The sequence below is a fragment of the Schistocerca gregaria genome, chromosome 3, assembly GCF_023897955.1.
Source record: "Schistocerca gregaria isolate iqSchGreg1 chromosome 3, iqSchGreg1.2, whole genome shotgun sequence".
In the NCBI taxonomy this organism is placed as follows: domain Eukaryota; kingdom Metazoa; phylum Arthropoda; class Insecta; order Orthoptera; family Acrididae; genus Schistocerca; species Schistocerca gregaria.
The window spans coordinates 900,787,091-900,931,269 of record NC_064922.1 but is presented as its reverse complement, the minus strand read 5'-3'; positions in this window follow the sequence as shown (position 1 = coordinate 900,931,269).

The following is a 144,179-nucleotide window of genomic DNA, read 5'->3' as shown; positions in this document are numbered from 1 at the left end:
GTCACTGTTTGTCCAGTTACACGGTCTTGTACCCAGTTGGCCCTGAATAATATTAGTACGCAATCTGACTGCATAGGATAACGACAAAGAATGAAAGGAAATTTCCGTTAAAACAATTAATTATTTAAGTCCCCAGCAACTATAAAAACTACGAAACAAGAAAGCATAAGTGTAGCTGTTGTGTGTGAAAGTGTGATGCAACGTACACATCTGGCACGGTTGTTCCTCAATATGACAAGATGCTTTAAACGCCATTTACAATGAAGTAATTAAAAGAAAACCAGAAATACTATGACTGCCCATAGAAACAATAATTACACTCTAATACATGAACACAAACCAGATGCTTTGTTGATTGAACCTCTGACCAAGATGCATTGTTATTTAGGAAATTTGAAATACAAAAAATTTTTCTATTACCTCATATATATTGACGAAAAATACACTGATCATTACTACATCCCCAATCGAACAGCATCGGCTGTCTAGACCATCAGAACAACTGCACACGACATGCTCACAACTAGTACAGCAACTACGGCTACCTCAGAACTATAACTGCCCATGGCAACCTCTGAATTACTACTGCCCCACTGGAGGCGGCCGAATAATGCTATTTGGCGCAATCTCTGGCGCTGTGACTCAGTGTAGCCACCTTTCAAAATGATGAACTGCCTGTCACCCGAGTTATCTATAAAATAACCTAGTCCTTGAGGATGTTACAATTTTTTAGCTGGAGGTGTATAAGTAGTTGAAAATTATGGATGACATAAGGTATTGGTGTTACAAGCATAACAGTATCAAAGTTTCCTCTCGAGTTGAAAGAATAACTATCGACATATTGCTTGTGAGATAGTTATATGTTCCATAGATCATCTGAACGGTTCTTTTAGCGAAGTGTTGTGAAATGGGACATTTTACAGGAGACGCATACATGATTAATGTTAACATTAATAAACGTAATTATTTTTTAGTGCTACTCATGCAACTACACTTGAAAACAAGGCACTTTTTCTGTTTTCACGCTATCAGTTTTTAAATATAAATTCACTCATGGAATAGAAGAAGATGCCCAGAAGAAATTATTTGTATTTAACACCAGTTGAACTTTAAGGCCACTGACATCCTCAATAATGTCTAATAAAGGTAATATTTTGTGTTGTAGATATAGACAACACCGTTTTTCTCAAATTATGATTGATAATTTATTACCAATTTCATCAGCGAACATATGTACAGTGACGATGCAGTGAAAATGTCTAACTCCTTTGATGTTTCTATAGGAGGATGGGAGGTGAATGTATTTTACTTGCTGCTTGTCTTTTTTTGCAGTGAATGCTTTCTTTCTGAGTGAAGAGTTGCCCTCGAAAATTATTCCATAAACATTATTGAGAGAAAATAACTAAAATATGTCGGTTGACTCATTTATTTTCAAAATTATCAATTACTGAAAGAACAAAAGTAACTGAATATAATTGTTAGAGAAGCTCACTAATCTTCCGTTTCAAGTTTTCCTCACTACGTATATCCAAAAATTTGGAGCATTTTACCCTGTTAACTGACTTGTGTTCATTTGCTACATCTATTGTTGGTATGGCTCTATTTTTTTTACAGAACTGAGTATGGGATGTTTTCTAGAACATTAGGCAGAGTTAGTTTCCATAGAACCGATTTTTTTTTAAAAAAAGAACTTCATTAACTGGCTCTTCTGTTGCTTCCTCTCTCTAATTTAATTTAACACTACTAATTTCTGCAAAAAGTACGAATTCTGTTTGTTGAATGGAAAGTAATTCATAGACATAATGAATAGGAGTGGATTCTAAATTGAACCTTGTGGGACTCTTTTGATTGCTCCCCAACCACTAAAATTTTCTTCCCTTCCATCATCATTTGACGTATTCATTTCTATAAAGCAGATTGACACTTAACTTTAATGCACAAAGGTGTTGCAAGCGATGGGCGACATGCAACGTAAATCCTAGTCCTTGCTATACACAATGTTCAGACAAGCCTGTCACACAGTTTGCGGATCACTAATAACTGTTCTCGTAGCACTCTCTGCTAGGCCGTGGTAAAACTCTGCGAATGCTGTCCACTAATGTCCGTCCGAGGCTGGCAGGAGCGGCTTATATTCACTTCTTGCAGAGGTCGCTCCCGTCGTGGTGCGGTCCTAACCAGCGCACCATTGGCCGACGTCGTTTCACCGCCTTCTCTGGTCTTGAGTTCTTTGTATTCGTTCCGGCGCTTGTGGTTACGCAAGAACATATGTGAAGGGCCTTAACAACTGCATATTTTATATCTTTCTGGAAAAATCGCTGAGCGCAGGACGCATTACCCAGAAGTTTATCACTGTGGTCATTATTTATTTAGTTAGGACAACTTCTCAGAACTCTGATTGAAATTCTATCAACATCACATGAGCTTTTTCTTTTCAGAATTTTTAGAAGTTTAATAATTTCTTAGAAGCTTTTTACTAGTTGATAAAAGTTTTGTGGAATGACATTTTAATACATTCTCTTGCTTCTTGTACTGATCTTATTTTTCTGCTCTGTCGAGAAAGTGGCTGTTGAAAGTACTCAAAACTTGTGAATTATCAATGAGATCACTGTCATTTACTATAACTTATTGTATGTGGTAGACGCGCAGGCTATAATGTCTCTGTTTGACCATATCCCATGTTCTTTTCATTTTATTTTCTGCATTATCAACTTATACCAGGACGTACGCACCTCTTGACATTTTAACTATTTCGCCTAAGATGTTAAAGGTTTTGTATTATATAGGTAAGGTCTAATCTTGACTTATTCTGTTCTTTATATGAATTTCCCATTCCTTTTAACCACGGCTTACTACTTCTCTTTTTTTATATTGGGTTTTCTGAGTAATTTTTTGGGAAAGTAACATTCAAATTTTAACAAAAGTTCACTGTGGAATAAATTGAATCTGAAATTAGTATCTCTTTCTTTATATATCTTATCCCGCACTACGTGTTTTAAATTACTCTTAAAACACTGTATCCTCTGCTCATTAAAAAGCCTCACAGCTTTATAGGAACTTGCCTCAGGGTTGTAAAGTGCTGTATCGTTTATTTCCGTTAATGGTGCATCATGATCAGATGGTGTGTTTTAATTCTGTCATCCTCAATACTGTCTACAAAGATGTTATCAAACAGCACCTTACTACTCTGCTGCACACTTGTGGCAAAATTGACTACTTATTGTAGATTATAACACCTAAATAAAGAGTATTGAAATAATAAATAAAACAGGAAGCAGTTCATTTCCTTAACAGAAAGCTAGCCTATAAAAAGAAATAAAAATGAAATTATTGTGTACTTAGAGAGAAGTGACTTCACGTTTCGGGGAAATCCGCAATAAGAGGAGGTAAGGAATTTTCTTGCGCCACATTCCGAACCATTTCAACTCATGTATTGCCTAAAGCTGTCTTAAACCTATGCTGTTTACCTTAAATGCCCATGCAGTCTATCTTAAATGTCTTTGACGAGTGAGTTGATATGTGCAGCGTAACTTACACCAATGAGCGACCACTGCCCTCCATGAAATAGAATGCCGCCTGCTGGCGTTGGTGAGTTGATGACACGTCACGCGGTAAGGAAAGTAAACACGGTGTAAATAAATAAATAAAATAAAAAAGTTGTGTTATAAATCGTAGAGTGTCTAGAGCACATAAAAAGGCCACTTTTTGTGTGACAGATTCCCTGTTTTCCCCGTTGTAGGTCCAGAAGAGCTTTGGCGCTAATGATGGTTAGAGATGGTGTTCAGCCTGCCATGTGATGTATTTTGCTTTAGATATCTTGCTGTCGTCCGTTTACATTAATGCATAACTAGCACTAATAGCTATTTACTGTCTGCGACAGACTTTGGATTAAACGCCTCATAGGGCTGTTGACACAGTCTATGCCCTGCATCACTTCACTGCCCTCCTTTTCCTGCCGAATACTGGCGTTGGAAATTTCTTCCATCGTGAGTGGTCGTGGCTGCCTCCCACACACCGCGTGCCACTACACCAGTGTGCATTAGCGTGGGCGAGAGCGACGATCCCTGTAGGGCTGCAGCGTCCCGTTTGACGTCACAGCACAGTGGCGCCGGCAGTCCATCGCGGCAGCGAGCGCAAGCTGCAGTGTTAGAGGGTCGCCGCGGCTCCGATATTGCCGTGTCCTGAGTCACACAGCCCACTGCTGACGGCGTCGTGATGAATATGTGCCCCATCGGGAGACATACGCGGAAGCTAATGTTTTTTTTTTTTCATTTTCAGTTATTCGCCGTTCACTATCCCCCGTATTTAGTTTCTGCCCCCAATAACAGGGGTTAAATAATAACGCATCCATAATAGTCTCACTATACACACAGAAACAGTGGAAGAAATATATTTTATGAATAACTGACCGTCAGTTGACTGTGCCTTGAATTTTATTTTTTTACCTATTACGCAGCTAGAGCTCATCAGGAATTCCAACTGAGGCTTTTCGTCATGACTTGCTGAAGCAGTCATAGCTCCACACTGTAATACTCTGGAAATCCCCCATGTTGTTTGCTTTATATTATTTAGACAACGTCAACAAACAAATGTATGAAAACACTGGTCACAAACCGTGTTGATTGGTCTTACGCTACAAAATACAAATAGAAAACAGAAACCGAAACAGAGACAGTTGACAGATTTTTATTCATAAAACATATAATAATAGCTAAATTAAAAATTCATTTTTGAGAATCTCGCCATGATTCTTATCTCGGAATTTCTGCAGTGAATGTAATGCTGCAGACATTCATTCGTCACACCCCAAAAAAAGCTCTCTCTAAAAAAGACTATGTTCAAGAGAAAGTGACTACTTGCTGCCAAAAAATCAAATACTATTGTGGTGCAGACATAGCATTTTAGGTAGTCCAACATCTTTAAAAAAGGTTTCTCAAAAATTTGTATCATCATCATCTAATGAAAGAGGAGTTTGCCACAGAGAAAATACAAGTTGAAAATACCTTAAAATCTTATCAGGTATCACACTGAATTCTCACTTGTTAAGTATTTTATAAGTACCAGGTAACTGCCAGCCGCAGTGGCCGAGCGTTATTTTGTAGTTCTAAGTTCTAGGGGACTGATCACCTCAGATGTTAAGTCTTATAGTGCTCAGAGCCATTTGAACCAGCTAAATTATAACAGCCTTATCAAAATGCACTGTGAGAAATAATCATATATTCATAATGATAAAAAGTGATCAAAATTTGAATAAAATCACAAAGTAAAGTGGCTATAAAGAAAGATATTTAGTTAAAATATACTGGAACCGTAGTAACGGACAACAGACTAAACGAGAAATGTATGATAGTGTAATAACGCCTAAGGTAACTGAAAGTTAATAAAAGTAGTTATGTTAGAAGCAGTAAGCAGTAGAAACAGAAGGCACTGAAATGAATGAGAAGAAAGAATTGAATGACTCGTTTCTGAATTTGACAAAATGATGGAACAAAGAAGGTCTTCAAAAAGGTGGACAAGAGGAAGAAAAGGAAATCAGAGACGCGAGACTAGTAACGGAAAAATACTTTGATGATATCTGGCGAAGTGGCTAACACGCTACACTCGAGTTTGGGAAGACAGCGGTTCAAAATCTCGTCCGCCCATCCTGATTTAGGTTTTCTGTGATTTCTCTGAATCGCTTCAAGCAAATGCCGGGGTGGTTCATTTGAAAGGGCTCGGCCGTCTTCCTTCCCCATCCTTCCATAGCCCAATGGGACTGATGATATCTCTGTTTGTTTCCCTCCCCAAATCACACAAGCAACCAGATAGAGCGTATAAAACTGTAACAGTATAGCGCAAAGTGTATAATCTTGTAAAATCGTTCTTAAGAGAAACAGAGTATAAATAGTTAGGGATGAAAGAGACGCTACATTGGATGAGGACAATATAACAGTGGAAACAATACATACAAAGTACACAAGAGAAAAAAAAACGTATGAAGTATTGATGAAAAAGAAATCTAAGTGTATCAGATAGTACTCGAGCAAGAGGAAGACAGACCGATTGTAGAAAAACTGAAACGTAACAGCCCTTAGTATAAAAACTATTCCAGATTAACTTCTCCAACGACAAGGAGCATAAATGAAAGATCATTTGTAAAAAGACATCTAACATTTTCGAATATGGGCTCATTTCCACAGAGTTTTAGGGAAACATTGTAATTCCTATCCATACATAGAAAAGTATCGTACAGTCGGATTAAGTATTCTGACGTGCAAAGCAATTACTAAAGTCGACTTCAACGCAGTCGAACGACATATTGAAACTCGATGCGTTTGGCTTCCAGAAGCATAAAAATGTAATTTTATCTTTAAAATAAGTTACAAACAAACTATTATCAAATTGTTGTTGTTGTTGTTGTGGTTTTCAGTCCTGAGACTGGTTTGATGCAGCTCTCCATGCTACTCTATCCTGTGCAAGCTTCTTCGTCTCCCAGTACCTACTGCAACTTACATCCTTCTGAATCTGCTTAGTGTATTCATCTCTTGGTCTCCCTCTATGATTTTTACCCTCCACACTGCCCTCCAATACTAAATTGGTGATCCCTTGATGCCTCAGAACATGTCCTACCAACCGATCTCTTCTTCTGGTCCAGTTGTGCCACAAACTTCTCTTGTCCCCAATCCTATTCCATACTTCCTCATTAGTTATGTGATCTAATCTTCAGCATTCTTCTGTAGCACCACATTTCGAAAGCTCTTCTTGTCCAAACTATTTATCGTCCATGTTTCACTTCCGTGCATGGCTACACTCCATACAAATACTTTCATAAATGACTTCCTGACACTTAAATCTATACTCGATGTTAACAAATTTCTCTTCTTCAGAAACGCTTTCCTTGCCATTGCCAGTCTACATTTTATATCCTCTCTACTTCGTCCATCATCAGTTATTTTGCTCCCCAAATAGCAAAAACTCCTTTACTACTTTAAGTGTCTCATTTCCCAATCTAATTCCCTCAGCATCACCGACTTAATCAAAATTATCGAATTATTTAACAGAAAAGAGCTTTTTTTAATATTATGAAACATCCTGACAATTCGGAATGAGAAAACTACATGATTTATCGATAAACGTAGAAAGAGACTACAAAAACTGAAGACTGATATGAAATCTTGGGTAAAATGAGATAGCGGTTGGTGATGCCAGAGAAACAGAAGATGGGGCACCAACTATGATAAATAATTTAGATCTACAGACAGAATTTCAAAAGTCATAAAACTATTCGAGACAGTTACGGGAAAAACAATAGGGAACCATAATCTGGTGCATAGGTATGCTTGATAAGATGTAAACCTTGAACAATATTAATTTAAATACCTACAGAAATTGAAGAAAATATCATACGAAAATAAATGAATCGACAACAGACTTGGGCACTCTGATAAGTAAGGGCAAACGAAAGCACAGGAGCACAGGTAGAAGCAGGAAGTGAGTTACTGAAACTACCTGATTCATTTGCCTAATTTTAAAAATATTGAGTGTTAATTGCAAAATATGGTGCTTGATACGACTTCCTTGTCATGCTGGTATTAAACTCACTGATAACCAAACTGAGAAGCTATTTTCACCTAAAAAGTTTTTATCGTTGAATTGTGAAATTTTTTTTCCGAAGGTATTTGTAGAGATCCTGGGACTAGGGCTGTGAGAGGCCTTCCTTATCTACATACATACGCCGCAAGCCAGCGTGCGATGCATGGCGCTGGGTACGTTGTACTGCTGCTAATTACTCCCTTTTCTGTCCATTCGCAATTGGAACAAGCTTGTAATGTTGAAGCATAAATTTGTTCTGAAAGCGGTGCTGATATTTAAGATAATAAAAGCGGGTTAAAAGCTGTGAGCTATCTGGGGAAGTTATCCTTGCATTACTGAGCAACTGTTTCACCAGGTATCCAGTCTAGTTTACCAGATTCCCAACCACACTTACATTAATTAAAACAAATCAGTTTATATTTGGGCATTTATTTTAACACTGATCATTGTTCCGTTCAAATTTCAGCATATATATTAATAACTAAACTGGTGCCTTATTTAGGACTGTGAAAATGTGAGTTTGTAATCTTATGGAACACATCAAATATGAAGCCGAGATTGGGAGACTGCATACAACACTGGATTCATAAAATAACACACGAAGAACGTTGTAACATATGCAAGAGGAAATTAACCACAACCAACCGATTCAATTTTCAGCCAAAGAAATTACGTTCGTTCTGCAATCCTGTCCGTCATGAAATTACCACACATTGGTATACTAAATTTAGACTAACTCTCTGTGAAATCTTCCCGAAAAGAATAGCTGAGGTCTACTTTGATGATTACACCACATGCTTCACGTTATCAACTTTGTTTACACAAAGAGTGTAATTCCACAATAATTTTGATAATTAAAATAAATTACATCGAAACGCAATTTACAAAAGAAAAACCTCGAACTGGTTACTATCGTTTTACTATTAACCTGATGGGTCAAACAATTGTATAAGCATGTGGTACTGGTCTCACAAAGTACACCCCACGTGGATTGCACATAAAGAAAAGTTGCTATATTGAAAAATACTGTCAGGACGAAATGTTATAATCTCATGCACATCCGCATTTAAGATTGATGATCTTAGTTAGAGTTACGGATCATCCATACTTGGTTCCACTTTACTCACAAAGTAGTGACAAAGCAACGACTGGAAGATATTCTGAACTTCACACTAGAATTACACTGCGTTGCAATTTATGATAACATAAGATATTTTAGATCTAAACCTGAGATAAAGGTGATTAAATTTTCAGTTAGTCTGAATTTAAGTAATCTATTGTCCTACGGACTTAGCAGAGACGCCCTTAGCCGGAGATCTTAAAACTTCAGACGCTCGCCGCGGGCCAACAGCCGTGGTCCCCTACCGAGGGTACCTCACAGATACAAACGGAAGTGACCAGAGAGGCAGCTTCCTATACCAACATGACAAGGGACGGACAGGACCATACTAAGAATAGAAACCTCTTTGCTTTTAGAAAGCGTAGCTACCTGTGCCGACGTTGGTCCTACTGCTCTCTAGCAGACAGGCTTGTCTGATACCATCAAGCATGCAACTAGAAATACTTTTGCTTATTCATCCTTTCACACGGAAGGGAAGGGGGATGACAGTATCTTATCATATACAGTATATAAAAGAAAGCGGATGTAGGTTCCGTACTAGACTGTGTGACATGAATTACACATAAACTGTGTTTTAAAGTGTAGTAGTGTGACAAATCGTTCTTGATTAGGTGTAAAAGTAACACGTTCCAGTGCTCAGTCTCCTCCCAGATAGACAAAAGCACCACAGTAAATTTAGAAGTGGAATGTGTGCCGTAAATGACAACAGTTTTAAAAAATTAACGTGAAAGGAATCCAACAGAGACCTTTCAAGCTGCCTATATGGTTCTATATGTATCTACACTGATGAACGAACATTATGACTACTTCCCAGCGCGAGGTTGAATGCCTCCTGGTGGCGTCGCGGGCACGAGACGTAATAAGGAAAGAATGTAAGCGGACAAAAGACGAATGGACAGCCATTTTAATGAGGGTAGTGACGGCAAATGTGGATATCCGCTTATATAACAGGTCTGACAAAGGGTACATTGTTGTGATCCTGCGGGTGGAAGCGAGAATCTCTGAAACGGCGAAGATGGTCACCTGTTGGCGTCCTACTGTCGTGTGCACCTACGGAAAATGGTTGAAAGATGGTGAAATAATAGGCCACATTGTACTGGATGCCCACGCCTCATCACAAGACGTGTACGTCGGGGGATCACCCACTATGTAATCCAAGACAGACAGCGATCTGTGGCAAATCTGACGACAGAGCACAATGCTGGCGCATGCACAGGGGTTTCGGGGGACACCTTTCAAAGGCCATTGTTGAGGCTCCGCGTCACACGAACCCTCCGTGTTCCTCTGTTGACTCAACGACATCGTCAGTTATGACTACAGTGGGCACAGCATCACTGAGTTTGCATCGTGGATCAATATATGCACTGCGACACAGATTCAGGCCGATGACGGCAGAATTATGCTATGGGCTACATTGAGTTGGGCTTCCGTGCAATCTGTGGTGGTAATCGACGGAATGATGACAGCAGTTAATTACGGAACACTATTTAGAGCAACCTGTATTGATTCATGCTTGAAATCTCCCTCTACATCTACATCGATACGCTGCAAATCACATCAACTTCCTAGCAGAGAGTTCATAAAACCACCTTCACAATTCTCTATTATTCCCATCTCGTATAGTGCGCGGATAGAATGAACACCTGCATCTGTCTGTACGAGCTCTGATTCCCTTATTTTATCGTGGTGATCGTTTCTCCCTATGTACGCCAGTGTCAACAAAATATTTTCGGATTCGGAAGAGAAAGTTGGTGATTGGAATTTCGTGAGAAGAATCTGTCGCAACGAAAAACGCCTTTTTTTAAATGATGTCCAGCCCAAATCCTGTATCATTTCAGTAGCAATCTCTCCCATATTTCGCGATAATACAAAACGTGCAGCTCCGTCGTTTGTTAATTTATTCTGTATAAATCTCAATTGCTGCCGATACTATTTCTCTGAATACAAGCCACATCTGGTCTACATTTATATCACTAATTTTGAAGGAGTGGAGAATGTCTCTCAGGAAGGCGTCAAGTGAATTTTTATCTGCCTTTTTGAATAGGTACATTTTTCGTTTATTTCTGAAGGATTTGGGGGTTACAATATTCAGTCTCGCTACGACAACGCTGTGTTCACTAATCCCTGTATCCGTTTTGATGCTCGTTATTAACTCAGGATTATTTGTTGATATGAACTCAAGTGTGTTTTCACAACCGTATACTATTCGCGTGGGCTCATGAACTAACTGCTCGAAATAATTTGCAGAGAATGGATCTGTGGTGGTAATCGGAGGCATGATGACAGGAGTGGTTTACTGGTACATTATTGCTAGCAACCTGCAATGCTTCATTCTTGAAGTCTCCCTCTACGGCGATGACATCTTCCAGCAGGATAACTGTTCGTGTTGCAAGATCAGAATCGTGCTACACTGGTGTGAGGGGCGTTCTAGTGAACTCACATTGATGTCCTGGCCAGCAAATGTGCCTGATCTGAACGCAAGGGAACACATATCCGGCGCCAGCTGTGTGCCAGTAAACCACAATCCCGTAATTTGCGGGTATTGACCTGGTGCGACATACTTCTGGTTTACTGTCAAGGCCTTGTAGAGCTCATGCCAAGCAGAATCTGTATTGTACTTACAGTTGTGATTCCAGAAGGGTTACTCGACTGAGAATGCTATCTACACATTTACCCATCAAAGAGTACAAGCCCTAAGTAACAAATTATCGCCTGTTGGTATTTTTTGTGATCTTTCCAATGCATTTGACTGTGTGGATCATGTCACACTCTTAGAAAAACTCAGGTTTTGTGGAATTGAAGGCTATACACACAGCTGGTTTGAATCATACTTAAAGAACAAAATGCAAACTGTTGTGCTGAATAACACAAATAATGTTGGGATTGTTGTAAATTCTAGTGAATGGAGAGTCCCACAGGGTTCAATTTTGGGTCCTCTGCTGCTCCTTATTCATGTGAATGGCCTCTAAATTAACGTTCAGCAAACAGAGCTAGTACTTTCTGCAGATGACACGAGAGTTATAACAAATCCCATTCCAGAAAAACCAGCTGAAGGCATTGTTATGGAAGTGTTTCAAAGAATTATTAAGTGGTTCTCAGCAAATGCCCTCACCCTTAATTTTTTTTAAAAAACTCACTATATCCAGTTCTGAACACAGAATAGAGTCATACCGACAATTGATGTAGCATATGAACAGGACTCAGTTAACAGGGTAGATTTCTCCAGATTTTTGGATGTTCACATTGATTACAACTTGAACTGGAAGAACCATTTTACTGAGCTTCTCAAGCAATTAAGTTCAGGTACTTTCGCTCTTCGTGTAATTGCTAGTCTTGGTAATAAACAGAACAGCCTGCTAACGTACTTTGCATATTTCCACAGAATAATGTCTTGCGGAATAGTTTTCTGGGGTAACTCACCACTTAGATATAAAGTATTGATTGCGCAAAAGACATCTGTGAGGACGTCATGTAGGCACCTATTCAAGGAGTTCAGTAATTTAACTGCACCATCAGAGTACATATATTCGCTAATGAAATTCGTTATAAATAATCCATCTCAATTCGTGAAGAACAGTGAGCCGGCCGCGATGGACCAGATGTTCTAGACGCTTCAGTCCGGAGCCGCGCTCCTGCTACGGTCGCAGATTCGAATCCTGCCTCGAGCATGGATGTGTGTGATGTCCTTAGGTTAGTTAGGTTTATGTAGTTCTAAGTTCTAGGGGACTGACGACCTCAGCATAATACTCTGGCTCATCGGTGTATATGGACTGTGCCAGACTCTGCCCTCATTTCGTGTTACGTGACCACCTTCGCATATCGTTATACACAAGAGCTGCCGTTAAACAGAAACGCTCTTTATAGCGAGGTTCTTAATGCAAATTTCTTCACAGCATATCTGCGTCCACCTACGTACCGGTACTACAAACGGCCGTGACACGTAGACGTGAGTGTTATCGGTGTACTGCGGCTATTTCAGTGGGTCAGCGTGTGACGTGGCGCACAGACACCATCTCTACAGCAGCTGCGAAGTGTCGGACATGTTCACGAAGGGCTAGCTACTGTGTACATCGCACGCTTATCTCTGGTTACCTATGGTGTTCACTATGTCATTTATCTTTTTATTGGTTGTGCGCTACGCTTTGTAAAGTGCGGCGTTAGTTCTCTGCCTCGGTTTGTGGTGTTCATTGTGGAAGACATCTGTACGTCAAATATGGCACGGCTTGGTGTAACTAGAATATTGAATGCCGAGTAGAGTTGTTTTTTTTGGTAGCGACTAGGGGAGTAACAACGTAAGCTGGAGGTAGGTTCTGTGGAAGGTAATAGACATGAATGAGATTTCTAGAATGTGAGATTTTATTTTCACTATGATAGAATGGTACTGTTCGTTGTTAGCAGCAAAATCAGTATGGGTGACGTTGCTGTTAATTCTACTACTTAATAAAGTATGAGAAGGCCCGCGTTTAAATATGGAATCCAAGGCCGAAAATATTCAGCTATTTATATCAAATGTGGTAACGTGACAGTAATATCGGTTACTTCAGATGTCGCTTTACTGTCAGTGATTGGTCTCAGCGACAAAAACATAAAAATGTGTAAGTAATTACGAGCAACTTTTTACATATAATAAACTCCTTGAATTCAAAATTCTGTCGTAATTAACACGCTAGGAAACTGGCGCGAATTGTAGGAAAAATGGCTTGGTTGGATACGTAGTTACCTTTATCAAAACATAATTACTTTCACAATACCGATGTTGTGATGAACATTCAGTCTCTAGGTTTGATCCGAAAACTGAAAACGGCATCTCGAAAATTTCAAGCAGCGACCGCGGTGGCGATGGCGATGGTGTAAGTCCATCTCTAGATGTTACCTCTGAAATGCGACTCATTTTTCTCAACGACTGATGATTTGGTGCAGACTTTGACAGAAAGCATTTTGCTACTTTAGGAAACTTTCAAACTCGAAAATCAACTTGTAATCATTCTTGTAATGCCTGCCGCACAAGGACTATTAGGTTCTGTATCAAGAACATTTCGGCTAGCATACACTTCGGTGCGCAATTTGCGAAAGGGATCATTACATATTGCTCATACCTACTGCTCCTCAGCTCCATGCAGTTCCTACCATGGTAAGTATCAAAACCCACTGTGACCAAAATGGTACTGAAACAGAGGATGACAGACTAAAGGCCGAATTACTAAATGTCTTCTTCCAAAGCTGTTTCACAGAGGAAGACTGCACTGTGCTTCCTTCTCTAGATTGTCGCACAGTTGACAAAACGGTAGATATCGAAGTAGACGACAGAAGGATAGAGAAACAATTGAAATCGCTCAAAAGAGGAAAGGCCACTGGTCCTGATGGAATACCAGTTCGATTTTACACAGAGTACGCGAAGGAACTTGCCCCCCTTCTTGCAGCGGTGTACCGTAGGTCTCTAGAAGAGCGAAGCGTTCCAAAGGATTGGAAAAGGGCACAGGTCATACTCGTTTTCAAGAAGGGTCGTCGAACAGATGTGCAGAACTATAGACCTATATCTCTAACGTCGATCAGTTGTAGAATTTTGGAACACGTATTATGTTGGAGTATAATGTCTTTTCTGGAGACTAGAAATCTACTCTGTAGGAATCAGCATAGGTTTCGAAAAAGACGGTCGTGTGAAACCCAGCTCGCGCTATTCGTCCACGAGACTCAGAGGGCCTTAGACACGGGTTCACAGGTAGACGCCGTGTTTCTTGACTTCCGCAAGGCGTTTGACACTGTTCCCCACAGTCGTTTAATGAACAAAGTAAGAGCATACGGACTATCAGATCAATTGTGTGATTGGATTGAGGAGTTCCTAGATAACAGAACGCAGCATGTCATTCTCAATGGAGAGAAGTCTTCCGAAGTAAGAGTGATTTCAGGTGTGCCGCAGGAGAGTGTCATAGGACCGTTGCTATTCACAATATACATAAATGACCTGCTGGATGACATCGGAAGTTCACTGAGACTTCTTGCAGATGATGCTGTGGTGTATCGAGAGGTTGCAACAATGGAAAATTGTACTGAAATGCAGGAGGATCTGCAGCGAATTGACGCATGGTGCACGGAATGGCAATTGAATCTCAATGTAGACAAGTGTAATGTGATTCGAATACATTGAAAGATAGGTCCCTTATCATTTAGCTACAAAATAGCAGGTCAGCAACTGGAAGCAGTTAATTCCATAAATTATCTGGGAGTACTCATTAGGAGTGATTTAAAATGGAATGATCATATAAAGTTGATCGTCGGTAAAGCAGATGCCAGACTGAGATTCATTGGAAGAATCCTAAGGAAATGCAATCCGACAACAAAGGAAGTAGGTTACAGTACGCTTGTTCGCCCAATGCTTGAATACTGCTCAGCAGTGTGGGATCCGCACCAGGTAGGGTTGATAGAAGAGATAGAGAAGATCCAACGGAGAGCAGCGAGCTTCATTACAGGATCATTTAGTAATTGCGAAAGCGTTACGGAGATGATAGATAAACTCCAGTGGAAGACTCTGCAGGAGAAACGCTCAGTAGCTCGGTACGGGCTTTTGTTAAAGTTTCGAGAACATACCTTCACCGAAGAGTCAAGCAGTATATTGCTCCCTCCTACGTATATATCGCGAAGAGACCATTATGATAAAATGAGAGAGATTAGAGCCCACACAGAAGCATACCGACAATCCTTCTTTCCACGTACAATAGGAGACTGGAATAGAAGGGAGAACCGATAGAGGTAGTCAGGGTACTCTCCGCCACACACCGTCAGGTGGCTTGCGTATGGATGTAGATGTAGATGTAGAATCACTAGTGTATCAGTTTTATTTACACATTCATTTAACTGGTCTTCAGGCATTCTGTTAGATCTATTCAGATGTCATTGGTGAGTCAAGATTTTACGAGGGCGTGCTGCCAAGTAAGGCTTCCGTATTCTTCTGTAAAAACTCTTAAAACTTTTCTAAACACAACAGACGTTATTAACATTGTGTATATTTAATTTTCATGTCTACATAACATTTTTTCCCAACGAGAGACCAGCTTGTTGATACGATCACTATAGGCTGCTTGACTTTGTTAACTGAGCCACAACCTCACCTCTCTGGCACCGCTTTATCATTATCAAAATGAAGTCAACGAAGATTTTCCTCAAGTTTTGGAAACAGAAAAAAACCGAATGTGGCCAAGTCGGGACTGTTTGCAGGATGATCGATGGCAGAGAACCCAAGGAATCGGATTGTTGCAGATGTTTCAGCTCTGGTGTATGGTGTAGCATTGCCATGCTAAAGGATAGGGTGTTCCATATGCGGACGAATCCTTCTGCGGTTAGAAACTCGATCACAGCTCGCTGTTTCTCACGCACCGATGTAGTTACGTTAACGCCGCTGTATTCCACGCCACAATTTGGAGCCGTTTAATGACAGGGTGCTTCAAATACGTAGAGATGAAGAGTAAACACGTAGAATGTTAACAACGCGTGTTTTATTTAAAAAAGCTTTAAGAGTTTTTACATAAAAAATTCGGAGCCATTACTTTTCAGAACGCCCTCGTATAATCTTGACTCACCAATGATATCTGCATAGACTAAGAGAATGCCCGAAGACCGGTTAAATAAATGTGTAAATAAAATATATACACTAGATTAGTGTTTTTCGATATTTACGATGGCACGAACTGCATGGAGCAGAGGAGCAGTAGGTATAGGGCTCCAGCAGAGTAACGTTTCAATGCAGTAATTACTTTTATTTCCTCACATAGGAAATTTGGCACAATCATTTACGAGACATATTCTAATCACTTTAATACATACTAAACAAAACACTCTCAACCAGCCATAAGTTGAAATTAAATAACAAAAATTATTCCAAAAAGTGTGACCATTAAGGTTGAAGCTTGACGTAAGTGATTAGAACTGTGAAAGTGCTTTTAAAATCTGCAAACCCATAAAGAGACAAAACAGTTACAGCTTTAAATATTTGGTTATCAGCATTCAAAAGAAACAGCAATTCATAATGAGCTCCTCTGCAGTAAGGGCACTCGGTAAACACACCAAATAAGCTCTGGTTCGTGCAGATGGTGAGTGTGTGCCATTGAAGTTACGAATGCCATTAGACTACAACGTGCAGAAAGGAAAGTAACAAAGAAATATCATCAGTTTACGTAACATCAGTGGCAAATTGAATAGTACATTAATAGACTTCTGGAAAATAACCATAATACAAAGTGGTTTCACCACAAGAAAGGCCATGTGAAACACTGTTCAGCAAAAAAACATATATTGCCGATCGGCGGCCAGGAACAGAACAATCAAAACAGGTTCTCCACGGCAATAAGCACTGGCTCAGAATAACAAATGAGGCCCCAACAGGTTCAACACATTTCTGCTGCACAGATGAGACGGTGGTAAATCACCTTCAATATGCCTCATCAACCTCGCGGGCGCTACACCTCTATAAACAGCCTGTACGACACGTCCACTGCAACGAGTGGTGCCTCTGCACTCTACCACACCTGGTGTCGTACCAGACGAGAGCTGAAGCCCAAGATCTAGCAAGAAATACCTCTCTTTCTGTCCACCAAGCGGTGTTCAATCACTTTTTTCGCGTTTCGTATCGGGCCGAGGCGTTTACCATGATGTTGCAGTGCAGCAACACAATCTTTGACTGCTCTCTTCAAGTGTCCGTAGGAGCAGGCAAACAGCTCAACTTCCCAGCCGTAATCAGATGTCTGGGGGTGAGCATGGCAATGTGCTCTTTCTAGGTCTGAGCTTCTTCCATCTTTACTCTGATTTGTAAGTGGCTTTGTTACCTTGCCCGTGGGTGTGCTTTGTACCCGTAAGGTGACTTGTCTAAGGCCCTCCACAACGTCGCAAGGGTGCACGAAACGCGGCAATAGCTTCTCAGGAATTTTTTGGCAGCTTTAGTTTGGAAATGAAAATTTTTAACCTAAACTAAATCTTCGCTTTTCACTGAGGCAGAGAGCCTCCCCTGGTTATACCACCGGGCCTCTCCTTGGTGTACAAGTCGAATATTTCTGAACGCACTAGAAAAGTAGTTTTTAATCATGTTTCTCCATCAAGAAATCGTTGATATTCTACATACTTGCTAATAGTAAATTAAGCACGTACACAAAAATCAGCCTGATTGGCTCGATCTTGTGGGTGTCTTAGACTACCGAATTCAGCTGTTGACACACCCCAGAGATATGTCCCAAGTACTTTACGATTTTCCGTGGAATATGGTCAGTGCAGATGAGCCTCTCTGCGAACAAGGATTGCGGCTAATAGGAAACGATGGTGACACGGGATATACCAAAACAAATCTCGCAGAACTCTCTAGATGTAAATGTAGGGGCGTTATCATTCACCAGGACCTTCTGTGTGAAATAGTAATACCAGTGGTCATTCTTCTGATAGAGAAAACGGTTAAAGGGTTCTACCTGGAACAAGATATATCTATTTCCGCTCCTGGCCAGGGAAGCAGCCCAAATAGTCGACGAACAACTTTTCAATGGATTTCTATTTGTGCTTAGATCTCAACAAACCTCTGCTGATATTCGGATTCGGATTTTCTTCCTTACCTTCCGAGCATCGAGCTGTTAACTTCCTCACGTCGAAATTCAACGGGGCCACGTCAGATTTTCCTTAATTTTAAGAACGGTTTTGAAAGTCCAGAAGTACTCCCCGCACAATGACGAATGGAGATACTGAAAGACTGCTGGTACAAGTTACTTCGGCCTCTCGTCACGGCGAATGCAATAGCACAAGTACCCTCTAATGAGTTGGCTTCTCTCAATTGCCTCTTATTATCCTCCTAGCATCTCATCCTCGTCCTGTTCTTCCTGTAAATGTTCTAACAAGGATGGTATCTCCATTAGAATTGCGTCATGCGGTAAAACCTATTCTCAGCTTCCCGATACCTCGGAGACAATTTGCTCAGTCTCGAACATACGATTTAAGGTGTCCGTCATTTGATTGTTGGAGCCTTTTGTATGCCTCACTGAAAACTTAACTGCAGACTTGCGAACTGCCAAACAGGCTTTCCTCCTGGTTTTTCAGGGGCTCCACAAAACCAAGCTGAGGACTCGGTCATCGGTCTACGATATGAATCATTTATGCTCGAGATAGATACAAAACTTCTCTAACTCAAATAACTTGGCGAAAGCCTCCAATTCCTAAACGGAATATTTAATTTCATGGACATACATGGATCTAGAGGCAAAGCAATAGACCGACATTCTCCCTCCTGTTGCTGGTATAGATCCGCAACGACTCTGGCACTGGACACGTCAGTTCCTTTCCCAAAATTTGGAATTCCTAGGGTTTGCGCCTTACTTAAAGGCAGCTTTAACGCGTCAAACGCCGTCGGTTTGCTCTCAGGCCAGCAGAAAACTCTTACCTTTAGTAGAGAACTGATTTAAGGGCACGACTAGCTTTCACAAAGAAATCTAGCATCCCGATAAATGTCTTTCAGGATTGGATAATCAAATGTGGCCCTACTTCACTCTGCAACGATTTTAATTCCTTGGGATTTAATTCCGTGAGATCGGCTCCAAAACCTGCCTTACGTGATTAAGGAGTTCAGGAAAGGCCTGACTGTAAACGATCACGTCGTCGAAATAATTATAAACACGCCGAAATTTTGTATCTCCCAAGTCAGAATCCAAAAAACATGGTAGCACAGCGAATGCTGTTGCCAATTCAAAAGGGACTCTGGTAAACTCGAACAGATTCCAATCAGTACAAATGGCTGTTAGGGGTATTTGATAATGAGCCTGAGCCAAAGGTAGTACTGCGAAATAACGCGCTCCCATGAACTCCATAAACCAGTTATGGAGACCCAGTAACAAAATTAATGTTAGTAAAACCTTCTAGTTGAAACCCTGATGAACTGTCACTGGTCGATATCCCTTTATGAACTCAACTGTAGGAGCCGCATAAGGCGACGTGGAGGGCCTGATGACTCCATCCTCTTGCAGCTGATTGATAAGATATTTTAACTCCCGCATCTTATGAGGGGACAGATGATAAGGTGTCAGCCGTACTGGCGCCTTATCCGTTAACTGAATGTCATATTCGATCTTGTGAATGTTGCTCAACCGGGCTATCAAAAGATCAGGGAAATGATCCAACAAATTCAACATGTCCCAAGATTCTTGTGCCTTAAGATCGTCTAACTGGAATTTTTTACCGACACTGTAACACCTTCCTCTCCGCGTATGCTAGTACAATCTATACTTCTTCTCCGGCTGAAATTTAAAGAGAGGACTTAAGTATAGTCCAATACACATTGCGTGATAACTATAAAATCACAACCCAATGTAAAACTTGAAGAAAGGTCCCTTGCTACTGGGAACTCTAACCAAGAACTCTAATGAACGAGATAAATCGTGAATTTTTACTTGAACCACACCCTAACCAGTAACACCAAACTTTCCCCACTCATTGCATGCCACTTCTGAAAAACGGTTTTCTAGAAAAAGTACTTACATATAGACGTATGCCTTTGGTACCAATGATAAACCATTATGGAACAACTATTCACCGAATCCAGTAAAGTACAGACCCGTTCTCGATTAATAGCAGTGCGAAGTTCAAATTAAATTAAGTCAGCGGTTCAGCCGCATAATCTTATTACAGTCCTTTGGTGACACATAGCTTCACCGATACTATAAGCTGTTCTTAAGATTACTTTTAAAGCAAATGAAGCATCGTATTTCATTTGCTACGTTACTCCATAAAAAGATTTTCAGACTAGGGTTGATGGCATTCTGCAATACAATGGGTGTCTGACGACTATAGAGATAAAGTATAGACCTGTAGGGGGAAGTCTTGCACACTGCACGCTCGCAAACGATATTTCAGAGTTTTACTCGGTTATTAAAAAAAAACTGTTATAAGCGAGAACACGCAAAATCCTAAAAATATCTGTATTCAGAACTAAGATACTGGTATCGATTCCAACCGCTTGGTTATTCCGATCCCTATTTCAGACGTACACTAGTGGAAATTGAAATAAGAACACCGTGAATTCATTGTCCCAGGAAGGGGAAACTTTATTGACACATTCCTGGGGTCAGATACATCACATGATCACACTGACAGAACCACAGGCACATAGACACAGGCAACAGAGCATGCACAATGTCGGCACTAGTACAGTGTATATCCACCTTTCGCAGCAATGCAGGCTGCTATACTCCCATGGAGACGATCGTAGAGATGCTGGATGTAGTACTGTGGAACGGCTTGCCATGCCATTTCCCTCTGGCGCCTCAGTTGGACCAGCGTTCGTGCTGGACGTGCAGACCGCGTGAGGCGACACTTCATCCAGTCCCAAACATGCTCAATGGGGGACAGATCCGGAGATCTTGCTGGCCAGGGTAGTTGACTTACACCTTCTAGAGCACGTTGGGTGGCACGGGATAAATGTGGACGTGCATTGTCCTGTTGGAACAGCACGTTCCCTTGCCGGTCTAGGAATGGTAGAACGGTGGTTCGATGACCGTTCGGATGTACCGTGCACTATTCAGTGTCCCCTCGACGATCACCAGAGGTGTACGGCCAGTGTAGGAGATCGCTCCCCACACCATGATGCGGGGTGTTGGCCCTGTGTGCCTCGGTCGTATGCAGTCCTGATTGTGGCGCTCACCTGCACTGCGCCAAACACGCATACGACCATCATTGGCACCAAGGCAGAAGCGACTCTCATCGCTGAAGACGACACGTCTCCATTCGTCCCTCCATTCACGCCTGTCGTGACACCACTGGAGGCGGGCTGCACGATGTTGGGGCGTGAGCGGAAGACGGCCTAACGGTGTGCGGGACCCTAGCCCAGCTTCATGGAGACGGTTGCGAATGGTCCTCGCCGATACCCCAGGAGCAACAGTGTCCCTAATTTGCTGGGAAGTGGCGGTGCGGTCCCCTACGGCACTGCGTAGGATCCTACGGTCTTGGCGTGCATCCGTGCGTCGCTGCGGTCCGGTCCCAGGTCGAGGGGCACGTGCACCTTCCGCCGACCACTGGCGGCAACATCGATGTACTGTGGAGACCTCACGCCCCACGTGTTGAGCAATTCGGCGGTACGTCTACCCGGCCTCCTGCATGCCCACTATACGCCCTCGCTCAAAGTCCGTCAACTGCACATGCGGTTCACGTCCACGCTGTCGCGGCATGCTACCAGTGTTAAAGACTGCGATGGAGCTCCGTATGCCGCGGCAAACTGGCTGACACTGACGGCGGCGGTGCACAAATGCTGCGCAGCTAGCGCCAATCGACGGCCAACACCGCGGTTTCTGGTGTGTCCGCTGTGCCGTGCGTGTGATCATTGCTTGTACAGCCCTCTCGCAGTGTCCGGAGCAAGTATGGTGGGTCTGACACACCGGTGTCAATGTGTTCTTTTTTTCCATTTCCAGGAGTGTAGATATCTTGTCGGTACGCATACCTGTCTTGCTACAACCAAGCCCATTTGATTACTCAAAACTGTGTGACGTGCCTACACGCTAGAGTGATCCTCGTATCTGCACCCTCGTGCGCTAGTCGCTTGTCTTTGAGAATGGCCCTCTTCAACCCAGTAGTTCTGTATCCGTGAGATCCGACTTACGCAGTCCTGTCATATATGAATGAGAAAGCCTCTACACAATACAGTGCGTTCCAAAATGAATATACAGGTGTTAAGGCCTTGTAGCGTTTCTTACGTTTAACTTACAGCAATACATCAAATGAAACAGCAAACTCAAACAGTTTTGCTTGTATACCTGTGGGAAAAGGGGAGTCACTCAAGAACGTGCTGCACTAATGAGTGTTTCACGCCCAGTTTCAAGACATCAGTTCAGAAGGCTAGTTGCGAATTAGGAATTCCAGTGACATCTGTCTGGAGACTTTCAATCAGACGCTTACAACGACGTCCTTATTGTTTTGACGTTTTACCATCTCTAAAGCCTGTTGACTAAGCATTATGTGCCGACTTTGGAAACTAAATATAGCTGCATGACGATGAAGAAGTCCTGGGTCGTGCCGTCTTCCGTAATTAATCGACATTTGGCCTTGATCGCCATATGAACAAACATAACGGTTGCAAGTGGGGGTCCGCAAATCCCCACGAGGTGGTACAGCTGCAACTAGAGTCCTCTAAATTGAATGGTTTTGTGCCACATCCCGGCGGAAAGTTCATCGGTCTTTCTTTCTCTGCGAAGCAACTATAAGTGTTGTTTCTCATCTTGATAGGCTAGAATATGGCACTAGACTTCAATTGGGAGAGGCTGAACCTCAGAACTTTATATGGCAGCAAGATGGTGCCCCACGTCACTGGCATAACACAGTACGCCATTGTTTAAAAGACGTTGTATCAGACAGCTCGATTGGCCACAAGTGGCCGGATGACAGAGCTTGGTCCACAAGATTTGTCTGTCATTTATATGAGATAATAAAAGAGAAGGAAAATATGTAACCGTAGTAAATTAGCAAGAATACATTCATAGTGCACAAAAAAAATATAAAGTAGCTGATCTGCTGCCCGTGCCTACGTAATATGCATTTATTTGCATAAATTAACACGAAAAACGTAGTTTCTTCGGCATCAGTTTTCACCCTTTCGTGGTAACAATCCATAATGCCCAGGCAGTGGGACGATCACCGATTAAAGCATGATTTTTGAGCAGAGTTTAAAAAATTAGAATCAATTGGTGAATACTGTTTTTTTTCGTAGTATTCAACCATTTATCACTTTTGGAGAAAAGCAGTGAACGGTGGATGGGCTAAGTTTTCTTTTATTTGTCTGTTAAAATAACAGCTTTGATTCCGTGTATCTTGAAACAGAGAGAGTCAAAATTTTACAATCTTTGTCCGAGTTCTCCATTTACTATATGAAATAATAGGAATAAAAAAACCGAAATCGGTTATTTCAGGAACCGGTTATTTCAGGAACCGGTTATTTCAGGAACCGGTTATTTTGTGCGGTTTTGTTAAACTAGCGGTTTCGAAAAACTTGAAAAAAATACGATATAACCAAAAATCAGTAGTTTCGACGATAACCCTCACCCTAGCGTGAAGCACCATTGCTATAAATTTCCTTCAGTCGGCAACAGAGAGTTGCGGCGAAAGAGAACACCGGACACAAGAGTGTCACGCCGTCGTCTTTCCAGGCGGCTCCCGGTTCTGCGCACGCCACCACGATGGACGTGTCCTGGTCTTCTGTGGAGGTTCTGAGGATACAAGTTGCCAGGGTGCCTCTGTCATCTTCATACAGCCCAGCCCCTGGCGCGACTGCATGGTGGACCATGAGATACACAACACCATCACCTCGGCTACAATCTAAACAGCAGCCGTTACATCTCATATCTGTTGAGGACGATGACGCTATCTTCGAAGTCTCCATGACGTTACCTATCAACAAGATTACGTAAGGCTGCGTACTGCCCACACTGTCCCTGTCTACCTCGATAAACAGGATATTCGATTGTTTCCATGACCATTAATTTATCCGGATCTCTCGTTACTGAACACATCTAGGCATGTGCTTCTGGGTGTTCTGCTGAGTTGTTTTATCCACTTTATGCACAAGCTATGGTGTCCACAAATGATCTTTATAATTTAAGACTTTAATAACTTTAGAAACATGATAGACATCAGCAAATGGTTTTCAACATGTGATAAAGCAGCTGATAAAGTTGTAAAATATTTTCCAGGTGACGCAGTTTTCTTGTAAAACTGAACTTGAGTATAGAAGGCAACCATCGTCCCAACCAACTATTGGGGTGTGGCATACATAATTTAAAGGAACAGGTATGTTCTCCATATAAAGGGGGCGGATCATCCATCTGTTTCAGACTCGAACGTGGACATCATGCAAAACGCGTTTGCAAGAGGAGGTCCGACAAAATCGGTGCGTACGGCGTCCAGAATGTTGAAAGTGAGACGATCAACAGTGCACGGTGTCTCGCATAAGAGAACATATACCTGCAAGGTGAAGCTGCTTCAGGCATTAAATCACAACGTGAAAAGTTTGCTGTGGGTATGCAAGACAGGATTGACGCAAGCAAACTTTTTGGAAATGATAAGTTTCCTCGATGAGGCAACTTTTGATGTATCCAGATGAGCTGGAAAGTGACAGTACCAATCTCAATGTCTGATCGAGTTTACTGCACAATTGTATCACTGATTCATTCTTTAACGTCGTGTCTGCCGTGTGGTGTTATCTTGACAAGTTACAAAAGCTTCACATGCCACAATTGGAATACCTGGAACCTGATGTCATCTTCCAGCAGGATAGGGCACCACCCTACTGGTCACTAAATTTCCGTCAGTATCTAGACGATAGATGAATTGGACTAGGTTGTCCAATTTGATAATCGACATGATCCTCTGACTTCACACGACTAGACATTTGAACATATTACAGTGGAGATCTTGAATCGTACGTGAAGAGAAATGGAATTCCGACTACACATTATCCGTGCCACGAAAGGTGCAATGAATGACGAAACAAATCTTTATAAAATAAGTGTTCCATGATGCTGAGTCACAGTCATACAGTAATTTTGGAAAGAATACACCGCAATTTGACTGTATATTGTTGTATTATTGTATAATCTAGATTTCTGTCTTTAGGCCATTTTCGAGTACAATGTTCTTAGACTATTGATACATCATATCTGATAAGGTAAGCTTATCACATGTAGAAACTAATTCAACTACGACTAAGTCATCTCTTTCAGGTACTATCAGCATTGCTGTTATGCGTGTTCTCTGCCTGGACTCCAATAACAGTGTGAAGTATTGTTAGCTCCACCTCGCTGTTTATAGCCGAGTTCGATACGTAACACTTGTTCATCCCGACCCTTTGTTAATAAGGCCAACGTACTTAGAAGTCTCTTTTTGGCAGAGCTTATGAAACGTGTGTACCTTGTGGAACATCTACTCCCTGTAGAGAGCGGTGCTGTGACCTCTCGGCAAAACCCGCCGCCCCCTAAGAGGATGGCTGGCTCGGTCATCGAAATATTGTACATAAGCTGGAAACAATAATTCGGCAGAAAACGCTACTATCAGTAACGCGGAGAAAACTTGATAGGTCATGTCTAGACATGAATTGAGGAGAAAATGAGACACCGCTATGGCTGAGAAACTCTGACAGAGAGTTAATTATGAAATACACATTAAAAATGCTGTTAGCTTGCTCCAAACGGGGAATTTCCGTTTTTTGTGAACTTCGTAATGGTTTCCTGTTATGGCGCGTTTTGGGATTATCCCATCATCTGATGACATGATAAATAAACAAAATTTATTTTTACATACATTGAACGTTACAGAGTCTTATAATGGTCATTACAATAAAACAACAGTCAGGAGTAATAAATTGTGAACCTCCAACATACAATGTTATTTTTTCCACCGTATACGAAATCTAGGGACGGATCGATGAGAGGATACAAAACTAGAAAGGGCTAATGAACTTATGTCCGGAAATGCATGTTTCCCATGCTAGACACCATTTATTCAATCAGTCACTGCTGTCTAATACGAGGTGTACCATGCTGCCGCAAATACAGTATGTCTAGAAAATGGTTCCCCTGTGCCTCAATGATCCATAGCATGTTCTGTCTCACACGTCTACATTGGCCAGGCTGCATCCTAACACTGTCAAAGGCAGCATGAATATGCTAACCCAGTGTCTCCACATCTCGAATGGGCTCTGCAACACGACACTTTTGAGATGTCCCCTTAACCAGAAATTGCACTGGTTGAGATCCGGTGAACGAGGTGGCCATGCAAATGTACCCTTTCGCCCAACCCAGCGACCAGGGGAAACACAATTGAGATGCGTCTGGATGTTAATGGCGAAGTGGGCTGGAGCACCATCGTGCAGTAATCACATAACCCTTAGAATTATCAATGGCTCTTCTAGTAGCAAGGGAGTCTAAGTCACCCGCAAGTATCGCCAATAGTTCCAGCCTGTTAGGCGACGTGGAAGGAATACTGGTCCCAAACTGAGGTCGCCAATTATCCCAGTCCACACATTCCGGCTGCACCGATGCTTATGGATCGCTGTCTCTATACCATGCCGGTTCTGCATACTATGCCACAGATGACTGTTATGGAAGTCGAAGATATCACTCCACTTAAAGGTGGCCTTATCTGTGAACAGGATGGATGACACAAATCTCGGAATCGTGGTTTCCTGGTGAATAAATCAACGACAGCACTGCTCCCGATGTTGGAAGTCTGTCGCTAGTAAGCCCTGCACACGCTGTAAGCGATAAGGGTAGTAACAACTGTCATGGAGAATGTTCCATATGGTCGTCTGACTTACTCCGTACTGGCGGGCCAACTGCCTGCTACTGACACGGTGGGCGCCTTCCACAGCGTCAATCATATGTTCGTCAAAGTCTGCTGTCAGTACATTTCAGGTACGTTCTCCATGATTTCCTACTTTCTGAAACGACCCTGTCTTGGACAAACGGCGAAACACTGATGCAAACATTAAATGCTGTGGTTGTTGTCTGAGGGGACACATCTCCTGATGCAACCCTCTTGCGCGCCGCCGGTTGCCATTTGCCTTTCCGTAAGTAAGATATTTTACCACAGTCAATGAGATTCCAGGCCGAAGACACTCTGGAGACGTCCTGGACAGAGGTGCGATGCCAGCCTGACTGTCGGCCTAACGAGCAGGAGTGATGGTCTGAAGTGCCGTACCGTCTCGTAGCAGGAACCCCTTTGGTTCCCATCCACGGCGCTGTTACAGCACAATACTACGTCGACGACACTCCATGCCCCGTTTTGTTTTCCTTCGCTGCAAATCCTGGGATTATATTAGGGCAAGATAATGCCTGATCGCATACAATGAAAGCTACAACTGCTCATTAAACCATATCTTGGCCAGCAAGGCCGCCAGGTCTCTCCCCGATTTATAATGTTTGGAGGATTAGTGCAAGGCCCTCCGACCAGCTGCTGAGGTTGATGAAGCAACACGCCAATTGGACAGAATATGGCACGATATCCCTGAGGTCAATGCCGACCCGAGTAACTGCTCGCATAAGGTCCAGAGATAGACCAACGCGATATTCAGTTGCTCAATTTGTGAAGCTCTTTCTCTTGAGTAAATTATCCAATTTTCCTGAAATTGTAATCAGTTGTTTGTCTATACAGGTACCTCACAGCTACAGATTTCCAATGATGATGCTTTTCCTCTGCTCTCGTTTATTTCTACGTCATATATTAATTTTCTGGTACGTTTCACTGGTACCGCTCGTTCTACTCTTTACCTAGAAACAATAAAAATGGTTCAAATGCCTCTGAGCACTATGGGACGCAACTGCTGTGGTCATCAGTCCCCTATAACTTAGAACTACTTAAACCTAACTAACCTAAGGACATCACACACATCCATGCCCGAGTCAGGATTCGAACCTGCGACCGCTAGAAACAATAACCAGAAACATTTTTGAGAAGTTATTGTGAAAACGCTGCAACTCACAAAATTCTGTCTTTGTGAGCAGATTATTTATTAACCATCGTTAAAAGTTCCACAACGGAGTGGCTATACTCAGAACCTTCGTCTCTTCATTATCTTTAGTGGGCTGTGTCTCGATGCGTACAATTTTCCACGGAATGGAGACTTTGTTTTTAATTTCACCTCGCCTCTATTCCTCATGCGCACGTAACCTCACTGTGACTACCCCGCGCATCCTCAGGTCCCAACTATAGCCTTAACGCGGGTGGAATTGGGAGGTCAACGTTGAACGCCACTTGCCCTGCAGCGTACAACACAAACGTATTTAACTATACAGAAGTGTCCTGGCACCAAAATTTTCGGCAGGGGGGAACAGATGGCAGTAGCGGAGTGCAGTGTTGTGTGCGCATAAAACAAACCAGATTCTGTTTCTCGGGAGCGCAGCGAGCGTCGGGCCATGTCCCTTGAAGAAATTATCACAGTGGTGCAAGAAACGCTAGAAACCTGGCAATCTACTCATTTTCTGTATAAAAATAGGTCGATTAGTAGGAAAATATGGAGTGAAATAGCAAAGACAGTAAAGAAATGTTTTTAGTGTGACGTTCTGATAAAATTATTTCACTAACATGTCTTGCAAATTTCTTGCCACTAGTCATGTTAGATGCAATTGTCTAAATTGTGTAAGATAATTCTCGTTTTAAATAAAAATTTGCAAAGCAGGAAAAATATTTTAAATTAACACATCATTACGTAAACGTAGCTATAAGTTTTTCGTCTGACGACACACAATGGTGTCCAAAATTAAGGCAACAATCCTCCGTTTTCCCTTCCTAGGTCCAATTCACGATACTCCAGCGATGACGTCAGGGCACCTATCAAATTGGGTAGTGTTTGCCGTAAGCAGACTCCTACCAATCTGCGATGGAGAACCTTAGGAAGAATGAAAGTAAGACATTCGCAGGTTGATGTGACGCGATGGATTAATGTGAACCGTTCTGTTGTTTCTCGGACGTGGCGATAGTTTATAGAGAGTGAAACTGTGTCCCGAAGACCAGGGCATGACTGACCACATTAGACACCACAAAGAGGGGACCGTTATCTGACTGCAATGGGACGACGGCACAGCCTTAGCACTGCATGAAAACAAGTATGTGATCTCGCAGCATCCACTGGGCTTATTGTATCGAAGCAAACGGTGTACAGAAGGCTTCGTCAGAGTGGCTTTTACTGACGGTGAGCTGCTGTTTGAGCACGTCTGACGCGCCTTTACAGAAGGGTATGTCTAGAGAGTGGCGTCGCCAACATGCCATCTGGACTCTCGAAAAGTGCGCCAATGTTCTTTTCACAGGTGAATCGCAATTTGGTCTGGATAGTGATACTTGAAGGATTCGCATCTGGAGGGAACGAGGAACACTCCCTCAGGATCCAAACATTATGGAAAGAGCAGGTAGTGTGGGCAGATATTATGCAGACCACACCTCTTCATGAAATTGTATGGGCAAGGTTTAACTGCGTGACGAGATGGGACCTCATGTGCGGTTGTTGCAAGATACAGTAGGCTCAACCTTTGTATTGATGTACGATAACGGTCGACCTCATAGAGCACAGGTGGTTGATGTTTCTTTCAAATCGGAAGATACTGCACGCAAGACGTGGCCTGCTAGTCCTCGCGATTTGATTCCACGTAGCACGTCTGGGATGCACTGGGGAGACGACTTGCATTACGTCAGCATCCACCAACCACCCTCCAGGTCTTATGAGCTGATCATCAGGAAGAATGGGCGTCATTGCATCAACATGAGATTGATGACATCTTTTACAGCATGCTCCATCGTTGTCAGACCTGTATTGTTGCCAGAGATGGTCATACCCCATACTGAGCACATTAATCAGTTGTCCGAATGTGTGCAAATCCATTAAATTGAAAAACAAAAATTTTTCCACCATGGCAGTTTTTTAGTTCTGTATTCTTTACGTTGTTTGTACATTGCTATCACCTGTTTATATTGTTTTCTTGCAGAATAAAGGCAACCTTGCAAAATTTCCATTTGTTGCTGTAATTTTGGACACCAGTGTACTTGAGTGGAAACTGATGTAGTGTACCCTCAAGCGTGCACCGACCTTGTTCAAAATGTAATTATATTAGACACAGACATTTTCGTGCATTCGTGGGATTTATCAAGATCTACTCGTAGTCTCTCATACACTGTAGTAGAGTCTGCAAACCATTCTCTCTCTTTTCCACGACAATATTTGGACCTACCCGTACGGTGAATAAATGGACTTTCAGAAATGTATGTCCTTCCAATATCAAATTGGATAGCAATGAGCCCGCATCTTTCGTTTTTCGATTCTGCAGTACAGTACTAGACACCGCCGAACAAATGAGCGTTTCTCAGGACCCTACAGCGTCTGCTCTCGTTCTGACGTCATCGAGTGTTCTGCCCGCTTCCCGCTGCGCAGCACCCTCACAGTTAATAATCCTATATTGTCGCAGAGCGCGTGGTTCGGAAGTGAGCGCCGAATGCCAATCTTATCTGCACAGACCGATCAACACGTGACAGCACACGTCAGCTTTCATTTTAAAAGTTGGAGCGATAGGTGTCAGCATGCGCTCCTTCATTGTACACTACTGGCCATTACAGTTGGTACACCAAGATGAAGTGCAGATGATAAACGGGTATTCATTGGACAAATATATTATACCAGAACTGACATGTGATTACATTTTCACGCAATTTGGGTGCATAGATCCTGAGAAATCAGTACCCAGAACAACCACCTCTGGCCGTAATAACGGCCTTGACACGCCTGGGCATTGAGTCAAACAGAGCTTGGATGGCGTATACAGGTACAGCTCCCCATGCTGCTTCTAAACGAAACCACAGTTCATCAAGAGTAGCGACTGGGGTATTGTGACGAGCCAGTTGCTTGGCCATCATTGACCAGACGTTTTCAGTTGGTGAGAGATCTGGGGAATGTCCTGGCCAGGGCAGCAGTCGAACATTTTCTGTCTCCAGAAAGGCCTGTACAGGACCTGCAACAGGCGCACGTGCATTATCCTGCTGAAATGTAGGGTTTCGCAGGGATCGAATGAAGGGTAGAGCCACGGCTCGTAACATATCTGAAATGTAACGTTTACTGTTCAAAACGCTGTCGATGCGAACAAGAGGTGACCGAGACGTGTAACCAGTCGCACCCCATACTACCACGACGGGTGATACACCAGTATGGCGATGACAAATAGCCACTTCCAATGTGCGTCCATCGCGATGTCCCCAAACACGGATGCGGCCATCACGATGCTGTAAACAGAATCTGGATTCACCCGTAAAAAAGACGTTTTCCCATTCGTGCACCCAGGTTCGTCGTTGAGTACACTATTTCAGGCGCTCCTGTTTGTGATGCAACGTCAAGGGTAACTGCAGCCATGGTCTCCCAGCTTATAGTCCATGGTGCTGTAACCGGTGTCGAAGTGTTCGTGCCAGGCGCGGTGGCCGTGCGGTTCTAGGCGCTCAGTCCGGAACCGCGTGATTGCTACGGTCGCAGGTTCGAATCCTGCCTTGGGCGTGGATGTGTGCGATGTCCTTAGGTTAGTTAGGCTTAAGTAGTTCTAAGTTCTATGGGACTGATGACTACAGATGTTAAGTCCCATAGTGCTCAGAGCCATTTGAACCATTTTAACTGTTCGTGCAGATGGTTGTTATGTAAACGTCCCCATCTGGTGACTCAGGGATCGAGACGTGGCTGCACGATCCGTTACAGTCATGCGGATAAGATGCCTGTCATCTCGACTGCTAGTGATACGAGGCCGTTGGGATCGAGCACGGCGTTGCGTATTACCCTCCTGAACCCACCGATTCCATATTCTGCTAACTGTCATTGCATCGCGACCAACGCGAACAGCAATGTCGCGATACGATAAACCGCAATCGCGATAGGCTACAATCCGACCTTTATCAAAGTCGGGAATGTAATGGTACGCATTTCTCCTCCTTACACGAGGCATCACAACAACGTTTCACCAGGCAACGCCCGTCAAGTGCTGTTTGTGTATGAGAAATCGGTTGGAAACTTTCCTCGTGTCTGCTCGTTGTAGGTGTCGCCACCGGCACCAACCTTGTGTGAATGCTCTGAAAAGCTAATCATTTACATTTCACAGCATCTTCGTGTCGGCTAAATTTCGCGTCTGTAGCACGTCATCTTCGTGGTGTAGCAATTTTAATGGCCAGTAGTGTATATACAGCTTTTCTTTCAAAAATACATACTATATTTTCGAATCAACGAAATATGGTTTATCGTTGTGTAAAAAAAGGTATTCCTACAAGCGTCTCCCACGGGAAGCTTTGCATTTCCGAATGACTGATTTTCCTTTTCCGTCGATCTGTAGACCAACCACTATAAGGACCAGCGTACGAGCAACGAAACCGTCGAAACCAGCTCCGTCATATGTTTAGTTCATTTTCCGTTATTCTTTCGAATGTTCGTTATGTTTATATTTTCATTTAGTTGTTATGTCGCTCCCTAGAAAATTGGAAATGTGTGCTAAGTTGCAATGAGACCAAACTGCTGAGGTCATCGGTCGCTAGGCTTACACACACTACTTGATCTAACTTAAACTAACTTACGATAAAGACAACACACACATCCATGCCTGAAGGAGGACTCAAACCCCCAATGGATGGGGGGTTGACCGTTCACGCGAACTGTGGCAAGGCGCCTTAGACCTCGCGTCTACCCTGCGCAGCGCGTTCCCTGGAATCACCTTATAAAATATGTTGGTTGATATTTTTTGAAAATTTCCGAATAATGACGTATTTTATTGCCCAGAGCGAATAGTTTCAGAAGTTTTAGGGCTTTTTAGACCCTGTGCACCAGATCATTTATACGTATCATGAACAGTAATAGTCCTACAGAAATTCCTCAGCGATTGCCCGAACGTAATTTCAGATTTGATTTGTGCCCTTTAAGAAGGAGTGCTTCCACCAGGTCACAAAGGTGCTGGAATAATCCATAATTACTTATTTCATTTCCTAGGCGACAGAGCGGAAATATAACGAACGCCTACGTTATGGTTGAAAAAAGCAAAAAGAAGTGCATATAAATGTCTCATCTGACATCATGATACTGGAAGTGGCCTGATTCTAAATTGTTCCGAATATTTTCCTGGCCTCTATTTGAATGGCAATGTACGGCGCTGGAATTTGTCTTATTTTAGCAGAGATTTTAGAGCGACTGCAGGAGATACTTTTTAAATTTATTTTGCCGCAATTTGATTTAGTTACTAGTAGTACATCAATTTACGTTAATGTACACAGGGTGTGTGATAGCTAATAACACATGAAGATCTGGGGTGGAATAAGGATTTCCCGTTTTAATACTAGTGAAATATTTGAATTTTAAAGTTTGAATCTCTCTATTACCTATGACTGAATTAAGAGGAAGATAATGTTAGCAGTAAGCAACCCTCAGTGTCCTAAGAAAGCAGTGAAAAAGTTTTAGGAGTATCTGCGTGCTAACAATGAAAATCAGTACCAAGAAAGTTTATAGAGTTTACTGTAGTAGTAGTAGTAGTAGTAGTAGTAGTAGTTACTACAAGTCTAAAATATTCAGTAGTCACACCCGAAAATCTATCCATTTTAGGAGTTGTAATGGGTAAGTTCATCCAGTAGGCTGGTCCCAGTAGCGAAAACTCGTGACTGAGAGACCTGGTGAACTCTTCGTATGGACCTCTGTGCTTACCACTGTATTCCATAAACTGTTTCAGTTTCCGCAACTCAGCGATGTAATGCATGGCATAATGTAATGAACGTATGTAAAAACAGTAAAGTTCTTACTTGGTCCACCGCATGAATCGCAGAATATGTATAGTTATTTTACATCAGAAGACAGAATGCGAAAAATAGGATGGAGAAGTATCGATACAACTTCTTCTGTACCTTTTTTGCTACATTTTCATGATAATAATAAAATATTGACGTCATCAATGCCAAAATATGGCATCATATCCAAAAATTACACGAAGTGGACATTCATCGTTATTCCTCCCAGATCTTCATCTCATAATAACACGATGATGGGTTCAAATCGCACCACATGTAGAAAAAGTACAGTAAAAATACACTTATTTGTGCTGAAGTGAACTGCGAAATTATTCTACAGCAACTGTAGTTTGACTTCCAGAAGACAAAGATTAAGTAATACATACTACGGTGAGATTGCCAGACAGTGTGTGCGAAGATACAAGTTCACTTATAAAAAGAGTCAGTGATAATTTTGTTAGTTTTTCATTTTCTAAGGCGCACTCAGTGGAAATTTTAGTGAAATGTTTGTTTCAGCTTTCTTTGTCCTTTGCTCAAAGTGCCTTGTTCATCGTGATTCCACTGACATAAATAGCATTTGTGATTTCAGTTACCTTGTGGTGAGTCTTACGAATGGGTGCTGAAGTGCCAATATCTGCTAGCTAGAGGTGAATAATGTAGTTGCTGTGATGTAAGCGGATCCTAATCGTTGACACTTTGCTGGTGCCGTTGGTAGGTTGGTATCATGTAATAGGGATTGTGGCATCTTGTTTTCTTCTTGTGTTTACTGACGCTACTACGTTTGCTAGCGTTGTCTGTCTGGAAGTGGCAGCAGCATCAGTTATCGATGTATACTACGGTGGTACTATCTTTGGAGGGACGTCAAGCGTTTTTCGGGTTGGACTGTGTCAGTGAGTTTGGTTGGGACAGAGCAGCAGTGAGGTCTGGCAGCGCGAAGACATGCCGGGGCCGCTGGCGGCACGCAGGCACTGCCGGATCGAGGGGCTGCAGTTGCGAGGGCCACAAACACGTTGTCTACCCGACCCAGGCCGTTTGAGGTGAGTGAACATTAACCCAATAATGAAACCTCCACTATTTTGAGACCATGCCACTTGTTCGGGCGCTGGTGCTCGCAGGATCGCTGAGACAAAGAGGGAGTGGAGTGTTAGGAATTTGTGAAATTAATTACCTGACCACTTATTATAAACCATTGAATTCCTTGTGTTATTATTGGTGAAGTTCAACCAGCGGCATTTTTCTGCCTTGTGGCCGGTAACACTCCAGTTACCTGCCCTGGATGTTATCGTATTTTCGCCTTGCCGCTGTTGTCCAGTAAGGCATGTAGTTCGACAGCCTCCTTGATTATGGTTCGAATATTTTGTTTCTTTTGGACTACTTTGGTCGTAGTGAATCGTTCTGCTTCTAGATGTTCCGAACACTGGATTCTGAAGGCGCAGTGCTGTAAGCTGTCCCGCGTAAGCCTGGGTTATTCCATTGTTGTATTGGTTATCAAACGTTAGGAAGATTTTGCAAGAGTGTTGGTCTGCGATTAAATTGTCACTGGTTTGAGTTGCCATGTGGTTAAGTGAATACAACTCTTGGCTGCCTGTCTCATCATTTACGAAGTTGAGCGACTTTCCCTGACGATTCTTGGAGCACTCTCTGAGGCCCACTTCTCACTTAATTGGTCATATTGAGATGATTGTTCGTTTTTAATTTTGAAATATTATTGTTTGGCTGACAAAGAGTTTGAATTTCTCGTTAATAAGGCCTTCAGCTGTGAGTGTAACTTGTCTTAAGAAATTTTAATTAGACAAAATATCTTAACACTGAAGCATTTATGATTGTTCTTCAAATATCTCTCCTATCCAGGCCTTCAGCCATCCAACTGTTTGAGTTATTACTATTGGGGCCTTCAGCCGAAAAATAATTTTAATTTCTTGTCAATAAGTCCTTCAGCCGTGAACGCAATTGGTCTTAAGAATTTTTAATTAGATATTGTCTCTCAATAGTGAAATTATGATGATTGTCTTTTTTTTAAATATTTAAGTATCTCTTGGAGAAATTTAACTGGTTCTTAAGAATTTATTGTCCAGGCCTTCAGCCGTCAAATTGTTTTTTGAGTTATTACTATTGGGGCCTTCAGCTGACAAAAATTTGAATTTCTGGTCAGTAATGCCTTCAGCCATGAGTGCAAATTGCTTAAGTTTTTTTTTTTTAGACATTGTGCCTTAACACTCAAATTGAATAATTGTTCCTTATTGTCAACTTTATTTGCAATTGTTTCCAAATAAAGTGTACGTGACTTTAAAAAAAAACTGAGCAACCAACGGTAGCTGATTACGGCCCCATCCACACCGAATCCTGCCTTTCCCTACGTACCAGTTCTCACCCTTGCCACAAGTTCAATTAATATATTGCGAACCCCTCGGTGCATTAGTTTGCCCATTACAGTGCCGACGGCTCACTTTTCTTACTAAGCTTTGTATGTCCTGCTTCAGGTTGAGGATGCAATTGGATGCGATGGAATCAGTGATACGAAGAGTGTCCGTTATGTGTTGCGTCCTTTGCGAGGAGGTTCAAATACTCGTTTTGTTGGAGACCATTGGCCTATGAAATATACAACGTTGCAAGAAAGATCCCAACACGAAGAAGGAGTTGTGCGGGATAAATGAAAGTTGGTAGGCGTGTTTCTACATCTTATAGATGACGTCATTTCACACCAGTGGCATAATAGTGACGCTAGTAGCGCCACTAATCAGATTTACTTTAAATAAGTGGCTGCAACGTTCGTCAGCGTTAGTTTCCTTCGAAACTGGATTCTGTTAGTTGATGTTAATCAGAAATGTCTTGAAGACAACGAAAACGACGATAGCAAGAGCTCTCTGAGTTTGAACCAGGTCGTGTAATAGGGGATATGAGAAGCTGAGGCCGGCCGGAGTGGCCGTGCTGTTCTAGGCGCTACAATCTGGAGACGAGGGACCGCTCCTGTCGCCGGTTCGAATCCTGTGTGGGGCATGGATGTGTGTGATGTCCTTAGGTTAGTTAGATTTAATTAGTTCTAAGTTCTAGGCGACTGATGACCTCAAACAGTTAAGTCGCATAGTGCTCAGAGCCATTTGAACCATTTTGAGAAGCTGAATGTTCCTTCCGCGATACTGCAGAAAGATTTGGCAGGAATTTAGCCATTGTACATTATTGCTGGCAGCGGTGGTACGGTCGCAAGAGGACAGGATTCCGACGGCCACGGGGCACCACCGAGACGGATGACCGCCGTGTTTGGTATATGGCTGCGCCTGCAACAAAAACTCGAGTAGCAGTTGGTACGACAGCGACAGGACGAACGGTTAGAAATCGATTACTTCAAGGACAGTTCCGTGGCAGACGCAATGCTGCGTACGTTGTACTGACACCAAACCACCACAGTTGGCGACTTCAGGGATGTCAAGCGAAAGTTCGTTGGAGGGCAGAGTGGAGTGAGCCGTGGTGCGCCTTTTCTGGCACACCAGCTCTTTGGCACGACTATCGATTACCCGGCAGTACTACGATCTTTGCCCCTGTTGTGATCTGGCGGCGGGTATTTGCGGTCGGGGAGGTGGTCGTCGGACTGGCTGCGAGGTTCTAGGACGTGCTTGAGGGGACGAAGGAGAACAACACTTGCGGGCGGTCTACCATGCAGGACGGTCGCGAGTTTGTGGTGGACCTGCCTCATCTCAACTCCTGGTGCTGCTCGTCGCATTGCTTCGGTGCCTGTTTTCTCACACAGACTAAATCCCTCGAAGCAATCTCGAACAACGCCCTCCTTCGGAGGTGTAAGTGGTTTTGGTGCCTTCGTTTCGTGGAACCATTTGCGTTGTACCGTCACTTGTTGGTTGGTTTATTGCCCTGATGTATGTTTTGTTGAAGTACGAGCAGCAGGGAAGGTGCGTGATTGCATGGAGACCAGCAGTCACTTCTTCCTTTAAGGTAGTCAGCATCCCTAAAAGACCTAGTAACTGTAAGGTATTGAAGATATTAGGTCATAACCTAGTTGTAATTTTCTGCATACCAAGCTCACACAACTGGCATTTACATTGCAGGCCTATGCAAGGAAATTAAAGTGCACCAAACCTAGTTTGTGGCGACGTTGTGCATTTGAATAACGTAATATTATCTTGAAATTATTTCCATTTCATCTTTCTACACACTGTCGGCATTAAAGTCTGATACTATTTTATAACACTGCATTTGTGTGCAAGTCTTAGTTTAAATGTTTGCAGCATTGATATTGCTGCAAAATTTAAGTGGTTTTATTGAAAGCATCTAATTTTTTTAAATTATATTATTATTTATTGTTTCTTATATTAATTGATGTCTGCTTGGTGTTTGCATATTGTCTGCAGTCTGTTTGTGTTCAAGTTTTCTGCGGGTTGGGGTGTGTGGAAGCAGCGCCACGTTGTGCTTCGGTGCACAGAAGCTGTGACGTGCCGTCTAATTGGAAGTGACTCCCGGCTGGGCCCCGGCGTTTAGGTGCTGTTTTAGACGGCTGGTCTGCTGCTTCCGGCATTTTAAGTTAAGTCACCTTTCGCGTAGGGCAGCCTGGCGTCACTCCCCGTTTGGTAGTTACTGAACCTATTTAATATATCTGTAAAGGAAAAGGGGATTTTTAATTGCTTGGGAATCAGTTCCATTAATTAACTTATTCTGCTTCTTGTGTTATTTGGGTTCGTAACCAACTGGTGTGTCTTGTAAGTAACTTTCATATTATTGATTATTTTCTTTAAAAAAAGGGAACATTATATGTGACGCGGTTCTAGGCGCTACAGTCTGGAACCGCGTGACCGATACGGTCGGAGGTTCGAATCCTGCCTCGGGCATGAGCATGTGACGTCCTTCGGTTAGTTAGGTTTAAATAGTTCTAAGTTCTAGGGGACCGATGACGTCAGTAGTTAAGTCCCATAGTGCTCAGAGCCATTTTTGAACATGGAGTTATTGCTTGGGGTGAGATTTCATATGACAGCAGGAGCGCTCTCGTGGTTACCCCGCGCAAATGTGTACGTCGGTCTCATGAATTCTACTTGTTATTCTTCATTCATGAAGGAGTATTTTCCTAGACGATAACGCTACCAACACACCCCTGTTGTAACCCATCATGCTCTGAAGCTTATCGGCATGGTGTCTTGGCCTACTCGATCGTCAAATCTGTCCCCAATCGAGCACATATGGAACATCATCGAACGAAAACTCCAGTATCGTCCACAAACAGCAATAACAGTCCCAGTATTGACAGACCAAGTACAACAGGCGTGGAATTCCATCCCACAACCTGACACCCAGACCCTGTGCGACACGTGCATTCACGTTTTCATGCTTCCATTCAACATCCTGGCTGTTGTACTACTTATTAATGTACCGGCATTTCCCATTTGTAATAACTTATCTAGTGCTTACATTAACCTGTGATTTTTCAGCCTTAATCGCTTAAATATGTTACCTACATTAATGTATTCGCGAACTATCGGTGTTCTCATTTCTTGGCGTTGAGATCTTTTTCCTATCAATGTGTATGTATACATCGAGCATTTAATCTTATTCTCGTGGCTCCTTTGCGAGATATGCGATGACGATGGTGAGAGCATAATGGTCACACACTTTTCGCAGATTACGGAGTCTGTAAATTTACCCAACAGGGTTTCACAAGAACTGTGTTGTCTTCCCGCCAATGATTTCAATTTCAGTTCCCCGAGCATTTCTGTTTCGCTTTCAGAGGATTGCATTCCTCTGTTACTATCCTACCAGCGCATCTCTGAATCCGTTCGCTATCTCTTGTCATGTCTGTTCGATATAGACCGCAAACACTGGAACAACACTCCAGGGCGCACATCGAACATCTAGTAAGCGGTTTCCTTGAAAGGAGAACAGCATTTTGCCAGAACACTTCCAACAAATCTGAGTTTTCCATTAGTCTTCTGATTTCAAGCGACTGTCCAATTTCATAACGCTTCTTAATATTACCCCTAAATACTTATACGATATAATGCGCTCAATATTAGTACCACTAATCTTGTAACCAGTTGCCGCCTTTCCGTTATAATGCATTTATCCATGTTCAATTGAAGCTGTGAGTCTTGCACCAAGAGTAAGTTCTGTCTAAATCTAAATGTAGTATCTTACGACCATCTAATGATGTTACTATCCCGTACTCAACAGTATCGTCAGCGTACAATATTACGGGGCTGTTGTTTCTCTCCGATAAATAAAGATAGACAGCGTAACTAGGAAAATAATTCCAGAATGAGATTTTCACTCTGCAGCGGAGTGTGCGCTGATATGAAACTTCCTGGCAGATTAAAACTGCGTGCCCGACCGAGACTCGAACTCGGGACCTTGCCTTTCGCGGGCAAGGTCCCGAGTTCGAGTCTAGGTCGGGCACGCAGTTTTAATCTGCCAGGAAGTTTCATATCAGCGCACACTCCGCTGCAGAGTGAAAATCTCATTCTGGAAACATCCCCCAGGCTGTGGCGAAGCCATGTCTCCGCAATATCCTTTCTTTCAGGAGTGCTAGTTCTGCAAGTTTCGCAGGAGAGCTTCTGTAAAGTTTGGAAGGTAGGATACGGATACTGGCAGAAGTAAAGCTGTGAGTACCGGCCGTGAGTCGTGCTTCGGTAGCTCAGATAGTAGAGCACTTGCCCGCGAAAGGCAAAGGTCCCGAGTTCGAGTCTCGGTCGGGCACACAGTTTTAATCTGCCAGGAAGTTTCGTATCAGCGCACACTCCGCTGCAGAGTGAAAATCTAATTCTGGAAACATCCCCCAGGCTGTGGCTAAGCCATGTCTCCGCAATATCCTTTCTTTCAGGAGTGCTAGTTCTGCAAGTTTCGCAGGAGAGCTTCTGTAAAGTTTGGAAGGTAGGAGACGGATACTGGCAGAAGTAAAGCTGTGAGTACCGGCCGTGAGACGTGCTTCGGTAACTCAGATGGTAGAGCACTTGCCCGCGAAAGGCAAAGGTCCCGAGTTCGAGTCTCGGTCGGGCACACAGTTTTAATCTGCCAGGAAGTTTCAGGAAAATATTTGCTGCTATAAGCTGGTACATCTGGGTTCGTTGAAATCTTCTTGCTGGGGAAAAATGTTATAACCCTCACACCAGGAAAAGGCCGCCTAGGGCTAACACATCCCCAAACAAATTAAAACGATGCACCTCTGTGCCACAAATATTCGGACAGACTATGATGAGTGGGACTATAAAGCCATACACCATGTCATCAAAAGTGTCCGGACACCTGGCTGAAAATGACTTACAAGTTCGTCGGGTCCTCCATCGGTAATTCTGTAATTCAGTATGGTGTTGGCCTATCCTTAGCCTTGATTACAGCTTCCACTCTCGCAGGCATACGTTCAGTCAGGTGCTGGAAGGTTTCTTGGGGAATAGGAGCCCATTGTTAACGGAGTGCTACACTGAGGAGAGGTATCGATGTCGGACGGTGAAGCCTGACACGAAGTCTGCGTTCCAAAACATCCCAAAGATGTTCTACAGGATTCAGGTCAAGACCCTGTGCAGGCAAGTCCATTACAGGGATGTTATTGTCCAATAATCACTCCGCCACAGGCCGTGCATTATGAAAAGGTGTTAAATCGTGTTGAAAGATGCAATCACCATCCCCAAATTGCTCTTCAAAAAAATGGTTCAAATGGCTCTGAGCACTATGGGACTTAAATTCTGAGGTCATCAATCCCCTAGAACTTAGAACTACTTAAACCTAACTAACCTAAGGACATCACCACAACCATGACCGAGGCATGATTCGAACCTGCGACCATAGCGGTCCCGCGGTTCCAGACTGTAGCGCCTAGAACCGATCGGGCACACTTGCCGGCTTGGAGATTCGGGTTTAGGCGTTAATTACAAGCAAAACATAAGGCCTGTCATAGAATGAGCTATACCAACAGTTTTCCTTTCTTCTGCGTGAGGCTATATGGAGATATTTGGTTTTAAATTTAAAATACATATTTTTTGTTTTAAATTGTAGTAAACATTGTCCGATTTTCTGTTCACCACAAAAGAATATTGCTTGAAATATATTTGTTCTATATTAATGAAATTTTAATAGGTTATAGGTTATTGGTAGTGGAGATATCAAGTTACACAATTTTTCAATAATCCAAAAAGAAGTTCTTATGATTTTGTTAAGTTACTTTTTCTCGGTCCAGGGTAAACACGTACCAGAAGGCGTGCGTGTGTTTAGAAAGGTCTCTTTTTTAGTTGTTAGAAGCTGCAACAACTGTGCCGTTCGGTGTGATACGGACTTTGGGAAGGGTGGTATTTAAGACCGGCTCTGTGCGTGCTGGACCCTTTCGATTAACAGCGGGCCCAGCCGTGAAAATGAATGCGTCGTTGCCGCGAAGCCCCGGGCAGTTGGAAAACGGGTTGCCTATGGCTGGCAGCGTAGTCCCTGATTCACCATTGCGCCCACTGCTATTCCAAAGGTCCAGCACGCACATAACTGCTCTTAGATATTACACCTTTGTAAAATCCGTATCACACTATACGGTCACAGTGGTTGTAGCTTCTTACAACTACAAAAGAGACCTTCAAAACAAACGTACGATTTCTAACATACGTTTATCCTAGGGTCAGTAAAAGTTACTGTAGAAACATTATAACAAAATTTTTTTGGTTGATTGAGAATTCTCTAACATGAAATTTCCACTACCTACACTCCTGGAAATGGAAAAAAGAACACATTGACACCGGTGTGTCAGACCCACCATACTTGCTCCGGACACTGCGAGAGTGCTGTACAAGCAATTATCACACGCACGGCACAGCGGACACACCATGAACCGCGGTGTTGGCCGTCGAATGGCGCTAGCTGCGCAGCATTTGTGCACCGCCGCCGTCAGTGTCAGCCAGTTTGCCGTGGCATACGGAGCTCCATCGCAGTCTTTAACACTGGTAGCATGCCGCGACAGCGTGGACGTGAACCGTATGTGCAGTTGACGGACTTTGAGCGAGGGCGTATAGTGGTCATGCGGGAGGCCGGGTGGACGTACCGCCGAATTGCTCAACACGTGGGGCGTGAGGTCTACACAGTACATCGATGTTGTCGCCAGTGGTCGGCGGAAGGTGCACGTGCCCGTCGACCTGGGACCGGACAGCAGCGACACGCACGGATGCACGCCAAGATCGTAGGATCCTACGCAGTGCCGTAGGGGACCGCACCTCCACTTCCCAGCAAATTAGGGACACTGTTGCTCCTGGGGTATCGGCAAGGACCATTCGCAACCGTCTCCATGAAGCTGGGCTACGGTCCCGCACACCGTTAGGCCGTCTTCCGCTCACGCGCCAACATCGTGCAGCCCGCCTCCAGTGGTGTCGCGACAGGCGTGAATGGAGGGACGAATGGAGACGTGTCGTCTTCAGCGATGAGAGTCGGTTCTGCCTTGGTACCAATGATGGTCGTATGCGTGTTTGGCGCCGTGCAGGTGAGCGCCACAATCAGGACCGCATACGACCGAGGCGCACAGGGCCAACACCCGGCATCATGGTGTGGGGAGCGATCTCCTACACTGGCCGTACACCTCTGGTGATCGTCGAGGGGACACTGAATAGTGCACGGTACATCCAAACCGTCATCGAACCCATCGTTCTACCATTCCTAGACCGGCAAGGGAACGTGCTGTACCAACAGGACAATGCACGTCCGCATGTATCCCGTGCCACCCAACGTGCTCTAGAAGGTGTAAGTCAACTACCCTGGCCAGCAAGATCTCCGGATCTGCCCCCTATTGAGCATGTTTGGGGCTGGATGAAGCGTCGTGTCACGCGGTCTGCACGTCCAGCACGAACGCTGGTCCAACTGAGGCGCCAGGTGGAAATAGTATGGCAAGCCGTTCCACAGGACTACATCCAACATCTCTACGATCGTCTCCATGGGAGAATAGCAGCCTGCATTGCTGCGAAAGGTGGATATACACTGTACTTGTGCCGACATTGTGCATGCTCTGTTGCCTGTGTCTATGTGGCTGTGGTTCTGTCAGTGTGATCATGTGATGTATCTGACCCCAGGAATGTGTCAATAAAGTTTCCCCTTCCTGGGACAATGAATTCACGGTGTTCTTATTTCAATTTCCAGGAGTGTATATATATATATATATATATATATATATATATATATATATATATATATATATATATATATATATGCCTATAACCTGCTAAAATTTCGTTAACATCGGACATACAAATTTCAAGGTATATGGTTTTGAAGTGAGCAGTTCGTAGCGAAGACACCGAAACCTGGACAATTCTTACTACAATCTAAGACAAAAAATATATATTGTAGTTTGAAATCAAATTGCTTCATATACCCTAAGGCAGAAAAAATAAGATAAAATACTGGTATAACTTTTTTGTCATAGGCCTATTGGTCCGCTCGTACACTAGTGTCCATTAGAATTGCTACACCACGAAGATGAAGTGCTACAGACGCGAAGTTTAACCGACTGGAAGAAGATGCTGTGATATGATTAGCTTTTCAGAGCATTCACGCAAGGTAGGCACCGGTGGCGACACCTACAACGTACTGACATGAGGAAAGTTTCCAACCGATTTCTCATACACAAACAGCAGTTGACCGGCGTTGCCTGGTGAAACGTTGTGATGCCTCGTGTAAGGAGGAGAAATGCGTACCATCACGTTTCCGACTTTGATAAAGTTCGGATTGTAGTCTGTCGTCATTGCGGTTTATCGTATCGCGACATTGCTGCTCGAATTGGTCCAGATCCAATGACTGTTAGCAGAATATGGAATCGGTGGGTTCAGAAGGGTAATACGGAACGCCGTGCTGGATCCCAACGGCCTCGTATCACTAGCGGTCAAGATGACAGGCATTAGGAGAGCAGGAGCGCCTGCGATGGGGTACTCAACGACGAACGTGGGTGCACGAATGGCAAAACGTCATTTTTTCGAATGAATCCAGTTTCGGTTTACAGCATCGTGATGGTCGCATCAGTGTTTGGCGACATCGCGGTGAACGCACTTTGGAAGCGTGTATTCGTTATCGACATACTGGCGTATCACCTGGCGTCATGGTATGGGGTGCCAGTGGTTATACGTCTCGGTCACCTCTTGTTCACATTGACGGCACTTTGAACAGTGGACGTTACATATCAGATGTGTTACGACCCGTGGCTCTACCCTTCATTCGATCCCTGCGAAACCCTACATTTCAGCAGGATAATGCACGACCTCACATTGCAGGTCCTACACGGGCCTTTCTGGATACAGAAAATGTTCGACTGCTGCCCTGGCGAGCACACTCTCCAGATCTCTCACCAATTGAAAACGTCTGGTCAATTGTGGCCGAGCAACTGGGTCGTCACAATACGCCAGTCACTACTCTTGTTTAACTGTGGTATCGTGTTGATGCCTCATGGGCAGCTGTACCTGTACACGCCATCCAAGCTCTGTTTGACTCAATGCCCATACGTATCAAGACCGTTATTACGGCCACAGGATCTAGGCATCCAAATTGCGTGAAAATGTAATCACATACCACTTCTAGTATAATATATTTGTCCAATGCATACCCTTTTATCATCTGCACTTCTTGGTGTAGCAATTTTAATGGCCAGTGATGTAATTAAAGCTTAATCTAGATCTCCATAATAAAAAAATCCTATAATAGAAGCAGACGAAAGTTAATTACAGTTGCGTCAGTAGCAACAGGTCATAGTTTGAGTGGTGGTATTATGTTTATCAGTGGTTTTAAGTAATGGATATGGCTGAAATGTGCTGCGTTTTTGTGAATAGTCAAGTTCGTTTCAGCTGATAATTATGAAAAAGTACTTATGTTGACTGCAAACATTAAACGTATTATAACGCTTTCTAGGGACAGTCTTGATGTTACTTTAGTTTCTGTGGAACGTTCGCCCATCACTGTAATCCAGGATAATCCAGAGAATCTTCACCGTTCGTGCCCAGTCACATTCTGCTTTATGCTATCTGGCGGGTGGCCCTGGATCCACAGAGGCCGACCGTATCTCGGACCAGCGAGTTGCGCAGACGGCTCAAACTTCAGCGGCAGATAGGGACACGTTGACAGTTTCCGTCTGGTGACGTCGCAGCTGGCGCCCACCTCCCCAGGAAGGGCTAGCTCTGCCCGGAGGCACTGCCGCAACGCAGCCTCCGCTACGCACCAGAGTCAGGTCTTAATGGCTGCCCTTCCAGTTCACTACTTACGAGGATTGTGAATGACCCGTGTGTAGTCAAGAAACACAACAGAAAAGTTTTAGCCTCGTGTCACTGTGTTGACCAAGGGCTTCTGAGTTTGGTACACGATTTTATGGTTAAAATGGCTCTAAGCACAATGAGACTTAACATCTGAGGTCATCAGTCCCCTAGACTTGTCGTTATGATCTTCAGTCCTGAGACTGCATGCCGTGGGGAAAAATTACGGCTGTAGTTTCCCTTTGCTTTCAGCCGCTCGCAGTACCAGCACTGAAAGGCCATTTTGTTTAGTGTCAATCATCCAGACGTTTGCCCCTGCAACTACTGTAAAAGCTGCTGCCCCTCTTCAGGAACCACACCTTTGTTTGGCCTCTCAAAAGATACCCCTCCGTTGTGGTTACACCTACGGTACGGCCATCTGTATCGCTGAGGCGCGTGAGCCTCCCCACCAACGGCAAGGTCCATGGTTCATGGGGGGAGCCCCTAGATTTAGAACTAATTAAACCTAACTAACCTAAGGACATAACACACATCCATGTTCGAGGCAGGACTCGAAACTGCGACCGTAACAGCAGCGCGGTTCCGGACTGAAGCGCCTAGAACCGCTCCGCCACAGCGGCCGGCCACGATTTTATTTCCTCGGTACCAGGTCACACTGCAGCGATATCTGACAAGGCTATTCTCAACCATGTATTCCCTACCCTCTATTTTTAGGAAATACAGTAATATCACTGAAAAATCCGTCGGAGGTTTGAGTCTTCCCTCGGGCAGGGGTGTGTGTATAGTCCTTCTACATCTACATCTACATCCATACTGCGCAAGCCACCTGACGGTGTGTGGCGGAGGGTACCCTGAGTACCTCTATCGGTTCTCCCTTCTATTCCAGTCTCGTATTGTACGTGGAAAGAAGGATTGTCGGTATGCTTCTGTGTGGGCTCTAATATCTCTGATTTTATCCTCATGGTCTCTTCGCGAGATATACGTGGGAGGGAGCAATATACTGCTTGACTCTTCGATGAAGGTATGTTCTCGAAACTTTAACAAAAGCCCGTACCGAGCTACTGAGCCTCTCTCCTGCAGAGTCTTCCACTGGAGTTTATCTATCATCTCCGTAACGCTTTCGCGATTACTAAATGATCCTGTAACGAAGCGCGCTGCTCTCCGTTGGATCTTCTCTATCTCTTCTATCAACCCTGTCTGGTGCGGATCCCACACTGTTGAGCAGTATTCAAGCAGTGGGCGAACAAGCGTACTATAACCTACTTCCTTTGTTGTCGGATTGCATTTCCTTAGGATTCTTTCAATGAATCTCAGTCTGGCATCTGCTTTACCGACGATCAACTTTATATGATCATAGTTAGTTTAACTTTGATTACGTAGTGTGTAAGCCTAGGGATTGGTGACCTCCGCAGTTGGGCGCAACATACATTTCATTAAACTTATGATTTTAGGAGCGCCAGAAACGGATGCGAATTTCATGTGCAGCATTACCTATAAATGTGCACTTAAACGCTTGGCGATATAGATTGCGTTGGTGCATAAATTCGTAGTGTTTTTGGATCAGTTCAATAAAGATAACACATACACAAAACAAAAATGTAGTCATCAATAATGTAAGCTACTTCACCATTTACAACAGTCTGCCAACGCTGGCGTAATTTTCCGATACCAAGACTGAAGAAACCACGTGATAATGAGACGAAGAAATCATCGAGCCATTTTCGGAGCGCATTTTCATTTGGAAAGGAAGTCCTTGAAGGTTTTTCGATGACGAGCGGAAAAGGTGAAAATCTGATGGCCCAGAGTGAGGTTAATAAGTGGGTGCATCTGTATAGTGTTTTCTGTTTGTTTAGCAGAATACGAGAGGGCGTTATCGTGGAGTAGCATCACTTCAATCAGTCTTCCTGTTCGTTGTTATTGGATTGCATCTGCAAGACATCTCAGTTGTTGACAGTAAATGTCAGCAGTGATGGCTAGATCTCGAGGGAGCAATTCGTAGGACACCACTCTTCGTTGCTCCATCAGATGCATACTTTTGTATATGTGCGCAGGTCTTTGTACAGGGAGATACTGCTTTGTTTGGGTTCAACCATTTCTTTCTTTTCATTACGTTAGCATCAAGAAACCATCCCTCGTCACTAATATCGCTAAAGAATAGGAATGGTCGGTGTAGTTCACGAGTCAATTGATGACGAGCCAGCAGAGATGCACATACGCTCACCTGTTGATTTTTGTCATTTTGCCTTACATCATGCGTTACGCATGTACCGCATCTACCCAATGCATGCCAATATCGCACGATAATGTAATGATCCAGTTCATCACATTTGCCAATTCCTCAATCATTGGAGATTAATGCTTTTAAGCGATCTTCATCAAACACCGAAGGTCTTCCTGAAACGCCCCCCTCCCCCCCCCCCCTCCCCCTCGTTGGTAGTTTGAGTCCTCCCTCGGGGGGACACGGGTGTGTGTATTGCCCTCAGAGTAAATTAAGTAGTGTGTAAGCCTACGGACCTGTGACCTCCACAGTTTGGCCCTAAATTTTTTTCTTCCTGAATGTGGAGAGTTGGTAATGTCAAAACGATCCTTTTTAATACGAGAAAACCACTTTCACGCAATTAACTGCCCAGTGGCTTTATCCCATACGCGGCGCAAATGTTTCTGCTTACCTCAGCTGCTGTTACCCCTCTACTGAACTGAAACAAAAGACTATCGGAAATGTTCCGATTTCTCCACTTGGCACTCCATTTTCTGGCGGCCGCAGCTCCACTCACCATCTCCAAATGACAAAATGACGATATGTAAGCTCAAACAGCAACAGTGAACTACAAATAAAAAATGACAATCGATAAACAAACATATAGCAAACGGAATACAAACACGCATAACAGAAGCACTACGAACTTACGCACCAACCTAATCCTTCAAGCAGTATCAACAGCGAAGTATGTAGGGGTATCGTTCTTTCTGCGCTGCATTCATCAAATGAACAGGAAACAGGATGGAGGTAGGCGGCATAAGAAGTACCTTTACGACACGCTATGTTCATTGACTGTAGCTGCAGATATAGATAGAAAAAAAATTTAACATTTACTTTAGCCAGCCACAAGTCAAGATCAAACACAGAAAAACGTAATATAGTGAACAAACAAAGTGGAGTAAGCGATCAAACGTTGTTATGGAAACTGGTACTATTTTACAATTTAAAGAAAACAGTGTCAACGATGTGTTTCGTTTATGTAAATTTCTGTGTAGTGAAGTAGGTATAATACCTTAATACGGTAAAGAGACGCCAGTAGAGAACGAAAAGCAGAACAACTCACAGGCAGACATAACATTCAGCACTAACGTACACTCTCACAGTACCAGAAAATGGAGATAATGCCTGAGAAGCGTTAGGATATAGTTAAAAGAAAAACGTACCTGGAGCGGTACCTTATTGCTTAACTCATTTGAATTACAAATACGCAGTAAGTAAATTATTGTGCTACGTGCACAGTCAAAGAAGTAACGACAGCAAAATGTCTGATGGATAACGAAATAATAGGCACAATGACTTAGGAAGAACTTAAGAATATGTATTTTGCTAACAAACAACTGTATATCAGAGGAAGTAAGCAAATAATGAATAAATTCATTTGCCTAGTTTTAAGTTTTGATTGTGGAGGGTGGAAATAAAAAAAAACGTGTGTCTGGTCAAGTGACAAAAAATCTTTGTGTGCTGACAGAAAACTGAATGATTAAACACTGAAAGAAACAAATGGAACAAACATATATTAAGTATAAATTTATTTCACCTGGTATATTAGGATCTTAGGCTCTTTGTCACGTGTAAACAAACATTCTCAGAATGTCGGTACTGCAATGTGTGCAGTATATGGGCATTACACTACATTAATAGCAGTTAATAGTAGATGTAGTAATGTAAACTGTCAATCTTTGATATTTACAGATTCAAGGGGCTTAACAAAAAGTTCGAATGACAGAGCTAGATTTAAAGAAACTTTTATTGGTCAAAGTGGACTAAGGAAAAAATTATATCATGGTTTTAATAACATTCGTTTTCTCTTACAAAAGGACAAAGATAAATAACCAGATCTCAAATTCAAAGGAAGTTCATTTTACAGCTTACTTATATCTTACATATTTCAACATTTCAAACGAAAGACACACACAAATTTCCAGAACAGATAAGAAATTTTCAGTTACATTTATTTTTCGGTGCTGAACAATCTTTCATCAAAGTTCGCAGTTTCTCCGTAAATTTAAAAAACAAAGATTTGCCTCTTTTACACCCGCCTTTAGCAGCGAATCCTTAACTGCAAGACTAACAGTGAATGCCTTAGCCTTTTATTTCAATACATAATTTCCGACAGGTATGTTTCTCCTCGACAATCACTAAGCGATTCCAATACACATTCCTTAAGGTGCGAGAATTGAGTTCCACGGGTCAGTTCCTTCCCGTCTTATGACACATTCTCCGCAATATTGTTTCTGATTCGGCGAGCTGTGTGGATGACGAACTTTCGAAGGTTTTTACTACAGTTTTTTTCTCAGCACATTTCATAGCCCCAGAAACCAGTTTCTTTACTGTGGAAGATAAGCCTTCTACTTCTTATAAGTCATTTTCACACCTGATTGATGTACTGCAGTAAGTTACGCACTGGGAAAGTATAGGAATGTCACGAAGAACTGAATGACTATATGATTGTCTGAGCAACTGACGAAACCAAATTACCGAATGTTACGTAGCTATTTGACTTCTGATTATAAAGTGTTTGCTGCACGATTTGTCGGGACAATCTCTCTGAATTATCGATTGTGTACAAACATACAGAATGTTTTTGATTTATCGGTTTTTCAACATACTCGACAATTTGTTCCATTTATCGACAAATTCGAATAATCGACATCCGAATTAGCAAGAGTCAACTGCATACGATATTTCAGAAGTCTAATTTAGACTCTATTGCATTTTTCCCTAAAAATATTTTTGCCGAACACGAATAATGACATCTGACAGAAATGTACACTACAGATTGAAGTCGATTGGTCCAGAGAAGAAAAAGGAATAACAGTACTGTTAGCAGATGAGATAGGGAAAAAGAAACAGTAAGGGATAAAGAAAGCGTGGGTAATGTAGTCAACGTGGAGGTTCTCTGATGAACAAAAGAAACCAAGCTGGAATATGCCGGGAACGAAATTACGTCGATGATAGCAAGTGAAGCTTAAATTTTTTATTGACTGCAAAGTTGCTGCGTAGTTAGTTGCAGGAATGGAAAGGAAATGGAGAAACAATTTGAGAAACGCATGGGTACTGTCAAAGTGCTGGACGTGTCAGATTTTGATTTGTAGTCACGGAATGGTGATTAGTGTGATACGTAAGGAGAGATACTAAAGACAACAGTGACTAAGAAACTGATGAGTGTGCGATAACTTGCATCGCCTGCCCGTCGCATCAGTCCTCAGTATTCTTTCGTGATGAACTACATCAGAGTAGTATATATCGCCAGACTTAAACTGTGGAATTACTTTTGTTACATTTTAGGTGAAACTTAACCACACAACAGTACCAGGCACCCCTACGTGTGCTATTACACTACTGACCATTAAAATTGTAACACCAAGAAGATGACGTGCTACAGACGCGAAATTTAACCGACAGGAAGTAGATGCTGTGATGTGCAAATTATTAGCTTTTCAGAGCATTCACGCAAGGTAGGCACCGGTGGTGACACCTACAACGTGCTGACATGAGGAAAGTTTCCAACCGATTTCTCATACACAAACAGCAGTTGACCGGCGTTGCAGGGTGAAATGTTGTGATGCCTCGTGTAAGGAGGAGAAATGCGTACCATCCCGTTTCCGTCTTTGATAAAGGTCAGATTGTAGCCTAACGCGACTACGTTTTATCGCATCGCTACATTGCTTCTCGCGTTGGTCAAGATCCAATGGCTTTTAGCAGAACATGGAATCGGTGGGTTCAGGAGGGTAATACGGAACGCCGTGCTGTATCTCAGCGGCCTTGTATCGCCAGCAGTCGAGATGACAGGCATCTTATCCGCATGGCTGTAACGGGTCGTGCAGCCACGTCTCGATCCCTGAGTCAACAGATGGGGACGTTTGCAAGACAACAACCATGTGCACGAATACTTCGACGACGTTTGCAGCAGCATGGACTGTCAGCTCTGAGACCATGGCTGCGGTTACTCTTGACGCTGCATCACAGACAGGAGCGCCTGCTTGTTTTACTCAACGTTGAACCTGGGTGCACGAATGGCAAAACGTCATTTTTTCGGATGAATCCTGGTTCTGTTTACTGCATCATGATGGCCGCATCCGTGTTTGGCGACATCGCGGTGAACGCACATTGGAAGCGTGTATTCGTCATCGCCATACTGGCGTCTCACCCGGCGTGATGGTATGGGGTGCTATTGGTTACACGTCTCGGCCACCTCTTGTTCACATTGACGGCACTTTGATTAGTGGACGTTACATTTCAGATGTGTTACGATCCGTGGCTCTACCCTTCATTAGATCCCTGCGAAACCGTACATTTCAGCAGAATAATGCACGACAGCACGTTGCATGTCCTGTACGGGTCTTTCTGGATACAGAAAATGTTCGACTGCTGCCCTGGCCAGCACATTCTCCAGATCTTTCACCAATTGAAAACGTCTGGTCTATGGCGCGTCACTGTAGGCCAGTCACTATTCTTGATAAACTGTGGTATCGTGTTGAAGCTGCATGGGCAGCTGTACGTGTACATGCCATCCAAGCTTTGTTTGACTCAATGCCCAGGCGTATCAAGGCCGTTATTACGGCCAGAGGTGTTTGTTATGGGTTGTGGTTTCTCAGGATCTATGCACCCAAATTGCGTGAAAATGTATTTACATGTAAGTTCTAGTATAATATATTTGTCCAATCAATACCTGTTTATTATCTGCATTTCTCTTGGTGTAGCAATTTTAATAGCCAGTAGTACATTTGATGAAAACCTCGTGTGTATATCGTTTTTAAATGTGTCATTCATTGGTGCACAAAAAGGAAAACGGAATTTGTAATTCTACGTGATGTCTTACGTCTCCAGTCTGACTATTTTATGTCAGCATTAACAAGCGTTTCAAAGCTGTTATGCGAGACGAAAGGACCAAATTGCAGTCACTTCTGGAACTGTGTGATAATGAGTGTAGAAACAAATTATACATAGCTTTGTGCTTGGCCGAAAACGTTGCGTAATAATAACAACGAGAGCGATATCGATGTAGACTCTTTTAGACTTTTTAAAAAGTTGAAATTTCGAATGCTGTACACTCGAAACTGATGTCGAACACTGAATTAATCCGAAATACAACGCCAAAATTTTGGTGTTTGTTCAGGGATATTTCCTGAGAACTGTCGCATAATTCTCCGGTGGCTCATTACACCTCCCACAGAATTTTTGTAGATCCGCAAATATGCCACCAAATATTCTCAATTTGTCTGAACCTTGATCATACATTATCATGCACGAAGAGGGGTACACTGAGGTTGCAAAAGTCATGCGATAGCGATATGCACATTACAAATGGGGGTATTATAGCGTACACAAGCTGTGAAAGGGGAATACTTTGGCGGAGTTGTCATTTGCACTCAGATGATTCACCTGAAAAGATTTCCGATTTGATTGTAGCCGCACGAAGAGAATTAACAGATGCCGTACGCGGACAGCTTGTTGGTGCTAGACGCACAGGGCCTTCAATTTCGGAAATCGTTAGGGAATTCAGTATTCTAAGAGCCCAAGTGTCCAGCGAGTGACGAGAATACCAAATTTCAGGCATTACCTCTCAACACCGACGACGCAGTGGCCGACGCCTTTCACTTAACGACAGAGTAGCGACATTTGTGTAGTGCCGTCATTCCTGCGTGAAATAATCACAAAAATCAATTTGGAAAGTACTACGAACGTATCCATTAGGACCGTGCGGTAAATTTGGCGTTAATGGGCTACGGCAGCAGACGGCCGACACGAGTGCCTTTGCCAAAAGCACGATATCGCCTTCAGCGCCTCTCCTTGGCTCGTCACCGTATCGGTTTGACCCTAGACAACTCGGGAACTGTGACCGGGTCAACCGGTCAGTTGGTAAGAGATGACGGTAGGATAGAGTGTGGCGCAGACCCCACGAAGCCGTGGAACGTTAACGCCTTCACTTAAGAAGACGAAATAAATATTCCAGAATTCGAATCGAGAACAGCTGCCAACATAAGTAACGTAGAAGTAAATATCCTCGGAGTAGTGAAGCAACTTAAATCACTTAGTAAAAGCAAGTCGTCTGGTCCAGACTGTATACCAATCAGGTTCCTTTCGGAGTACGCTTATCCATTAGCTCCATATTTAACAATAATATACAACCTTCACTCGATGATAGATCCGTACCCAAAGACTGGAATTTTGCACAGGTCACACCAATATTCAAGAAAGGTAGTGGGAGTAATCCACTAGATTACAGGCCCATATCGTTAACGTCGATATGCACCAGGATTTTAGAACATATATTTTGTTCGAACATTATGAATTACCTCGAAGAAAACGGTCTATTGACACAGTCAACATGGGTTTAGAAAACATCGTTCCTGTGAAACACAACATGAAGTAATAAGTGCTACTGGCAAGGGATTTCAGATCTATTCCGTACTTCTGGATTTCCCGAAGGCTTTTGAGACTGGTCCACACAAGCGACTCGTAGTGAAATTGCGTGCTTATGGAATATCGTCGTCAGTCATGTGACTGGATTTGTGATCTCCTATCAGAGAGGTCCCAATTGGTAGTAACTGACGGAAAGTCATCGAGTAAAACAGAAGTGATTTCTGGCGTTCCCCATGGTAGACTTATAGGCCCTTTGCCGTTCCTTATCTATATAAACGATTTGGCAGACAATCTGAGCAGTCGCCTTCGGTTGTTTACAGATGACGCTGTCGTTTATCGACTAATAAAATCGTCAGAAGATCAAAACAAACTGCAAAACGATTTAGAAAAGATATCTGAATGGTATTAGAAGTGGCAGTTCACCCTAAATAACGAAACGTGTGAGGTCATTCACGTGAGTGCTAAAAGGAATTCGTTAAGGTTCTGTTACACGATAAATCAGTCTAATCTAAAAGCCGTAAATTCAACTAAATATCTAGGTATTACAATTACGAACAACTTAAATTGGAAGGAACACATAGAAAATGTTGTGGGGAAGGCTAACCAAAGACTGCGTTTTATGGGCAAGACACTTAGAAAATGTAACAGACCTAAAGAGACTGCCTACATTACGCTTGTCCGTCCTCTTTTATAATACTGCTGCGCGGTGTGCGATCCTTACCAGATAGGACTGACGGAGTACATCGAAAAAGTTCAAAGGAAGGCAGCACGTTTTGTATTATCGCGAAATATGGGAGAGAGTGTCACAGAAATGATACAGAATTTGGGCTGGAAATCGTTTAAAGAAAGGCGTTTTTCGTTGCGACGGAATCTTCTCACGAAATTACAATCACCAACTGTGTCCTCCTAACGCGAAAATATTTTGTTGACACCGACCTACGTAGGGAGGAACGATCACTACGATAATATAAGGGAAATCAGAGCTCAAAGATATAGGTGTTGATTCTTTCCGCGCGCTATACGAGATTGGAGTAATAGAGAATTGAAAAGTTGGTTCGATGAACCCTCTGCCAGGCACTTAAATGTGATTTGCAGAGTATACATGTAGATTTATATGTAGACCCAGGTCGTGAACAAGTTAGTGTGCAAACTGGTGGCGGCTCCGTAATGGTGTGGACCATGTTTACACGGAATGGACTGGATCGTCTGGTCCACCTGAAACGAATGATTATATCCGGCTACATGGAAACCATTTGCAGCCATTCATGGACTTCATGTTCTCGAGCAGCGAGAGAATTTTTATGGAAGACAATGCCCCATGTCAGAAAATTGTGGAAATTCGAAAGAATAATTTGGACACCCAGATCAGCCGCCATGAATCCCAACGAACATTTATGAGAAATAATCGAGAAGTCGGTTCATACACAAAGTCTTACATCGGGAACACTTTCGGAACTATGGACGGAAACAGAGGCAGAATGCATCATTATTTCTGCAGGGGACTTCTCAGTACCCTGATTCAATGCCACGTCGAGTTTCTGCTCTGTGCCAGGCAAAAGAAGATCCGACAACGTGTTAGGAGGTACCACAGGCCTTTCGTCGCTATGATGAATAAAACTTTTGTTACATTTTTTTATTTTGTAATCTTGGTTCCCAAAATGTGTATAATACATATCGAAATATACGGTTGCTAGTACTTGGTGTACAACTCTACCTCTCTCTTAGTTTACAAGACTTCTCCGAAACAGCCAAGTTACGAGTGCCGATAAGGAAAGCACTCGCCGGCCTGCGCCATTAAAACATGCTTCATGCAGCCCCACAGACATACTTCAGCCGTAGATGCGTATCTGACGGCGGCAACACGCTCTGTTACGCGACGGCAAGGCACGCCGTTGCTATGGAGATGACCGAGCCCCGAACACCTGCGGCGGTTGGAATGACGTCACGGCACGTCATGTAACTACCAGCCTCTTCACTCTTTCATGAAACGCGTCTCGGAGAACTGCTAGGCGGTCGAGCTGTACGACAGTTCAAAAGGCCTGTCGATGGCCGACGGCTACTCCCTCCGACTACTTTCCAGCGCGTTCCTGCCTCGGGTCAAGTAATAATAGCAGCGAAACAGAGAGAACTCGGTGGCGGCTATACTAATTGTGCCTCTCGAGTACTACGTAACTGTTCGCCGCGGGGAAAATTCTTGTAGCCGGCTTTCACAATCAGCTCAGCAAAGAAACATCGCTCAAAGTCAGCTGTAAGTAGGAAGAATATCTAAAATGATAGGGGGGGGGGGGGGGGCTACGAACTGCGAGCGGTAAGAAGCTGAACATAAAGAAAATAATTGATTTAGTACATTTATATCCCCCACAGGCCAAATTTAACATGAAAAAAGCGGGTAATGCTTATTCGCCACCGAGGCCATGTTACAGAATTACAAACCATTCAGGTCATGGGAACACCCCAAACAACAGCTTTAAATAATAGTCTCTATAGTAGCATATAGAATTCCTCAAAACCAAACAATCTATTTGAACTCTATAAACAGGGGTTCTTACTGGGTCTGCTTGGAAATCATTCTACGAGGACTACAATGTACCTACACTTTAGACATTTAAAAAACTTTCTAGGTACCGGAATATGCCACTTCTATACAGGATTTAAAATAAGAAAGTGAGCATTAACGAGTCGACAAGCATAAGCAATTATTTACGAAAGCAATCAAGGACAAATTCAAAGCTAATTATTTGGGGCCGAAACACGTGATCTAATCAATGGACAGTACCAGCTCGTGCATGGCCCATGCCCAAACGGTTGATTGATTCAGTATATATTCGATAACATGCATTCAGATAATACGTTAAATTTAAATAAATTTGAATTACGAGTAGCTCACAGGACATTTCATATTAATTGACAATTAAAAATATGAAAGGTTCCTAAACCCAGGGGATAGAATCACGAGTAATGTAGATGAGGAAAATATCTTTCTAGATCAAAGCTAAATGCCAATAAAAAAATTTTAGACTTGCTTTAACCTAGGAAATACACATACATGCAGTGCAAGTAAAGGTAAATTTTCTAGATCACTGATAAGAGACAGTAACAAATTTCGAGATATCTTAAAATAGAAAAGACAGGCACCAGAAGTGCTCTTAAATAAAAAATCTTTCCCAATCAAGGGTAAGACACTATAAAATTTTTAACGTACTTAAACGAAGTACTTACAGTACTTAATCTGAAGCTGTTAATAAAGGAAGCCTGCCTACTTCCTGTTTGGTAGTTTTACCTAACTGAAACCGTTATTATTCAAGGCCTGCCTGTTCCCCTTTTAATTAAATTAAGAGCTGTTTAATAATTTGGGTTAGCGGAAGCTCTTATTAAGCAAGCGCTGTCAATTTTTTGCCCTGTTATTGAATTCTGATACCTTACGCAATCTGTGTTGTAATTAACAGGAATTGATTGGTAAAGGCCTAGCTTTCTCAGAGATATTATGTCAACAAAGTAGTTACAGGAAATGAGACATTACGGTACATGGGTCTTAACTGTTCGCCTTACATCCCTTTATCTATAATTGTAAGTTGCATTTCTTAGTTCCCATCGATTCTTTATTGTTTGATTTTTCTAACGTGTACTACTATATTTTATGTATATGGAAAAATTTGAGCGGTTTGCTCTTTGCGTATTGCAGTTCAAACCACAAACATTGCTTTAGATTTGATCACTATTTATGCTGATAACCTATCAGTGGCAAATATCTTATGCCCTCGTGGACTGGTGGCCACTTATAGTCCAAGTAATCTCCGTACAGATTGACAGTATTACTGGTACACCATTAATTTCATAGTTCTTTATTAATTGTACTATGAGTACACTAATCAAGCTATGAAAAATACTTTAGGCAACTCACTCTCGCTTGATTTCAGCCATAAGTGAGACGTTTCACAATGCTTAGTAAGATTTTTGCAATCCGTAATACTGGAAAATAGACTTAACAGATAACAAAATAATACTGCCAGATAACGACCAGAGAGATTGACTAAGCGCGGTATGTAGTTATCTCAGAGGCACTGCGTGACTACATAAGAGTGTAGGGTCCAGCAACCTTATTCTTAATTAATACTGTATGACGCGGAATGTTTTTTGTTACACACTTCTGTAGTAAGTCACTTTTGATTATTTATCGTAACGTGGTTCGCGGAGTGTTTTTAGTTACAACCTTCTATTATAAGTCACTTTCGATTAGTTATAGTAACATGCTTTCGTCAGGAACATGTTAATTATACACCAAACGAAACGTAAGCAAACAAAGTAGGACATGCTAAAATACTAACATCAAATTATATATGCGAAAATACAAAACGGGTAAGTAAGACAACAGTGTGTCGAAATTTTGAGAACACCTTGTAATACCGTATGCGAAACGTTCGCTGAAGATACATATTCACTATTGGTAATTAAGAGTAATAATTTTTCTTAGTTTGCTTCTTCATAGACAGAACTCTATGATAGTCGAGCAATGAGACGACGGAGTGACAGATTGTAAAGAAATAATAGTTTTCCATCGCTGTTAAAGTTTCTCAATCTTAGTTGCGATCTTTTTAGAGTGAACGCGCAATTTCACTGACATGAGACTATTGATCTTTAAATTGGAGTGAACTTATAAGCTCTCTGTAGGAAACCTCAGTTACGCCAGGAGAATATCTGCCACTTGAACTAACAAGACAGCTGAAGTACTTGCTGTAGTGACACAGGAGGAAGGCGTCCACACGTGATGTATCCGTACTGCAGACCTACCTGGTAGCCGATATGAGGCTACTAGCAAGCAGGGGCAAAACTATCAATGAAACCAGGACTACAGTGTTGTGTTGATTGTAAGGGATCAGAAAAGAAAACTTAATTTGTTCTGCTACTTGCGCATGAATTTTGTTATTTTGCTAGTTTAAAGCCTTTTAACAGCCAGAAAGAAGCGGATGATTGTAAGTGGGGAGAAAAATACAACATTTCAAGTAGTTGGACTGTAGTCCAGGGAAGTGTTGTAGGACCATTACTTTGAATGTTCTGTATTTAAGTACAGAACCGCGACTGAGAATAAACCAAGGATATATTGAAGCATTGGAGGAGCGGTAGAAATTGGAATGGTGACATCCTTATCATTAAAACAGGGGACAGCATTGTAGACGCAGAGAGAGAAATGTGCTGTCTTGGAAGGAAAATAACGTGTCTCAAGTGAAGCTAAAGGGGTATAACAAGCATACTAAATGGGGCAAAGTAAACATTTTTGAAAAATAAATCTACTTGAATCAATACAGATTACAATTTGAGAAATAAATTATGGTAAATGTACGAGTGCTGCAAAGCATTAATGGAAATAATTGTATTTGCCCATGGCTCTGCAGTCAATATATTCTTGAAATAAAAAAATTGTCCGTTATGTCTTTACTATTTTCAAATTTATTTTATTTGGCCATTGCGACCTCTGTTTCTCTCAGGCAACATTCAGGTTACCTCTGCGTAACATGTAGCAACATATGTAGCATGCAAATCAGTCCACCAGTCCACATATGGAGCTACTTATGAACACGAAAGAGATCAATGAGAATCCACATCATTTCATACACCACATCAAATTAATCGCGTGTTATGCTTACATGCAGACAAGACGAGAAAAAAAGTTTGATGTTGCCACAAGATCGTTAAACTAGAAGGCTCCATAGGGGACAAAGGCTCCAAGGAAGATATTCGAATACCTAAAGCAAATAACTGAGGTCCGAGAGTGTAAGTATAACTTTGGGATGAACAGGTTGGCACAGTAAAGGAAAATATGGCAGGCCGCAAGAAACCTCTCAGTTGACTGATGGGCCAAAAAAAAAAAAAAAAAATAAAAAAAATAAAATAAAACGTAATCGAACAGCGTTAAGCGCAATTTCAAAAATCTCGCATGGAGAGTTTATTCAGTGGTTGAAGCCATCCTCAAAAGAGATGTGACCTTCAGCGCGGAGCGTGGCGAGTTTATGAATCAGTAAAATTGAATATAACATCCATAAATATTTAAGATTGTGAACAGCAGAATAAAGCACGTCAGGTTTTCGTAACTGACAGCGAAATGTGAACCAGTGAGATACAACATGGCTTTTCACATTACTGGCTAGACCACGTTGTTGGTTTTTGTATTTGATGTTCCGTGCTGTGAAAGTATTCTGTTTCAGATACTGGCTCTGTAAAAGGCATGAAAAAACACGTCGTGCTGTGCGATCATTTCTGGACCCTTAGCAAGAATTATGAAGCTACATCCGCCTCAGCATTCACACCTCATGTGATTTCGGAAGGATGGAAATTAAGAGTTAAGGCAACCGATTCACATACTGAGAAGCAGAGTTAAAAATATTCGTCTGCCCATCCAGGTTTAGATTGTCTGTGGTTTCTTAAGAAATAGAGTACCATGCAGCTGGTAGTCCTAAAAAAGGTTTTCGGTCAGAACGAGCCGAAAGATCTAGCAGGAAACACAAGCAGATGTGACGAATAAAACATTCTATTAAATCTGTTGTGCATGAATCTGGTGTTGAAACTTTTGTGTTGGCGTGAGAGGGGAAGAACTAGACTGACGTGAGATCTGGAATATGACAAGGAATGAGAATTCAGAAAGCGGGCATAATTAGTTTGATACTTAACTTTCATTCATTAATGATGAACGTCGCTCTCGACGGTACATGATTCACAATACACTCCTGGAAATGGAAAAAAGAACACATTGACACCGGTGTGTCAGACCCACCATACTTGCTCCGGACACTGCGAGAGGGCTGTACAAGCAATGATCACACGCACGGCACAGCGGACACACCAGGAACCGCGGTGTTGGCCTTCGAATGGCGCTAGCTGCGCAGCATTTGTGCACCGCCGCCGTCAGTGTCAGCCAGTTTTCCGTGGCATACGGAGCTCCATCGCAGTCTTTAACACTGGTAGCATGCCGCAACAGCGTGAACGTGAACCGTATGTGCAGTTGACGGACTTTGAGCGAGGACGTATAGTGGGCATGCGGGAGGCCAGCTGGACGTACCGCCGAATTGCTCAACACGTGGGGCGTGAGGTCTCCACAGTACATCGATGTCGTCGCCAGTGGTCGGCGGAAGGTGCACATGCCCGTCGACCTGGGACCGGACCGCAGCGACGCACGGATGCACGCCAAGACCGTAGGATCGTACGCAGAGCCGTAGGGGACCGCACCGCCACTTCCCAGCAAATTAGGGACACTGTTGCTCCTGAGGTATCGGCGATGACCATTCGCAACCGTCTCCATGAAGCTGGGCTGCAGTCCCGCACACCGTTAGGCCGTCTTCCGCTCACGCCCAAACATCATGCAGCCCGCCTCCAGTGCTGTCGCGACAGGCGTGAATGGAGGGACGAATGGAGATGTGTCGTCTTCAGTGATGAGAGTCGCTTCTGCCTTGGTGCCAATGATGGTCGTATGCGTGTTTGGCGCCGTGCAGGTGAGCGCCACAATCAGGACTGCATACGACCGAGGCACACAGGGCCAACACCCGGCATCATGGTGTGGGGAGCCATCTCCTACACTGGCCGTACACCTCTGGTGATCGTCGAGGGGACACTGAATAGTGCACGGTACATCCAAACCGTCATCGAACCCATCGTTCTACCATTCCTGGACCGGCAAGGGAACTTGCTGTTCCAACACGACAATGCATGTCCGCATGTATCCCGTGCCACCCAACGTGCTCTAGAAGGTGTAAGTCAACTACCCTGGCCAGCAAGATCTCCGGATCTGTACCCCATTGAGCATGTTTAGGACTGGATGAAGCGTCGTCTCACGCGGTCTGCACGTCCAGCACGAACGCTGGTCCAACTGAGGCGCCAGGTGGAAATGGCATGGCAAGCCATTCCACAGGACTACATCCAGCATCTCTACGATCGTCTCCATGGGAGTATAGCAGCCAGCATTGCTGCGAAATGTGGATATACACTGTACTAGTGCCGACATTGTGCATGCTCTGTTGCCTGTGTCTATGTGCCTATGGTTCTGTCAGTGTGATCATGTGATGTATCTGACCCCAGGAATGTGTCAATAAAGTTTCCCCTTCCTGGGACAATGAATTCACGGTGTTCTTATTTCAGTTTCCAGGAGTGTATTATCTGTTAGTAACTTAATACGGCGCCTTGCTAGGTCGTAGCAAATGACGTAGCTGAAGGCTATGCTAAACCGTCATCTCTGCAAATGAGAGCGTATGTAGACAGTGAACCATCGCTACCAAAGTCGGCTGTACAACGGGGGCGAGTGCCAGGGAGTCTCTCTAGACTAGACCTGCCGTGTGGCGGCGCTCGACCTGCAATCACTGATAGTGGTGACACGATTAGTATTATTAAGGTAGCACATATGTTGTTGTTGTTGTGGTCTTCAGTCCTGAGACTGGTTTGATGCAGCTCTCCATGCTACTCTGTCTTGTGCAAGCTTCTTCATCTCGCAGTACCTACTGCAACCTACATCCCTCCAAATCTGCCTAGCGTAGTCATCTCTCGGTCTCCCTCTACGAATTTTACACTGCACGCTGCCCTTTAATACTAAATTGGTGAGCCCTTGATGCCTCAGAACATGTCCTACCAACCGATCCCTTCTTCTGGTCAAGTTGTGCCACAAACTTCTCTTCTCTCCAATCCTATACAGTACTTCCTCATTGGTTATGTGATCTACCCATCTAATCTTCAGCATTCTTCTGTAGCACCACATTTCGAAAGCTTCTATTCTATTTTTGTCCAAACTAGTTATCGTCCATGTTTCACTTCCATACATGACTACACTCCATACAAATACTTTCAGAAATGACTTTTTGACACATAAATCTATACTCGATGTTAACAAATTTCTCATCTTCAGAAACGCTTTCCTTGCCACAGCCAGTCTACATTTTATATCCTCTCTACTTCGACCATCATCAGTTATTTTGCTCCCCAAATAGCAAAACTCTTTTACTACTTTAATTGTCTCGTTTCCTAATTTAATTCCCTTAGCATCACCCGACTTTATTCGACTACATTCCATTATCCTCGTTTTGCTTTTGTTGATGTTCATCTTATATCCTCCTTTCAAGACACTATCCATTCCGTTCAACTGCTCTTCCAAGTCCATGCTGTCTCTGACAGAATTACGATGTCATCGGCGAACCTCAACATTTTTATTTCTTCTCTATGGATTTTAATACCTACTCTGAATTTTCCTTTTGTTTCCTTCACTGCTTGCTCAATATACAGATTGAATGACATAGGGGAGAGACTACAACCCTGTCTCACTTCCTGCTTCCCTTTCATGTCCCTCGCCTCTTATAACTGCCATCTGGTTTCTGTACAAATAGTAAATAGCCTTTAGCTCCCTGTATTTTACCCCTGCCACCTTTAGAATTTGAAACAGAGTATTCCAATCAACATTGTCAAAAGCTTTCACTAAGTCTACAAATGCTAGAAACGTAGGTTTGCCCTTCCTTAATCTAGCTTCTAAGATAAGTCGTAGCGATAGTATTGCCTCACGTGTTCCAACATTTCTACGGAATCCAACCTGATCTTCCCCGAGGTCGGCTTCTACTAGTTTTTCCATTCGTCTGTAAAGAATTCGCGATACTATTTTGCAGCCGTGACTTATTAAACTGATAGTTCGGTAATTTTCACGTCTGTCAACACCTGCTTTCTTTGGGATTGGAATTATTATATTCTTTTTGAAGTCTCAGGGTATTTCGACTGTCTCATACCTCTTGCTCACCAGATGGTAGAGTTTTGTCAGGACTGGCCATCCCAAGGCTGTCAGTACTTCCAATGGGATGTTGTCTACTCCGTGGGCCTTGTTTCGACTCAGGTCTTTCAGTGGTCTGTCAAACACTTCACTCAGTATCGTATCTCCCATTTTATCTTTATCTACATCCTCTTCCATTTCCATAATATTGTCCTCAACTACATCGCCCTTCTATAGACCCTCTATATACTCCTTCCGCCTTTCTGCTTTCCCTTCTTTGCTTAGAACTGGGTTTCCATCTGAGCTCTTGATGTTCATACAAGTGGCTCTCTTATCTCCAAAGGTCTCTCTAACCTTCCTGTAGGCAGTATCCATCTTACCCCAAGTGAGATAAGCCTCTACATCCTTACATTTGTCCTCTAGCCATCCCTGCTTAGCCATTTTGCGCTTCCTGTCGATCTCATTTTTGAGACGTCTGTATTCCTTTTTTGTCTGCTTCATTTACTGCATTTTTATATTTTCTCCTTTCATCAATTAAATTCAATATTTCTTTGTTAGCCAAGGATTTCTACTAGCCTTCATCTTTTTACCTACTTGATCCTCTGCTGCCTTCAATACTTCATCCCTCAAAGCTACACATTCTTCTTCTACAGTATTTCTTTCCCCCGTTCCTGTCAATTGTTCCCTTATGCTCTCCCTGAAACTCAGTACAACCTCTGGTGCTTTCAGTTTATCAAATCCCATCTCGTTAAGTTCCCACCTTTTTGCAGTTTCTTCAGTTTTAATCTACAGGTCATAAGCAATATATTGTGGTCAGAGTCCAAATCTGCCCCTGTAAATGTCTTACAACTTAAAAACTGGTTCCTAAATCTCTGTCTTACCATTATATAATCTATCTGATATCTTCTAGTATCTCCAGGGTCCTTCCATGTATACAACCTTCTTTCATGATTCCTAAACCAAGTGTTAGCTATGATTAAGTTGTGCTCTGTGCAAAATTCTACCATGCGGCATCCTCTTTCTTTTCTTAGCCCCAATCCATATTCACCTACTACGTTTCCTTCTCTCGCTTTTTCTACTACCGAATTCCAGTCACCCATGACTATTAAATTTTCGTCACCCTTCACTATCTGAATAATTTCTTTTATTTCATCATACATTTCTTAAAATTCATCGTCATCTGCAGAGCTAGTTGGCATATAAACTTGTAATACTGTAGTAGGTGTGGGCTTCGTATCTATCTTGGCCACAATAATGCGTTCATTATGCTGTTTGTAGTAGCTTACCCTCATTCCTATTTTCCTATTCTTTATTAAACCTACTCCTGCATTACCCCTATTTGATTTTGTGTTTATAACCCTGTAGTCACCTGACCAGAAGTCTTGTCCCTCCTGCCACCGCACTTCGCTAATTCCCACTATATCTAACTTTAACCTATCAATTTCCCTTTTTAAATTTTCTAACCTACCTGTCCGATTAAGGGATCTGACATTCCACGCTCTTGATAACGACATCCTCCTGAGTAGTCCCCGCCCGGAGATCCGAATGGGGGGCTATTTTACCTCCGGAATATTTTACCCAAGAGGACGCCATCATCATTTAATCATACAGAAAAGCTGCATGCCCTCGGGAAAGATTACGGCCGTAGTTTGCCCTTGCTTTCAGCCGTTCGCAGTACCAGCACAGCAAGGCCGTTTTGGTTGGTGTTACAAGGCCAGATCAGTCAATCATCCAGACTGTTGCCTCTGCAACTACTGGAAAGGCTGCTGCCCCTCTTCAGGAACCACACGTTCGTCTGGCCTCTCAACAGATACCCCTCCGTTGTGGTTGCACCTACGGTACGGCTATCTGTATCGCTGAGGCTAGCAAGCCTCCCCACCAACGGCAAGGTCCATGGTTCATGGGGGGAGGAAACTGAAGACAAAACACCAGGCAGAAATTTAAAATATTAAATTATGTTCTTTTAAAAAAAAATGCGGACACTTTCGTACAAATGTTCGACACCTTCACAGACAAGTGAAAGATTTTGATACAAGATCTGACGTGCTGAAAGAGAATTACGACTACTTCATAGGAACAAGGTGCCAGGCCCAGGCCGAATTCCAGTTAGACTTTGCATTGAGCTCATCAGTGAATTACCTCCTTGCCTTGTTCATAATTCTTACGTTGTTCATAATTACCGAGAATATTTCCGTGTGAATGAGAAAGAGCGCAGTTTCCATAAAGGTAAGAAATCTGATGTACACAATTACAAACGAATATCTCTGGCATGCATTTGTTGCAGTGTCCTAGAGAATTTTCTGCACTGTAGCAAAAAGGTCTCTCCGTAAAATAATCAGCACGGATTCGTGAAAAACCACTTGTGGGGAAAAAAACATAATTCGTACATGGTATCTTGCAAGAAGCAGATACTGGTAGCTTCCACGTTCCGGAAATTTCCAAAGGCGATCGACAATACGACTTTGTCAACTGCTAACCGAGATACGATCATTCAGAGTTCCCTGGCAGATGTATGACTGTCTCGATCAGTGTTCGACTAGTACGTTGTGCTGGACAGCGAATGTTCAGTTGAAACGAAAGTAGTGTCTGGCAAACGCCAAGTAAACGTAGTAGGACCCCTAGCATTCTCAAAATACATAAACTATTTATCGAATTATGTCAACAGATGTAAGACATTGTTCACCGAAAATACTGTTGTCCATGGGAAAGAATCGTTGGGATATTGTGAGAAAACGCGAAAAGACTTGGACAAAATTTTCATTTATTGTAATTAATAACAGTTCTGTTTACATGTGGATATATGTAAGATAATACCATTAAAAATAGAAAGAACCTGATAACATCCGATTACAATGTCAGTAGTAAATATGTAAATAGGACTAACAAGTTGAAATAGTATTCAGAAAGGCAAATGAAAGACACTGGTAAGTGATAAGGCTCTGGGAAACAAGAACGCTTCTGTAAAGGATATTCCTTATGCTAGGTAGGTAAGCAAGTCATCTGGTTTGACCACTGCCTCGGTTCTATGGACTTTTTGAACTCTCTTGCGATTCCTGGTTCATCACTGATGGTTTGAGTTTTCTTTCTTTGCCACTGAGGAATTGTTCGAGCACACCGGAAGCCTCCGGAAGTTGTTCTTGCATATGAAGGTGGACTGTTGCCATACACTTCCACTTTCTAAGCATTAATTGTCGCAGCGTTGTTTTCCTTGAAATGCAGGCACTACATTTCCCTACGATACCGTTCTTTACGGTTGGTTGCGCAATTTTCTTTCGGTTCTCCTAGCAGCTTTCTATGGTGCTGTGCCGTGCGGTTTCCAGTGTGTACCGGGAATGTAGACTAATAAGGAACGGTATTTTTTCGAGTTAATATTTAAAATCTTAAAGCCACTCGTTGTTCCAATTCTTCCCCACAGGACAAACGCACTTAGGACGCCCTCAACTCGCCTGCTTGCTGGTGTGGCTACTATAGTTACCAGGTGACCCAGTTGCATATACTCCGTGAGTTCGCAAGGTACCAGCTGCATATATTTAAACGGACGGTGTTCCGAGTGCTTCATCGCGGGCTGTATACATTGCACGACGCTGAAACATTGCAGGTATGGTCATTCATCGGTATGCTCGTTGATTATGTTGAAACAATAATAGTTCCGCTGTCTGACACCAGGTGAAAATATTGCGCTATAAGCAGTCAGAACGTAAAACGTCACTTCGTGACGCATGTTGATTTCCTCTGTGAAGTGCCTCTCGATGTAAATCGTTAAGAAGGTTGAAGTTTTCCGTACGAAACGCAATGGCTATTGAGGAGAAGACCGTACACTCCTGATAAGCCGCGCGGAGTGGCCGCATGGTTTGAGGTATCGCGTCACGGATTGCCCCGCCCCTCCCGCCGGAGGTTCGAGTCTTCCCCCGGGAATGGGTGAGAGTGTTGTTCTTAGCATAAGTTAGTTTAAGCTGAGTGTAAGACGAGGGACCGATGACCTCAGTAGTTTGGTCCCTTAGGAATTAGAACACATTTGGAAAACTCCTGATAAATTTGTTTTATTACAATGCAGCAATAGCAGCACTGCATTACGGTAATATCACCTGGAAAGAGGCCCTACGGCAACAAAAGAGCTAAGGTAAATGAGCAAGAAATTTGAAGGAACAGGTGAATTACGTGGTTCAGTAGCGAGAGGGAGGCGGTCCACCCCATGCCAGTTGATGATGTTGTTGCTGTAGCTATAGCTGATCCTGCAGCACTTACCTCAAATTCAGCAAACAGTGCTCAAGCTGTGTTGTGGGAATTGCCTCTCCCTTGGTCAACACTACAAAGGACTTAGTGCCACCAGTAACCCTACAAGAATCATAATGTGCACCAAATAACCCCCAATATGGCTACAACGCAATGACTTTCCCCTTTGTTTTTTGGTACGCATGTGGGTGGACGACAGTGTCGGGGAAATATACATTAGACAAACGAGGAACGTTTTACTCTGCTCGGTATCGTGAATGCACAGAACTGTCGCAGATGCGTTCTGCTCTGCCACTTGTTGTCAGCAACATCCACTGCACTCAGCTCATTTGACTGTGTGGTGTGCTTTCACAAGCTACTTCATTTCCTCTACGTCGTTCTTCGAGGCGATGGCTTCTCGTGAGCCTGTTGGATGTATAGTAACGTCTACGCGTTATAAAGGCTTCCTTCTGTAACACCTGATTCCAGCTTTGCAAGAACGCAGTTCTGTTCACACCACTGCCTTGATGTAAGATGGGGCGGCAACACACGTCGATTGCCAGGTGACAGACTTGCTCCAAGAAATATTCGTTAACGATCGCATCCCCTCTAGACAATTTAAAGATGTGTGGCCTTCCAGATTCCCCGACCTAAATACGTCTGACTTCTTGTGATAGCATATAGACAACAAATCGCTCTGATTACATGAGATATTATACAATAGTAAGACAGAGGTTTTAAATTGTAAGACATTTCCAGGGGCAGATATGGACTCTGGCCACAATCTAATGGTTGAGAAATGTAGATTAAAACTGAAGAAACTGCAAAAAGGTTGGAACTGAAGGAGATGGGACATGGATAAACTGACAGCACTAGAGGTTGTGGAGAGTTTCAGGGAGACCATTTAGGAACGATTGACAAGCATGGGGGAAAGGAATACAATAGGTGAAGAAAGGGGAGCTTTCAGAGACGAAACAGTGAAGGCACCAGAGGATCAGGTAGGTACAAATACGAGGGCTAGTAGAAATCCTTGGGTAACTGAAGAAAGATAGAATTTAATTGATGAAAGGAGAAAATATAAAAATGCAGTAAATGAAGAAGACAAAAAGGAATATAAATGTCTCAAAAATTACGTCGACAGGAAGTGCAAAATGGCTAAGCAGGGATGCCTAGAGGGCAAATGTAAGGACGTAGAGGCTTATCTCACTAGGGGCAAGATAGATACTGCCTACAGGAAAATTAAAGAGACCTTTGGAGAAAAGAGAAACACTTGACTGAATGTCAAGAGCTCAGAAGGAAACCCAGTTCTAAGCAAAGAGGGGAAAGCGGAAAGATGGAAGGAGTGTATAGAGGGTCTATACAAGGGCGATGTACTTGAGGACAATATTATGGAAATGGAAGAGGATGTAGATGAAGATGAAATGTGAGATATGACAGTGCGTGAAGAATTTGAGGGAGCACTGAAGATTTAAATCGAAACATTGCATAATAACTACTGGTAGCCTTGGGAGAGCCATTGCTGACAATACTCTAACATTAGGTAAGCAAGATGTGTGAGACCGGAGAAATACCCACAGACTTCAAGATGGATGTGATAATTCCAATCCCAAAGAAAGCGGGTGTTGACAGATGTGAAAATTACCGAACTATCAGTTTAATAAGTCACGGCTGCAAAATACTAACACGAATTCTTTATAGACGAATGGAAAAGCTGGTAGAAGCCGACGTCGGGGAAGATCAGTTTGGATTCCGTAGAAATGTTGGAACAGGTGAGGCTATACTGACACTACGACTTATCTTAGAAGATAGATTAAGGAAAGGAAACCTACATTTCTGGCATTTGAAGACTCAGAGAAAGCTTTTGACAACGTTGATTGGAAAACTCTCTTCCAAATTCTGAAGGAGGCCGGAGTAAAATACAGGGAGCGAAAGGCTATTTACAATTTGTACAGAAACCAGATGGCAGTTATAAGAGTCGAGGGACACGAAAGGGAAGCAGTAGTTGGGAAGGGAGTGAGGGAGGGTTGCAGCCTCTCCCCGATGTTATTCAATCTATATATTGAGAAAGCAGTAAAGGAACCAAAAGAAAAATTCGGAGTAGGGATTAAAATCCATGGACAAGAAATAAAAACTTTTTGAGGTTCGTCGATGACATTGTTATTCTGTCAGAGACAGAAAAGGACCTGGAAGAGCAGTTGAACGGAAAGGGCAGTGTCTTGAAAGGAGGATATAAGATGAACATCAACAAAAGCAAAACAGGGATAGTGGAATGTAGTCGAATTAAATCAGGTGATGCTGAGGGAATTAGATTAGGAAATGAGACACTCAAAGTAGTAGATGGGTTTTGCTGTTCTGGAGCAAAATAACTGATGATGAACGAAGTAGAGAGGATATAAAATGTAGACTGGCAATGGCAAGGAAAGCGTTTCTGAAGATGAGAAATTTGTTAACATCGAGTATAGATTTAAATATGAGGAAGTCGTTTCTGAAAGTATTTATGTGGAGTATAGCCATGTATGTAAGTCAAATGTGGACGATAAATAGTTTAGAAAAGAAAAGAATAGAAGCTTTCGAAATGTGGTGCTACTGTAGAGTTCAGAAGTTTAATTGGTTGATCACGTAACTGATGAGGAGGTATTGAATATAATTGGGGAGAAGAGAAAGTTGTGGCACAACGTAAATAGAAGAAGGGATCTGTTCGTAGGGTATGGTTTGAGGCATCAAGGTATCAGCAATTCAGTTTTGGAAGGCAGCGTGGATGTTACAAATAATCGGGGAAGTCCCAGAGATAAATACACTAAGCAGATTCTCGAAGATTTAAGTTGTACTAAGTGCTGGGAGATGAAAAAGGTAGCACAGTATAGAGTAGCACGGAGAGCTGCATCAAACCAGTCTCTGGACTGAAAACTGAATCAACAACAACATGAGATATTCAGCACGCAATTATCGAGCATGCTGTGTTATGGATGAGGCATGTTGCTGAGTCGGCAGACAATATAGAACACGTGTTGTAACCTATGACCAATCATAACAAACGTATGAGAACCACTGCTATCATGTGTTTGATCGTTCCTCCAGTTTCCATGAACCCAAACCAAATTCAGACTGCTTACTGCGCTACTGCAAAAAGTGAAATTGTTGTTTGTTTTTTTTTCTCTCTGAGTCCTCCAGCAGTGCAACGAGCAACGATATTTCAGCATTCTGTGAAGTATACACATCACACGGCAGCACTCGCAACAATACCAATTTAAATACAGCTACCCAGTACATTTGCTACACCTGTCCTTGTGCATTCAGCCAGTGTTGTACAATCTGTAGGCTGTGGCCTGCTGCTTGACAGACTACACATCAGATCTTTACCCCCACCTGTCCACTCGCGCCTGTGTCTGTCGGCCTGCCCAACGGTGGAGAAGGCTCAAGGAATGTCCCTAGTGGACGCATATTTACACTTTGCTTGCCCGCAACAGTCACATTAATGTGTCGCAGATTATGTCCGACGTCACCTTAGAATAATCAGTCACAGGTGGTATGTGTCAACACCCGGATTGGATGATGTATGAAGTATTGCAGGGGGGCGCCAAATACAGTGCAGCCGTTGACGTAATTCTGAAACGGAGCAATTTATGTGACGTCCAAAAGGGCATGATCATTGGCTTACAGGCCTGGCTTGAGGCATCTCCGCCGGGAGCTACGACCGAGCACTTCTAGGCGCTTCAGTCCGGAACCGCAGGTTCGAATCCTGCCTCGCGCATGGATGTGAGCCAAGGGTCTACCAAGGGTCTACCAACTGTGTCACTTCAACGACCGCGCAGCGGAGTTGCTGCCTTTTTTTTATGCTCATCAGTCTACTGAATTCCTCCCCTGAGCTAACCTCTTCATCTCAGAGGAGCAATTGCAACCTACGTCCTCAATTATTTGCTTGACGTATTCCAATCTCTGTCTTCCTCTACATTTTTTGCCCTCTACAGCTGCCTTTAGTACCATGGAAGTCATTCCCTCATGTCTTAGGAGATATCCTATCATCCTGTCCCTTCTCCTTATCAGTGTTTTCCACATATACCTTTCCTCTCCGATTCTGCGTAGAACCTCCTCATTCCTTACCTTATCAGTCCACCTAATTTTCATCATTCGTCTATAGCACCACATCTCAAATGCTTCGATTCTCTTCTGTTTCGGTTTTCCCACAGTCCATGTTTCACTACCATACAGTGCTGTACTCCAGACGTACATCCTCAGAAATTTCTTCCTCCAATTAAGGCCGGTATTTGATATTAGTAGAAATGCCTTTTTTGCCATAGCCAGTCTGCTTTTGATGTCCTCCTTGCTCCGTGTGTCATTGGTTATTTTACTGCCTAGGTAGCAGAATTCCTTAACTTCATTGACTTCGTGACCATCAATCCTGATGTTATGTTTCTCGCTGTTCTCAGTTCTACTACTTCTCATTACCTTCGTCTTTCTCCGATTTACTCTCAAACCATACTGTGTACTCATTAGACTGTTCATTCCGTTCAGCAGATCATTTAATTCTTCTTCACTTTTACTCAGGATAGCAATGTACCATTGATATCCTTTAACCTTATATTTTAAATCCACTCCTAAACCTTTCTTATATTTCCATCATTGCTTCCTCGATGTACAGATTGAAGAGTAGGGGCGAAAGGCTACAGCCTTGTCTTACACCCTTCGTTCTTGATCGTCCACTCTTATTATTCCTTCTTGGTTGTTGTACATATTGTATATGACCCGTCTCTCCCTATAGCTTACCCCCTACTTTTTTCGGAATCTCGGACAGCTTGCACCATTTTATATTGTCGAACGCTTTTTCCAGGTGGACAAATCCTATGTACGTGTCTTGATTTTTCTTCAGCCTTGCTTCCATTATTAGCCGTAATGTCAGAATTGCCTCTCTTGTGCCTTTACTTTTCCTGAAGCCAAACTGATCGTCACCTAGCGCATTCTCAATTTTCTTTTCCATTCTTCTGTATATTATTCTTGTAAGCAGCTTCGATGCATGAGCTGTTAAGCTGATTGTGCAATAATTCTCGCACTTGTCAGCTCTTCGGAATTGTGTGGATGATGCTTTTCCGAAAGTCAGATGGTATGTCGCTAGACTCATATATTCTACACACCAACGTGAATAGTCGTTTTGTTGCCACTTCCCCTAATGATTTTAGAAATTCTGATGGAATGTTATCTATCCCTTCTGCCTTATTTGACCGTAAGTCCTCCAAAGCTCTTTTAAGTTCCGATTCTAATACTGGATCCCCTATCTCTTCTAAATCGACTCCTGTTTCTTCTTGTATCACATCAGACAAATCTTCACCCTCATAGAGGCTTTCAATGTATTCTTTCCACCTCCTCTGCATTTAACAGTGGAATTCCCGTTGCACTCTTAATGTTACCACCATTGCTTTTAATGTCACCAAAGGTTGTTTTGACTTTCCTGTATGCTGAGTCTGTCCTTCCGACAATCATATCTTTTTCGATGTCTTCACATTTTTCCTGCAGCCATTTCGTCTGAGCTTCCCTGCACTTCCTATTTATTTAATTCCTCAGCGACTTGTATTTCTGTATTCCTGATTTTCCCGGAACATGTTTGTACTTCCTCCTTTCATCAAGCAACTGAAGTATTTCTTCTGCTACCCATGGTTTCTTCCCAGCTACCTTCTTTGTATCTATGTTTTCCTTCCCAACTTCTGCGATGGCCCTTTTTAGAGATGTCCATTCCTCTTCAACTGTGCTGCCTACTGCGCTATTCCTTATTGCTGTATCTATAGCGTTAGAGAACTTCAAACGTATCTCGTCATTCCTTAGAACTTTCGTATCCCACTTCTTTGCGTATTGATTCTTCCTGACTAATGTCGTGAACTCCAGCCTACTCTTCATCACTACTATATTGTGATCTGAGTCTATATCTGCTCCTGGGTACGCCTTACAATCCAGTATCTGATTTAGGAATCTCTGTCTGACCATGATGTAATCTAATTGAAATATTCCCGTATCTCCAGGCCTTTTCCAAGTATACCTCCTCCTCTTGTGATTCTTGAACAGGGTATTCGCTATTACTAGCTGAAACTTGTTACAGAACTCAATTAGTCTTTCTCCCATATTCTCCTGTACCCTTTTCTTCTACTCCTTTCCCTACAACTGCAATCCAGTCGTCCATGACTATTAGATTTTCGTCCTCCTTTACATACTGCATTACCCTTTCAATATCCTCATACCCTTTTTCTATCTGTTTATCTTCACCTTGCGACGTCGGCATGTATACCTGAACTATCGTTGTCGGTGTTGGTCTGCTGTCGATTCTGATTATAACAACCCGGTCGCTGAACTGTTCACAGTAACACACCCTCTGCCGTACCTTCCTATTCATAACGAATCCTACACCTGTTATACCATTTTCTGCTGCTGTTGATATTACCCGATACTCATCTGACTAGAAATCCTTGTCTTCCTTCCACTTCACTTCACTGATCCCTACTATATCTAGATTGAGCCTTTGCATTTCGCTTTTCAGGTTTTCTAGCTTCCCTACCACGTTCAAGCTTCTGACATTCCACGCCCCGACTCATAGAACATTATCCTTTCGTTGATTATTCAATCTTTTTCTCATGGTAACCTCCTCCTTGGCAGTCCCCTCCCGGAGATCCGAATGGGGGACTATTCCGGAATATTTTGCCAATGGAGAGATCATCATGACACTTCTTCAACTACAGGCCACATGTCCTGTGGATACACGTTACGTGTCTTTAATGCAGTGGTTTCCATTGCCTTCTGCATCCTCATGTCGTTGATCATTGCTGATTCTTGCGCCTTTAGGGGCAATTTTCCACCCCTAGGACAAGAGAGTGCCCTGAACCTTTATCCGCTCCTCCGCACTTTTTGACAAGGTCGTTGGCAGAATGAGGCTGACTTCTTATGCCGGAAGTCTTCGGCCGCCAATGCTGGTTATTTATCAAAATTTAGACCGTGGCGGGGATCGAGCCCGGGACCGAAGACGTTTTGATTATGAATCAAAGACGCTACCCCTAGACCACCTTTTTTTAAATTATCAGATTGACTTGGTATATTTCACGAGAATTCAGACAACCATAGTCAAATCATCATTTAATATTAGCTGCAAAAAGAAAATCAACAAATTAGTTGAAACACAAATAAAACATTTCTTCTGAAGGGGAAGACCAACCCGTTATCCCACCCGTATGAATTTTGGGTGTATATATATACATGCAAAAGAGAAAAAAAAATTACGAAAAAATACAACAAGGGAGGGGACTCAAGCTCAGGGAAGAAACAGGAATCACAGGGGAACTTAACCAACACCTTGACGGTTAAACACAAGAAAAAGCATATTCGCAAAAAGCGTTCGGTATTGTGGTAACCGCTGCCATTTCTAATGCGCAGTTGACAAATAATGGTGAAAAACGCGGGGATCTGGGTCATTACCGCCTTCAATGACGTAGTGGACATAGTAACCCAAGAGCCAGACAATCGTGTTCGTTTTCGTCTGAGGAAAATAAGAGATGTCCGGATGTAAGAAGATGTCGGCTGGGAATGCGGTTTCAGGCCCTCTAGTAAGAAAAGCCAATTGACGGCGGACCCAGAGCCAATGATCCCGTCCGCAAGCAACTAGCCTGTGAAGTAAGGTGTCAGTTTGATGACATTCCTCACACTGATCAGTCGGACGAAGGCCAATACGAAAAAGACGATCACCAGTAGGTATCAGACGGTAAATGACCTTATACCACGTTGAAACAATCTCCATCGGCAAAATGGGAAGACTAAGATGAGACCAGACCGTTTTCCATGACGTTGACGGGGAAGCAAGTTCAACAGAAGAAGGGAAACATGCTGTACCCCAACGGATTTGTAGCATGTTGGTAGTAATATGCGTCATAGAAAGTATATCAGCACCCAGAATACCGACAAGTACAAAGTATTCACGAATGTGCCGCAATTTAGGATTAATCCGTCCAACATCAACAGGAGGGGTCAGACTGGCCGGCCGGAGGCGGGAAAGTAAACGAGAGGTGACTGAATGCGGAGCCCGCGTACAGGTTAAAACATTGCGGCGGGCAAATAAGATGGACGTCTTCACTTTGATATCTGAAAGACCCAATCCTCCAAGCTTCCGAGGCCTGGCCACAACTTCATACCGGACACGGAAGACATGGCGGCGCCACAGAAATCGACTAGACAGCTGTTTCAGCCTGCGAGCCATCATCGCGGGAAGCGGGAAGACCTGCGCAACGTAGTATATTTTACTGAAGACATAGGTCTCTAAAACCCGTGCCTTGTGAAGGAGGCTAAGGGAACGGCGGTCATGTTCAAGGATCGCCCCGTGAACACGACTCGTAACCTCACGCCAATTTAGTGCCGCCATTTTGATCGGATTACGATCCACTATGATCCCCAAGGTCTTATGGCGATCGACAACCGTCGCCCAAGGAATGACGACATGATCAAAGCCTCTCAACGGCAGGAACGTGCATTTGCGATCATTAATGCGAGCACCAGCAAGACCACAAAATGAATCCAAGGTATCCTTAAGCCGCGGTATGTCCTCGGCATGTCGTACTAAAACCATGACGTCATCGGCGTATGCACGGACTGCAAAAATTTCCCCCAATATATTCCAGCCACGTAATTGCATGGTGAGATGGCGAAGTAAGGTCTCTAAGGATAGAACAAAAAGTGACATGGATAAGGGGCTTCCCTGGGGTAACCCCCGTCTGATCGATATCCGGGGGGTAGGGTGACCGTTCACAATCACCGAGACACTGATACCGGTAAAAAGATTAGTTAAGACTTGTCGAGCATCATTATTAAAGCCGACAGCGGTGAGCACTCTCGATAAAAAATCATGGCTGACGCGATCGAACGCTTTTTGGAAATCAAGAAAAAGCAAAGCCCCTGGGATATTAGCGGCAGCCGCCACCGAGATTACATCGCGACATTCGAGAACGGAAGTCAGTATCGTGCGTCCAGGCACACAGCTTTGGTGGGCGGCAATAATGGTATCGAGCAGCTTAGAGAGACGGATATTAATTGCTCGAGCGACAAGTTTATAATCAAAGTTAAGGAGAGTAATAGGACGGAGGGAATCAATTGCAGGTCGACCTGTGGATTTCGGGAGGAGGACCATTCTGCCTTCCTGAAAAGGAGCAGGAAGTGAGACTCCCCGCATCACTTCATTTACCATTGACGTTAAGGTGTCACCAATGAGCGGCCAAAATTGAACATAGAACTCCTTAGGAATACCATCTAATCCAGGCGACTTGCGGGACTGCGATCCTGCAACAACATCATATATGTCATCCTTCTGAAAGGGACGCAGAAAGGCGTCGTTTAATTGAGGAGTGACGACGCGAGGCAGCAAGGAGGTAAAGTCGTCAAGAGAGGTTTCCGCCGGGACATGAGTATCGTACAGATCAGTAAAATAGGTGTAAACGAAGTCAGAAATGTCACGGTGAGAGGTGAACACGCGGCCGTCAGCGGTTGTGAGGGAGGCAAGGCACCCACGTTTCCGGTGCGACCGTAAACGGACTAGATGGTAGAGTGACGTCAGTTCCTCCTGTAGAAGGGAACGTGGTTGAGACCTCGTCCGCAGGCCCTCCATTTGAATGCGTTTGAGCTGCAGCAATTTGGCTTTGATGCGCTGTATATCAGTAACCCGTAGGGGAGCATGCGTAGCACTATCGTACAGTTGACGTAAGACAGAATAGTAAAATTCTTGCGTTCGTCGATCTTCTGCCACCTTCGCAGCCCCAAAACGCATGAGAGCCCTACGGATGTGTGGTTTTGCATACAGTGTCCACCATGCCACGATAGACGGATACCGGTCCATAGTACGAGAACAACGAGTCCAAATGTCCTCCAGGACGATACCAAGGGAGGTATCTTGCAAATACGCGATATTGAGCATCCAAGGAGGACGAAACAATTTTACCGGTTGTCGCTCGTAATTAAACGTAACGGCTACAGTGCAATGATCAGTAAAATAGGCTGGTATCACATCAACAGCCAGAAGTTGCCCACACAAGGAATCGGAAAGGTAAAAGCGATCGAGGCGACTGCTAGACGTGGGAGTAAAGTAGGTATGCCGCACAAGTGTAGGATAGCGAGAAACCCACACGTCACGCAGGTGCAAGGAGCGCACAAGGTCGTCGAGTTCTTTACTGAAATTAAAATTAGGAGACTGATCTACCGGCCGTAGAACACAATTGAAGTCCCCACCTAAAATTATCTTTGTCGGGGATTTACGAATCAGGTAAATGACTTCTTCTTTATAGAAACTCGAACGTGCGGTAGTACAACCCGAACCAGAAGGGGCATAAAGAAGGAGTAAACTGAGATCATAAAACGTGCATCCGATCCCCCTTCCACTGTCGAGTACTTCGAAATTCATCAACGGAATGCCTTCTCTATAAAACAAGGCAGTGCCGTAGAAAGTTCGGAAGCGACATTAAAAAACGTCGAGAACCCAGGAATGGAAAACTGGTCGAATAGGACTTCCTGTAAAAAAACAACATCTGCCCCAGACTGATAGGTAAACTGTCGCAAAGCGGCGAGCCGAAGCTCAGAACATATTCTGTTAATATTCAGAGTAAGAAATGTATATGCTTACATGGAACTTCAACCCAGAAAGAAGAACAAAGATCGGTAGAGAGCCGTCAGCTGACGGAGCAACATACAAGTAATCATACCAGAAACAAGCGCTGAACCACAGAGAGAAAAACTACGAAACAGAACCCTCATCTTCCCACTGCTTTTTCTTCGGCCGTGACGCGGCTCTCTGTGGCTGTTTACGGATTCGACTGCGGCTCCGCGGTGCCGACGCTGGAGCGTTCGGCTGCGTGGGAGCATCATGTAGACATTCCGTGTCAGATTGCGGGAGAGAGGCCTCTACATCCCACTCGTCCGCAGACATGGGTTCACGGTGGGACAGTTGGTGAATAACAACGGGATCCACTGGCTCTGGAGAATCAATCAGTTGTTTGATGGGAGGAGGCTGTGACCCAGAGGGGGCGACAGAAATTCCAGAAGGGGGATGCGAAACAAAGTCAATAGGAGAAGTGTCAGAGAGAACCGGAGAAGACACGTGGCAACCAGAAGCAGGTTCCGTCACGGGCGTCTCCGAAGAGGCTGCCGCGGCAGCAGGAACAACGTCAGATAAGGTGTCAGGGAGCTTCTGCAAAGGCGTGATAGCACCTGTGGCGTCCTCATCCACGATTTCCGACTGAGAAAGAGAGTCCTTTACCGGAGGCCCATCGGAAGGGCGAGCCAATAAGGAAGATTCATCAGCCGCATCATCCTGTGTTCGCCGACGCTTGTTGTGAGAAATCAGCGCGGGCACATCGGAATTAAGGGCAGCAACCTCCCTACTCAAGGACAACGGGGGAAAATCACGGCCGTTGCCGGGCAACGGATCACTGCGTCCCTCAGTAACAGTGAGCGATTCAGTCCGAGATCCTTGCGGGAGAAGATCAGCTAAAGTCAATTTTTTACGCTGTTCGTATGTAGGTTTTAATACCACCACACGCCGCGGACAATTAGTACGGAAATGACCAGTTTCATTACAATAATAACATGTTCCTTCCTGGCCACTGTACGTGATATGGACCCTATAACCACATACCTGTAGGTGAGAAGGAATAGGTTTTTTGACCACCATTTCCACCGACCGAATACCACTATATACCTGTAAGCGGTGCTGAGCAGACCAGCGTTCCTTTCGAATATGGCGTACGTCCCCATAAGGAAGCAAAACGGACTTCAGAAAACAGTCGTCAACCTCGGGCGGAAGGTTAAATACCCGAACATTCGTATATATCACTTCTGCATTTGCCAAGAGAACCATACTAGTGGAACCAACACGGTGCGTAAAGGGTACCTGAGAACCATGACGAGAAAGTAGCCTATCAACCTGGAGCGGGTCAAGAAACTTAACAAAAAACACATATAATTCGCTGTCGAAATAGGCGGTATGCACCTGATCAGTAGTGACCTTAACTGTATCGACTAACCAGTCATGTATCTCCAAAGAACCGGGCTGGACGTGACGCGTGGATTTGTCAAAGGTAAAACTGACTGTACCTGTACGCGGAACTTTCGTGGGAACCATGGTGGACATCACGGCGAGAGACGACGCCGCGACAGGAAGGGCCGCACGAACACCAAACACCAGCCGACAACCAGCGATGCGACGCGCACGGAGACCAACACGGCACTAAACTGACAGGAGGAAAACACGCTGCGCTACGGTAGAGGCGGAACTAAGAGCACAACCTAGTCGCCCGACGCGCGAAGCGAGAATGAAACCACGGGTGATGTAGTTGCTGCCTATAGGGTTCTATAACAGCCACGTGGGTCGTGCACCAACGCTGACTACTGTTCGTCGGTGACGAAGGCTGCAATTTGCAATCCAATACCGCAACTGGATGTCCAATAAGTGGCCATATTTCGTCTTTATAGATGGACAACGTTGTATGCTCCGTCGGACAGATGGTCTTTGGCCTGTATGGCATGAAACGTCTCAGAGCAAACACACTGCATGCGATATGGTGTGCGGAGTGTTTCCATAGCGTTTCCTGGGTGATCTCGTCATTGAGTAATGCACGATGGATGAACGCACGAATGAATCGATCCTTGGGGACATGTTCACCAGCCAGTGATGAGCCCTATCGCCTCGTATATATTGCGGTCTGTAAATGTTATCTCTGGTTCGTTTCCCCTCCGGTCACCTGCGCCGCGTCTTCCGATTTGAAATGTTAGCGAGGCCGGCGCGTGTCAAACGGACGAGGAAGAAGGAAGTACGCTGAAGGAAATGTGTGCTGTCCCGCGCCGGTGATAGGTTTCTTTGCCATTTCTCTCTGGGGGGAGCCGTTACTAAGGGAACGGCTTTGATAGTGATTAGCTGATTTTGGTGCGCTGAAAAGGCACCTCTTTCCTGTTGTCGAGCCGTGTTGTGTAATCTAGTTTGGCGGCGTTAGCAGGCTCTTTTGTTACAGCCCTGTCCTACATGCTTCTTCTCTGAGTTGCCAAGTTTGTGCTTTCCAAGAAGTTTGGATCTGCCGTTAGTGTGTTCTGTAAAAGGTAAAACTAACTTAGTTGTGATCTCCGGGTGAGACAACTGTGGTGATGGGTTTTCATTTTTGGTTTTAATAGATATGATGATTTTACGTGCATCGGAAGGTGAGAGAGGCATCAGGAAAATATAGAAAATCAAACAGTGGGTAGCTAGTAGATGACAGTGGCAACCCCATCATCAATACTGAAGAAAAAAGAGAGAGTGGTAGAAATTTAAATATCTTCAACATTTCGCGGCCCTGTCAGCAACTGTTGAAATATTAATTTTAATAGTCAACAGAGTCAGTTGCACCGTTTATCTAGAATTTACCTATGTTGCAGTCGGGATAACCCAACCTTTTTCAGGATAACAGTAAGTACCGTTTGTCCATAGTGGATATCGTCAAGCTAAAACTACAAATTCATAAATTCCTGTACAGCACTCGTGGCTGCCGCATCGCTGTCGCGAAGTGGGGCCGAGACAGTTCCAGACATGTTTTATAGTCTGACGATAATTTATGGATTTGTAGTTTTAGCTTGAAGATGTCCACTATGGACAAACGGTACTTACTGTTATTCTGAAGAAGGCTGGGTTATTCCGACTGAAACATACGTAAATTCTACGTAAACGGTGCAACTGAGGCTGTTGATTATTAAAATTAAAACTAAATACGAGAAATATCTAGACCAGTTATTCAAACATAACCAGAGGATGCAAGAACCAAAGCTATTAGACACACAGGGACCAGATATTCTAGTAAGTGAAGGAAGGGAAACCAGCTGGGCTAGATGGGATACAAGCAGAATTCCTCAAACTACTCAATAAAGAAAAAGTAATAGTGATCACAGAAATATTCAACCACATTCACTCATCGGGCAAAATCCCTCCAAAATGGCCTACATCAGGGTTCATTGCTCTACCTAAGAAACCGAATGCGAAAGGAAGTGGGGTCTACCGTACCATCAGTTTAATGAGCCAGCTGCTAAAACTGTTTTTAATGTGATCCACCAGCGGATGTAGAAGATTTGTGAAGACCAAATAGCGTCCAACCAGTTCGCGTTTCTACATACAGTTGGCACAAGGGAAGCAGTATTTAGTGTACAAGTACTTTTACAAAGATGTAGGAACATCAATTGTGATGTATTTGCTTGCCTTATTGATTATCATAAGGTATTTGAACGTGTGAAGCATGAACAAATGTTAGAAGTACTATAGGAAACAGGAATTTATGGGAAAGATCAAATAATAATAAGCAATTTATACTGGAACCAAGCTGCAGTCACGAGAATAGATCAAGACCAACCAGAACAAGTGAGAATACGACGTGGAGTCAGGCAGGGCTGTATAATATCACCGATACTCTTTAACCTGTATTCAGAACACATCAACAAAGTTGCTGAGACAAGCAGGAAATACGGCTTGGACATCAACACAAACAAAACAAAATTTATGATCATCAGCACTAAGAACATTCGAGGTGTGAATCTGTACATCAATGGCACAAGCATAGAGTGAGTTTCACAGTACCCGTATCTGGGCACCGTCATTAACGAAGCGTGGGACAACTCGCAGGAGATAAAGTGTCGCATCTGAAAGGCGAGGAGTGTTTTCATCTCGATCACCTCAGCCTTCAAGAGTCACGGTGTTGCCACGAACACAGAAATGCGGCTCCGCAGGTGCTATGTGTTCGCAGTTCTCTTGTACAGTGTGGAAACATGGAACCTTACAAAGGCAACCACTGCCAGACTCCAAGCCTTGGAACTCTGGATATACAGAAGAATGTTGGGAATATCAAGGAGTCAAAAAGTGACAAACGTCGAGGCTATATGTCGATTTAACAAAAGCCCAGAGATGATCAACATCATCAATCATGGCAAACTACAATACCTTGGCTACTTCATGAACAATCAAAAAATATATGAGATGCTTCAACGTATCCTACAAGGAAAAATAGAGGGAAAGAAATCTCTGGATCGAAGAATAATTTCGTGGCTAGATAAACTTAGATCTTGGTTTGATATTAGCTCTGAAGAACTGTTTCGCATTGCAACTGATAAAGACAGAATAACCATGATGATCGCCAACGTCCGAAGCGGACAGGCACGCTAAGAAGAAGTGTTTCTTCTTGCCAAATGATGCCTAACATTATTATTGTCACCGTCTGTATAAGCAGTGGTCGCAGATGCTACTTTTGTTGTCGTGAACATTTATTAATGCGCTCTTTCAATTATGTTTTAGATTCTGATGTGGGCAGATCTATTACTACATATGGTGAACTGTCGGAAATCTGTGAAATTTTGTGTGTTGGTACCATGAATGTTGCAAGATTAGATTCCTTACCTAATCCTTGGAGCCTAATTGGGTCTTCAGGCCATATTCTACTGACCGTTATATTATTAATAGAACTAGGATTTCAGCTCGGAAAGTGAAGCGTACGGGCTTGAGGCACTTTCACAGTAAGTCTGTTGATTACACTGAAAAATTGATTTCTAGACACAATCAATGTATGTTCACAAATGTAAGTTCTGTATTCCGTTAATAGTTCAAAACAAATAAGAAAAGTTTATCTTGCAAAAAAGTAATTACTTCTTTAACAACTTTAAGTTCTATGTCAACAACACAAGTAAATCTTTTCGCGAGACTGTCTCCTTGAAAGTTCTCTCGTAAACGAAATATGACATCAAGTAGCCAGAAAATTAAAGTCCTGTCTCACGAGCAGCAGAAGGAGCTCCAGCATCAGATTTCACGGCCCGAGCGGCGTGTTGCGAAGTGTGGTTCAAGTGTGGACAGTGGAGAGGTGCTAAAGATCTTCCAATTCTGGTGGAGGCAGAACTGCCAGCTGCTCGCCGGGAGAAGGCATTATAACCTCATGGCGGATGACTACCAGACATTTATTGGTCTAGTTATGTGGGCTCGGATTGGCTGAGGAAAATGACGCGGCGGATGCAGCAAAAGACTCATTAACGTGGCGGCCTCTACTGCTCTTGCGCGCTCTAACTAGCCTGCTTCCTGCAGGTCAGGAGAAGTTCGGCTGACTTCAGCCGGTGCGCCTGCGGAGCTTGAAGCGATGACCCGCAAAGCGGAGCCGTGTCGCGGGTTCGTATACTTGCAGCATAATCCGGAAACACGCCACAAGGGAAGTTCAAAATGTTATTTAAAAATCTACTTAAACTACGATTGTAGCTTGGCTATGTTAATAGGCTTATTTTTTGTTCTCGCCTGTGTTTGAATTGTAGTATTTTTTAAATTCTTAGTTTAGTCTATTAATCACAGTTTAGCGTATGTTGTATCTTATTCTAGTTTGTTCAGGCAGCTATTTGCTGTTGTACTAACTGACCCCTTTGTGCTGTGCTTCTCGGCAACTTTTTCTCGAATAAGACTCATTTCACGAGCCCTGAAGTTGCCTGACGGCTCATCACAGTTTCTGCAATTGGCCCGGCCTGACAAGCGTAAGCGCACCTGCGACACAATATTACTGGACTGCATTTGCGATTCGTCGCTTCCGTTACCTTGTGTGAATCAGCTCTACGAGACGGTGACTGCTGTTTAAGTTAAGTTTCTTCTTCAATAGCTCGCTTGGACCTAAATCTTTTCAGAGTTCGCGTATTTTTGTCTTTTGGTTAGGATCTCATTTGGTGCCGTGCCTTTTGGACATCAAGTTTAGTCAGCAGGCCAATCTGCTGACCCTTGTACTGAGTAAATTTGTCGGATTTGATCTGCAAATTAAAATCTTTCTGTTAGCTTGGACACTTTTATTTTTGGAACTTTTAACCCATTACTAAATTTGTGCTAGTCGTTGTTACATTGACCTTAAAAATGTTGATCTTTAATTTAAAATCATTCTGTTAGTTTGGGGTATTTAAATTGTTTAAACATTTTACCTGTTACCATGCTTGTGCTTGTTGTTTTTACGTTCGACCTTCAAAACTCTTGGTCAGTTGATGAAACCATTCTGTTAGCTACGGATATTTACATTTATTTAAACGTTTTATCTTTTATTAAATTTAAGCTAGTCATTGTTACATTTGACCTTCAAAAATGTTGCTTTAAGTCTGCCAGGTCCGTTAAATTACTGCATTAAATCTTGGGTCTCTAATCTAAAACCATTGTGTTAGCGTGATATCATCTTGCTATCGTTGTTAAATTGGTTAATTCATGGTGTTCCTTCGAACCCAAAGCATACCACTCATTGGTTAAGAACTGCTCAGTTTAAAACAATTATTTCATTGTTTCACTACTGTTGTTTTTTTAAATTTTTTGATAAATGTGAATTACTTGGCAAACAATGAATGATGAAATAACGTAGGTTTTTCCTCGGAACGATGACATCTATAAGGAAGACAATACTACGGGTCACACAGCTCGGAATGTACTTGCTTGGTTCGAAGAGCACCGGACTCAGTGCACTCCCACAGCCACCGAAACCCAACCAATTTAAAACCACCGGGAATCTCTGGGACGACCTCGATCGGACTGTTCGTGCCATGCCATGGATCCTTAGTTGAGAAACGTGGCGCAGATGGCCGCAACACGACTCAGCATGGCTCCACATCCCTGCCAGTTACCCCCCAGAACGTGACGCACTCTCTTGCTGCACGTATCGCAGCGGCTTGTGCTGCAATAGGTGGTTATTCAGGCCTTCGAGAGGTGGTAACATAAACATAGCTACGAAGGAATGGAAGAAAGTTATTTGGTTGGATGAATGTTTGTTCCACATGATTGATGCTGTGTTGCACGACAACAAAGCTCCTATATACATAACTCGAGTCATGCAAGATTGGTTTTGTTAGCACGGGGATGAACTGTCTCATCTTCCCTAGCCACTGCACTCACCATTTTCAATATTACTGACCATCTGTGGCCTAAGCTGATGAAAGACAACTACCATATTATTAATGGCGTTTGCAAGTTGAAAATGTGTTCATATAACCCATCATTCAGCTCTAGTTTTTTAGAGTGTAGGGACTTGATTTAGAATTTTAACCAAGTTTGCTGAACAGTATGCATTGCCTTTTAGCGCTAGGTGAACCGTTCTTATTCTTTACATTGATATATTTACGTACAAGACCATTACATTTGCATCTGGTGTTGAATTTTAATTATTGTATTTTTTATGCACATTCCGATGAAGTCTCCTGAATTTCTGATATAGACCACGTGGAAGTGCCTGGCAAGGCGTGAGTAACGAGTTTCTTTGCGTAGCCATCCTCTGTGGTAAGCACAGAAATATTTATTTTTTAAATAAAAGCGCATCTGTTGCCACACTGTAATTTTAAGTAAATGGTTTAATGGTTCATTTACTAAACAAGGTAATGTAATTACTGAGGATATTTTATTTCATATAAGTACTGATGAGAACAGACATAATATGGTATGATTAACATAAAGATTAGAGCTCTATTCTTTGACGATTTATGATCAAAGTTAGATACCATTCCTCTACATTAAGACACAGATACAAACAAATACTTTAAAAGTCTACAAAGTAAGACACCGGTTTAAATCGCCAAATATTGAAAGCATCTTCCGTAATTCAAATTTCCTGAAGGAATGGACAAACGTACAGAAACCTGTAAATACAATAGCAGGAAGGAGAAAAATTTCAGCTCATTCCCGTACGTTCCTGACTGCGAGGTGATATACCACCAGTAGTGATGAATAATGCCTTGTTATGTCACTGAAGATGGAACATGAACAACAGAAAAATAATCAGTCCTGCTTGACAACGAGAAATAAGTTTAATATTGTATCTATCAAGACGTTCACTCCAAGTCCAGGTTTGATCACTGAAGTAGAATGTGTCTCTCAGCCTCCATAAATGCCAAGTCTCGCGAGGCAGTTGTCAGTGGTAAACGACTTCCCTGAAACTCCACGATTGCAGTAAGGCCCGAAGAAGGGAAGATCATATGATAGCACAGTACCTTCTATTTTCTGAAATATGAGTACATAAGTACTGCATATGTCTCAAAACAAATATATTTCGTCGAAAAATACTTCATTTATTACTCATGTTAATGTTGTTTGTAATGCTTCTTAAATGATTTGTTCTTCTTTAGATTTTGGGTTCGGTAACCTTCAAACTTTGGTTGTACACAACTGCATCGTGTTACAGGTAAATGAGCTTTATGGTAATACTGGCAGGCCCCCTATTTTTAAAATTATTTTTAATCCTTAACACTCGTCCGCTCGTGCGTACCCCTCTGCTGGAGTGAGCTGTGCTTAACATACTCAAGCACGCCATACGTCTCCCAAAGTCCAGAGCTTCGCCGACTGCTCACCTGCCCCACGGACGCTGCTTCGCTGAAGCCACACGATCATCTTGACGCTCTTTCCCGCCGACCGTCCCGTGGCGTCGCGGCAGCATCGCGCGTCGCCCGGTGCGCCGGCCGTAATTTTCGACCTTAATGACGTCATTATCGCCTGCCGAGGTCGTTACGCACTCGTCCACGCTACGCACCCTGGACGCGACGCCTCACGCGCGGCAGTTCGCGGCTCGGAGCCGTGAGGCCTATCTGCCTTGCAAGAAGGGCGTTCTTTCAGGAATAAATTACAGAGCAGCATTTGTTGCGTCACCGCAGAACAGTGATATGGAGTACGTTGCCATGTATACGTTTCACTGTGTGTTTATAACAATATATTGTTACTTTGTTTACCTTTCTTATATCAGCAACCTACTGTTCTACTCTCTGAGCAATATATTTGTCATCGCCTTAAAAGAGAAAACTTTTCACTCCGGAGCCGGCCGGGATGGCAGAGCTGTTCTAGGCGCTACAGTCACGAACCGGGCGACCGCTACGGTCGCAGGTTAGAGTTCTGCCGCGGGCATGGGTGTGTGTGATGTCCTTAAGTTAGTTAGGTTTAAGTAGTTCCAAGTTCTAGGGGACTGGTGACCTTAGAAGTTAAGTCCCATAGTGCTCAGAGCCATTTTTCACAGCAGGTAGTGTAGGTCTGGCACCAAGCACTGGCAAGACACTTTTATTTATTTATTTATTTTAATCGACATATTCAGTGTCAAAGTAATGCGCAGTCTTACGACGCTTGAGCTGAGTGACGCAAGTTGCCTACCTTGCACCCGTACAAGGTCATGCTTCAGAGCGTCTCGTGGATGACAGAGATTGTGTGGAAGCCTTTTTGAATCCTGAAATAAAGTAAAATGTAAATCTATACATGTCATAAACTTTCTTGAAGAAGTTATACGCAGCCGTTCAGTTGCAATCGGTTGCTTATTATTTCTCCACGAAAATTTGGTCGAACGGTAGCTGCTCGATCCGCATACAACATTTTAAAATATTGTAAATTAAAGTACCCTGCAGAATTTTTCTGTATAAATCGAAGGTAATCTCAGGAACTACGAAAGTGTATTATCTAGTAGATAAACCGATTCACGAGGAACGTTTGTGAACAGAAACGGATGAAACTATTTAAATACTCGACAAATCCATGCTCGGACGTAAATGCAGATTCTGGTCAAGGCTGCAAGTTGCGCTTTCGTAATCGAGGTAGCCGAAGTGCTTAATGCATGAAGAAGCAAGGTATCGAAGATTTATGCTGCTCACAGCGGAAGCGGAACAAGATCGTCTGCTAAGACACAACGTGGACAAAAATGTGAGTTGAGTGATGGTAACTGGCTGTCATTGGAGAAGATTATAATGAAAAATAAGGGAACGATAGTTGCAAAACTCACTGTAGAACTCAATGCCGCTCTCGCGAACCTCCAAAACAACGCGAGAGAGACTCCATAAGCTGAAAATTTCAGGGCGAGCTATAATTCCAAACCCACACATCAGTCGATCAAATGCCCGTAACAGAAATACGTGGTCCCGAAGCCATAAACATGGCTACGAAGGAATGGAAGAAAGTTATTTGGTTGGATGAATGTTTGTTCCACATGATTGATGCTGTGTTGCACGACAACAAAGCTCCTATACACATAACACGAGTCATGCAAGATTGGTTTTGTTAGCAAGGGGATGAACTGTCTCCTCTTCCCTAGCCACCGCACTCACCATTTTCAATATTACTGACCATCTGTGGCCTAAGCTGGGGTGAGGTGTACCTCATCGCTATCCACCCCCATCGTCGTTACCTGAACTAGAAATTATTTGGTAGGAAGAATGGTAGAATACACTCCTGGAAATTGAAATAAGAACACCGTGAATTCAATGGCCCAGGAAGGGGAAACTTTATTGACACATTCCTGGGGTCAGATACATCACATGATCACACTGACAGAACCACAGGCACATAGACACAGGCAACAGAACATGCACAATGTCGGCACTAGTACAGTGTATATCCACCTTTCGCAGCAATGCAGGCTGCCATTCTCCCATGGAGACGATCGTAGAGATGCTGGATGTAGTCCTGTGGAACGGCTTGCCATGCCATTTCCACCTGGCGCCTCAGTTGGACCAGCGTTCGTGCTGGAAGTGCAGACCGCGTGAGACGACGCTTCATCCAGTCCCAAACATGCTCAATGGGGGACAGATCCGGAGATCGGGCTGGCCAGGGTAGTTGACTTACACCTTCTACAGCACGTTGGGTGGCACGGGATACATGCGGACGTGCATTGTCCTGTTGGAACAGCAAGTTCCCTTGCCGGTCTAGGAATGGTAGAACGATGGATTCGATGACGGTTTGGATGTACCGTGCACTATTCAGTGTCCCCTCGACGATCATCAGAGGTGTACGGCCAGTGTAGGAGATCGCTCCCCACACCGTGATGTCGGGTGATGGCCCTGTGTGCCTCGGTCGTATGCAGTCCTGATTGTGGCGCTCACCTGCACGGCGCCAAACACGCATACGACCATCATTGGCACCAAGGCAGATGCGACTCCCATCACTGAAGACGACACGTCTCCATTCGTCCCTCCATTCACGCCTGTCGCGACACCACTGGAGGCGGGCTGCACGAGATGGGGCGTAAGCGGAAGATGGCGTAACGGTGTGCGGGACCGTAGCCCAGCTACATGGAGACGGTTGCGAATGGTCCTCGCCGATACCCCAGGAGCAACAGCGTCCCTAATTTGCTGGGAAGTGGCGGTGCGGTCCCCTACGGCACTGCGTAGGATCCTACGGTCTTGGCGTGCATCCGTGCGTCGCTGCGGTCCGGTCCCAGGTCCACGGGCACGCCCACCTTCCGCCGACCACTGGCGACAACAGCGATGTACTGTGGAGACCTCACGCCCCACGTGTTGAGCAATTCGGCGGTACGTCCACCCGGCCTCCCGCATGCCCACTATACGCCCTCCCTCAAAGTCCGTCAACTGCACATACGGTTCGCGTCCACGCTGTCGCGGCATGCTACCAGTGTTAAAGACTGCGATGGAGCTCCGTATGCCACGGCAAACTGGCTGACACTGACGGCGGCGGTGCACAAATGCTGCGCAGCTAGCGCCATTCGACGGCCAACACCGCGGTTCCTGGTGTGTCCGCTGTGCCGTGCGTGTGATCATTGCTTGTACAGCCCTCTCGCAGTGTCCGGAGCAAGTATGGTGGGTCTGACACACCGGTATCAATGTGTTCTTTTTTCCATTTCCAGGAGTGTATTTTCTTCAAAAGCATACAAGACCTCCCAGACGACAGTAATCTGTTTTAAATGCCATCGGTTTCCTACACCTTATAAGGCACTGTAATGTGTTTCCATATTTTTATCCTCCTGCGGTATCTCGTAGAAATTGGTTGATCTATAACAAATGAGAGTCCCCTGCCGTGTTTTTCTTTCTGTATGTGAAGGCTAATCTCAGGAAGTACTATACGGATTTTGATTCGGATTTTCCTGGTAGACAGATTGATGAAGAAAGTTTCTGTATATCAGCGCACACTCCGCTGCAGAGTGAAAATCTCTTTCTGAATATAGTTTATTAGCATTACGCCAGAGAACTCAAATGGTTCAAATGGCTCTAAGCACTATCTACTGACTGGTTTGATGCGGCCCGCCACGACTTCCTTTCCTGTACTAATCTCTTCATCTCAGAGTAGCACTTGCAACCTACGTCCTCAATTATTTGCTTGACCTATTCCAATCTCTGTCTTCCTCTACAGTTTTTGCCCTCTACAGCTGCCTCTAGTACCATGGAAGTCATTCCCTCATGTCTCAGCAGATGTCCTATCATCCTGTCCCTTCTCCTTATCGGTGTTTTCCACATATTCCTTTCCTCTCCGATTTTGCGTAGAACCTCCTCATTCCTTACCTTATCAGTCCACTTAATTTTCAACATTCGTCTATAGCACCACATCTCAAATGCTTAGATTCTCTCCTGTTCCGGTTTCCCCACAGTCCATGTTTCACTACCATACAATGCTGTACTCCAGACGTACATACTCAGAAATTTCTTCCTCAAATTAAGGCCGGTATTTGATATTAGTAGACTTCTCTTGGCCAGAAATGCCTTTTTTTGCCATAGCGACTCTGCTTTTGATGTCCTCCTTGCTCCGTCCGTCATTGGTTATTTTACTGCCTAGGTAGCAGAATTCCTTAACTTCATTGACTTCGTGACCATCAATCCTGATGTTAAGTTTCTCGCTGTTCTCATTTCTAATACTTCTCATTACCTTCTGATTACTTCGTGTACTCATTAGACTGTTCATTCCGTTCAGCAGATCATTTAATTCTTCTTCACTTTCACTCAGGATATCAATGTCATCAGCGAATCGTATCATTGATATCCTTTCACCTTATATTTTAAATCCACTCCTGAACCTTTCTTTTCTTTCCAACATTGCTTCCTCGATGTACAGATTGAAGAGTAGGGGCGAAAGGCAACAGCCTTGTCTTACTCCCTTCTTAATACAGGCACTTCGTTCTTGATCGTCCACTCTTATTTTTCACTCTTGGTTGTTGTACATACTGTATATGACCCGTCTCTTCCTATAGCTTACCCCTACATTGTTCAGAATCTTGAACGGCTTGCACCATGTTATAATGTTGAATGCTTTTTCCAGGCCGACAAATCCTATGGACGTGTCTTGATTTTTCTTTAGCCTAGCTTCCATTATTAGCCGTAACGTCACAATTGCCTCTCTCGTGCCTTTACTTTTCGTAAAGCCTAACTGATCGTCACCTAGCGCATTCTCAATTTTCTTTTCCATTCTTCTGTTTATTATTCTTGTAAGTAGCTTCGATGCATGAGCTGTTAAGCTGATTGTGCGATAATTCTCGCACTTGTCAGCTCTTGCCGTCTTCGGAATTGTGTGGATGATGCTTTTCCGAAAGTCAGATGGTATGTCACCAGACTCAGATATTCTACACACCAACGTGAATAGTCGTTTTGTTGCCACTTCCCCTAATGATTTTAGAAATTCTGATGCAATGTTATCTATCCCTTCTGCCTTATTTGACCGTAAGTCCTCCAAAGCTCTTTTAAATTCCGATTCTAATACTGGATCCCCTATCTCTTCTAAATCGACTCCTATTTCTTCTTCTATCACATCAGACAAATCTTCACCCTCATAGAGGCTTTCGATGTATTCTTTCCACCTATCTGCTCTCTCCTCTGCATTTAACAGTGGAATTCCCGTTGCACTCTTAATGTTACCACCATTGCTTTTAATGTCACCAAAGGTTGTTTTGACTTTCCTGTATGCTGAGTCTGTCCTTCCGACAATCATATCTTTTTCGATGTCTTCACATTTTTCCTGCAGCCATTTCGTCTTAGCTTCCCTGCACTTCCTATTTATTTAATTCCTCAGCGACTTGTATTTCTGTATTCCTGATTTTCCCAGAACATGTTTGTACTTCCTCCTTTCATCAATCAACTGAAGTATTTCTTCTGCTACCCATGGTTTCTTCCCAGCTACCTTCTTTGTATCTATGTTTTCCTTCCCAACTTCTGTGATGGCCCTTTTTAGAAACGTCCATTCCTCTTCAACTGTGCTGCCTACTGCGCTATTCCTTATTGCTGCATCTATCTCATCATTCCTTAGAGCTTCCGTAACCTGACTAACCTAAGAACATCACACATATCCATGCCCGAGGCTGGATTCGAACCAGCGATCGTTGCAGCAGTGCGGTTGCGGACTGAATAGCCTAGAACAGCTCCGCCACAGCGGCCGGCACAGAGAACTCATCTGGCATGAGACAATGCTACTGGTGCGAAGCTGAGGCAACTCGCAAGTTGAAATGTACACTGAAGAGCTAAAGAAACTGGTACACCTGTCTAATATCGCGCAGGGCACCCACGAGCACGCAGAAGTGCCTCAACACTACGTGTCATGGACTCCTCCAATGTGTGAAGTAGTGCTGGAGGGAAGTGACACCGTGAATCCTGCATGGCTGTCCATACATCGTAAGAGTACGAGGGGGTGGAGATCTCTTCTGAACAGCACATTGCAAGGGATCCCAGATATGATCAAAAATATTCATGTCTGGCGAGTCTGGTGACCTGTGGAAGTGTTTAAACTCATAAGAGTGTTCCCGAAGCCACTCTGTAGCTATTCTGGGTGTGTGAAGTGTCGCATTGTCCGGCTGGAATTGCCCAAATTCCTCGGAATGCACGGTAGATGTGAATGGATGCAGGTGATCAGACCGGATTCTTATGTTCGTGTCACCTGTTTCAGTTGTATCTAAACGTATCAGGTGTCGTATATCACTCCAAGTGCACACGCATCACACCATTACAGTGCCACCAACAGCATGAATAGTCCCCTTCTGACACGCACGGTCCATGGATTCATGAAGTTGTCTCCACATACGTACACGTCCAATCGGTCGATAAAATTTGAAACGAGACTCGTCCGACCAATTAACATGTTTCCAGTCATCAACGGTCCAATGTTGGTGTTGTCGGGCCCAGACGCAGCGTAAAGCTTCGTGTCGTGCAGTGATCAAAGGTAGAGAGTGGATCTTCGGCCCCAGGCGGCCCACATCGATGATGTTTCGTTCAATGGTTGGCACTTTGACACTTGTTGACGCCCCAGCGTTGAAACCTGAAGCAATGTGCGGAAGGGTTGCACTTCTGTCATGTAGAATGATTGTCTTCAGTCGTCGTTGGTCGCGTTCCTGCAGGATTTATTTTCGGCTGCAGCGATGTCGAGGATTTGATGTTTTACTGGATTCCTGATATTCACGGTACAAGTGTCGAGTGGTCGTACGGGAAAATCTCCCCTTCATTCCTTCCTCGGAGATGCTGTGTCCCATCGCTCGTGCGCCGACTGTAACACCACGTTCAAACTCACTTTTGATATACTGCCATTGTAGCAGCAATAACCGCTGCGCCAGACACCTGTTGTCTTACAGTATAGCACCAAAGAAACTGGTATAGGCATGCACATTCAAATACAGAGATATGTAAACAGGCAGAATACGGTGCTTCCGTCGGCAACGCCTATATAAGACAACAAGTGTCTGGCGCAGTTGTTAGATCGCTTACTGCTGCTACAGTGGCAGCTTATCTAGATTTAAGAGAGTTTGAACGACGTCGGCAAACCAGCGATGGGACGCAGCATCTCCGAGGTAACGATGAAGCGTGATGAGCGTGACGTGAATAACGAGAATCCGGTAAAACAACTAATCTCCAACATCGCTGCTACCGAAAACAGATCCCGCAAGAACAGGACCACAGACAACTCACGAAACGTGAGAGATGCGCAACTCTTCCAAAAATTGATGCCAATGCTGGGCCATCAGCAAGTGTTAAGAGTGCGAAACATTCAACGAAACATCATCGATATGCGCTTTCGGAGCTGAAGTCCCACAAATCCAGAACTGGTACAGAGTAGCTCCAGGAACACTCTTCCAAGTTTAAACACTTCCGCTGGCCACGAAACTCCCCAGACATGAACAGTGTTGAGCATATCTGGGATGCTTTGCAACGTCCTGTCCAAAATAGATCTCTATCGCCTCGTACTCGTACGATTTATGGATATCCCTGCAGGATTCATTGTGTCACTTCCCTTCAGCACTACTTCAGACGTCAGTCGAATCGATGCCGCGTCGTTTTGCTGCACTTCTGCGTGGTCGTCGGGACCGTACACAATATTGGGCAGGTGTAATAGTTTCACTGGCCCTTCAGTGTATATAGGCGTTGCCGACCGCAGCGCCATATTCTTCCTGTTTACATATGCCTGTATTTGAATAGGCATGCTTATACCATTTTTTTGTGCTTGAATGTAGAAGGTGTGAGTATATGTGAAATCCCATAGGAAGGAGATATTGGTTACAAATAACTAATTACAGTAAAGAGCACTACGAATTTTCAAAACAACATTAATTGAATCCATTAAAGCCAGTAGCGGATCGTTTGTAATGTTCTAAACATTCGTGGTGGTGTCTGTTTGTTCTATATCGTGTCTCCCTACCACTTTCGCGCAACGACGCTCTGAACGTGTTTTTTAGGGAATTAACTAGTTTGAACCTGGGACCTGTTGCTGGTAAGGAGACGCCAGACCACACATGACATGTAGAATTCAGAAGAGTTCAGTGAGACTAGCGATGATATAACCAAATACTAAATGATCTCAGCGTCAGCTCCACTGCACTCCCTGTAAAAGAATCTTAATACTAACTAAATCTAGTGGAAGGGGTTCAAGGCTTTCCTATTTTTAGTTAGCTGGTAAAATAAAGTCGAAAAATCAGTTAAGTTTACCATTGGAAATTTTATTCTACTCACAAAACATTGTTTATAAATTGCACTATTGATAAAAGGAAGTGATTTAATACAGGATGGTAAAAACCAACTGCGTTCAACAAAAATGTGAACGAATATTCCCTGAATGGGTTTTCAAGTTCTGCAATGGATCGAAGGGTGACCTATGCCATATAACATCTATAATCTAGGTTCAAATTAAGTTTCACAAAAGAGAAAACTATCAAAATGGTCTACAGTGACCCTCAATTATCTTTAATTACTTATCTAACTTGTCGTAAATTACAGTGGCTGATGTGGCTTCTCAATATTTATATATCAGAGAAATCATCGAGTTTCAGATTTTTACTTCAAGTGGCAAATGTGAACACCATGAGCTTTAATTTACGATCGACAGTAGTATTACAAAAAAAGGGGGTGTAACAGATGAGATTTCTGCAGTTCTGAGTGAATCCTTATGCGCTCAAAAATGCGGCATCGCGTGCAGTTACTGCGTTGTCGGTGTTTAGGCAGCGTCAGGGCAGCGGCGGGCAGCACAGCTCCGCTCACCTCGCCATCTCGGAAGCAACTCTTTCTAACTTCTCGTTACTACAATTTGCCGAAGTTGGTTTAGGTAAAACTATCTGGCTGTGTTTTCATCTGACCAATCACGGTCTCAATGTTAACCTTAGGCTCCGCCTACAAAAATCTGGATGCATCTGAAAACACTATCTGATATCGTTGCTGCCTTCAGTGATGTTCCATACACAATTTCCGTCTATCACGTTTCTGCAAATTCGTCAAAAGTAGGCGGAGAAGTAAACGACGCGAACATAACACATGCCGTAATAAACGGCGACGGAATCTCACCCCTGATGGTGTAGGATGAGCCACACTGTTCCACTGTTGCACCGGAGCCGAGGAGGACAGAAATCTGTCCCGCTATTCCATTCAGATTTGGTGTCGATCTTCCCCCGGGGGGGGGGGGGGGGGGCTGGAGGGGTGATATGAACCATTCTACACACGCCCCTTGCACTGCCGAAGTACTTCGTCCCACACGAGCAGCACTTTCCCGGATGGATACATCACATTTCTCAAGCCAATAGTGTGCTCTCTTTCGAACTCACTGATTTGACGGAACGGCTCGCGCATGCATCTGCGAGGCATCCTGCACGTCTGCTCAAGTCACACTGATCCATTGCCTTCAATTTGTAGCGACAATGAGAGCCGAAGGAACATTTTACCGGTAGGTGGTGTTCCGCCGCGATATCGATGTTGACCTAGAACCCGTCGGCCGATATGGCTCAAATGCTAATCATTTCTGTGAGAACAAACTAATAATGAACATGTCCTGGGAATATACACGTCTTATCTCTAGTCGTTCAGGGTGTCCTGTTTTTTTTCTGAACATGAGGGTAGTCACCAGTTACTTTGACAGTCAATCTGAAGAGACAGCTTGGAATGCACAGTACATTATATAATCTAGCATCAATATTCTCAAACACATTTCGTCGGCCATGAAGGAAGACATAACTGTTTTATGCAATCATGTACACGGACAGCTAGAATTACTTTTGCTCTAATTCTTATTACTTAGTGAGAACATGTTTCACAGTATCTAGCTTTACAATATGTTCCTAGCAATTGCTAACTATACATGCCTACCTGTAATTGTGTATGTTCGTGAGCGTAATACACGTACACAGATAATTACTCGAATTCAAAGTGCCTTTTTTCAGTTCTTTTTTGTACCAAAGGTTTCTCCAAAGAAGTTAGCAAGCAGCGAGGAATGCTGCACGAAACTTGAATTGCTGCACGCACATCTACCTACGGCCAGTATCAGATGCAAAATTTACGAAAAGAATCGCTTTAAACTGACACACTACACGATGAGGCCTGGGAGCCTTGCAAAACTCGGGGGATGAGACGAAGAGAAGTGGACTATACGTAAAAGGAGGGTAGGAAAAGTACCGGCTCTAATTTCGTCCGATCGGAACTTTTCAGGATTGGCTGTGTGGTTGGTGACAGCCTGAATCATATTTATAAAATGACAGAGCGCAGCAATCAGTTGTCCTTTTTTTTGCAGATTTTATTACGCAAATCCAGATTTCGGCTAGTGCCTAGGCATTATCAATGCACTATTTTTTAAACTCGATGCATTTTTGTTCCCTGTTGTTCGGGCGTCAGTCACAGTTCTTTGAATACACAGAATTATTCAAAGTACTATGACTGACGCCTGAACAACAGGGAACTAACATCCATCGAGTTTAAAAATTGCTCTGAGCACTATGGGATTTAACAGCTGAGGTCATCAGTCCCCTAGAACTTAGAACTAATTAAACCTAACTAATTTAAGGACATCACACACATTCATGCCCGAGACAGGATTCGAACCTGCATCTAGTTTAAAAAATAGTGCATTGATAATGCGGATTTGCGTAATGAAACCTGCAAAAAGAAGGACAACTGATTGCTGCGTCCATCATTTATAAATTACATAACCTGATGAATCATATTTGGTTACAACTTATTGAAACAAAAATCTGCTGAAGTTCTGCGAATGTTTAGATACAAATTCAGCTCAACAGAAACTTCCAGATCGAACTGATTTCACTCTGTAGACAGATTTGGTTTCTTTTCTTGTCTAAGAGTCGACTGGAACGAGTAAGTAACCAGGCAACATCAGATAATAAGTTCATAACTTTTTAAGATACCAGTTTCTAGATTTGTTTGATGCTTTTCTCCAACTGTTCCTATCTTGAGCTAATCATTTTTCCTCTACTGAACAGCATGTTCCAGGTTTTGCTCCTGTTTTCCACTCTACTGCTCCTTCCAGTGCCAAGATGACGATTGCTTATCAGGCTGTTCCTTACTGGCTGTTACACTGACTTGTCCTCTCTTTTGACAAGAGTCTCTTTTAGACGTCTTTTACCTCACCCACCACTTATAGAACCTCCACTTTGCGTAGTCTGACAGCCGTATTAGAAATCACATTTAGTTAATTAATACGCACATCAACAGTTTCCACAACGCTAAATGAAATGTTTGTCTTCACGAGGGTACCAATCAAAACTTAGAACAGGTTTCATATTTTAAAAGTTATTCAGAACTTTAACATGTTCACAGTTCTGTTCATTATATGAATTCTAGAAAAGGAAGCAGCGAGTCAAATATGTGCAGGTTTGGTAAGGGATTCATGTTCTTCTGAAGCGCGATAATGGAAAGATCGGACAAGAATGGGAATGGAGAATTCGACTGACTTCAGTGACATATGTCAAAATCAGTGTTATTAAACAAGTAAGCTACCATGCAGAAAAGCCACAAAAGGCAACATATTACTCTTCTTATATATGAAGTCAGGAGGAGGGATCCCCTTAATAATAATCTTAGTAACATTTACTTCAGTTTCCGCAAAATGTTTATTAGAGCTACATCGGCCATTTTATCAATAATCACCCCAAAAACATACAACGTAAGAATATACAGTTGGCTGCATTGGTATGCGGCAGGTACTGGCTTGTTTTGCAGTCTCTTCTCTACAGCTCCAGTTGGCGGGAAGCCTTAGCATTGAACGGCTGTGTTGTTACAGTGTATGGAACCCTACGCAGACAGTCGATAAATGCGATTTAAGCAACGTGCAGTCATTGAATTCTTGACCATAGAAGGTGTCACCCCAAACGAGATTCAGCAGAGAATGAAAGCAGTTTATGGTTATTATGTTGATGTGAGTAGTGTGCGTCGATGGGAGAGTAAGTTTTAAGATGTTGAGGCGGGAGCATCTGACATTCGTGACGAACAAAGTGATGGTCGTCCTGTGACAGCAACCACCGAGTTTCAAAAGCAAAATCTTGACACATTGGTTCAGGAAGACCGCCGTATCAGTCAGAGAGAAATTGCAAGCACAATTGGCTCCTCACAAGAACGTGTAGTCTCATTATTGCTTTGCTTGGCTATCGGAAGATCTGTGCACGATGGGTTCTCCAGATGCTGACTCCTGAAATGAAAGCGCACAGACTTGAGATTTGCCAGGAACTCCTCTCACGTTACGAGAATGAAGGTGACGCCTTTCTCCATTCAATTGTGACAGGAGACGAAACGTGGGTACATCATTACGACCCAGAGATGAAACGTCAGTCTATCGAAGATCGACACAAAGAGTCGTCCCAGAAAAAGAAATTCAAGACGCAACCCTGCGCTGGCAAAATCACGGCCACAGTGTTCTGGGACACAGACGGTGTTATCCATCTTAATTTTCTTGACCGTGGAACAAGATTGAATTTAGAGGGTTACATCACAATGCTGCGAACGCTGAAACGACGGCAAACAAGGGTCCGAGAGGAAAAGGGAAATGTTTTCCTGCAGCATGACAATGCCAAACCACACATTTCACGTTCCACCACAGCAGAACTTCAGAGACTGAATCTCACCACCGTACGGCATCCTCCATACAGTCCAGATTTAGCACCGTCTGACTTCCATCTGTTCCCGATAATGAAACACGATCTGCGGGGATATCATTAGGCTTCTGATGAAGACGTTGAGAGAACTGTGAGAATGTGGCTGGTGATTATGTAGAAAAGTGAATATTTGTAATTAAAGATCACATTCTAAGGATTATTTCTGCGTTCGATTTATTAAAGTATTCCCATACAAATCCAATTAACTTTTCATTTAACCCTCGTATATATATTAACCAATACGCTTCGTACTGTGCAGTACAGGGATTTATCGTAGCAGACAGGACATGATATTTGGAAGCTACAGTCGTCATATTTTGACTTGAAACTGAACCAGCACAATACGTGATGGACAAATACCTTCCAGGCCCATTAAATTAACATACACCAAACAATAAGAAACAGGACTAGATTCCTGGCGGCGCTCCCCTCTAATCCATTCCTCAAATATGGATCGTACCAGCCAGTTCAATCAAAAAAACCATACAACATCCCAGATCGCACCCTCAAAACCAGTCCGCCGTGGGGTACATAATTCAAGTCCCACAAGAAACAACTCAGTCATTCATAATCGGCACGGTGCTGACGAATCAACACAATACAGGCCGAGTGGTAAAGTTCGCCAAACACAGTACCTCAGTACACTGCATCATCCGAAAGCAATCTTCATGTCCAACCTGTGGGCTATACTCATGTCCAACATTCCGGTAAACCACTTGCTCGACCCCAACACAACTCCAGTGCCCTGCTGCGTCCGCCGCTAACTTCCTCCTCGCGCCACCTCCAAGACTCTCTCTCCTGCTAATGTCTCGCGATCCCATGAGAGGTCGCCTCACCGCCGAGAAGAAGTATGACCAACCTAGGTGGGTAGTGCCCAACCTAAACCCATAATATCGTACCCAGCACACTTCTTTTTCCACGTCAGACAACTACACTGCTATGAAAAACTTTGGGGCGAGATAGATAAAGTGCCATTCCATATTAATTACTCTGTGAAAATAGACGAAAATGCGAAGATATGTCACCAGAGGTCTCGCAGCAGCTCACAAGAAGCTGTACGTCACGTAACATGAGGTCAGAGGGAATATAGCGCCAAATGTGGCTGCCTCTGCGGCACAAGGAAGTTGAAGGGACATGAACAAACAGTGTGAGTCAATTAGGTAGCGGTTACGGTACACTGTGGTGATGTTTCTCATTACAACATACCCCATAGGTAGACTCTGAATGACTTCACACGAGGAAGAATCATCGGAAAACTGGAAGAAAAACGATGTATGACGAATGTAGCCCAGGAGTTCGGTACTGCATTGCATGTTGTAGTGTGTGGATGGATTGCGGTATTTTACATCTCGTGGGCAGGACTAAAACAAAACCAATTACTTATTATTAGCGTAACATGAGGTTTCATTTAATCGTTGCCTCTCCAGGCTAAAGATAGTTATTTTGTTAAAGAAATCTCAACGTGTAGCAATGTTGTCTGTCAAGAAGTGTAAATGGCACTACGTTCATACACAAGAGTGATTTCATACAATTTACTGAACTGTTATTCAAGATGACAACACTTTTCCTTAAGCAGAATGAACAGCTTTTACACACAATACCACACGCGCACAACACTAATGTATTCTTTCCTGTCAAAAATATGTCATGAAAAGTTCTTACGAAATAATCTGGGCCCATACATTAGCAGAGAACCATTTTATCACGTATGATGCTGTTTGCACTATATTTAAAGATTATTGACAATCTTTGTCGAATTTATTATTTCTGAGTGGGTTCTGGGCCACCAATACACAATTATTATTGTATAAACTGACCGTCCAGATTTACGTCTCTTTAAAAGTTTGGTTCAAAACTGACGCTGCAATATTTCACTGATGGCGGCTAACATAAGACAATCACGTATCGAATCTGGTTCATGTATTGTTTTACATCAACAAATAATATATATATATATTCTATCTTTTTCCTACCTTTAGCATATGTAGTAACATTTAATAGTACAGTACAGTTTTTTACCGGCCGCAATGCTACAATACGTCAATAACGTCCGATTATTACAACAGTTTGAAGAAGAAGAAAAAGAATTATTCTAGAAGATTCATAGATAACAAAAGATGGAGATTTTCGTTATCTTTCCTCCATAGAGGTATCGTCTGAGACTCAGGTTTTCACAGAATATTAAATTATGTCACTGACAATAATTATTTATTATTTTAGTAACGATGAAGTTTTTTTTTTTTTGTTAATATCACGCGAATTTTCACTCAGATTCCACACACAATGATGTATTATCTGAATAAATGTATGTGTGGGCTGAGAAAAAAAAGCTAGGTTATGTATTGTGTATATACATTTTATCAGACCACCACATTCATGTTGTTCACCATTCCCTTTCATTTGATTAACACACTGTTCCCATCATTCAAAGGTTCAAATATGCATTGAGTAACTTATGACACAATTAGTGTAGGTGTGATTGTGTAAATGGCTTCAGTAACTGTAAAATCTTGGAAAATGCGTCGAATTAACTAAACCCCTCCAATCTGGGTTCATTGGATTCGGACAACCGGTAACAAAACCGTCCGAGGGGCTTCAAGAAAATACAGTTACCTACTCTTATTCGTCAGGCTTGACATGAATATAACAGATAATATTTTGAACACGCAAATTTATATTTCTGCTTAGTCGAATCAGAGGTCGAGACAGTATTTCACGAAGGTTTAACATGAAAATTAGAAGTTCACGTAGCTGAAATAACAAATTCCAAATAGCGATTCCACGACGATATAGTGTAGCCCCCACCCCCCACGCTTCCAGCCGCTGGATCGCAGGCAGGTAGAGGCCGCTGCTGGAACGCCCCCGACAGCGTGTGGATGGAACGTCGGCTGCCGTCGACCACACCCTGGACTGGATCTCTTCGCTGCCTGGATGTATTACCGCAGCAGGTCCGGCTTCTCTCTTTCGACGTCCCTCCCGTACACACGTGGACCCATGAAATGTCGAAGAGGGGTATCAGTAACAAGGTAATTATTATATTTATCCTGTGAAAGAAGTATTAGTCTCAAATTCACTTTCATTCAAACGGATTCACACAGTTTGTTTTCGGACGATATCCTGCATCTTGACACTGTTTATATGAATGTAGTGATTCATTGTTGTTGTTGTTGTGGTCTTCAGTCTTGAGACTGGTTTGATGCAGCTCTCCTTGCTATTCTATCCTGTGCAATTATTTTCATCTCCCAGTACCCATTGCAGCCTACATCCTTCCGAATCTGTTTAGTGTATTCATCTCTTGGTCTCCCTCTACGATTTTTACCCTCCACGCTGCCCTCCAATACTAAATCGGTGATTTCTTGATGCCTCAGAACATGTCCTACCAACCGATCCCTTCTTCTACCATAGTCAAATTGTGCCACAAACTTCTCCCCAATTCTATTCAATACCTCATCATTAGTTATGTGATCTACCCATCTAATCTTCAGCATTCTTCTGTAGCACAACATTTAGAAAGCTTCTATTCTCTTCTTCTCCGAACTATTTATCGTCCATGTTTCACTTCCATACATGGCTACACTCCATACAAATACTTTAAGAAACGACTTCCTGACGCTAAAATCTATACTCGATTTTAACAAAATTCTCTTCTTCAGAAACGATTTCCTTGCCATTTCCAGTCTACATTTTATATCCTCTCTACTTCGACCATCATCAGTTATTTTGCTCCGCAAATAGCAAAACTCGACTTCCTGACGCTTAAATCTATACTCGATTTTAACAAAATTCTCTTCTTCTGAAATGCTTTCCTTGCCATTTCCAGTCTACATTTTATATCCTCTCTACTTCGACCACCGAGCGAGGTGGCGCAGTGGTCAGCACACTGGACTCGCATTCGGGAGGACGACGGTTCAATCCCGTCTCCAGCCATCCTGATTTAGGTTTTCTGTGATTTCCCTAAATCGTTTCAGGCAAATGCCGGGATGGTTCCTTTGAAAGGGCACGGCCGATTTCCTTCCCAATCCTTCCCCAACCTGAGCTTTCGCTCCGTCTCTAATGACCTCGTTGTCGACGGGACGTTAAACACTCACCACCACCACTCTACTTCGACCATCATCAGTAATTTTGCTCCGCAAATAGCAAAACTCTTTTACTACTTTAAGTGTCTCATTTGCTAATATAATTCCCTCAGCTTCACCCGACTTAATTCGACTACATTTCATTGCTTTTGTTGATGTTCATCTTATATCCTCCTTTCAAGATACTATCTATTCTGTTCATTTCCTCTTCCAAGTCATTTGCTGTCTGTGACGGAATTACAATATCATCGGCGAACCTCAAAGTTTTTATTTCTTCTGCATGGATTTTAATTCCTACTCCGAATTTTTCTTTCGTTTCCTTTACTGCTTGCTCAACATACAGACTGAATAACATCGGGGAAAGGACTACAACCCTGTCTCACTCCCTTCCCAACCACTGCTTCCCTTTCATGCCCCTCGGCTTTTATAACTGCCATCTGGTTTCTGTGTAGTGATTCACAGTCAGCTTTAATTAACTATGCACGAATGCGACATTGCACCGTTTATTATTCTGGTGTCCATCTTGTTCTCTGTTTATCTCCGGCGGTAAGCAAACATTTTCGCGAGGCGCTGTGTAGCCAACGTTGCATTATATTGTTGCCGCGCGGCTGTCTTTACAGTCCGTCTCATAACAGGTAGCAGCTAGCAGTAGTAGTAGTAGTAGTAGTAGTAGCTTCATTCATCCGTAGATCTCTTTTTACAAGGATACAGGACATCTCAAAGTATTTACAAATTTAGACCAATTTAAAATAAGCTAATTCGTGTACACATAAATATTTACATACTTCTAGTTAGCGGCAATCATTAGATTTCCTCCTGGTATACAATACATTTTTTTACAAATAACTTATTAAATAATGAAATGCCACATTGTTCACTTATTTCTCGCTATCAGTCACTGCACACACTATACACACATTGTTTTGTAACACTTCACTTTCTACACACACACACACAAACACGTTTAGCGGACGTTGTCATTATCAGGCTGTGTACTGACTTTATAGCAAGTACACTCTGCTACATAATTAGGGTTTCTTGGTGAAACAAATTGCTGAGGTAATACAGATTCATAACCGAAACTTAGTCTTTTATGCCCTGCAGTAGAGGTTGTCGGCAAATATTCGTTGTTTCTTTGGCTGTTAGTACCAGCGTCCTCGTTGTTGTGTGTGCTGAACTGTTTCAAGACTGTGATTTTCCACGTTGAATACCTTGTCTACTTCCGTTCAGACTTGTTTCTGTATTTCTATGGGGATGTCATTCCATACTGACTCCACAGTAGTAGTCAAAGCTTTGAGCTGTGTTTCTAACTTATCTACTTCGGTTTGAAGATTATTCACTTGAGTTGGTATGTTTACCAATGGTTCAATACTAGCTTCATTGCACTGATTTCTTTGTTAAAATGAGATGTAATTGCTTTATTGCGATCCACTAACACCTGATTAATTCTCTGGACAATTTCCTTATCTCGCTCTATAAAAATATTTTTTATTTGTTCCATTAATTCCCTGTCACGTTCCTGCTCCCGGAGCTCGCGTTGCTGTTTTTTCTGCAGCCTTTTCTGGTCTACGCTTTTCCTTTCCTTTCTCCATGATATTAAACTTTTCAAATAACAATGCTAGCATAACCGGTAGTGGCGTAAATTGAGAATTACTCATTTCTGCCCTTTGCCCAGTAGAAATATTATCATTTACTTCTAAAGGTTTATCTTCAGGAATGTCCGTTTTTGTTGACAATTCCTCAATTTCATGTTCGCTTGGAATATCAGATAATAAGTTATCATCTATATTTACATTCTCAAGTACTTGCACTGAAGTGTGCGAAGGTTGATCTATTTGAGGCTCTGATGCCATTTCTGCATCAGCATAGACTTTACTTTCTTGTTTGGTCTAACCGTGTTTGACATTAATATATATCACTGACTATAACAACGTTTCCCACAAATGAAAAATGAAATGATGGTATGGCATTTATTGGCCGGAATATCCTCTTCGGGGTTCAGTCGCCGTATTTCATGTCTTTGTAGTTGACGCCACTGCGGCCACTTGCATGTCAATAATGATGATGAAAAGGATGATGATGGACGCACAACACGCAGTCCCCTGTCGGGAACCGAAGCTGGGCCCCCTTGCGTAGTAAGCAGCAACGCTGCCGCTGCTCTCAGGAGGCAGGCTACAACTAAAACACTCTGGACATGGAAAAAAGAACACATTGACACCGGTGTGTCAGACCCACCATACTTGCTCCGGACACTGCGAGAGGGCTGTACAAGCAATGATCACACGCACGGCACAGCGGACACACCAGGAACCGCGGTGTTGGCCGTCGAATGGCGCTAGCTGCGCAGCATTTGTGCACCGCCGCCGTCAGTGTCAGCCAGTTTTCCGTGGCATACGGAGCTCCATCGCAGTCTTTAACACTGGTAGCATGCCGCGACAGCGTGGAAGTGAAGCGTATGTGCAGTTGACGGACTTTGAGGGAGGGCGTATAGTGGGCATGCGGGAGGCCGGGTGGACGTACCGCCGAATTGATCAACACGTGGGGCGTGAGGTCTCCACAGTACATCGATGTTGTCGCCAGTGGTCGGCGGAAGGTGCACGTGCCCGTCGACCTGGGACCGGACCGCAGCGACGCACGGATGCACGCCAAGACCGTAGGATCCTACGCAGTGCCGTAGGGGACCACACCGCCACTTCCCAGCAAATTAGGGACACTGTTGCTCCTGGGGTATCGGCGAGGACCATTCGTAACCGTCTCCATGAAGCTGGGGTACGGTCCCGCACACCGTTAGGCCGTCTTCCGCTCACGCCCCAACATCGTGCAGCCCGCCTCCAGTGGCGTCGCGACAGGCGTGAATGGAGGGACGAATGGAGACGTGTCGTCTTCAGCGATGAGAGTCGCTTCTGCCTTGCTGCCAATGATGGTCGTATGCGTGTTTGGCGCCGTGCAGGTGAGCGCCACAATCAGGACTGCATACGACCGAGGCACACAGGGCGAACACCCGGCATCATGGTGTGGGCAGCGATCTTCTACACTGGCCGTACACCTCTCGTGATCGTCGAGGGGACACTGAATAGTGCACGGTACATCCAAACCGTCATCGAACCCAGCGTTCTACCATTCCTAGACCGGCAAGGGAACTTGCTGTTCCAACAGGACAATGCACATCCGCATGTATCCCGTGCCACCCAACGTGCTCTAGAAGGTGTAAGTCAACTACCCTGACCAGCAAGATCTCCGGATCTGTCCCCCATTGAGCATGTTTGGGACTGGATGAAGCGTCGTCTCACGCGGTCTGCACGTCCAGCACGAACGCTGGTCCAACTGAGGCGCCAGGTGGAAATGGCATGGCAAGCCGTTCCACAGGACTACATCCAGCATCTCTACGATCGTCTCCATGGGAGAATAGCAGCCTGCATTGCTGCGAAAGGTGGATATACACTGTACTAGTGCCGACATTGTGCATGCTCTGTTGCCTGTGTCTCTGTGCCTGTGGTTCTGTCAGTGTGATCATGTGATGTATCTGACCCCAGGAATGTATCAATAAAGTTTCCCCTTCCTGGGACAATGAATTCACGGTGTTCTTATTTCAATTTCCAGGAGTGTATGTTTAGAAATAACACTAGCTAAAGGGGTGAAATGTGTGCACAAAATATCTGCAAGACAACTATACTTGAAAATATTATACACACACCCGAAATACTAAAGCACTGCTACTTAAGGCTGCTGCCACTTTTAAAAGATTCTTCAGTGAAGCGTGTGCGCTCACGCATTTGAACATTAAATGCGTGCGTGCTCGTGCAGGCAAGCTTCTATATAAACATCTAAGAGCGCACACGCAACCAATGTCAATTACGCGCATATGTGTGCATGCAAGCCATAAACATGTACATCCGCTCCTACTCTTCTTCATCTGTCGATGGATTGCACAGCTCATTTCTTCTCAGTTCTCTCTTGCAACACTTCAGACGATACATTACAGACGGTAATTTCCCCGCTTCGAATTGATACATGAAAAGAAAATAACACAAATATTAATATGGTACACCACACCTGCAAAGAATTACAATACTACAATAAATGTTGTGCATTGTGGCCCCACATTGGGCGCCAATGTGGCCTGCGTATTCACTGCGGAATTTTACACATCATGGGCAGGACTACAACAAAACCAATTACTTATTATTAGCGTAACATGAGGCTTCATTTAATCGCTGCCGCTCCAGGCTAGTTATTCTGTTAAAGATATCTCCACCTACGAACGTGTAACAATGTTGTCTGTCAAGCAGTGTAAATGGCACTACGTTCATGCACAAGAGTGACTTCATACAATATACCTAACTGGAGGCAACACGTTTCCTTAAGCAGAATGAACAGCTTTTACACACAATACCACACGCGCACAACACCAATGTATTATTTACTGTTAAAAATATTTCATAAAAAAGTTTTTACGAAATAATCAGGGTCCATACATAAGCAGAGAACAATTTTATCACGTAAGATGCTGTTTGCACTATATTTAAAGATTATTCACAATCTTTGTCGAATTTATTATTTCTGAGTGAGTTCTTGGCCACAAGTACACAATTATTATCGTTAAAATTGAACATAGAGATTTACGTCTTTAAAATTTTGATTTGAAACTACCGCTTCCATATTCCACTATGATGGAGCCGAACGTGAGACAATTACTTAACGAGTCTGGTTCAATCACTCTTTTATAACCAACAAATGATATATTTTAAATCTTTTCTCTACCTTTACCATATGCTTTAAGATTTAAAAGTTCTTCTCAACGTTAATCACTTATCATTCAGCATTTACCAATAATACGCACTGTAGATCAATGGGGCTAATGGCTGCGCTCCTTTGTTGCTGATCAGAAAAACTTAACATTTGTACACACATCAAAAAACGTTTTGCATCACCTCGGTTTTGAGAGTTCCGGAACCTATACAGAAAATTGCTATAGATATCAGCATAATTATCATTTCCACCCTTTTTATTGCTCATGAAAACCATACAATGCATTTTGTACCACCACAAAGCGAGACCTTCATAAGTGGTCGTTCAGATTGCGGTACACACCGGTACCTCTAATACCCAGTAGCATGTCCTCTTGCATTGATGCATGCCTGTATACGTCGTGGCAAACAAGTTCATCAAGGCACTCTTGGTCCTGATTGTCCCACTCCTCAACGGCGATTCGGCGTAGATCCCTCAGAGTGGTTGATGGGCCACGTCGTCCATAAACAGCCGTTTTCAATCCGTCGCCGCGCGGGATTAGCCGAGCGGTCTGGCGCGGTCCAGTCATGGACGGTGCGGCTGGTCCCGGCGGAGGTTCGAGTCCTCCCTTGGGCATGGGTGTGTGTGATTGTCCTTAGGATAATTTAGGTTAGGGACTGATGATAAGTCCCATAAGATTTCACACACATTCAATCTGTCTCAGGCTTGTACGATAGGATTCATGTCTGGAGAATTTGAGCTAACTATTTGTAGTATCGTTCCCAGAACCGATCGCGGTCCTCTGGTTTGGAGCCGAGTGGAAGGCTTAAACCAGAGGCTCAGACGATTCTGCGGAGAGCTGGGGTGCAAATTTCTCGACCTCCGCTATCGGGTGGAGAAATGTAGGGTCCCCCTGAATAAGTCAGGCGTGCACTACACGCCGGAAGCGGCTACGAGGGTAGCGGAGTACGTGTGCACATGAGGCTTTTTAGGTTAGAGAATTCCCTCCCTAGGCCCGACAAGACGCCTCCTGAGACGCGGCAAGGCAGGAGTAGGCAAAATGCAACAAGGAATAACAATATTAATGTGCTAATAGTAAACTGCAGGAGCGTCTATAGAAAGGTCCCAGAACTGCTCTCATTAATAAACGGTCACAACGCCCATATAGTACTAGGAACACAAAGTTGGCTGAAACCAGACGTAAACAGTAATGAAATCCTAAACTCAGATTGGAATGTATACCGCAGAGATAGGCTGGACAGTGAAGGGGGAGGCGTGTTTATAGCGATAAGAAGTGCAATAGTATCGAAGGAAATTGACGGAGATTCGAATTGTGAAATGATTTGGGTGAAGGTCACGGTTAAAGCAGGCTCAGACATGGTAATTGGATGTCTCTATAGGCCCCCGGGCTCAGCAGCTGTTGTGGCTCAGCACCTGAAGAATAATTTGGAAAATATTTCGAGTAGATTTCCCCACCATATTATAGTTCTGGGTGGAGATTTTAATTTGCCGGATATAGACTGGGAGACTCAAACGTTCGTAACGGGTGGCAGGGACAAAGAATCCAGTGAAATATTTTTAAGTGCTTGATCTGAAAACTACCTTGAGCAGTTAAACAGAAAACCGACTCGTGGCGATAACATATTAGATCTTCTGGTGACAAACAGACCCGAACTATTTGAATCAGTTAATGCAGAACAGGGAATCAGCGATCATAAAGCGGTTACTGCATCGATGATTTCAGCCGTAAATAGAAATATTAAAAAAGGTAGGAAGATTTTTCTGTTTAGCAAAAGTGACAAAAAGCAGATTACAGAGTACCTGACGGCTCAACACAAAAGTTTTGTCTCAAGTGCAGATAGTGTTGAGGATCAGTGGACAAAGTTCAAAACCATGGTCCAATATGCGTTAGATGAGTATGTGCCAAGCAAGATCGTAAGAGATAGGAAAGAGCCACCGTGGTACAACAACCGAGTTAGAAAACTGCTGCGGAAGCAAAGGGAACTTCACAGCAAACATAAATATAGCCAAAGCCTTGCAGACAAACAAAAATTACGCGAAGCGAAATGTAGTGTGAGGAGGGCTATGCGAGAGGCTTTCAATGAATTCGAAAGTAAAGTTCTATGTACTGACTTGGCAGAAAATCGTAAGAAATTTTGGTCCTATGTCAAAGCGGTAGATGGATCAAAACAAAATGTCCATACACTCTGTGACCAAAATGGTACTGAAACAGAGGATGACAGACTAAACGCCGAAATACTAAATGTCTTCTTCCAAAGCTGTTTCACAGAGGAAGACTGCACTGTGCTTCCTTCTCTAGATTATCGCACAGTTGACAAAATGGTAGATATCGAAGTAGACGACAGAGGGATAGAGAAACAATTAAAATCGCTCAAAAGAGGAAAGGCCGCTGGTCCTGATGGGGTACCAGTTCGATTTTACACAGAGTACGCGAAGGAACTTGCCCCCCTTTTTGCAGCGGTGTACCGTAGGTCTCTAGAAGAGCGAAGCGTTCCAAAGGATTGGAAAAGGGCACAGCTCATCCCCGTTTTCAAGAAGGGACGTCGAACAGATGTGCAGAACTATAGACCTATATCTCTAACGTCGATCAGTTGTAGAATTTTGGAACACGTATTATGTTCGAGTATAATGTCTTTTCTGGAGACTAGAAATCTACTCTGTAGGAATCAGCATGGGTTTCGAAAAAGACGGTCGTGTGAAACCCAGCTCGCGCTATTCGTCCACGAGACTCAGAGGGCCTTAGACACGGGTTCACAGGTAGATGCCGTGTTTCTTGACTTCCGCAAGGCGTTTGACACAGTTCCCCACACTCGTTTAATGAACAAAGTAAGAGCATACGGACTATCAGATCAATTGTGTGATTGGATTGAGGAGTTCCTAGATAACAGAACGCAGCATGTCATTCTCAATGGAGAGAAGCCTTCCGAAGTAAGAGTGATTTCAGGTGTGCCGCAGGGGAGTGTCATAGGACCGTTGCTATTCACAATATACATAAATGACCTGGTGGATGACATCGGAAGTTCACTGAGGCTTTTTGCAGATGATGCTGTGGTGTATCGAGAGGTTGCAACAATGGAAAATTGTACTGAAATGCAGGAGGATCTGCAGCGAATTGACGCATGGTGCAGGGAATGGCAATTGAATCTCAATGTAGACAAGTGTAATGTGATGCGAATACATAGAAAGATAGGTCCCTTATCATTTAGCTACAAAATAGCAGGTCAGCAACTGGAAGCAGTGAATTCCATAAATTATCTGGGAGTACGCATTAGGAGTGATTTAAAATGGAATGATCATATAAAGTTGATCGTCGGTAAAGCAGATGCCAGACTGAGATTCATTGGAAGAATCCTAAGGAAATGCAATCCGACAACAAAGGAAGTAGGTTACAGTACGCTTGTTCGCCCAATGCTTGAATATTGCTGAGCGGTGTGGGATCCGCACCAGGTAGGGTTAAAAGAAGAGATAGAGAAGATTCAATGGAGAGCAGCGCGCTTCGTTACAGGATCATTTAGTAATTGCGAAAGCGTTACGGAGATGATAGATAAACTCCAGTGGAAGACTCTGCAGGAGAGACGCTCAGTAGCTCGGTACGGGATTTTGTTAAAGTTTCGAGAACATACCTTCACCGAAGAGTCAAGCAGTATATTGCTCCCTCCTACGTATATCTCGCGAAGAGACCATGAGGATAAAATCAGAGAGATTAGAGCCCACACAGAAGCATACCGACAATCCTTCTTTCCACGTACAATACGAGACTGGAATAGAAGGGAGAACCGATAGAGGTACTCAGGGTACCCTCCGCCACACACCGTCAGGTGGCTTGCGGAGTATGGATGTAGATGTAGATGTAGAACATAATGGCCACTCTGTTCGAGCGATGTCGTTATCCTGAACATTCGCTAGATGTGTTCCATGGTGGCACGAATTGTCGTCCATGATGATGAATGCCTCTCCGACATGCTGCCGATATGGTTGCACTATCGGTCGGAGGATGGCATTCACGTATCGTACAGGCGTTACGGCGCCTTCCTTGACCACCAGCGGCGTACATCAGTCCCAGATAATGCCACTCCAAAACGGCGGGGAACCTCCACCTTGCTACACTCGCTGCACAGTGTGTCTAAAGCGTTCAGCCTGACGGGGTTGCCTCCAAACACGTCTCCGACAGTTCTCTGTTTGAAGGGATATGAGACACTCATCGGTGAAGAGAACGTGACGCCAATCCTGAGCGGTCCATTCAGAATATTGTTGGGCCCATCTGTACCACACTGCATGGTGTCGTGGTTGCAATGATGGGCCTCGCCATGGACGTCTGGAGTGAATTTGCGCATCATGCACCCTGTTGGGCACGGTTTGAGTCGTAACACGACGTCCTGTGGCTGCACGAACAGCATTATTCAACATAGTGGCGTTTGTGTCAGGGTTCCTCGGAGCCATAATCCGTAGGTGGCGGACATCCACTGCTGTAGTAATCCTTGGGAGGCCTGGGCGAGGCATGTTATCGACAGTTCCTGTCTCTCTGTATGTCCGAACAACATCGCTTTGGTTCACTCCGAGACGCCTAGACACTTTCATTGTTGAGAGCCCTTCCTGGCACAAAGTAATCATGTGGACGCGATCGAACGGCGGTATTGACCGTCTAGGCATGGTTGAACTAAAGACAACACGCTCCGTGTAAATTATTCCTGGTGGAATGACTGGAACTAATAGGATGTCGGACGCCCTCCGTCTAATATGCGCTGCTCATGCATGGTTGTTTACATCTTTAGGCGGATTTAGTGACATCTCTGAACAGTCAAAGAGACTCTGTCTGTGATACAATATTCACAGCCAACTTCTATCTTCAAGAGTTCTGGGAACTGGGGTGATGCAAAACTTTTTTTGATGTGTGTACATAACGAGAACCACAATGAAATAAAACTCCAACACAGTGGATGCTTTTCTCAAATATTAAATTAGCAACAAAATACAGTTTTTTACCGACCTCAGTGCTACAAGACATCAGTCACGCCCGGTCATTACAACAGTTCGAACAGGAACAAGAAGAATTATTCTAGAAGAATCACAGATAACAAAAGATGGAGATTTTCATTATCTTTTCTTCATAGAGGTATTGTATGAGATGGAGTTTTTCACAGAATATTAAATCATGTCACTGACAATGATTATTTATTATTTTCACAACGATGAAGTCCTTTATGTTTTTCCTGATTAAATACATCCTTGTATATTACAATGTATCGTATGGGGCGCATTCCGAACAACAGGCACTGCTGCCCAAAGAAGGTGATGTGATCAACCACAGTCAATTACAGCACCCAGATGACCGCTACATTGTTTAACAGGCAAAACGGAACCTAAGTCAAACACCGGATGTCATTAGAACCACGTAAAACAGGACTGGAAGGCGCGAAACCTCTTGCTCTACAGTGGCACGGCGACCACGTGGTGTAAGGAGTGTGTCAGACTCTCCATGACATTGAAAACAATATAGCCAACTTAACGCTGTTCTTTGCATTCCGTAAAAATGGAAATAAATAACCACTAATTTGAGGGCGAAATATGGGAACGCGACTCTAAGCATTGTAGTGAGACGAGGTCTGTCTGAGAGAATGGAAGTAGTAGTGTCGGTCGAGAGCTCGTCGGTGATGATAGATCTTACCACAATGAGGGCCTGGTTTCATTTATACAGCCAGAAGAAATTTAGATGGCTTAGCTACGATTGAAGATGGAATTTAATGTAAAATTCGCAAGCGCATTGCAAAAGCAATTGCAGGGTTAGGCTCGTGATTGTTAGTCCGAATTTGCAATAATCCCATGTTTAGCTTCTCAGTTAAAGAAGCCTTCTTATCCTCCAAATAATAATAATTATTCTCCACATCTTATTAATAAATAAATTGAAATACTTTGTTAATCTGACACTCAGATAATATTGATACCTACGCCATTGCAATTTCATTATTATTGGTAATGATGGTTCTGAAGTTTTAAATAGACTTAATTTATGAAATCCTTTCTCACAAGTTATTTATCAGTTAACAGGGTCGCAATAAATTTCTATTTATTAAATTTTATTGTTAGTAACAATGAGATTTAGCCGCTGCTGCTGCCTGCTGCTGCAAATTGCTGTAAAACCATATGGAAAAAGGAAGTCATCTATGGAGGTGAGTGCAAAACTTAGAGCTAAAAAAGACACACTGACGCACCACACATGTCATGTAATCTAATCCAGTAAATTCCGTTGCACAAGCCAGATCCTGTATCACTTGTGAATTCTTGTTCAAAAACGCAGTCAGATAGCTTATCCAAATGTTAGTTTTAAGTTTTTCACGTAACAATCTGTTGAGGTCTTAAAGGACAGTGAAACTAACACTCATACAACACGCACACAGTGTTATGCAGGTTACATTCCGTTTACTGATAGCAATATTTGTTGCATATACGTTAGATACTTGTTGTAGCTACGCTACACATTGGTTGCATATACGTTACATATGGGGAGGACGCCATTGGAAATTATGAAAACGCAGACAGATCAACATTACACAAGCAGTGTTTACAGCTACAATGCCTTGTTGCTAATTATATATCTACTTTCTTTTCCGGCAATAATTATGTATTATGGTCTGTCTACGTTAATTATAAGAATGGTGTGCGCCATTATTAATGCTAAGTGGCAGGCAATTTATCTTGCATTAGCAGAACTCATGATTTCTGTTTCGTAAGTGATTTTGTATCTAAATAGGTTCGTTGGTAAGAAATTCTTTTCTGTCATAGTTGTATGATTATTACTAACGATGGTGCACAACGCGAGAACCGCTAGTCGCATTAGGGACCTCAGGGAACTTCCAAATGCAGACACCACTAATGACGAGATTAACGATCCAGAACACTTCCACCCTTCAGTGGGTGAAGCGGAAAATGTTCACAGAGATAATGAGTCACAACTTTCTACGGCCTAACTACAAGGGTCAAACAATGTAACGGATTACCTCACCTGCAATGCAAAAAGCACTGCCAAATTGACAAACGGTGAAGTATCACAGAACAGTGACACATCAAGACAAATCTTTTCAGAGACAGTAAATTAAAATTCTGAACGTCGTTCTGAGGTACAAGCAGCACCTCAGACAGCTTCACATAACAGCAATGTTCAATTTGGTACGAATGACTCTTTGCAACCACTGTTAGAAACCAATTTTAAGTTCCAACAAGATAGACAAACCATGTTTACCGAGTCTAAACAGGACACACAAACAATGACACAAGGCTTGGAACCTCAAATCTCGACGCCGCAAACGGACTTGCACACTCAAATCACGACGTCGCAAACAGAAAATAAAACAATTCTGAATGAACTGAGCAAAACAGTGCATGAACGATTGTTCCCTAAAGTGCAGACTTCAGAAACTAAAATTAACACCGGTGACACTATGCAAACTCTACAAACAGAAAGAATCTCATGGATTGAGACAGGTTTCCAAAAGCACAAACAGGATGTGTTAAGTGTCGTTAAAGCAGCAATACCCAGCCAGCACTTTGATTACTGTTCTCAAACAGCACTGCGATCAAAATGCCTGTAAAATTATAGAACTTAGCAGCAAAACAGACCCTGTGTAATAAACAGCTCATTCTATTGTAGAACAGTTAGGCACAATTTCTCAGAAAACTGACGACCTAACGACAAAAGTTACAGACTTGTCCAACAATGTGGACTCGAACTTCGACGTCACTGCCCCTGTACACTTCTCCCAAACGAATGAGTATTTAAAAATGAAACTTGTACAGGAAGGACAAGTGCACATCAACGCGAAAGTAAAACAGAGATTAAATTCTTTAGAACTAAAAATTCTTAAGGCTGAAAAAATACCAGCCCCTACTGGAGCACAAACAGTTTGTGAAATTAGGCAACAATCGGATTCCGTCAATGGTGAGATGTCGACATTATATCAATGGACAGCCTCATTAAGAACACATTTACACTAGTGTACATCATACTGAATATTACAATAGGCTACAACCAGGCCAATCGAAGAGATTCCATCCCCACAATTTTGAACCAAGAAGGGACAATAGAATCGATTACAAACTCTTCCTTCAGGTGCATAAATTTAAAACATTTCGTAATGCTAGTGAAGAAATACACTCAAGGGCCCTGCTTCATCAATTCCAAAATACATTATCCTCTGAATGGCCGATTGTAAACAAGTTGGAATTCATGAGCTCTATTTGGAAAATGAGACGGCCTCTAGAATGCGTTCAATAATGCAACAACGCCGATCGTTGGCAGAATTTGAGCACGCGTTTTTGATGGTAACTGGCCTCCCAAGACTCAGTCACGCATAAAAATTAACATTCTAAACCAAGAACCGTTCGAAAGATCGGAATTTATCACCCCCACATTGTGCATAGAAACAAGTATTTAGAGAATCCGCAAAGTCCAGTAGAACTTAATGTTATTTGCATAACAAAACTGCCTACTTACATAAAACATATAATTGAAGCTAGTAGATGCAAAGACGATACTGACGAGATCACAGGTCGTATTAAAGAACTGGAAGATGATAACGACATTCTTCGAAGTAGACGGTCTCTAATAATAACAAAAGAAGAAATAGTAGGCAAATGCAAGCTTCTGTAAAGCAGTACATTAATAATGGCCACTCAAATGACCATTATAATTACGAAAATCATTGATACCAACATGACTACTCGCAACAATTTGCACAGAACCCAGAGTTTACGCAGAACAATGAGCCTATGCAAGGTTTTAACAGTAGTCCTAACAACTTCAGCTATTACGACCAACAAAACAATCAGCAAACACAATCAATTTGATGGCAGCTCTGGTAATTTCCAAAGAAACAGACGCAATGCAAATTTCCAGAATGGCCACTTTAATGGTAAGAAAAATTTTAGAGACAAGGGTAATAGAAGAAACAATTATTATAACAGTGACAGTTTCGAGGGAAACAATGCTCACCAGAACATGCGTTACAATAATGCAAATCACTATAGTGTTGACAGTGGTGATAACCATACACCATATAACTACAAAAAGCATTGTGATTTGCCATCTAATAGTTATGGCAATGCAAAACACGGTTGGACAATTTCAGCTCACAGTAATAGTCATAATAATTCCACTCCAAATTTTCGAAACAGACAACCGCAATTTTCAGCTCCAGATTGGCAACCCAATGATGCTCTAAAGCAGCAAAATCAGTGTGAATTTGTTGAAATAAGATCACCAGATCCTCAAGACAATTCCCATGAAACAACTGCCGGAGTAAGCTTTTAAGAAAGAGTGCAGCGAGAGTGAAGCATTTCATTTTGTTTTTCCTTCAGCTTGACACAGATGGCCACAAAGTAGGTCAAGGCCAAAAGCATTAGCGGGAGATCTTCTTACAGCTTACGTTCCCAGTTCACCTTTTATTGTGTGTAACTCCAGCGGACAGGTCGTAAAATACGTCACAGTCCTCGCTGAAGCGTTGATTTTAAGACAGAAACAGAGAAACAAAGAGGTCGCCGTTCCCTCCATTGAAAATAATTCCTCAATATTTCCGCCTTTAAATAACAGACAATACCCATTGTTGTATCGTTAGCTTAATAAAATAATCCAGCTTTACTAAGTGATGAATTGATTATTTCTCACAGATTAAGACAAGTTATGCTTAGGAACTTCCACTTGCTAAAGTATAATGTTAGTTTTTAGAACACTCCAGAAGTTGATGCAAAATAACACCTATCAGTAGTATGAATTGCCAGTAGGAACAGATGCGGAAAACACAATTAATATAAGAAGATGACACAACTCACAGAAAAGGATTAGTGTTGAGTAACACAAGAGGATTCAAAGGAATTGCTCCATATTAAAGTAAGTAAGTGAAGGTAGCCCGCCAGGCTGGACACGCGGTCTGACGCGCTGCTTACCGAGCGGGAAGGCACGCCGGTCCCCGGCACGAATCCGCCCGGCTGGTAATTATCGAGGTCCGGCGTGCTAGCCAGCCTCTAGATGATTTTTAAGGCGGTTTTCTATCTACTTCGGCGAACAAGAGCTGGTTTGCCTTATTTCGCCTCAGTTACACTGCGATTGCTGCGCAAACACCTTTTCCATGTATGCGTGCACCATAATTATTCTCCCGTGCAAACATTTGGGGTTACACTCATCTGCTATGAGACGTTCCACGGGGCCAAACCGTACAGTAACCCTGGGCTCAGTGTTAAGTGGCAGTGAAGTGGGTGGAATGCTGTGGCCTATTGTGGGGTTGTGTACCACTGTGAGTTGCAACAGGTCTAAGCTTCTCTGTCGTTTCTAGGGCCCCAATTCAATACGTACATACATAAAAACAAATGAAGGTAAGATGCCTTCAGGGTCCATTGTAGACGCCTCCAATACTAAATATTTTGTAAGAAGATCTGTGGAAGACACTTCGATTATTATATTATTAATAAATCGTCACTATTATGATTATTCAAGATTAAGCAAACTTTTCTAGGGAGTCAATGGGGTCTCTCAGAAATATACACTACTGGCCATTAAAATTGCTACACCAGGAAGAAATGCAGATGATAAACGGGTATTCATTGGACACATGTATTATACTAGAACTGACATGTGATTTTCACACAATTTGGGTGCGTAGATCCTGAGAAATCAGTACCCAGAACAACCACCTCTGGTTGTAATAACGGCCTTTGATACGCTTGGGCATTGCGTCAACCAGAGCTTGGACGGCGTGTACACGTACAGCTGGCAATGCAGCTTCAACACTATACCACAGTTCATCAAGAGTGGTTACTGGCATATTGTGACGAGAAAGTTGCTCGGCCACCATTGACCAGACGTTTTCAATTGGTGGGAGATCTGGAGAATCTGCTGGCCAGGGCAGCATCGAACATTTCCTGTATCCAGAAAGGCCCGTACAGGACCTGCAACATGCGGTCGTGCATTATCCTGCTCAAATGTAGGGTTTCGAAGGAATCGAATGAAAGATAGTGCCACAAGTCGTAACACATCTGAATGTAACGTCCACTGTTCAAAGTGCCGTCAATGCGAACAAGTTGTGATCGAGACGTATAACCAGTGACACCCCATACCATCATGCAGGGTGGTACGCCTGTATGGCGATGACGAATACACGCTTCCAATGTGCGTTCACCGCGATGTTGCCAAAAACGGATGCGACCATCATAATGCTGCAAACAGAACCTGGATTCATCCGAAAAAATGACGTTTTGCCATTGGTGCACCCATGTTCGTCGTTGAGTACACCAGAGCAGGCGCTCCTGTCTGTGAAGCAGCGTCAAGGGTAACCGCAGCCATGGTCTCCGAGCTGATAGTCCATGCTGCTGCAAACGTCGTAGAACTGCTCGTACAGATGGTTGTTGTCTTGCAAACGTCCCCATCTATTGACTCAGGGATCGAGAGGTGGCTGCACGATCCGTTACAGCCATGCGGATAAGATGCCTTTCATATCGACTGCTAGTGATACGAGGCCGTTGGGATCGAGCACGGCGTTCCGCATTACCCTCCTGAGCCCACCGATTCCATATTCTGCTAACAGTCATTGGATCTCGACCAACGCGAGCAGCAATGTCCCGATACGATAAACCGCAATCCCGATAGGCTACAATCCGACCTTTATCAAAGTCGGAAACGTGATGGTACGCGTTTCTCCTCCTTACAGGAGGCATCACAACAACGTTGCACCAGGCAACGTCGGTCAACTACTGTTTCTGTATGAGAAATCGGTAGGAAACTTTCCTCATGTGAGCACATTGTAGGTGTCGCCACCGGCACCAACCTTGTGCGAATGCTCTGAAAAGCTAATCATTTAAATACCACAGCATCTTCTTTCTGTCGGTTAAATTTCGCGTCTGTAGCACGTCATCTTCGTGGTGTAGCAATTTTAATTGCCAGTAGTGTATGTTACTCGATAATGACACATCTTGCGAAAATTACTTCGGTCCAGTTTACTTTATCTTGAAATACGAGCTCTTTCATCTTATACCTCTCAAGATACCTCATCGTCTATGGGTGTAGTAAAAGTTTATCTTCATTAAGGTGTGTACAATTTCTTACCTTTTTCGCCGGCCGCAGTGGCCGTGCGGTTCTGGCGCTGCAGTCCGGAACCGCGGGACTGCTACGGTCGCAGGTTCGAATCTTGCCTCGGGCATGGGTGTGTGTGATGTCCTTAGGTTAGTTAGGTTTAAGTAGTTCTAAGTTCTAGGGGACTTATGACCTAAGATGTTGAGTCCCATAGTGCTCAGAGCCATTTGAACCATTTTTCTTACCTTTTTCCATTTCTCTTCAGATCTTCCCACTATTGAAGGGAGTTACTTCAGGGAATACTTATTGTGGATATGTATCCCACGCCTTCGCGTAGTTCGATTCTTCGTCGTGTCTTTCATCAATGTTAATGCTTCAGCTTAATACACAATATCTGTGATAATATAGTACTGTATTTATGTCCTTATGTCTACATCTGCATAATCACGTGGTGGAAATTTTATTTTTATGTGCACAACCTACGCTGCATATATTCTATTTAATTTCGATTTTACTATCCCATTCGGAAATAGGGACGGTGTACTGGTTCTTAAATGTACTGGCTTTTATGGCGTCTATCCTGTTCTTGTTGTTGCGGTCTTCAGTCCTGAGACTGGTTTGATGCAGCTCTCCATGCTACTCTATCCTGTGCTAGCTTCTTCATCTCCCAGTACCTACTGCAACCTACATCCTTCTCAATCTGCTTAGTGTATTCATCTCTTGGTCTCCCTCTACGATTTTTACCCTCCACGCAGCCCTCCAATACCAAATTGGTGATCCCTTGATGCCTCAGAACATGTCCTACCAACCGATCCCTTCTTCTGGTCAAGTTGTTCCACAAACTTCTCTTCTCCCCAATCCTATTCAATACTTCCTCATTAGTTATGTGATCTATCCATCTAATCTTCAGCATTCTTTTATAGCACCACATTTCGAAAGGTTCTATTCTCTTCTTGTCCAAACTATTTATCGTCCATGTTTCACTTCCATACATGGCTACACTCCATACAAATACTTTTAGAAATGACTTCCTCACACTTAAATCTATACTCGTTGTTAACAAACTTCTCTTCTTCAGAAACGCTTTCCTTGCCATTGCCAGTCTACATTTTATATCCTCTCTACTTCGACCATCATCTGTTATTTTGCTCCGCAAATAGCAAAACTCTTTTACTACTTTAAGTGTCTCATTTCATAATCTAATTCCCTCAGCATCACCTGACTTAATTCGACTACATTCCATTATCCTCGTTTTGCTTTTGTTAATTTTCGTCTTATATCCTCCTTTCAAGACACTGTCCATTCCATTCAACTGCTCTTCCAAGTCCTTTGCTGTCTCTGACAGAATTACAATGTCATCGGCGAATCTCAAAGTTTTTATTTTTTCTCCGTGGATTTTAATACCTAATCTGAATTTTTCTCTTGTTTACTTTACTGCTTGCTCAATATACAGGTTGAATAACATCGGGGAGCGGCTACAACCCTGTCTTACTCCCTTCCCGACCACTGCTTCCCTTTCATACCTCTCGACTCTTATAACTGGCATCTGGTTTCTGTACAAATAGTAAATAGCCTTTCGCTCCCTGTATTTTACCCCTGCCACATTATATCCTAAAAGGGGAAAATTATACTAAGGAGAGAATTCCAGCTACAGACGGGGGATATTATGGTGATTTTTTTATTAAAATAAGTTTTGTTTTAAATAATGGCTCACAGCCTTGTTACCCATACGTAGCATGAGGCGCCTTCAAATGTCACATGTGGAATGTTTACCTGTTCTATCGAAAAGCTAAACATCTCACGGTACCCTTGATAAAAATAAATGTCAGAAAATATTTTTATTCGTGGGTGCCGCATGGCGTAATATTGTGCTCTCTTCGCCAGGAAATGTAAATTACTCGTATTTATGATTTTTTGACTTAAAATATTGTCTTTGAAACGGTAATCGATCACCGTGAATCGGCCTATTTGAATAATTGAACTGATAGTTAACAAATATTATTAATATTGCAAATGCCTTAACGTTATCAATACGTATTCGTATAAGGCTTGTCAAAGAGAAATTATTTATACATTCTAGGGCGTTTATATCTGAGAAAAGCTGTGAAAATATTTTAAAAAATGTAACACGCGGTAATGGTGACCAACGACGACTTTTATTGGCGCGATCATTCCGCGTTGCTGCAGTCACTGAAAATTGGAAATGTTACTACTTCCTGCATGGAAAAACTGTCTACTTAAATGAAACAGTAATAACTCATACTATAATATATTTTAACAATTATTAATTTTGTAAGTAGGCTGTTTAGGTTTTCTTATTGGTAACGCCGCTTAGCGCTCGGTATGAAAAATCACTGGCTGTGCTGTGCGCAGTGTGTGTTTAGTTTGCATTGTTGTCTGCCATTGTAGTGTTGAGCAGAGGCAGCTGGATGCTAACAGCGCGTAGCGTTGCGCAGTTGGAGGTGAGCCGCCAGCAGTGGTGGACGTGGGTAGAGAGATGGCGGAGTTTTGAAATTTGTAAGAATTGGTGTCACGAACTGATTTATATATTATGAATATTAAGGTAAATACATTGTCTGTTCTGTATTAAAATCTTTCATTTGCTAACTATGCCTGTCAGTAGTTAGTGCCTTCAGTAGTTTGAATATTTTAGTTAGCTGGCAGTAGTGGTGCTCGCTGTATTGCAGTAGCTTGAGTAACGAAGATTTTTGTGAGGTAAGTGATTTGTGAAACGTATAGGTTAATGTTAGTCAGGGCCATTCTTTCGTAGGGATTTTTGAAAGTCAGATTGCGTTGCGCTAAAAACTATTGTGTGTCAGTTTAAGCACAGTCTTGTACAATTTTTCTAAGAGGACGTTTCACATAGACCAGTCTTGTAAAATTTTTCTAAGGGGACGTTTCAATTTATTACAGATATACAATGTTGAATGGACGACCGTTGTGTGCATTCCAGAACTAGATAAACCTAGTAGTGAATTCCCTGTTCTTGTACAATGATTAACAAATAAAATCTTTTCATTATAACTACACAGAGCAAAGAATTTATTATTACACAGTTTCTGTGCCGATCTTATCGACAATATTCTTAAATTAATTTTAGTTCCTGCTTTCTTTACACACTCCTCTGTCAAAGTCTTGACGTAACTCAAAAATTTTCAACTAATGAAAGTATCCACTTTATGTAATGTCATCGCCAGGTATCGGCACAATAGCCCCTGGGTTGCCTGGACCATAGTATTGATTGTGTACAGGGATTCCAACCTTATCGATGTTTGTTTAAACACACGTTTTACCACTTGCGCTAAACAACATATAACAAATATTATTTGATAACAACACATATTATTTTACAGCCATGCTAATTACTTTATCTATTGCTGTCTCTGTCACTTTGTTTAGAAAGAGGACAGCTTGGTAATAAAAAACACCCAACCGGTTCAAAAAATGGTTCAAATGGCTCTGAGCACTGTGGGACTTAACATCTATGGTCATCAGTCCCCTAGTACTTAGAACTACTTAAACCTAACTAACCTAAGGACATCACACAACACCTTTTTTTGTAACCATATATATTTATTTAAATATATTAACAACGATACATTAAAAAAAGACATTTTATTCTATTAACCTATTTTATTCCTAGTGTTGGTTAATATTACTTCATTTTATGTTTTCGTTTCTATATTTTCCTTTTTAGTTCTTCTCTTATTGTTGTACCTAAAACCCTTTTAAATGGCCATTTGTCGTCTTTTTTTGAGGGGGTAGACATTGCAGGACAGGCATAACAGTTTATATTTGGCATCGATGCATCGATTTGGAGTTTATGTTTCTGTATGTGATGCACTTGTGATGCCACAGGCTCATTGTGTATTCTGGTTGGGTCTCTTCCTCTAGTTACACTGTTAAGTGGGACAGTATGAGGGAAACGTCACCATGATAGGTGGAGCAGAAGTGGAAGAAACTTTTTTACATATATTACAGAATATACCTAAATTGAAGAAGAGAGAAAATTTTGTCATATTACATAAGAGAAGCAGAAAGGAGAGTGTGAATAATCAATAGAATTTTATAGGCACAAAGTAAAGGAAATGATTTAAAAAAATATCTAATAATAATAATGAGTAGTTGGCACTTTCCACTAGGTAATGATTCTTTCCTAGTCAGTATAGTACAAATAATGGAAGAAAAGTTAAAAAAAACTGATTTCACTAAGAAGAAACACTTTATACTACTACACTTCAGTATATGATGCGAGAAGAGAAAGCACTTTATCTTTTGTGTTGCACATATCACTGTCACTGCACACGTTATTATTGCGGTGAGGTGGCTGGTGGCGGTGCTGAGGGTGACAGGCTGGGCAGGACTCTGGCGATCGCTGTCTGCAGTGGAATCTGCAGGAAGATTTTGAAGTTCTCGTGGTATCGCCTGTGCTGCTGGGCCGTCTTGTTCTCCTCCCAGAGGTCCATCAGGAAGGCCAGCTGGTCGGTCTGCCTCCGCGCTACGATGGCGTGTGGCGTCATGGCGATGATCCAGAGAGTCGCCAGTCGCTTGGGCCGTGGAAATGGGTTGCAGTCTGGGGCGGTGATTGCTTCCACTGTGATGCTTTCCGGCGCCGTTCTGTTGATGTGGGCCACCATCTGCTGGCACGCGTTCCAGATGTTGATGGCATCCCCGCACGTGAATCGGTGCTCAAGGGTGTCGGTCATGCCACATACGTCACACTTGTCACTTGTACCATGTCTCCTTCGCATGTTTAGGCAATACGTTTTCCGAGACGTTCCCCCATATTTGTTTCCAATTGTATTGCGGGAGTTTGTGTTCCATTTTGTTTTTTGCCGGCTTTCCCCTGAGGGCCCAGTATATTCTCTCGGCTGTTCTGTGGCTGGGGTTCGCCACGGTGTCCAGAACGTAACTTTTGTTGGCGTAGTGCAGCCTGACGTGTCGCATTCTGAAGGGAATGTGCCTCGTGTCGACCGGTGCTTCTTGTGATGCGGTCTTGTATCTTCCAATTATCTTGGCTGTGACGCTGTCAGGGATTTTGTCCTGGATGGCGAGCGTTCGTTTCAGTAGAAGGGCTGCACATTTGGTCTTTATATCCACTAGACCTAGTCCCCGTGCTTTCGTTGGCAGCGAGCACGTTGCTTGCGCCATTCATCACGAGGCAGAGAAAATCCCTGACCCCGCCGAGAATCGAACGCGGGAACCCGGGGGTGGGAAGCGAGAACACTACCGCACGACCACGAGCTGCGGACACACAACCGGAAAATCATGGCTTATACTCCTCCATATGGGTTACAGTCGCGGGAAAAACCAGGTTGTAAAGATTCTGGCTGTAGTCTTCAAACTGTTCTAATTGAGCTTTCGCAAGAACATGATATTGCGTCCAAGTTCAAGTGAAATTTTATGTTAGTATACTCTCAGACTACAGCTATGAAGACTTAAATATTCACTTTTAATGACTCTGCAACGAGATAAAACTGTCTTTTCCTTTTTGCAGCTGTCTTTCACAAGCAAATTGTACCCATTATTTTATAAACAAGTATTTTAAAATTTAAAAAATCATTTTCCCCTAGAAGAATAAAGTTTTAGAGTCACTTAGTCGAGAGACTTTACAGTCTTTTTCAGCTTACGATTCTACTCAATACGGTTTATTTGAACAACCTAGTAGCATTGTTGATAGAAGGAAGCTTTCCGACAAGTGACGTCGCTGAGGTGGTGGCGCGGCTCAGAGGTCGTTGGCCGATTGACTGCCGCGAAGTGTTGGCGTGATGAGCGAACCCCATCCCTCGCGTCGATCAGAGGCTGATGAACTTCCGGGCAATGTTGGCGTGCGGGGAGGGGCGGGCGGGAGAGAAACCCGCCCACCCACCACCCTCTCCCCTCCTCCCCCATGTCGATCAGCTGTGATTGTCGACGTGTCTCGTCCGCCGGCACGCCCCGCGTATCCGAACATGAAACAACTGTCGAATGAGCGTCAGACACAAATGACAGCATGATAGCTGGAAAGAAGGTGGTATTATTAGTCGCTCACTCTCCTGATATCCATGTAATGTCAGAAACTGTTTCCGTGTGATTTGCGTTGAACGCCACTAGCTCAGTACTTTTAAACACACTGGTTCAAAAATGGTTCAAATGGTTCTGAGCACTATGTGACTTAACTTCTGAGGTCATCAGTCGCCTAGAACTTAGAGCTAATTGAACCTAACTAACCTAAGGACATCACACACAGCCATGCCCGAGGCAGGATTCTAACCTGCAACCGTAGCGGTCGCTCGGCTCCAGACTGTAGCGCCCAGAACCGCACGGCCACTCCGGACGGCAAACACACTGGTTATAGGCTTCTCGCGGTATTCACAGTCTTGCGAAACTCTAATTTTCATGGTTTGATTCAGACTAGTTTTCACTTGCACACACTGCATATATTCACTACGGTGAACGATCTAAACAGACGTCTGTAACCGTAATGAGTTTACATTTTCGTGATGGTACACCTGTGGTCTCAACGTTCAAATGTTCTGTAATGATATGCGGCTTACTACGGTGAACGAACACACTTTTGACAGTTCGTACTTCACAATCAATGTGTTTAAATAAAAATTTCCCCCGGATCGGTAGTATGCCTTTAACTTAGAAATGTATTTACACTAAATAGTCGTTATCACTGTTCAGAGATATTTCTCTGTCGTTCACTGTGGATAAGTTCAGTTTTCGTCCATGAGAATATTTTACACTGTTTTCTTTCCACTCATTTGGAGCGTCCACATATTTGGATCGCTTCTATGGCGTTCCTGGTTTAAACATTGAACTGAACTTTTGCTCACACATTTCATACATTGAACATGGAGAAAGTTGATTCTAAGTATTATAAGTTTTTGTTAATCTGCAGACGCAGTATACGTTTCTTGATAACAATCGTGTTATGCCTTGAGTTCGCATAAGCTGCCATTTTTTCCCTCATGCAGAAAAGTAAGACCATTTGTTCATCTGGATCATTCAGTTCATGTGATTTTACAATAATTGTTACATTCACCACAGAATCATTCTGTACTTCCACTATTACCTATTCATGAAAGGATACGATATGAGTCCAGAGTTTCTTGTTCACGAGTGATCTTGTAATTTTCACGAAAAACAAGACAACTACCCTTCAACAGATTCTTGACAAATTTGTCACGAAAATTAAAAAAATCTCTGAACTCATCTCCGTGTTCAGACCAGAAACAAGCAACAATTACACTAAGGGCCATCCAGTTTGCTTATTTTTCAGTCAAATTTTGACCTTAATGTATCCTTTTATGCTACTAGAAAGTCATTACCTTCACAACAGAGTCTTCCTTTCATATGATCTACTTGACTATATTTCAATAAATAAACAGATCATACATAGAGATCCACAATACTTAAACGCTACACATAAAAATACAATTACATAGTAAATATGCACTGAGTGTGAAGATAACTATTTACATATTTACAAGGTTAGGCTTCAGCTTTAGATAAGGTATGTTACATATCTCTTGGTATGAAAGACTTTATATCTTTATCAAGATATAATACTTTCACCCTTAATGTCTCTGGATGTGCATCCTTCATAAGGTATTTTTATGATGAGGACCTGTACATAACAGTTGCCACGTTTCGTAAATCACTTTAATGCTGGAGGCCTTTGGAAGTTTCCTAAGTAGGACCATCTTTCTCTCTTCGTACCGGTCTACAGTTTTCAACTGTTTATTATATTTTATCTGCCTCAAATCTGGATGTTCCTTTATTGATACTCATACTTGTGGTATATTTTCTTCTTTGGCGAGTTGCCTGGGGATCTGTGGCAACGGTTTCACCCATTTATCTGACACTACTTTCGGCATAATAATTTCAGCTGGAGTACAGCCAGTAGACTTATGTGGTAAATTTTTATATACATTCTCATAAAGTGGGAGACATTCTAACCACTTGCCCAGTGATTAGCACGGTATGTCCTCACAAACGTATTAAACTAAGGAAACGCCCTCTCAACAGAATTCGCACTGACATTAAATTGGGACACCAACATGTCTTTAGCGAACTCTTCTCTCATAAACTGCTTCCACTTATTACTCTTGAGGTAAGCAGCAGTGTCTGACTGCAGAGTAACTGACCACCCGACATGGGTTATATAGTCAGTTACCAATTTTCGTATTACTGTAATTGACATTGAGTTCCTGGTGGGATAAGTGTTCATGTAGTCCAATAAGTTGTGCCGATTTTCGGCACGATTGTATTCCGGCAGCGAGTGTTAAGGTCGATATTGGCCTCGCCAGAGATACTGGGGGCGCCGAGTTGGCGACGTGTGTCCCTCTGGCGAAGAGGAGTGGAGGATTAGACAGTACCGAGCGAGAAGGACGGAATGGCAGAGTGTTGGGGGTTCGGATGATCCAAATTGTGCATTTAATAATTTTGGCACTCTGTGGTTGTGGACTGATGGTGAAACCGAGACGCTTCGGAATTCAACGCTGCTGTGGAACGATAAGCCCTGGGCTCTGCAGTTGTATGAACGCAATTACGGTGAGCTCTGGCCGATGTCGTTTGTGGGTGTTTTGGCACGGCAGATAAACAAGACAGCGTGGCCCTAACCTGAACACTCTGTGCTGTAGCATGTTCGCCCACAATAAGGATGTCATGTTATTGGAGAAGAAAACAATGGAATACGGTACGTGTATTAACGTCCGCCCGCATCTCGTGGTCGTGCGGTAGCGTTCTCGCTTCCCACGCGCGGGTTCCCGGGTTCGATTCCCGGCGGGGTCAGGGATTTTCTCTGCCTCGTGATGGCTGGGTGTTGTGTGATGTCCTTAGGTTAGTTAGGTTTAAGTAGTTCTAAGTTCTAGGGGACTGATGACCTAAGATGTTAAGTCCCATAGTGCTCAGAGCCATTTGAACCATTTTTTATTAACCTTCTGTGGCTTCTGCGGCGTTAGTTTGCTTAACTGCGTGGCGATTGAGCAGTAACTGTCACTTTTCAAAGGAACTGACTAGTGCGTTAAAGTATGGCCAATGCCGGATGGGCGTTGTCATAAAGTTATTATATTTCTTATTTGTGAACATAATTTTGTTATCAGTATTACTCACTGAATAGGTTCGAAACTCAGTTCTGCGCTGTAGTTCAGCGGGTTACAAATACTGGAATTTACCGTATCTACTAACAGTGAGTTTTATATATGTTTTTATATCTGCTTGTTAAATGAAAGTTAATTTTGAAGTGGTACCTTTCTACCATCACGAGTTTAATTTTTATTTGGAAGTGATGTTGCTTGCTACTGTTATAGGTTGAGAATTTATTACCCAAAGGAACAATTATTTAATCAGTCTTTTATGAAGTGTTTTAAGACTTGCTGTTGTTGGTGAACTATTACTAACAAAATTACGTAAATTAGTAATGTTGTGTAAGCAGTTATTGAAGGCACCCATCTCCATTAGCCAATCAGCCATGGCCAGTCGGCAACGGGCATTGATGTAACATTAGGGAACTAGGGGCTATTTGCTAAGTTGTGGTAACGCTAATCCTGTTGCTAGTTATTACTGAAGTGCCTAGTCGCCACTAAAGTAAATAATAATTCTGCAAAAAGTATATTATATACTGCCGCCAGGTACTTTACTCAAACCCTGTCTGTTGATAGGAGATGTGTCACATCAACAGATGTTAACTGTAGGATTTCCATAAGAGTTATTGACTGCAATTCTTTACGAGTACTGTAATTCGTGTGTCTCGCCTTTTGGCAGATAAGCAGACACATGTCCTGCAAATTCTATGGTATCTGAAGGAATACAGACACACCATTGTTCAGACCCTGATTTATGTGAAACAAGAGTCTGTCTTGCTCTTTCTAATATTTATTAAGGTCGCTTGTGGGGTTTGTGGCCTACTGCTTGCAGGATTTGCATATGTGTACACATTATGTTGGGCAAGTGAGGAAATGTGCCTGCTACCACAGTGCCACTTTCCCTCACATGCCTAATTTGGAAGTGATAGTCCTGTAAGGCTAATACCTACCTCATTAACCTGGTGTGTAATAGTGCTTGGTGATCACAGAAAACTACTACATGTTTTCTATACACACACTACGAGTAATTTTTAAAAGCCCAAACTGCACCCAAGGCTTTGATATCCATGGAAGAATACGTACGTTCGCATCCCGTTAATACTTGCCTCGCAAAGCCTATCACTTCCATTTCAGCGTGTTCTGTAGTTTCATCCAGTTGGAACACATGCACACACCTGATCTACAAGTGAACCATTTTTTGCCACATAAAAATCTTCGGACATGTCAGAATGGTGTAAAATCTCTGAGTTGACTAGAGAAACTTTAATCTCCAAGAAAAGCCATGGTTTGTTTTTCCATAGTAGGCTTTGCAATGCATTGTTATTGAGTAATTGGCACAAAATGCTGTAAGAGTGATGCCAAGCCAAGAATAGCCTTCAATTATCTTTTTGTGCTGGGGTATGGACGTTTTTGTATTACTTCCTACATATTCGAATTGGTCATTATCCCGATAGGTGAAATAATGTGACCTAGAAACTTTATTTCAGATCAGCAGAACTTCGATTTTCTTAAGTCCATTATAACTCCAGCTATGGCAAACTTTCACACGCTCCAACAATTCAGGATGTCCTTCTCAGGTCTTTGTGGCTACCAAATTGTCGTCAACATAGTGTTACTTTATCTAATAAATCTGGAGCCGCTATGGTGTCCAAATCAGCAATGAAAATTCCTGTACCCACATTGAGCCCAAACAGTAACACTCTAAACTGGTAGCTATGGCCAGCAGGGATAAAAATTGTATGTTTTCATGAGATCTCCGACAATATAACCTTCCAGTATTAATCCATCAGATCCATACTGTTAAGAAGCTTCACATCTTGAAATTTACGTATTTGTTCCTCAACGTTTTCCAGGAGAGTTTGCACTGGAATTATTTTGTTAATATCATGTGTCTCAAGAACGAGGCATATACTGCCATCTGATTCACTTACCGCTAGCAGCAAACTACTAAAGGTTGTCAAAGAAGTCTTGATTATTTGCCAGCTGAGTATCCTTCAGATATCTTCGGTACTGCTTCTCTTTTTGACCAAGGCATAGAGTATGTGGCATGACAAGACATTTAGTGTGGCCTTACTTACATATCGTATACATACCCTTCAATGATTCAAGGTTTTTTCTGAAAACACTCAGGCATGTTTATTTAGAAGCTGAGTTAGTTCATTTTGCTGGTTACTGTCGACATAACTCGACTCATTAACTTCGAACAGAGTTCCCTGTTGAATTGTGTTTTCTTCAGGCATGCAGACATCAATCATGTTAGGTTATTTCTCCATGGAGTGGTTACTCCCTATGTGCAATATTTTCGATTTGTAAAGGTCATGCTGACATGTCTGGACTAATTATAATGTATTGCAGCAGTCTTTATTAGTGCCAGCTCTACATATTGTCTATAGTTTACTAATGTACCTGAGTACATTAGTAAACTATAGACAATATGTAGAGCTGGCACTCTAGATCTCGCAACAGATCCAAATGTAGGATACAAGGTTCAAATGGCTCTGAGCACTATGGGACTTAACTGCTGAGGTCATCAGTCCCCTAGAACTTAGAACTAGTTAAACCTAACTAATCTAAGGACAACACACACATCCATGCCCGAGGCAGGATTCGAACCTGCGACTGTAGCGGTCGTGCGGTTCCAGACTGAAGCGCCTTGAACCACTCGGCCACTGCGGCCGGCTGGGATCCAAGGAACTGCTTTCTCACGACCGAGAATGAGCATTTAATCGCCTCGTTTTCTAGGTCTCTTATAGCCTGCACCTGGCTCTTGATCAGCTGTACACATCCACATATGACTTCAACAGTTTTACAGTTTTGAACTGACAGTAATGGTAAGCTTCTCACCTGACTGACATATTTATACAATTCACAGTCCACAACCGATGCACTAGCTCCAGCGCCAGTTATGAAATTGCCTGGCGTTATATCTATGTTAGGCTTTATGGGAGCCTGTACTAACTCAGCTGACTACTGCCTACACTACAGCGTCTCAGTAAGTGGTTCTTTTCTTAGATCCATGACTTCATTATAGTGTAAGGTGTATGCTCCCACACTTTGTGTGTCTCCCCTTTTCACGTTACCAACTAAATGCAGAAGGCTTGCATTGTTTGGTTTAAGTTTGATGCAGTAGAGTGTCCTGGTTGTGGTTTGTCTATCATCTCCACAATGAGAACCGTTTCGTGCTGTCGCTGTTGTTGAGTTCATGCGTACTGCGATGGTGGTGTCCAATTCTTCTGCTGAGTAGGTGGCAGCATTGGAATCTCGTTTATATTATTCACAGCCACATTCCTTTCGGAAGGGCTGTGCCGTGCTTGCCAATTCGCAGGGCCAGGTTCCTGCGACTGTTCATTGTCTGTGCACATGTTTTTATGTACAAAGGAAGCGTTGTAGCTCCCCTCCATTCGCCTTTTGCGATTGAAGTTACTGTTATTCCCGTTTATACTCGACGATACATTTGCATTGCTACTACTATTGTACCCTGACTGATTACCATGCCTATTTTGTTCGTTTCCATTGTTATGACCAGCCGTTCATTCGCGGGATACTGTAATTTTGGTTACGTTGCTTATGACTGCTACTTTGTCCTCAGCCACCATTTCCAAACACACTGTGCCTGGCGTCTTTCTGTATCAAATCGAGTGAGTCTATGGTAGCCATAAACTACTCAAGGTCCATATCAGGGACCTGTAGCAGTTTCTCGTGTACCGAGATCGGAGACTTCCATTTTTATATTAGGAGCACATCTCTTGGCGACGTGGGCTAATTCCAATACCGTGTTTTATTTAGGTACCGGTCGAAATATTTTCGGAGGTTTCTTTGCTCCAGGTTGTATGGTTTAGGATTTCAGACTTCTTTTCTTAGTCTTTCCTGTACACAGACAGCCTAGGAGCCCGAAGAAACAACGAGGGTTGGAACTTTAATAGTGGCATCTATTTATTTACAGCTCGTACAAGATAGATACGTGTTTCAAAGTTTTACTAACGTTCAAAATAGTCGCAGTACTGTGTATAGCCCGTTCCCAGCGAAGTGGAAGTCGTAGGATATTTTTAGAGTGACAGTTGCGTTGACAGTTCGAGCGGCGCGGTCTATTCCACGACGAAATTGTAGCAGTTCTGAACCGATTACCGTGAAATGTTTCCTTCAGTTTAGAAATCGAGTTGAACTCACGAGGGCTTAAATCAGGCGAGTGCAGTAGGTGGTATAGCACTTAACTGCCTCATCAGTCGTACAAATCAGTAACAGCTTGAACTGTACGCGCTTGAGCATTGTCCTGAAAAAAGATGGTCAGATGCTGCAGAAAGTGTCATCACTTCTGTCTCTAAGCTGGTCGTAGGTTGTGTTCCCAAAATGCTCAAGGAAATACAGTGCAAGCTGTTACAGATTTGTTTGACTGATGGGGCTACTAAGTACTATACCACCTACTGCACTCCCCTGACTTAAGCTCTCGTAAGTTCAACTCGATTTCTAAACTGAAGAAAACACTTCACGGCATTCGCTTCAGAACTGCTACAAATCCGACCGCGTCGCTCGGCCTGTCAACACAACTGCCACCGCCAAGAGTATTCTATGACTTCACTTCCACAGCGCTGGCAACGGGTTATACACAATGCTGATGACTACTTTGAAGGTCGGTAAAACTTTGAAACACGTATCTGTTTTGTACGAGCTCTAAATAACAGATGTACCAGTATGAAAAGAGCGTTTTTTTGTGAAAATGAAAGACTAATTTTGAATTGAAAAGTAAAAACATTTTATTCAAAGTACTTACCATTGCTTTCTACATATTTTGACCACCTTTCTGGCAATGTGTGGACACCACGCCAATAGAAATGTTCGTCTTTTGAAGCAAACCAATCAGACATCCAGTTTTCGACTTCTTCGTAGCAATCGAAGTGTTCCTCAACTAAAGTGTGTCCCATTGATGAAAACAAATGTTAGTTGGAAGGGCCCAAGTCTGGTGAATACGGCGGGTGGGGTAGCAGCACCCAGCCAAGTGTTTTGATTGTATCCTGAACCAGTTTTACTTTGTGTGCAGGTGCAGTGTCGTGTAAAAAAATTACTTTGCCATGTCTTCTGACCCATTCTGGTCTTTTTTCTATCAATCCATAGTTTAAATTGATAATTTGTTGCCTGTAGCGATTAGTATTCAGTTTCACCGGGTTTTAGAAGTTCATGATACACCACACCTTTCTGATCCCGCCAAACAGAGCATTGTCTACTTGCCGAAACGATCTAGTTTTGCAGTGGATATTGATGGTTGCCCCGGATTAACCCATGACTTTTCCCTTTCAGGATTCTTAAAATAAATCCATTTTTCATCGCCAGTAACAATTCGATGTCAAACTGATTTTCTTTCGTGTCGTTGAAGCAAAATTTGACAATTGGTTTTTCGGTTTTCCATCTGTCTTTCATTCAATTCATGTAGCACCCAGTTTCCACACTTTTGGATATTTCTCTTAGCTTTCAAACGGTCAGAAATTTTTTGTTGTGGGACATTTAGCATTGCTGCCATTTGCTTCTCATTCAAAGTACCATCTTCATCCAATATTGCTTGCAATTCGGCGTCTTCGAACTTTTTCGGTGGTCCTCCACGTTCTTCATTTCTTACACCAAAATGATTATTTCTGAACCGTTGAAACAACCTTTTGCATGTTGCTTCTGATATAGCATGGTCACCATATGCCTCAACAAGCATTCGATGCGATTCTGCAGCACTTTATTTCAAATGAAAACAAAAAAATCAATGCTTTCCGCAAATCATCACTTTCTGGTACAAAATTCGACATTGTTAAAACGATGAAAACATATGATGTTGTTTGTTCCATGACATTATGTATACTAAATACACTCCTGGAAATTGAAATAAGAACACCGTGAATTCATTGTCCCAGGAAGGGGAAACCTTATCGACACATTCCTGGGGTCAGATACATCACATGACCACACTGACAGAACCACAGGCACATAGACACAGGCAACAGAGCATGCACAATGTCGGCACTAGTACAGTGTATATCCACCTTTCGCAGCTATGCAGGCTGCTATTCTCCCATGGAGACGATCGTAGAGATGCTGGATATAGTCCTGTGGAACGGCTTGCCATGCCATTTCCACCTGGCGCCTCAGTTGGACCAGCGTTCGTGCTGGACGTGCAGACCGCGTGAGACGACGCTTCATCCAGTCCCAAACATGCTCAATGGGGGATAGATCCGGAGATCTTGCTGGCCAGGGTAGTTGCCTTACACCTTCTAGAGCACGTTGGGTGGCACGGGATACATGCGGATGTGCATTGTCCTGTTGGAACAGCAAGTTCCCTTGCCGGTCTAGGAATGGTAGAACGATGGGTGCGATGACGGTTTGGATGTACCGTGCACTATTCAGTGTCCCCTCGACGATCACCAGAGGTGTACGGCCAGTGTAGGAGATCGCTCCCCACACCATGATGCCGCGTGTTGGCCCTGTGTGCCTCGGTCGTATGCAGTCCTGATTGTGGCGCTCACCTGCACGGCGCCAAACACGCATACGACCATCATTGGCACCAAGGCAGAAGCGACTCTCATCGCTGAAGACGACACATCTCCATTCGTCCCTCCATTCACGCCTGTCACGACACCACTGGAGGCGGGCTGCACGATGTTGGGGCGTAAGCAGAAGACGGCCTAACGGTGTGCGGGACCGTAGCCCAGCTTCATGGAGACGGTTACGAATGTTCCTCGCCGATACCCCAGGAGCAACAGTGTCCCTAATTTGCTGGGAAGTGACGGTGCGGTCCCCTACGGCACTGCGCAGGATCCTACGGTCTTGACGTGCATCCGTGCGTCGCTGCGGTCCGGTCCCAGGTCGACGGGCACGTGCACCTTCCGCCGACCACTGGCGACAACATCGATGTACTGTGGAGACCTCTCGCCCCACGTGTTGAGCAATTCGGCGGTACGTCCACCCGGCCTCCCGCATGCCCACTATACGCCCTCGCTCAAAGTCCGTCAGCTGCACATACGGTTCACGTCCACGCTGTCGCGGCATGCTACCAGTGTTAAAGACTGCGATGGAGCTCCGTATGCCACGGCAAACCGGCTGATATTTTTTTATATCTATGAGTGACAAAGGGGTGTGAACGGTACACTCATATCTTTAGTGGCCGGCCGTTGTGGAAGAGCTGTTCAGGCGCTTCAGTCTGGAACCGCGCGACCGCTACTGTCGCAGGTTCGACACCTGCCTTGGGCGTGGATGTGTGTGATGTCCTTAGGTTAGTTAGGTTTTTGTAGTTCTAAGTTCTATGGGACTGATGACGTCAGAAGTTAAGTACCATGGTACTCAGAGCCATTTTAACCATTTTTCGTATTTTTAGTGAGTTATGTTGTAATCATATGAAATAGGTAAACGTTGTAAGTAACTAGGATGGAAAATGAACGTTAGGTTACATACGACGTGCACAGTACATGAGCATACTAAAACATCTATGGTGCAAGTTATCCTAAATAACAGACCTAAATTACATAAAATTAACAGTAATGTGACACATTTCACTGAAAGACTAGTTATTATCACAGAGGCTTATGCATCGAAATATGAATAAAGTACAAACGTACATAGCACATTCAAATCATTGGTAAGTTACAGTGTTACCAGACGAAAAGGTAAACGTTAAATGAAACGTGTGCTGAAAGTCAACATTGGCAATACATGGACTTGTGGATGTGAGCTTGTTATAGACTGCAATTCAGCTGTTTTCATGTAAATCTCGTACTGGAACATGTATTACTGACAGGTTTCACTTGGAATGTTCCTACTCCAAATTTATCGTTAACCTCTTACGGCAGTGGGGCTCTGTGTTCGTTATTGTCTCCTCGGGACGTTCTACTGTACCCTGAAAAACTGGTGCTCGCGGTAGCACAAAACGCTGATTATGTTTGTAGATGCCCGGAGACTTATCCAGGAAACCTGTTCAGTTCTGTCTGCGTCTCCGCTTTTGTCAAACTACGCCGCCAGAGCTAGATCATTAGCGTACAGAAAGTGTTTTGACAACGAGCTAGATCTTTGGCATTTGCATTGAACAATATGGCAGAGTACTACTTAACCAAATGCGGTTCCATTGGAACCGTTGTGCGCATTACTGTAGAATATGTTTGCAAAAAGGAAAAGGGATGACCAGTGAGTCGAAAATCCAATCTGTATTTTTTACTGGTTTCAGCTCTTGAATAGCTATCTTCAGTGTTAAAAAATAAAAAGCAATCATACTTACAGTACTAACAAGATATAAATTAAAACCACATTGTGCTATGGTATTGACATAGTTTGATAATGTATCGTTTAAATTGAATCATATACATTCTTCAGACTTTTGGCAATATGTTCTTATACGAATTAAAATATAGGACGTACATGGCCCCATTCTAAATCAAGCTGTTGTGTACAGAGCAGTAAAGGAAACAAAAGAAAAATTCGGAGTAGGTATTAAAATCCATGGAGAAGAAATAAAAACTTTGAGGTTCGCCGATGACACTGTAATTCTATCAGAGACAGCAAAGGACTTGGAAGAGAAGTTGAACGGAATGGACAGTGTCTTGAAACTAGGACATAAGATGGACATCAACAAAAGCAAAACGCGGATAATGGAATGTAGTCGAATTAAGTCGGGTGATGCTGAGGGAATTAGATTAGGACATGAGACACTTACAGTAGTAAAGAAGTTTTGCTATTTGGAGAGAAAAATAACTGATGATGGTCGAAGCAGAGAAGATATAAAATGGCAACGGCAAGGAAAGCGTTTCTGAAGAAGAGAAATTTGTTAACATCGAATATAGATTTAAATGTCAGGAAGTCGTTTCTGAAAGTAGAAGAGGAGTATGTGGCACAACTTGACAAAAAGAAGGGACCGGTTAGTAGGACATGTTCTGAGGCATCAAGGGATCACAAATTTAGCACTGGAGGGAGCGTGGAGGGTAAAATTGATAGGGGGAGACGAAGAGATGAATACACTAAGCAGATTCAGAAGGATGTGGGTTGCAGTAAGTACTGTGAGACGAAGAAGATGCACAGGATAGGGTAGCATCAAGAGCTGCATCAAACCAGTCTCAAGACTGACGACCACTACAACAACAAAATGCAACCTCAGTTTACTTTGTATGGACAGACAACGCCCATATGCCAATAGCATCGACTCGAAGTTACAAATACTATTTTCTATAACACTGTGTTACACTTTAAAAATATCTTAGACAAAGCAGTATTTATTAAAATAAACCATTTCGGCATAAAGCAAATCGCACATTAAAAGGTAATGAACATTGAGTTTGTGGATAAACGACCGCAAAGTAAATGTGAAAGCAACTTTACATTATTGTAAAACACTTTTATAAAAATTAATCATTGAGAAAAGCCTAGACCAACTAGTCCTACTGAGTAATTGTTATTACACTGCCATCTGTTAACACACTATACATTCTAAATTAACGTAAAAGCATCGTTTTAAATGCATTGCCTTAGCTATAGAGAAGCAATGATACACAATGTGCTTTATGCTTTAACTACTGGCATGGCGCTTTCTGAATATAGCAGGTGAACTAAATAGAAACCTAGTCCAAACGGGGAATCATATAGCGCTCGTAGAAAAGTGTTCCGAGACTTTCACCTGAAATGCTCCTCCATGATACTGACAAGAGGGAGATTGAGTTAATAATTAAATCACTAAAGACCAAGAACTCTCATGGATATGACGGGGTATCTAGCAGAATACTGAAGTATTGATCCACGTGTGTTAGCCCAGTACTTAGCCATATCTGTAACTTTTCCTTTAGGAGTGGTCGGTTTGCTCACCGATTAAAGTACTCGGTAGTGACGCCATTTTATATAAAGGGAGACAGGGATAATACTAACAATTACAGACCTATTTCTATGCCATCGGTGTTTGCTAAAGTTATCGAGAAGGTTTTATATACAAGGTTACTGTAGCATTTAAATTCGCATAATTTGCTGTCAGATGTACAGTTTGGTTTTAGAAGTGGCTTAACAACTGAAAATGCTATATTCTCTTTTTTCTGTGAGGTTTTGGACGGATTAAATAAAAGGTTGCGAACGTTAGGTGTTTTCTTTGATTTAACGAAGGCTTTTGACTGTGTTGACCACAAAATATTACTGCAGAAGTTGGACTATTATGGAGTAAGGGGAGTAGCTTACAATTGGTTCGCCTCTTACTTTAAGAACAGAAAGCAGAAGGTAATTCTCCGCAATATTGGGAGTGGTAGTCATGTTCAGTCCCAATGGGGCACTGTTAAGTGGGGCGTTCCCCAAGGGTCGGTGCTGGGGCCACTGCTCTTTCTTATTTATATAAATGATATGCCTTCCAGTATTACAGGCGATTCAAAAGTATTTCTGTTTGCTGATGACTCCAGATTGGTAGTGAAGGATCTTGTATGTAATACTGAAACAGTATCAAATAATGTAGTTCATGAAATAATTTTGTGGTTGTGGAAAATAATTTGATGCTAAATCACAGTCAGATTCAATTTTTACAGTTTCTAACTCAAAATTCAACAAGAACCGATATTGTGATCAGACAGAATGGGCATATTATAAGCGAGACGGTACAGTTCAAGTTCCTAGGCGTTCGGATAGACAGTAAGCTGTTGTGGAATGCCCATGTTCAGGATCATGTTCAGAAACTAAATGCCGCTTTATTTACCATTAGAACAGTATCTGAAATAACTGACATTTCAACACGAAAAGTAGTCTACTTCGTATATTTTCATACGCTTATGTCATATGGTATTTTTTGGGGTAATTCTTCTGATTCAAAAAGGGTATTTTTGGCTCAAAAATGGGCTGTTCGAGCTATGTGTGGTGTAAGTTCGAAAACCTCTTGTCGACCCCTATTCAACAGTCTGGGAATTTTGACATTGCCCTCACAGTATTTATTTCCTTTAACGTCGTTTGTTGTTAGCAATATTAGCTTATTCCCAAGAGTTAGCAGCTTTCACTCAGTTAATACTAGGCAGAAATCAAATCTGCATGTGGAATGCACTTCCTTGACTCTTGTGCAGAAAGGAGTGCAGTATTCTGCTGCATCCATTTTCAATAAGCTACCACCAGAACTCAAAAATCTTAGCAGTAGCCCAAACACTTTTAAGTCTAAACTAAAGAGATTCCTCATGGCTCACTCCTTCTATTCTGTCGAGGAGCTCCTGAAAGAGCTAAAAAAATAAGCAAATTCCAGTGTTACATTCTTGACTTTCTTTATTTAAACTAACGACTTGTCGCCTGAATGTGTTTCTTATATTTCATTTTATCTGTTTTTACAATCGTGTTATAATTTCATGTATTGACTCGTTCCATGACCATGGAGACTTTTCCATAATGTGGTCCCACGGAACAATAAATAAATAAATAAATAAAAAATCAACTGATCCACAAACGATGGTGGTGGTGGGGGCGGTGGGAGGTTTGGGTCATTTCTCAGGATGAGGTCATGGAACAGATGAGGCTCTTGAACATGGAGCTAAAAAAAAAAATCATGGACTCACTTAACAATGAGAGGAAATAGGATCGCCACATAACAGTGATCCCCTTGAAGGCACGCAGTTCGTTAGAGGTTGCCTATCATTCAGTCGCAGTTGAAAAGACCGCTTTTCACAGATGTATTCGCAGGTCAGAAGTCTCTGTCTCCACTGGTGTTCTACTTTGCACACATTCAAGCAAACAAGTGACCAGCCAACGAAAAAAAAAAGAAAACATTATCAACACAAAAACCGTACACTTGATTTTTGCTCCTCGTTGCTGTGGCCGTGAAAGTACGCGTGAAATTTAAGAGGGCTCAGATACACAACAGCGGCTGAAGTCACTGAGCTGCGAACAGTGCAATTCTACATGCCCAACGGGCGCGTGCTTCGTATGCTGCTCGGTATCCTGGACGACACCATCCAAGTGTCCGGACCGTTCGCCGGATAGTTACGTTATTTAAGGAAACAGGAAGTGTCCAGCCACATGTGAAACGTCAGCATACGAAGGAGGTGTTTTAGCTGCTGTAGAGGCTAATCCGGACATCAGTAGCAGACAAACTGCGCGAGAATCGGGAATCTCAAAAACGCCGGTGTTGAGAATGCACCCGTACCGTATTTCTATGCACCAGGAATTGCATGGTGACGACTTTGGACATCGTGTACAGTTCTGCCACTGAGCACAATTAGGGGACGATTGCAGATTTTTTGCACGCGTTCTATTTAGCGACGAAGCGTCATTCACCAACAGCGGTAACTAAAGCGGAATAATATGCACTATTGGGCAACAGAAAATCCGCGATGGCTGCGACAAGTGGAACATCAGCACGTTGGTGGGTTAATATATAGTGCAGCATTATTGGAGGAAGGATAATTGGCCCCCATTTTATCGATGGCGATCTAAATGGTGCAATGTATGCTGATTTAATACGTAATGTTCTACCGATGTTACTACAAGATGTTTCACTGCATGACAGAATGGCGATGTACTTCCAACATGATGGATGTCCGGCACATAGCTCGCGTGCGATTGAAGCGGTATTGGGTAGCATATTTCATGACAGGTGGACTGGTCGTCGAAGCACCATACCATGGTCAGCACGTTCACCGGATCTGACGTCCCCGGATTTCTTTCTGTAGGGAAAGTTGAAGGATATTTACTATCTTGATCCACCGACAACGCCTGACAACATGCGTCAGCGCATTGTTAATGCATGTGAGAACATTACGGAAGGCGAACTACTCGCTGTTGAGAGGAATTTCGTTACACGTATTTCCAAATGCATCGAGGTTGACGGACATGATTTTGAGCATTTATTGCATTATTGTGGTATTTACAGGTAATCACCCTGTAACACCAGAAATGATAAATTCACAAAGGTAGATGTATCACATTGGAACAACCGAAATAATATGTTCAAACGTACCAATGTTCTGTATTTTAATTGAAAAAACCTACCTGTTACCATCTGCTCGTCTAAAATTGTGAGCCATATGTTTGTGATTATGACACTTACGCTATCTGTCCCAAAGCGAAAAAAGTGGTCCAACTAAAACATTCATATTTCTTTATGTACTACTCGAATATGTAATAAAATGGGGGTTCCTTTTTGAAAAACCGCAGTTGATATCCTTTTGACCTATGGCAGCGCCATCTAGCGGGATAACCATAGCGCCATCTGGTTTCCCCCTTCAACCTAGACAAGTTTCGTTCTTTGTAGTTTTTTCGTTTGATGATTATTTCGTGCGACATTTGGCCCAGTCACGATCAATGGACCACCCTGTATACACAGCAACTCTGCAGTGGTCCGTTACCGTCGACACCGCATCACCATTGCTGGTGATGGCTGTGAAGGTCGCTTCCCTAGCTAGGCGATCAGCCATCTTAATCCTGCGACTCTCCACGGCTTAGGAAGACTTCAATGT